The sequence below is a fragment of the Mytilus galloprovincialis genome, chromosome 10 (genome assembly GCF_965363235.1).
Source record: "Mytilus galloprovincialis chromosome 10, xbMytGall1.hap1.1, whole genome shotgun sequence".
Taxonomy (NCBI): Eukaryota; Metazoa; Mollusca; class Bivalvia; order Mytilida; family Mytilidae; genus Mytilus; species Mytilus galloprovincialis.
In genome coordinates this window covers 81,361,594-81,488,365 of record NC_134847.1, presented here as the reverse complement: position 1 = coordinate 81,488,365, position 126,772 = coordinate 81,361,594, and the positions used below count along the sequence as shown (strand labels likewise).

The 126,772-nt window shown below is 32.3% G+C and overlaps 5 protein-coding genes across 27 annotated transcripts; 4 read left to right on the top strand and 1 right to left on the bottom strand.

The window, feature by feature from the left end:
- The first annotated feature begins 15,451 nt into the window (after positions 1-15,451).
- Positions 15,452-31,005, top strand: LOC143048553 (uncharacterized). Its single transcript, XM_076222300.1, has 3 exons — positions 15,452-15,606; positions 25,219-25,368; positions 28,829-31,005. The coding sequence occupies exons 1-3, from the start codon at positions 15,490-15,492 to the stop codon at positions 29,984-29,986; spliced, it is 1,425 nt and encodes a 474-aa protein (XP_076078415.1). The 5' UTR covers positions 15,452-15,489; the 3' UTR covers positions 29,987-31,005.
- A 5,648-nt stretch (positions 31,006-36,653) lies between these two features.
- LOC143048550 (adenylate kinase 9-like) lies at positions 36,654-89,985 on the top strand. 23 transcript variants are annotated; one of them, XM_076222278.1, is made up of 41 exons: positions 36,654-36,732; positions 45,597-45,740; positions 46,590-46,710; positions 47,240-47,389; positions 49,022-49,134; positions 50,867-50,974; positions 51,239-51,307; positions 51,702-51,830; positions 52,260-52,334; positions 52,716-52,957; positions 53,479-53,659; positions 53,925-54,084; positions 56,321-56,374; positions 58,769-58,798; positions 60,416-60,547; positions 67,412-67,715; positions 69,352-69,579; positions 69,993-70,117; positions 70,472-70,489; positions 72,201-72,287; positions 73,146-73,196; positions 73,485-73,528; positions 73,886-73,918; positions 76,463-76,640; positions 77,042-77,163; positions 77,333-77,551; positions 77,923-78,119; positions 79,735-79,959; positions 80,330-80,549; positions 80,721-80,789; positions 81,204-81,434; positions 82,004-82,222; positions 82,913-83,126; positions 84,379-84,580; positions 84,936-85,082; positions 85,737-85,954; positions 86,578-86,736; positions 87,109-87,310; positions 87,662-87,760; positions 88,219-88,436; positions 89,003-89,985. In XM_076222278.1, the coding sequence occupies exons 1-41, from the start codon at positions 36,715-36,717 to the stop codon at positions 89,212-89,214; spliced, it is 5,967 nt and encodes a 1,988-aa protein (XP_076078393.1). In that variant the 5' UTR covers positions 36,654-36,714; the 3' UTR covers positions 89,215-89,985. The 23 variants fall into 23 exon arrangements, with proteins under 23 accessions (XP_076078393.1, XP_076078391.1, XP_076078392.1 ...); XM_076222276.1 differs by having other exon boundaries at positions 73,482-73,528; XM_076222277.1 differs by having other exon boundaries at positions 73,143-73,196.
- A 5,310-nt stretch (positions 89,986-95,295) lies between these two features.
- LOC143048549 (uncharacterized) lies at positions 95,296-98,326 on the top strand. The gene is made up of 5 exons (XM_076222274.1): positions 95,296-95,354; positions 96,073-96,520; positions 96,735-96,905; positions 97,099-97,380; positions 97,681-98,326. The coding sequence occupies exons 2-5, from the start codon at positions 96,080-96,082 to the stop codon at positions 98,185-98,187; spliced, it is 1,401 nt and encodes a 466-aa protein (XP_076078389.1). The 5' UTR covers positions 95,296-95,354; positions 96,073-96,079; the 3' UTR covers positions 98,188-98,326.
- A 4,878-nt stretch (positions 98,327-103,204) lies between these two features.
- LOC143049380 (uncharacterized) lies at positions 103,205-106,146 on the top strand. Its single transcript, XM_076223040.1, has 5 exons — positions 103,205-103,242; positions 103,908-104,355; positions 104,570-104,740; positions 104,936-105,217; positions 105,501-106,146. The coding sequence occupies exons 2-5, from the start codon at positions 103,915-103,917 to the stop codon at positions 106,005-106,007; spliced, it is 1,401 nt and encodes a 466-aa protein (XP_076079155.1). The 5' UTR covers positions 103,205-103,242; positions 103,908-103,914; the 3' UTR covers positions 106,008-106,146.
- A 4,493-nt stretch (positions 106,147-110,639) lies between these two features.
- LOC143049379 (uncharacterized) lies at positions 110,640-122,995 on the bottom strand. Its single transcript, XM_076223039.1, has 6 exons — positions 122,530-122,995; positions 120,090-120,479; positions 113,059-113,427; positions 112,614-112,754; positions 112,245-112,360; positions 110,640-110,903 (listed from the first exon to the last, which is right to left on the bottom strand). Exons 1-6 carry the CDS (start codon positions 122,579-122,581, stop codon positions 110,778-110,780), a joined length of 1,194 nt encoding a protein of 397 aa, XP_076079154.1. The 5' UTR covers positions 122,582-122,995; the 3' UTR covers positions 110,640-110,777.
- Between the last annotated feature and the right edge of the window lie 3,777 nt (positions 122,996-126,772).

Sequence of the window (126,772 nt, the reverse complement as noted above, 5' to 3'; positions counted from 1 at the left end):
TGAATTTTGAACATGGCTCATATTACTTTCACATAAAGTTATATATTGCAGCTTGTGATAATTTGAATTGTTTGTTGACATTACAGGCACTGTTTTAATGTTTAATGCTTCAGTATTTCGTTCAATAAAGTAAAGCCTAATCCTATCATTTGTTTGACTTGGTCTACAAACTTCTATCAGTTGACATGATGTATTATATACACAACGATATTCATGAGGGTTCAACGAACAAAACGTTTTTGCTCTATTCGACCACGTGTTGTCATCTGGACAGACTGTTGCTCCGCTGCAATAAAAAAAAAATGAAACAAAAATAAATCATTAAAGAAGAATGATTGATTATATACGTTTTGGTGTTAAACGTAACTTCCAGCACTCTTGGTTATGTGGTGGAGGCTGCAAGGTTTTTTTTTAACAGAACAAGACGGTGGGAACAAATGTACTTTGAATTGAAAAGAAGACGACGGTCAGTTCCAATAAAATTGTCTACCTGGTGGTAAATCATACCTCAAAATTTGTGACGTTTTTTTTACTATACACATGTGGTTATTCAATAGTTAGTATATCCATAGAAGTATTACATTATATTACTTCCATGGTATATCTTTCGAGAATGAAACAACCCGTACACATTTGTATAAAAGCTGATGTTCGATGTACACCAATGAACTGAGTAGCCTTCCTATGACAATGTGAATCTTTTTCAATCACATGACCTAGCTAGGCTAGGGTTGTTCGCGGTAACAGCCGCAATATTAAGTGATAAACATGTCGGTTTCTTTATATTTTTTATCATTTTCCATTGATGTTAATTTTATATCAAGCAGTGTGTGTTCTTCTTTTATATATATAGTGTATATTACCTATTCGCCGGTTCCAATGAAGTAAACGAGAGCAGCCGTATGCGGTCATAATTTATAACGGGGACAGTAAATCCACATATATATCGTGATTTCCCCGATAAGTTATTAAAGATAAAATCTTCAAATAATCAAAGCATAGATACTGTGATCCAGAAATTCAAAGTTTACAGAATGTAGGGGGGAAAGCACAATAATGGGAACAAAACATACTAAATTTGGTTTATTATTTACTATCAATTCCAAGTTTACTACCTACAGCCGTCACCCCATTGATATATTATGGAGAATAATATAAAATAAAACAAGAGGAAAATCTACTCGTGTTTAAGCAAATACAACAATTTTTAGTAGATTCAAAGATCTGACGAAAAAAAATCTACTTTTTTATTTGCAGTTAGTTCTCTTTATCTTTTTGACAGGGAAACGGATTAGTATAAGGGAAACCTTGTTCCGAATCCCTTCGTATTATTGTATCACTGTATTTATATGTGTATGTCATGTACATGATTTTTTTTTAAATAAAATATGTTTCAAGTAATATAAAATAACTAGAACACACACACCCTCGAAATCGCGGGCATTTAGAGCTGTATGTCTGGAGAATTTCAAAATAGGTATCAAAAGTCATAGGTACTTGCATTGGAGACAGGACAATAATTTTAAGCACTCTCCCTTTTTTGCAAAGTCGGTTGCTTTTTGGTTTGACTTTCCTGTTAAATCCAATGATTTTTACGTTTCTGTCATAACATGTATGAACATACGTATATGTTATATATAAGGTGTATTTGTTAAAAAAAATGTTGTCCTGTGACCCCTAAGTACCTATGTGTCGAGCGTCACTGATGAGTCTTTTGTAGACGAAACGCGCGTCTGGCGTCAATACAAAATTTAATCCTGGTATATATGATGAGTTTATTACGCACCTGCCAATAGTAGCATTCCCGAGGTACTGTCAGTCGATGGGTAATATGTAAGATGGACCGGTCCAAAAATGTTGATACGAATTAAATTTGATTTTTTTTTTCTGTTTGACTTTAGTTGGTTTTTGTGTGCAATTAGTCAATAAAAAAAACGAATTTGGAAGCTTGTGCTTCTTTTAAAGGACTTCCATTTGACGACGTAGCGCGTCGTTTCCTGTGAATTACTTTTTAAAGGGAAATCACACTATTGTTTATACGCATCGCTCTCGGCGCCGTCATAGTGTCGTAACTGTATTATGACGTCGCCGTTTTCGATTCCGCCGTAAAGGTTGTTAAGGTAACACGATACCGAATGGCATATCTCCCGATTTCCCAAATTTTTGGCATACGTGTTCTTTGAATCGAGTTACATCGGAATATGAAATAAAAAATGGGGGTCACCATTTTTGTTTTTTTGTAATTTTCATAAGAAAACGTCAATTTTGGCGACAAATTTACTTAGGTATATAGGGGAAATGCCTTTTTTTCGGCTCACCTTTTTAGATTTTCGAATGGATGGCTATTTTCTTATATACGGAGAAAAACAAAAAACTAACATAATATCCAGGATTGCATAGTGAATCCATACACGTATAGAAAGTCATATGTCACCATCCTTGTTTTTGAAATAAATGGCTTCAAAGTTGATCGATAGGCCTAGAATTTGACCAAAAATGTGTGACGTTATGGTGTACGGAATATAACGTTATTCCTTCTCAGAGAAATGGAGAAAAAAATATGTGTCGGGATCTGAATGAGTATATTTTATTTTCATTTCCCCTGTCGACTGTCGTAAAGTTCCTAGTATTGCAATATAAAATTCTACTGAATCAGACATAATTTTATTTCGTCCTGCACATGGAATTTCACTCATATGAAGTAATATCAATATCGTCTGATTTTCACAACAAACGAGCATATACTTGAAACTTGCGTGAACAGGTTCCATGTGAATCGTATGATAATAGTTCATGCATAAATCACCTGAATTTTGTACACGTTAAATTCACGTAAATATTTGAAATAAAATTATTTAAATATAATATCTTTGTTCTAAAATTTGATTAAAACCATAAAAAAATCCTTCAGATTTTTGTTAAGTTTACGTGAAAATTAAATGAAACTAGAACACACCCGCGAAATCGCGGGGAAATAGAGCGTATGTAAACTGTAAAAAAAATTAAACTGACTGGAGAATTTCAGGAGCGATATCAAAAGTCAAAGGTACTTAGGGACTGGGCACATTTTTTGCCCTCCCCCTATTTTCCAAATACCGATTTTTATACCTTCTGTTTTTCTGTACTCTATGAACATGCATATATACTTTAATTACTATACAGAGAATTTCAGGAGAGGTGTCAAAAGTCAAAGGTACTTAGGGACTGGGCCCATTTATTGCCCTCCCCCTATTTTCCAAATACCGATTTTTATACCTTCTGTTTTTTCTGTACTCTATGAACATGCATATATACTTTAATTAAATTACTATACAGAGAATTTCAGGAGAGGTATCAAAGTCAAAGGTACTTACATATATATATATATATACATCAGTGAACGCCATGAATAGTAAAGAGCCCCCCCCCCCCCCAAGATAACCATTGGAATTTATAGTGAATTATAACAAATACAGTTATTCATAGTAAATGTATGTATACAGAAATATATCCACAGTGACCACCGTTGATAGTAAACCATAGGCGGATCCCAGGGGGGGGGGGGGGGGGGCGTTGAAAAAATTTTGTTGATTATATGGGGAATCACTGGAGCATGAGAGGAAGGCCCCCCCCCCCTTTTAGGTCAGTCAGTCCCCCCCCCCCTAATGAAAAGTTCTGGATCCACCACTGTAAACTAATTGATAGTAAATAACCAATATTATTCATTTTCGTTTTCCTCCCAAAATAACCAAAAATGAAACACGTTAAGCAAGTATGATGAATGCTAACTCAAAATGATAGCAGATAGCAAATTTATATACTTTATTCATAGTCTTTGTATGTTCAAGGTACAGAAAAGGAATTTATAGTAAATTATAACAAATACAGTTATTCATAGTAAATGTATACATGTAAGTATGTACAGAAATATATCCGCAGTGACCGCCGTTGATTATAAACCATAGGCGGATCCCAGGGGGGCTGGAGGCCCTGCCCCCCATTTCGTTGAAAAAAAATTGTTGATTATATATATATGGGGAATCACTGAAGCATGAGAGGAACGCCCCCCCCCTTTTAGGTCAGTCAGTGCCCCCTCCCTTATGAAAAGTTCTGGATCCACTGTAAACTAATTGATAGTAAATAGCAAATATTATTCATTTTCGTTTTCCTCCCAAAATAACCCAAACTGAAACACGTTAAGCAAGGATGATACATGCTAGAACTCAAAATGACAGCAGAAATAAAATTTATATACTTTATTCATAGTCTTTGTATGTTCAAAGTACAGAAAAACATAAACCGGAAGTCTAATCTGACTTAAAGTTTTGTCCAATGACGGGAAAATATCCGGACGCATTCTTTTTCGTTTTTATCCCAAAATAACCCCAACTGAATGATCATAAGAATGGATGACAAATGTGACTATACATGTTACCTATAGGACACAGAGGCATGATGATTAATTTATTGTGGAAGGAGGAGAAGCGACACCCAAAATGAGGTCTTCTCGTTTAATAGTATAGATATTTCACGCGAGATTCATCCGAATTATTGATTTTTAACTCCATCATATTAGACAATGGTGGTATCATCACTGCATCCCGTGATGCAGAAATATAGTATTTCAAAAAATTTGATTCATTTAACTGTTTTTAATTGCGCGGTTTGATGGTTGTTTAACGTTCAGTGGCAAATAGTTCATGCATGTTCGGGACGATACAATACAATTTTGAAACAGTTGTTTATAAAAGACACATTTGATGTACCAGTCAAAAAAGATTAAACATTCTGTTATTAGTGAAAATTATGAGGAAAAATAATAATCATGATAAAATACACATTCCAAAAAATAGAATAACAAAGCTCCAAGAAAAATTCAAAACGAAAAAAATCCCTTTTCAAATGACGAAATCAAAAGCTGAAAAACATCAAAAGAATGATAAACAGCTGTCATATTCTTGACTTGGTACATACAATACATGTAGTATAGTGTACCCTGCGTGTTGTAAATGTGTTACTTGTTTGCTCAGCAAGTCAGACAAACCTTGCAAACTGTTAACCCGAATTAATTCAGTCGTTATATTCCGCTTACTACATTAAGTACGTAGGAGAGATCGATTACGGGGAGGGACTATTATTCGGGTTAGCAAACTGTATGCAAAATTTCACAAATTTCAACATTCTGTCATTTGTGAAAAATTATTTACATAACAAATCTTGAAATCATATATGCATTCTTTATATAAGTAAAACAACTGCGAAATTTAAAAGTTCCAGCTTGAAATTCAACCTGTATCAGATGCTCGAGATCAGATGTAAGCCGGAGTCTGTACTCTGTGTGCCTTTGTATTTTATCAAAATGCCTAATCCAGCAACCTGTCATGAAACAAAAAAGAAACTCCAGACGATATGCGCACCTATACTATGAGTAGTTACACTAGGTACATAGTTTTAAAGCTGAAGCAAAAGTACTGTAGTCCTAAATAATTAGCCGAATTAACCCTATATATACTAAGTGCGGGATTAACGGTCGAACGGACAAATGTAAAACAATATGATGATACGTGCTCTATAAGTAATTTGGTGACAATGCATATTTTTGAATATGCAGTTCATATAATGGAATGGTAATTTTGAGATCTGAAATGTAGTAGCAATGTAAGAAGGCTAGCATTTTCGTCATTTCGTCTTTGGTGGAAAGTTGATTAATTGGAAATTTTGCCGCATCTCCTTATATTTCATAATGGGTTGAATTTTCTAGAGAAGAGCAAAAGTTTTAAAAGACAAACTAATATTAACCAAGAGACTGAAATGTTACTGTGACAATTATACTACACATACTCAAAATTTTCCAACTTTTACTAAAACTACAAATAAGAAGTGTAAAGATACTATACCAATTAGCATTAGTTACGATTTTATTGATGTCTTCAAGGTGTTGATGTCAGTTAATAAATGCCCAGCTGTTGCTATCTTATAAATTGCATATCACACATCTCCATTTATCATTCTATCAGCCAACTTTTGTACAAATAACATGTACACAATTTTTTTTTTATTTGTACTTGTACTTTTACAAATAAAGTCTCATGTTACCCCACTTCCAAAATGAGCAAGTGGTAACGCAGATATTTAGTTTTGCGTAACTGTTCAATGTTGGTCTTCCTCGCGGTCTGCATTTAAACTTTGTCGATTTTTTAAAAAAAATTAGAGGCAATGATTTAAATTTTAACAACTAAAGTTCCAAGTGACGGGTGTAAATTGTAGGATTGATTGCTTTGATTATTGGTTGGTTAACGTCCAGTGGAAAATAGTTCATGCATGTTCAGGACGAGAACAAGTTAACAATAAATACAATATAGGTAGGTTTTGCAATAGAGGCAGGGCATCCGCGATGATGGTCGTGAAAATTTAAACTGACGCTATACATGTATATATATACTTGTATACTTGTTTTAAAAACTAATTTTAAGAAAGAAACTTTCCGGGCCTTTTCCGACGCCTATTACGCAAGCAATATGGCCCTCAGAGCCCTAAAAGGTAACTTTGTTAATTTTCTTTCAGTCGTTTTGTCTCCTAACTTGTACATGTACATTATTTCCAACTCAAAACTAAAAAAAAAAAACACCGAATACCCATGCAAGCGTAAATTAACACGAATATAAAATCTAAATGATTTCAAGATCTAGCTTTTTTACAGTCTCTTGCCGTTTGAATAATAAAAAGTCAGCCGTTTGCATGTAAATTTCGAGAAAAAAATTATAACGGAATCAGGGAACACGGAACCGGTCTGACTACAGCCAGCCCCAACTATCAACTTGCGTTTGTAGACGCAAGTGGATACTTGGGGCTGGCTTTATTCAGACTGTAACGGAACCTGAATTTTGTTATTTTATTGCTGCCGAGTCAAGTGCCCATGTATTTCTCAGCCTTCGTTAACTTTCTAATGCTTCATTCCGATGTTGCTGTCCGTCCTGAGTAGACGTGGTTTATACGATTACAAAGCTGGCACTGTATTTTAAAATATTTCCAAAACTATATCGAATTTACTCTGTACAGACCAATGAATTTCAGAGACTGTTTACAAATGGAACACAGGAAAAGTTATTCGGCTAAATAACCACTTTTTTACATTCCATACAAACAAACTATTTTCTGTATGATTTTCAACGTCTGCTTGTATTGTGCTTTTCCCCCTAATTATATCCGTATTTTCATCCAAATAAATTTAAATTTTGTCCGAGAGGTGTTTTTGATGACCATTTTAAAACGAATTAATAGTTGTAAAATTCCCCGTTTTTTTATGCCCCATCTACGATAGTAGAGGGGCATTATGTTTTCTGGTCTGTGCGTCCGTTCGTTCGTCCGTTCGTTCGTTCGTTCGTCCGTCTGTCCCGCTTCAGGTTAAAGTTTTTGGTCGAGGTAGTTTTTGATGAAGTTGAAGTCCAATCGACTTCAAACTTGGTACACTTGTTCCCTATGATATGATCTTTCTAATTTTAATGCCAAATTAGAGATTTTACCCCAATTTCACGGTCCACTGAACATAGAAAATGATAGTGCGAGTGGGGCATTCGTGTACTGAGGACACATTCTTGTTCACACATCATCCTAAGCTTCTATGAATTAGATTTCTACTTTCAAAACAAAATTTCATCGGGATACGGCGTGAATCATGAATAAGTGCTTATTGCAAAAATAAACCAAGGTTTACTTTTATAAATTGTTATTTGGATGGAGAGTTGTCTCATTGGCACTCACACCACATCTTCCTATATCTATACCAAGAATAAAAATAAAGTGATAAAACTGTGTCTGTTATGCATAAGAACATATATAGATAAAGCGTGCAGATGCTTAAATATCAAAGAAACAGAATATTTAAAAAGTAAAGTAATACTTTTTAAAGATTAACAATGAGCAGAATGATTGCCGGAAAACGATCAAACAATCTATGTCAAATAACTGCTAAGTATAATTGCATCAAAACTCTCGGCACTCTGCATCTAGGGAAAGTTACCGTTAAAAATGCTACACAAAACCCGCTGCATTGGCCCATATGTGTGAACGTTATTCGATAACGTCAGGAACGATAACTCATGGCGTAACGTCATTCGGTATCGTGTTACCTTAATTTATGAAAAAGCGAACGCTCGAAGGGATGTTCCACTAAAGCAGGAGAAAAGATTATGGACATATCATATTTTTTACAACTGATATGTTGTACTAGCGAGTTTCTAGATTGTATTGGGGTTTACCTGCGGAATACAAAATAATGGGCAAATACTGCAGAATAAAAGGCAAAAGAAAGATTGAATGATGAGGTGCTAAAATATAAAGAATAAAAAATATTGGAAACACAAAATAAACATTAATAAATGAATGACCCACTATCCAGACCATTATGATAAAAAGGATCTATCAATACAAAATACATGATCATCGTGCATAATCATCACTAAGAACGTTGGAACAGTAAAAAATAATGCTTTGCATCAAGTTTCCCCTTGGAATATGTACAAAACGGCCTATCTCTATTATTCAGTAGTTTTGATACAATTGAAGTTTGAAAAGTTCGTACAAAAATGGCTACAGAAGCTAGGGTACATAAACCTTAATGGTCCGTCTGGTGAAAGAATATTCCACTCATACAGACAAATGTTTTGTGCTGATGTTCATGTAAAATTTCCACTGAAAGTTTTGCAAAAATCAAGAAAACAGTGGTAAAAAAAATAATAAATAGTAATAAAAGTTCAGATGTAGGTTCGAGTCGATAGTGATAAAGGGATATTGTCGGAGACCGTGACTGAAAAGGACATCCAGTTTTTTTACTCTTTATTCTTTGGTTCTTTAAACAAAAATAGCCAACATGATATATCAGAGAGTGCTTAAATATTGGCACAGAAATTATATTAATTATTTTCAAATTAACTATCATTAATGATGGGTTGGGGTTTGTGGGGGGGGGGGGGGTCATAGGGGTCCTGATCCCGAAATCCCGGGCTTAAAAACATGAAATCCCGAGGTCCAGAATTAAAAAAAAAATCCTGATCCTGACGTCCCGAACATCGAAAAAAGAAATCCCGGATCCCGAAAGGGTCAATCCCGAAATCCCGAGCTTAAAAACACTTGATCCCGACGTCCAGGAAAAGCCTGTCCCCATCATTAATCAGTATTGGCAAAAATATGTGCATTTACCACAATGAAAGATAAATGTGATAAAAGAATATACATTCAAACAAAAAGAGGTGCACCAACAGAAAATAGAAACCACATTCTTACTCTTAATTTCATCGGATCTCAAAATTTAAACTCTTACCAGAATTTTTACTCTATCTAACAGTATAACTCAAGGAGTTTCTATAGTGTAACTCGAGCTTAAACTAGAATTCTTACTGGAGAAAATATTCGAAATCAAAATAAAACTGGAACTCGAACTTAATTTGTGTCGATTATGGAGCGTTGTGTAATAACAGAAATATTAGCCAATTTTAAATTTCTTCCAAAAACGGTGTCATTGAGGGGTTGTTTTTTTTTTAAAGTGCCGAGTTTGTGGCTTTTTAAACACGGCATTTCGGGTTTTATCTTCCCGGTGCAATGGACAAGTTAGTGAATTTATTCTGTTTGTAGTCTAAATGAAACGTGTTACTTTTCAGCCCAGATACCCTCAATCTTCTGAAGTAAAAGATTCTAAATCTGCAAACCGTAAATTAATTCTTTAATACGGCATGAGGCACACATTAGTTTTTCCTATACAACAAATGCAATTTATTAAGAAATTTAGATGACTCCAACTTTGACAATTACTTTTTAATAAACTGTTACTGTGTGTTTAATAATGAATAATCAAAATACCTTAAAAAAAACATTATTATAAAAAAATAAAAATATATAATTTAACCCAATAGTTCCAAGCATTGCAAGAAATGCTGCTATGCTAGCAACGTCGTTCTATAACGTTAAGAGAAAAAGTTATAATTCCCGCCAAAAATTGATAAAAAAATGAAGATTATTTCCACTGTAGCGGATTTAAAACATTTTTTTTTTAACAACCTTTTTTATTAATGCTTTTAAAATCTCCCCTGAACCTGCAACTAATGCAGAAGTTTGAAGGAAAAAACATTAGTAGTTTTTTTTTTATTTGAAGAAAAATCTATAATAAACGGCAATTAAAAATGGCGGGAAGTGTAAAAAGGCCTTAAAAAATAAGGAAACTGAGAAAAATAAATGTGTATAAGATAAAAGTTACAATTAACTGTTTTAGTTAAACCAGTTAAACATCGTTTTTCAATAACTGTGCCTTCTTTTAGCATTTTTGAGCGCTATTTCTACATTACGGTATAACGCAATTCTTTACTTTTTGATGACGTCATATCTCGAAAACAACATCGGTGACCCCAATTTTTTTTTCGCCTAAAATATTGAAATAAGTATGATCTGTCTAAATGCAAAAGTTCAATGAATTATTATAGTGTGTGATAACATTGTGTGAGGGAATTCGACGTTTGATGTACCACTGTTCACTCCAGTGCAATTTATGACAATACCACTGCATCAATCAGAATTATTTTTTTTGCAGTGTTTTAAGAAATGATTTTGCTTTGTTGTCGCGTATTATTTGTGAAACATTCAATGTTTTAAAAAGGCGAATTTTCTTTATAAAGTCAATGATTATGTTGACTTTTGAAGGCCAAACTTTCTACAGCCTTAAATACGCTAATGAAAGATCCAAAAACTATACCAATACATAACGACATGTTTATGAAATTATAACAAATCTATTGGTTAACAAATTTTTACTCGTTATTGCAAAATAATGAACTTAATATATCTGACATTTTCTCCCTACCCAGTTTACCCCTATACATTTTTATGATGTGGACTGGTCATTGTTATTGAATCGTAGGCAATTTGATTGGATTAAGTTGTTATTAATTTACCTTCAAACTTGTTTATGCTTTTCTTGTACGACTTTGCCCCCCGCAGAGCTATAGAAAAACAGTACATTAACGGGTGTTACACGGACTCTTTTTAGACGATACACGGACTCTTTTTAGTTGTTACACGGACACTTTTTATGAAAAGAATCACTCATGCATGAACAATGAGTTCATGGGCACTTTAACTTTCAATTAGATTTGAACTTTTTGGTTCACCGACATATTTCCTGTCTTTTTTTTAATAAATATTTCCGTTATCATCAATATTTTTTTAAAAACATTTCCAGTAAAATACTATTCATATCAGTATACTAATAGATTCGTACATTTAACTTCTAAAGGGTGGGGGGGGGGGGGGGTATGTTTTTCTTCGAATAAAAAAGATATTTTGATCCCAAATTTTATGAGAAAAAAATTACTATGGTCAAGCAGATAACAAATTAATGATCTGCATGATTCCTGATTTTTCGAATACCGTATATATATATATTATAGTGCTAATTTAAAAAAAAAATATATATATATATATGTTGGGTGATGGTGTTGTAAAGGTAAATAGTTAATATAATTAGAAAAGTACATACCTCTCCCCCCTTTTTATGGAGCATGGATATGAATAGTAATTTTAGATAATGCTGAAAGTGAAGAAATGATGATACCGACGTTTATATTTCAATTAAAAAAGACAGAAAATATGTAAATAAGAAACAAATCTCATCAAAAGATAAAATCCCTATCAACTCACCAATGCACGATTGATCCTATAAATAAAAAGTGTTCGTGTAATACATGTCCAAATAAGCAGCAACTCTTGAAGAAAATCATCCAACTTATGTCAGGCCTCACTTTTGGACGGTTGGCTGCGATTGGTTATATAGTAACACGTGTTTAATTAATCGCTATCAACACTTGCAGAGACTGAGCATGATTTTATTTTTTTTAAGTATTTGTCTTAATATATACAATAACAGAACAAAATCCTTTTTTATATAACATTTCACTCAATAATGAAGTAGAAAATTCATTCTTTTGATACATTTATATTGTTATTAAATTTAATTATAAGTTGAATTCAAATCTATCAGGGGCGGATCCAGTCATTTTAAGAAAGGGGTTCCCAACCCAGGAAAAAGGGGGTTTCCACTATTTGTCCACATTCACATGCATTGATCGTCCAAAAAAAGGGATTCCAACCCCCGGCACCCGTCCCCCCACTGAATATTAAATTCATGTATTTGACAGCAAACGTGCGATTTTCACGAAATGTTTAAAGGGGGAATGGGGAAATGAAATGGCACATCCTGCATTTTTTCATCAAAGTAAAGATCACAGCCTGTTTATTTCAAATCCATTAAGGCCCCCTCCCGCTTTCCGTTTCACCCATAAAATTAAACGTTAGCTTACTTACCACTAAAATATTTCTTAAATATATTACATTTTAACGAAGTTGCATTTTAAAAAAGTCTCAAACTTGATAACATAAATCTTATACTTGAAATGGTTTCTTTTGTTTTTATCAAATTATTAGATTCCTGATTTTTTTTTTTCTGGAAAAAAAACTCCGTTGAAGGAAAATGAAAAAAATGTGTTTATTCTATAACTTACATTTACTGATTTGAGGCCATTTAAGTTTCTCAAATATTAAGCTTGCAAAATGTAATACTTCTTCCTTGAAACGTCGTACAAGTCAGATACAAAACAAAAGTAACAAAAAAACAGGCCGGAAACAAACTGCCGTATAGTTTTTCTGCACTTGTAGTCAGGTCAAGGTCCTCGGCTAGCGCCTCGGACCTGACCTGACTACTCGTGCAGAAAAACTATCCGGCAACGGTTGTTACCGGACTGTTTCTTTGTTACCTTTGTATTGTATCTAATACATACATGACTATTGATTAATTAGAACGTGCATGAATGTGTACGGTAACAAAAATGACCTTCAAACTGGACACTGGACGAGTCAATACTATGGTTTATCAATGAAAGTTAAGGTATGAAAGGTAAGAATTGCCACTTATTCGATTTTCACAAAATTTTCGGAATATGCAGTTGAAAGGTTATTTTTTAAAAGCCTTTTGGGTGAGTAAAGAGAAAGTTTACAAATAATACGTTTTGTTCCATTAAACAAGTCATTTTCGTAAGACAAATACCGAAATATATTTTACGCACGACTACGGCAGGTAAAATTATTATTTATCATAATAAAAAAAAGCATTTTTCAGTCTCATTGGAATATGTTGATTACAATTAATCCCAAACTTAAGAAGTAAGTAACTAAAGTCAAAATATGTCCGATCTGCCTATTTCTGCACATCAAAAGTCAATACGATCGTTTTAAAGTCAATTTCGTCTACCTCACAAAATCTTGATAGGCACCTTTTTTATAATATGGTTTTAATATGGTCTCAATGAAGTATTCATAAGTATGTCATTATGTAGAAATGAACTAATAATATACGAGGTTCCAGAAATTAAAAGTCTTCATATGATTTAATTCAATTGTACAACTTCTACTTTTAAAAAAAGGAAGTAAATTAATGTGTATTTTTGTAGTCCTCGATAAATCACTGATGTTTACATGCAGTATACTGATCATTGCGATACAAATCATGGCTGTTAACTTACCTGATGAGATAGCATAGGCGGATCCAGAGGGGGGCTAGGGGGCCCGGGCCCCCCCTTTTGTGGGAAAAATTTGGTTATATAGGGAATCATTGAAGCATGACTGGTGCACCCCCCCCCCCTTTAGGTCAGTCAGCGGGCCCCCCTTAGGAAAAGTTCTGGATCCGCCACTGGATAGTAAGATGTCTGGAATAACACTATCAGTAACAATAACATCTTATTTCGTCTTTTTCTAAAATAGCGTCGTTCAAAGAAACGCACTTCTAAATTATTTTCAAAATTGCCGGCCTTTCGATGGAAACCGCCTTTACCAGTTATAGTAACATGAGTAAGTAACTAAAGTTACATGCTATAAATAGTTAAGTTTTTTTTTCATCGTTCTGAATAAGCAAATGTTGATTTACCTCGGCAAACAGAATAATGATGATTCTAATTTATTTCAAAAGGATAAAATATTTAAGGCCATTATATGAGTAAGGAGATGTGGTATGATTGACAATATCATGAGACAACTATCGTCCAAAGTAAGAATGAAGTGGATTTAAGCAATTGCAAAAGCAACCATACGACCTTCAATAATGAGAAAACTCATACTGTATAGTCGGCTATACAAGGCACCGACACTAAATATGTAAAATAATTCAATTAAGAACGGTATAAAGTTGTTTGATATATGTAAACCGACTGTATATGTAAGACCATACAAGTACTAGTGTTATAACATACAATACTTCCCAAACTTATTAAAATATATAGATCTCTGATTTCATTATGCTACATATGAGTATAACGAGATCAGAGATCTGTAATTTAATTAGATTGAACACTTCCATGGTAAGACCATTTTAGATTTCACTGCATGACACTACTTGAATCATTATAAGAATTCAAGGAATTTTCTAAATTAATTTGCGAATAAGCCTATTGTCGGTTGACCAGTCAAGTACGAGGGTCTGTATGATGGGGACTGTTCATTTCTGTATTTAATCTTTTAGGCCATTCATCCAAATAACAATTTATAAAAGTAAACATGTACGCCCTTCAACACGGAGCCTTGGCTCACATCGTTAGTCCATAATTCTCAATTGTTTATATAATTTAAGAACATCATTACTCTCTATTCCTTAGGTAAACGGAAAAAAAATCACAGGAAAAAAAGTCACAGGGAAAAAAGTCACAATATCCCTAGGAAAAAAAGTCACAATATCCCTAGGAAAAAAAGTCACAAAAACAAAGTTATGATGAATAATTTTACTCAAACATATATTGTGACTTTTTTTCCTTTGACATTTTTTCTTGTGAATTTTTTTCCTGTGACTTTTTTTCCTAGGGATTTTGTGACATAAAAAAAAACAAATATGTCTGTCATTTCACCACTATATTAATCCCCGTATACATGTCGTAACACCCATATTTTATGGAAAGATAAACTAAAAATGTGTAGGCAGGCGGCAGTGTCTGGTTTCAATGCGGAGAATTGTTTCGTTTAAAAATAAGTTTTCGGTATGATTCCATGCATTCGCAAGAAAAATACATCTGTGAAATAAGCTTTCAAAGGTAAAATAAAAAAACGGAAACTATATACTTTTTCAATAAGTTTCAAAATGATTACTGACATACATAAAAAGAGGGTGTTTAAAAAAAACCACCAAGAGATACTATAAAATGATAGAAGAAAGACACTTTAACACCATTGCTAAAATTAATGGACAAAAAATTAACAAAAATGTGTATATTTTTTTTCAGTAAACTGATTGAGTTTTTAGGTTATAAATCAACTATTTATAAATATCCGATATATTTAAATCATTAATTTGTTGACATCCTATATACAAAGGAAGTTCGTGTCTGTTTATTGACAATAAATGACACGTGTTTTAATTATTTAATTGACCATTCCTACCCCTCAGTAGGTGTCTTGGTGATCAGGTTACATAGCATCATTTCCATCATGGATTACTTACAGAGCGCGGTAAAACTTATTCCAGCGTGGCTGACTCTTGATTTTGTCATCACTGTCTACAAAGTTTGTGCGTTTGTTACTGCTTATTGTATGGTACAGAATAGTGTAAGTACTACTTGATTCTACATTATTCTAAATTACCTGGGAATAGTATAATATATTTAATATGTCCCAGATTTTACCATTTTATGTAGTTATGACTGCATGTTTGGCACAAACGGGCAAGAATTTAATATCATACTTTATCTGTATGTAAAGTCTTGGTAGAAGTTTTCGTATCCTACTATAGTAATTAGAAAAAAAGAAATAAATCAAGACAAATCATTTAAAAAAAATAGTACTAGAACACATGCAGAGCTATTTTGGAAATTCAGGGCTAAAAACCCTTCATTTCAATGGTTAAGACTCACTTATGTTTTCTCTCACAAAATTGAGTATGTTAATCCTTGTCCTTAGGTATTAAAAACATATAATATATAAGAATAATAGACTTTCGCGCTACAGAAAATTTCCTTTTGTATTAATAATTCAATACAATACAATATTTTTTATTTTCCAAACAAAAGGGCCCATTAAGAGCATAACATTAATTACGGTATCCGGTCGTATTGGAGTAACAGTTAACGAACTAATTTAAATCCATACGAAAATTAGTGTTATTGTGTCTGTTTGTATCGCAGTTTCTACATTTTTAAATTATGAAGTTATTTTCCATGATAACTATTACTTTGAATTTCATGGCGATTTTTATTTTATTCAGTTCACACACAGAATAGCTAAATAAATATTTACAGTCCAAAGGACCTATAAAATTTAACGCATAATAATGACTTATTTAATCAAATCATTAGTCTATAATTGGTTTGTTTATTCAACAGTTGTCTGATGATACAATACAATACAATACAATATTTTATTAACGTCTCACCTTTTACAAAGCAATACATAACACATTGATTAAAACAAATTACACATATGTAAAAGCCATTCATATAGAATTATGAGAGACGATTATTTACACATTCCAAACAAATTTCATACCGCTTAAAACATTAAATATATATATATACTAAAAAAATTTTAAAAAAATAAATTAAAAATTAAAAAGAAAATAAAAAAATTAAGAATATTAAAAAATAAAAAAATAAAAAACAAGCAAATACAAAACTATCTACATGTATATAAAAATCTACGTCTCCTATCTAAAATGTCTCTGCAGGTTTTGGCACACAAACGTATATTGTTAACACCACCTAGAATCACAGATAGCTTATCTTGACTAGAAAAATTATCAAAACCATCAATATTTAAAGTATTAAAACAACTGTCCCTAATATCATCATACAGTGGGCAAAATAAAAGTACATGTTCTTCGTTTTCAATGGAATCAGGACAGCAAAAGCAAGTTCGTTCTAGCAATCTTAGGTTCTCGTATCTCCCGGTCTCGACGCGGATTGGCGCTACTCCACACCTAAACTTAGCGTAAGCACTTCTGTACGATGTTGGCATGTTCACTTTAAGGTATGACTCAGTCTCAAAAGTGTTTTTGAACTGTCTGTAGATTCGTAGCTTGTTTTGTCCGTTTCCTCTAACAGCGGCAATTCTGTTTAAATCTTCCTGCCATTTGGAAATATGTTCATTTAAAACAGAATGACAAATAGTGTCTTTTATTTCGCAAAATTGTACGTTTTCATCATGTATATTATAACGCTCTAAAATTCCACACGTTTTAAATTTGTCTCTTATTTTAAAGTTCCAGTTTTTGGCGTTTGAAAAGGCTTGACTGTCAGCCCATACAAAGACCCTTTTATTCAATCGACCACTATCAAAATTTCGAAGTCTATTCCACTGATTTAGCACAGATTTCCATTGTTTTACTATAACCGGAGTCCAACCAATATCCCCATGTACGGCTGTATTGGGCGTATATCGTCCTACACACATAAAGAAACGAGCTGCTCGATTTTGTACGGCAGCAATACATGGGAAATGTTTTGTACCCCAGATTGAAACACCATAGTTAATAACACTCCAAACCATTGTATCATATAGTTTTGTGTAACAGTTATACGGGAGTCCACCAAATGTTTTAAACTTTGCTATTACTAATCCAAGTGCTCTACTCGCAGATTTCGCAACATTACTGGCCATGCGGTTGTAATCTAAATGTTCCGTAAAAACTAATCCAAGATAGGTATATGTTTCTACTGTTGATATTGAAAGGTCGCCACATTTAAAACAAAGCTCAGTTCTTTCAATGGATAACGGCCTGAAATGTATAACTTTAGACTTTTCAGCGTTTACAATCATATGATTATTAGCACACCAAGAAGAAAGAATGTTTAGGAGTAATTGTAGGTCCTCAGGGGAACTAGCTAGAAGGACCATATCATCTGCGTATAACAGAATTCCAATTGTTTCTCCATCTATATTGATACCAACATCCAAAGTTTTGACTAAATTTACGAAATCGTTAATATAGAAGTTGAACATCAAGGGAGATAATAAACATCCTTGTTTTAATCCGCAATTTACTGAAAACCAGTCTGTAGAAAATCCATTTACACGCACACAGCTTCGAACATCACTGTATAAAGATCGTAGAGCGTTGAACATAGTTCCGTTTATACCAAGGTCTTTCAATTTAGTGAATAAAATTTGCCTGTTGATAGAATCATACGCTTTCTTAAAGTCTATAAACGCGGCGTACGTAGACATTCGTTTTAATTTTCTACACTCGATGATTGAAGTCAGTGTTGAAATATGGTCAATCGTGCTTCGGCCCTTACGAAAACCGTTCTGTTCGTCATTCAAAACGTTATGTTCTTCTTCCCAAAATACTAGTCGATTATTTAGAATATTGCAGTAAATTTTGTATATAACTGGTACCAAGGCTATACCACGGTAATTCGATGGATCGCGGCTGTCGGCAGTAGAAGACTTTGGAATTGGGTTAATAATAGTTTTACTCCATATGTCTGGCACCATCCCAGTCTCAAAACATTTATTGAATAGAGTTAACAAAAACTTCACCAATTTAGGATTTTTCAATACTTCTCCAGGTATTTCGTCGATTCCTGACGCTTTGTTGTTTTTAAGAGAACGGATAGCTCGAATAAGTTCCTCTAGGCTAATGTGTTCATTTAAATATGATCCATCACTTTCGTTTATTTCGTTTTGTGTTTCACTTATACTATTATTACCCGACGAATTTAATAAAGTCTGAAAACTATCTTGCCACACTTGAAGTATATCTGTCATATCATTACTTGTTGTACCATCCTCTCTAACCACTTCCATTGGAATGCGTTTACGTCTTTCTTGACCAACACCAATTTTGCCAATTTCTTTCCAAAACTGTTGACTATTTTAAGTTAGTAAATTTTCAATATTATCTTGCTGTTTTTTCCAATATATACGCTTACACTTTTGCACTTCTTTATCAAAGCATTTCCGTCTCTGTACAAATATAAGTCGTAATTCTTTTTTCCTATGCCCATGTGATTTTAACATTTCCTTTTCGGCGCAACATAAACTATTCCATAATTCAGTCAATGCTTCGGACCACCACGGTTTCTTTGATCGCCTTCGTTTGTTTGAAATTGCAGAATTGGCACATATTTCTTTCACCTTTAACTTATCCATCATTTCGGTTTTAATTAAATCCACGAAGACACTGTAACAATTGTTCAAATCTGTTTGCGAATTTACACTTGATTCTAGGCTATATATCATATCATTCAATTCTTCAATATTATCCTGAAACATATGATTAGGTATATTTTGTACATCAAATTTTAAATAACGTTGTTCACTAATTGTATTACTTTCGACTGTCTTAGCTATATCATGTATATTAACATTTAAATCCCACATAAGTAAAGAATGATCCGGTTTAACGGTTATTGAATCAATTTGTGAAAAAAGCTGAGTTTTCTCTGTTAATTCGGAAACGGTAAGAACTTCAAAGTTTGTAAATTTTTCGATTGCTTCATACGGTACTAGACAATAATCTACCACTGATGAACCCTGAGTAGATACATAGGTAAAGTTATCCTTTTTAGAATTTCGTCCATTCAAGATGCAACAGTTTGCATTGATGCAGAAATCGCACAAATTTTCCCCATATGCATTAGCGGTGAAATCCAAAACTTTCCGTTCCGGGAGTATATCGATACCGGGAATAAAATCCTCCATTTCAGAACATCTACCATTAAAATCACCACATATGTAGAAAAAAGCGTCCTTGCCGTATATGTGAATCTGGCTGATGAGCATATCAAAGTACTCATTTGCATCGCATGTTCTGGTAGAATTTATTGGTGGTAGATAACAAACACATGAGTAAAGCACATCAGCTTTATTTAATTTATCTTGTAGTTTTATCCACAGTATTCCTTCAAACGAATCATCGCATATTACAACATGAAAATTTTTCATTATTTCATTTCGCACAAGGAATCCGATTCCACCAGAGCCTGTTCTTGCTCGAACATGAAGCCGCTTTCTGTTTTGACCAAACCACGTATATCCTGTTACTGATAATTTGCTCTCTCCAGCCAAATGAGTCTCGGCGACCCCTAATATGTCTATGTTTGTAAGTTCCAAGCAGGAAACTCGCAAATAAAAATTGTCAGAGCCACTATCTGTGTTCCAGCCTCTTACATTCCAGAACCCGCATTTCCACTAATGTTGTTTTATACGCCTGCGGCTATCGGGATATATATTTCGTCGTGACTCACTACCGCTTCGTTGCTGAAAATCACTGGGTACATTATACTGATGTCTATTTCTACTGTTATTTTCGTACTCTCCCTGGTCAATACGGTTGAAATTGTTCCGTTTCTCCCTATTGTCAAAGTTCCGCATTCCACTAGCCTGTCCTTCATAATGTTTCACTTGAATTCTGGAGCCTCGTATTTCCAGTTTGTCTTGACCAATCGTGTGGACTATGTTCCTCAAATTAGCATTCATTACTCTTTGTGCTTTGGGAATATCGAAGTCAATAAATACATTTTTGTAGTTTCTAGAGTCTTTTAACATCCTTTTAGCCGCCATGACTTTCCTTCTGTCGTCTGAGATTTCAAAGCTAACAATAATCACACCGGGTCTGCTGTCGTTGTTACTCGTTTTTCTGTCAGCCGATTTGACACTTATATCTTTTAATTTTAGTCCGTCTTTTAATAGCCCACCCACTTTATTTAGCAGGTTTTCATTCTTACTTTCCGGCAAATTTCTGATGATAACATTATTTTGACGATCTTCCCTGGATACAAGGATTGGTGCTTGACTCGCTGTCTCTGCGTAAGATTTCTTAAAGTCCGACAATTCTTTCTTTACACTATGTAAGTCCTGTTTTAAGTCAGTTTTACATTTCGAAATAGTACTCTCCATTTTCTTTTCCATCTTATCCAAGTCCTTTTGCGTGTTGCCTCTTTCTTTGCGCATAGCTGTCTCAATCCTTTTGTCTATGATCCTTTCAATCTTTTGAGTGATATTATTTTCTAATCCATCTATTCTAATTGACAATTGATTGTGAAAAACGTTCATTGATTCCGTTAAATTAGATATCATAGCCCTGAGGTCATCTGTGTCATTGGTAACGTTTGAGCTTATGTTCACTCCAATACATGGCGTTTCACTTGATATGGCATCTATAGGTACACTATCACTACGCGGTTTCTTCGGACTTGTCTGTTTTAAATCAGAAGATATGCGACGTTTACCAGCACGTTTAGTAGTATTTTTCTTCACTTGCTCATAACTAGATGTATTAAAATTACTCACTGGCTTTTCTGCGTGAACCACTGCAGTTACTTTAGCTTGATTTAATACTGTAGAACTAAGGTAATGCCACTCGTAATCACTTAATTCAATCCTTTTTATGTAAAAGTCTCTCATAACTCTTTTGAGAGTGGCTCTCGAATGTTTTTAAGATTGTGTTGTACTTTTAATTAAAACATGTTGTATATATTGTATTCATGTTTGTATTGTACATGTAGAGAGGTGAGACTATAATAAAATATTTGATTTGATTTGATTTGATTTGATTTGATTCCAATGCTGATTAATTAAAGTTACGTAATCTGTTTTTCAACAAGGTCTTTATAGTTTGATCTTCTGGTTGGTGTATATTATAATAATTATTTGTATTTTTTTTGCAGGTTACATCATAGGCTTCTATAACATATAAAACTATTCTATTCTATAACACTTTTTTTTTTGTAACATCGGATATAGTCAATATATTTTTCTTATTTTGACAATATTTTGAATAGTGTAGATAAAAAAAAAGTCATATGAGTATTCATTATTCTTCATTGCAAGAAAACAACAAAACAATGACATTGAATGCACGTTTTCACTCTCTAAAATATAATATGAGCACTCTTTTATAGAAAGGATCCGGCAAATCAAACAACATTTCTCAATTTTAGAAATTTTAAGAACTTCAAAAGAAAAACAAAGTTTATATGTATCAGCTTGGGGATCGGCTTGTACCGTTCATGTATGAAACTATTTGTTATTATATGTTACACAAGATGAAAGACTTGTTAGGATCACAGTCAATTGAAAGAAAATGCTAATAACTGCTGAATAATGTTGATGTCTGAATTCTTTTATATACGTTTTAATATAATTATACCCAATAATCTTGAAAACTTGTAATAAAGACATAATCAACCTAGTTGTTTTATACTCATCTAAAGAAAATTCAAAGGCCTTTTTTACTTTTTTTACCGTACACCTTTAACATTATAATAAAAATAATAAACATTTATGAATTACAATTAATATATATTTATTTTTATTCCTTAGAAATATTTTTTTTTTATTGGGGCCGGATCGACTTTACATATGGGCCGGATCGACGTGGGGCCGGATCGACGTGGGACGGATCGACTTGGGCCGGATCGACGTGGGGCCGGATCGACCCGAAAGCAAATTTAATTACAACATGACATAAACATTACAGAGTGATTAAAGAAACATAAAATAATAATTCAAATGCAGATTCAGATTCAATATTTTATTATAGTCTCACCACATACAAACATAAAATGAGATTCACATACATAGATTTAAAACATTAAAACATTTGCATTGCATGTACCAATCTTAAAAAGATTTATGAAAGACTTTTAAGATATACTATATACATATAAACATATTTTTACACATTTATCAATGTTTATAATTAAAATTCTGACACAATATACATTTTTACTAAATGATATTAAAACATTTGTTTCTTTAAAAGCTAGTGAAATAAAATACTATTTCTTCTTAATAAAATATTGTTGCAGGTTTTGGCAACTATAGCAGCAACATTGTCATTACTAAATAAAAATATAAATTTTTCATTATCTGATAAAAGGTTAAAATGTTCATTAAAATGTAAAGCTTCATGTATCATGATTTGTCTTAGATCCACATACAATGGGCATTTTAAAATGACATGCATTTCATCTTCAACAATAGAGCTACAGTTAAAACATGTCCTCTCATGGACTTCTTTCTTTTCATATCTTCCAGTTTCTATTTTTAGTGGAGCTACCCCACATCTAAATTTAGCGAATGAACTTCTGTTTTTTAATGACATAATATTTTGCAAATAAATTTCAGTACAATAGTTATTTTTAAACAATTTGTAAGTCCCTAATTTACTTCCCTCTGCATATGCAGCAACTCTTGTACACCAGTTTGATTTAAAATTATCAAATACATCCTCCTCAATTTGTTTAATACAATTTTTGTTCAATACATTTAATTCAAAATTACAATATAGCTCATAATTATAAAATTTTAACATTTCTATAACTCTAAAACTCCAGTTTTTAATTCTAGTATTACATTTTCGCAGGGGCGGATGCAGGAATTTTCGAAAGGGGGGGGGGGTGCTAACCCAGGGCAAAGGGGGGGTGCAGGGGGGGGGGGTGCAAAACATATGTCCCGATACAAATGCATTGATCGGCAAAAATAAAGGGGGGGGGGTGCGCACCCCCGGAACCCCCCCCCCCTGGATCCGCCACTGCATTTTCGTATCGACCACTTCAAAAATTTAAAATTTATCCTGTGTGGGTCCATTATGGAACACCTAGCCCAATGTCTCAGGACACTTGACCATTGTTTAACGCATGCAGGTTTCCAGCCCATATCACCAGCTATGGCATTATTTGGTGTGTATTTGTCAACACCCATGTTGCATGAGGAAAAGGATCAGTGGTCAAAGTGGGATACTTTTGATATCTATTAGAGTATTTAAGTTAACTAATTTTCTGATTTTCTAAGTTTCAGGCCTTTATCGAGGTATGCACATACAATAGATAAAAATCTGCTATCTTCATAAATCATGATCCATGAAAAAAGATCTTTTCTGTTAACAGGGGTATTTTTTGATATAATCAGTCATATCTCTTCTGAGCTTATTGTAAAGAGGGCATGCATTCCAAAAGAAAGTGCATTTCATTTTCAATACAATTGGAATTACAATATAAACATATCCTCTCATGTCGAGGTAATATTTCATATTTACCACATACATTGGTAATTCGTTCATGTCTGCCAGTTTCTATTTTAAACAGTGATTGCTGCGTCTGTATTTTGTTAACAAATGTTTTTGTGGGTGCTTTAAATCTAAATAATTTTCATAGTCAAATGACCTTTTGAATGAAAAATAAGTGTCTAATTTGCCTTAATTATGTAAATAAAAAACTCGCATTTTCTCCGAATCATTTTGAAAATTTAATTTGAGCTGTTTTTTCAGTAAATTTTTTAATTTATTTTTGCCTAAACTTTTACATATATTTAGGTCAATACCCAATTTTTCAATGTAGAAAATGATATTAGAGAGCCATGAATTATTGGAGCTAGTTTGTTATATATATATATCTTTATTCTCACAAACCAAATTACAAAGGTATAGAGATAATTATACATATTTCAATACAATTACATAAATAAATAATGTACGAAAGTAAATAGAGGCGTTCACAATTGTTCACCCAGAAAAGTTCAATTTGTTATTAATCTCCTTAATAAGTTTACATAGTTCGTTCAGTTCTTTACATTTTTTAGAATTCATTAATTCATAAAACTTCAATGAGTTTGGTCTATTTCTATAGTAAAATGCAATACATTGTTTCCTACAGTTATCAAACGCTGAAAATTAAAAATGTAATGGTATTCATCACCAATGACATCTGAATTACACAATACACATTTTCTGTTTTCTCTTTCTATGTTTTGCCATCTTCCAGTTTCTATTGGAAATTTCATGTTCGAAGTTCGAAATTTAAGAAATAAGGATATCTGCCTGTCATCCAAAATATTTACATATTTCTCAAACTCCAAAGTATCTTTAAATAAACGATAATTTAATGCTTTTTGGTGATTCCTGTAGGCTTGCTAGCCATCTTTGTTTAATAAATTGATCTATCAAATTCTGTTTGATGGTTACATGTAGCCATATTTTATTTACAAAAAAGATATTATCCCATACATATGACAAGCCACACGTGTCTAAAATCATGTTTTAGTGAAATAAATAGAGAGAAATTGCTACTAATTGTTTAAGTTGTTTTTAAAGCTTCATGTTTTAATTACTTTCACTAAATTTTTCTGTATTTTTCATGAACCATAGAAATAACCAAGCTAGGGTCGAACATGTGCATTGTTCCGAATTATATTATTCATCTTTGAGACTTTCCATTTTAGAAGATCAAACGTGACTTCCGGTTGCAGAAGAAGCCCAAGCGAGAACTTACTGCAGATGAAGAACAGCGGATGATTGAGAAGTTTGAAAGAGGAGATGCTGAAGGAGTACAGTTTGTCACAGAAGCATTTTATGACCATTTAGAAGCAAAGGTGATTTCATAATTCACACTATTGTCTTGTAATGTAATTAAACCAGGGTTAGCGGACATAGCAATCAATGACAGATCTAGAAATGTTCATAAGAGGGGACTGCCTAAATTGGGAACCTATCAGTCATGGTTCAGTGATTCCCAATTATATAATCAACTAGTGGACATTTTCCCCATTAAAGGGGGCCCAGGCCTCCTGCTCCTCTTAAATCCACCCCTGTTAATGATTCACTAACACTGCATCTGTCACTATCAGTGTCAAGGTATCAATGAAGAAAATATGGAAATTTCTGAATAAATTGTACTAATTGTTTTCAAAACAAGCACATATTTAGGAGTTTTATAATACTGTTACATTTAAGATGGATTTTAAGAAAAAGTATACTGTTCAGATCATTTTAAGCAGATTTTGCAATAAAATAAAACTGAAAAAATGCTTTCGGTTTCTTATGGTTTCCTGTCGCGTTTAAAAAAAACTTTAATTTAACATTGAAAATAGATTTTAAATATTAACATGAAGCAAGTAACACTAGTAATGGTGTTCATTTATGTCTTTTGAAATATATTGTGCAAAATAAAGAAAATAAAGATTGGTTTCCTGTTTTGTTTCCTGTCACGTAAACGGTGAATCAAAATGTATTAATTTTTTCTCGAAAAACTCAATTGTTCCATTAATACTATTCTAACATCAACACAACCCACAGAATAAAAGTTAAAGTTTTAGAACTTATAAAAAAGGATACAAAAAGAAACCAAAGGCCGAATACCAAATTATGGTACTTTAATTAACACAGGAAGTTCAGAGGCATAAAACTTGTAAAAATAGTGCAAACCCGCAGGCATATAACTACTGATTGTAAAATTTTATTATTGAAATACGTATAGGAAACGACTACTTCCATTTGAAGTAAAAAATCGAAAAAAAATCGTGAAATTAAGTATCTTTGGTCGAAATGACCTTCTGTATACTGCTGAACCAAGATCAGATTCACTCCCACCTAACAACTGTTGGGGTCAATTTGTTAACTGGGGTCCACCCACCCATGCAGGCTACAGTTGGATACCTTTACCAGCATCCCTGGGCCTTTAAGGTAAAGTCAAAGGACGAAAAATTTTCAAATTTTCTGCACCTGATGACCAACTTTGGGGCAAATTCAAGTATTATAAATTCAATTTTTTTTTATTAAGTTTACAAAAATACATAAAACATTCGTATTTTTGAATACATTTTTAATGGTACGAGTTTGCAGTGGTACGAGTTTACGTTGGTACAAGTTAACCTTTTTGGTACGAGTTGACATGGTACGGGTTTACGTTGGTATTAGTTGACTTGCTTCCATTATGATGTCTTGGCAGGCTATTTTAAATTTTTGCTTTGATGCTTTCCTGCAACATAAGGTGTCAAAGAAAAAATATAATAGTCTTTCAAAACGTCATAATTATTTGGACCAAGTGTCAAGGAAGACTCGAATACATCTCAAATATTCATACACTTGTTTTGAGCCACATTAAGGTTGATGTGGAACCTTCATCTAAAATGGCCGTATTTTCACCTCAAAATTTACCTTGAGTGCAGACAAACCTGTACATCTGGAAAAGTTTTAATAGTTATCAAAAGTACCAGGATTATAATTTATTACGCCAGACGCGCGTTTCGTCTACATTAGACTCATCAGTGACGCTCAAATCGAAATATTGATAAAGCCAAACATGTACAAAGTTGGAGAGCATTATTTAAGGCATAGCATGCCCTAGATAAATACATTTCAAGTAGGTTTTATGTATAAGAAAAAATAAAAACTGAACAGGATTTTGCAGTGCACTTTTTTTCATTCCTCCAGAAAGTACCAAATTAAACTACACTGTAAGTTCAGAAAGAGGTTTGAGATCTTCCCCACAGGTAATTATTGAAGTGAGCTGTTTTGTTTGACATGGACAATAGATGGACAATAGCTACCTGGCAATAATTGGTGATTTAAACTGTGTACAGGAGTGGACCATATCAAGCAAAACTCAAATGTTTGTTAATTTTATCATCTTCTGCAGGGATGAAAAAAAGTGCACTGCAAAATTCAGTTAAGGTGGTACCCAACACTTTCACTAAAATTAATTTGGCTCGTTTAATTTTCATAAAATTTTGTCAAAGTATTTACTTTGACACTTTAACAAAAGTATAAAAATTTTAAAAATTTTAAACCAACCGTTTTGTCAGAAAAATTACACTGGTTATATAGCAATTTGACAAACACCAATTTTGATCATTGAGAAGCTTAATATTCCTTTTACAACACAATGTAATTAAAACGTTTAGCTGACTTTACAGAGTTATGAACTTATCTCCCTGTAGTATTAGGTACCACCTTAAGTTATGAATTTTCTGAATCATACAATGCATTTGAATTCTAGTTATCTAGGGCATGCTATGCCTTAAAACTTTTCCAGTAGCACAGGTTTGTCTTTACTCAGAGTAAATTTTGAGGTGAAATGCAGCCATTTTAGCCAAAGGCAGAGGGTCCACATGAACCTTAATACCATTTCGGCCATAGTCAATTTGTCCATACTTCATAAGCCCTATTTTATGCATTAAATGTTAAATGTTTTGAAAGGGAATATTACTTATCTTATGTCATTATGGGGTTAAAAGTGTGCATTTGCTATTGAAAAAAAGAAACACAACTTTAATATTATGTCACAACTGAAAATACTGTTATAGTACTCACAGGTCACACTAGTCCAAATGATTATTTAATACGTCTCAAAGGGATGTCATAATCTTCTTCACTTTTAAATATCATATATTGTTGGGTACATCAAAACTCAAATCTCATGTCTATATTTTCAGAAGGGGAGACAACTCTTACTCCAAAGTACATTATAATCATATATATATTGACATTCAGAACAAATCAGCATTGATAAAAATGTGACAGTGTCTATATTTCTGAATGGTAAAATGCACATTAATTTGTAAAATTTCTTCTCTCTAAACAAATAAAGTTTGCTTCAAACAACTCAATATCAAAATAATTATAGAATATCGTTGATCATCTCAACATTGCTCAACGAGATTGATCTTCTTGCTTAAGCCAGTAAGACGACACTGAGGAAAGCAGTTGAGTTGAGATGACCAATGATAATCTGATTATATCGCTATTTTACCTAGGATAACTTGGTCAGTTTCATTGACATTGATAGGGTTTTTCCTACTTCCTATTTTCATCAAATAATCCTGTTGCATTGTATCAATTTATTTTTGGGAAACAATTCAGGTTTCTTGAAGTCTCTTCAGTCTTGTTTCTATAATTCACAGTTTCAATAGCTCCCATCCCTGCTTTCAATGCATCTTTTCTTTTTCTGTCCAAAAACTTGTTTATATTTTAATGAATTTACAGATATCTGTCATCTTCTTAACTCATACAATGTGTCACTTAATAATGTCAATTATATCTTGAATATTGTAGGAGGAGGAGTTTATTTCACGGGATATATTTCTTCACTCCAACAACTGGTGCACATGGGAAGATTTGATCGCACAGGAATTATTTCCTCACTCAGACAACAACTGCTGTAAATGGGATTTATGTGATTGCTGTCGCCAAGAGATTTACACATCCACCATGTCATCTAGTAAGACTGTTGAAAGTTATGTTGCTGAAATCATTGCTAAGATTAAGGATGCAGATTATCCATACTTGGACACTTTTTACGATACACTACAGAAAATGAGGTCTAGTGGAAAACAAAAACATGAAGATAATTACTGGAAAGTTTTACAATGTTTGGGTGAGACTGGCTCAGACATGATCATTAGGTCCTTATCTCTGTGTGAAAGAGCATCGTGTAAATGTCATATCAATCGTAATCTCTATGTCCTGATGCAACTGTTTGTAGAAATGCAAAGTTCAGTCGCTGTTATCAAACATATCAATCTATATAAAGACAAAGTTGTGTCTGTGTTATTTAAAGCAGTACGACAGAGGGAAATCCCAGAACTCTCTCGTAAAGGGTTTGTCAGTTTGTACCGGTGTCTTCTTGTCGGAAAGTTTAGTATGGTTGAATTATACCTCCGCCATAACATTTTCAGAGACATTCAAGAACACATCAAATGTAGATTGCAGTTTTACAGCATACCAAGTATAGAGGCGATTCAGTACTGTGCCAAGATTCTTCATGTAATGGCATTACTGGGAGGAACTAATACTCAACGAAGGATCAAATCCAGTCAGGCACTCAAACTTTTAATGGAATATGCCAAGACCTTCAACCCAAATCATCCACAGATGGAGAAAAACTATATCTGGTGCTACCATAAAGAGGAACTATTTCTTCATTTCAATTCCCTGATTGAAATTCTTTTTGAAGAATCCCAGGAGAATCTTAAAGACAGTTGGCATCCCAAAGACAAACTGAGTGAAGATTTATCAGATGAAGCTAGTTATTTCTGTTCCTGTCCTAGTTGTAGAAAGCAGTGTTGTGACAAAGACAAGTTTCTATATTGTGGTGCTTGTAAACTATCCAGATACTGTAGTGAGAAATGTCAGAAGGAACATTGGAAAAATGGTCACAAGTCTACATGCCTTAGTGATCACTTACAGGAAAAGGACTTCAAATCATTTTAAAACTGCTCATACATGTACATCTTCATGCTTGATTCCAACAGGAAAGGGGTTTTGTTCCTTCCCTGAAAGATGATGTCTATATAAAAACTGTGTATGTACATGTTGTCAGGTTGTACTTGTTAAAGTTGTTTATTGCTAACTTTTAATTTGCTCCTGTCCAAACAATCCAAAAACGATAAAGGATTTCCATGATGCAAATAAAATTTAAAAAGATAATAAAGGGAGTCATTTTATTTGAATGTGAGTTTTATACATGTAAATGAATCATACAAATTTGAAACCTTTTTAAGGACCATTTCAGCCTGTTTTTATTAAGGAAAATCTCCTCTTTTTGGCATTTACTTGTTCAATATCTTCAGCCATATCTGTATAATTATTTATAAACATGTGTATGAAATTTACTTTTTAATCCTGAAAATCAAGTTCGTTCTATCTTTTGTCTATTCAGGACTGCATATATATATCATGCATATATCATTTATCCTGTGTTCTGATTATCATAACCTGTTTACTAGGTTTTTTTTCCAAATATATTTTAATATCAAATGTGTCAGTTGTCATGGTTATACAAAGCAGTCTTGCATTGTAAACTGTTACCAAGTTATACATTTTGTATGATAATAAGGATGTAAATGCTGTTATACAGTAATTCATGGTCATAGAGCTAGACAATGCTACATGTATAATATATATATACTGATATACATTGTGTATGTACAAAAGTCAAAAGTCTATTTAAATTTTTATGTCATGTACATGTATGTCATGTATGTCACTTTGTACATCATGTGCACTACATGTACATCAAAGTACATAGTCTTAAACATTAGTTTAACTTCTAAATGATAAGGCCATGGAAAATTAATTGTTGGTTTCCCCATACATGGGAAAACTTTTAAGACCCGGCAGGCAGGCTTTTTTTTTGGGGTAACCATGCGTAATTTTATATGTTTTGTTTCTATAGCGGAACTATAAGCTTGCATATTTTCAACACTTTACATTGTCTTTGCAAAAATAAAAATTAATTATAGTTTTGGTTTTTTTTTTACAGAAAAATTAAATGACCCGGCGGTAAAAAAATGACCCGGTCGGGTTAGGGGAAACCATCAATTATTTTTCCATGGCCTAAGATAAATGATTATACCATAGTTTTAGAATTTAAGGAAGATTTGAATAAAGACAGAACTGTATCATGAATATATCTGTATTAAATGTCAGAAATTTTACATGGATCATCATGATTAGGTAGATCTATGGGATTTATCTGACATTTTAATATAAAATTAGAAAGAAAAATTTATCAATATGCCAACTTTTCTTGAAATTGAACTGGTAATTTTATTACAAATGTAGTGATGATAATTTTTACCATGTCTTTTACCATGTTTACAATAGTTGTAGGTATTACTGTACATGTAGATAAACATGATAAACATATACATGATATATATGAATATGGTGTTCAGTTCAGTTTAGTGCTTTTTGAAGAGGTGCTTAGTGATTAAGATTAGGGGTTGAAAACTTGTAGTGCTACTTTCTTATATGTATGTTATACCATTCCCAATTCTGATATGTCTTAGGTCCAAAATGTACATTTACTGATTGAGAATAAAACATTCTACTGACCTCCGTTATCTTATCACTACATGTATAATGTATGACAACGTCAAGAATACTGATCATGAGAATATTGTGTAAGAAATATTAATAACAAAATTTTTTTTTCATTTTGTCTTTAAAAGAAAAGTAGCAAAGAAATGGTCCAATAGGATAAGAACTGACGTTATTTATATTGATAAATTTGAAATCTCAAAAATACTATTTACACGTCTAACAGCTTGCTTGAAACAATATAAGTACATGAAGTACGTCAGCATTCATTATTCATAAAAAATCCTGCTAAACTTTTACAGTGCAAGTTTTTGTTCTCATCATAAATTTAAGAAAAATATCACTTTTATATTTATAATCATGATAATAGTTAAAAAAGTAAGGAATTGTATTAAAAATTCAGTTGTGAGACTTTGCAAACATTTACCATAAATCATGTAAATATGTTTTTTTCCAGCATTTACCCCTAGTACAAAATGATGATAATTGGTGGAGAATTACGTTGACAATGATGTTAACTCCTAGTCAATGATAAAATATATATTTCTGTCCCACAAAGGTGTTCCCATATATAAACTTGGTGTTTATTAACTCATTTTATCATTGTTACAGTACTTGGAAGCTTTAAGTATTGATGGGCCTTTCCAAATGTTTAATGTATACATGTAAATAATATTGCTTTGTAGTAATTTTTAGTTTTTTGTTCAAATCTTTAAGAGAAGAAAGATCTGTTATACATATATTAGTCAGTTTTATTGTGTTCTGTTTAATAGTGTGATGCATTGTAGTTATTTCAACTTATACAGTTAATTCATCATACAAATGGTATTTTTTTAATCCACGAATTTTAGATGGGACCATTAACATGTACCAGAGTACTGTGTCCTTTTTTATATTTTTTTATGGACAAAACACTTATAGAAAAAAAGACAAGATAATATGTCATATACATAGCTTGTGTTTATGACACATTATGATATTAAGGCTTAATATTTTAGGGGTTAAATATTTCATTTGAATTAAATGCAAAATGATATTACATGTAGTTTCAAAAGAAACCTTTTAAATCTTTAAGGGGATATTGACAAGTTGTGTACATGATGTGCTAAAAATGATAATTATTTCCTCCATTTCTCTAGATTTTTTTTCAAAATTTCTGCATTTATTTTCATCTATTCCATGTTCCTTTCGTTCTTCTGTTTTGTCATGGTTTGATTTTTGCTCAGGCCTTTAAATATTGCAGATTTGTTAACCTATTGGTGCTTGATAATGTCATGAATGTTTACACAGTTTAAAATGTCTTCATTTATTGAACTGTTTGTATTATATGGGCCGGTATGATATGTATAGTTAAACCAAAATTTATGGTCAAATTGATATTCAGGAAAATAGTTGGGTTTTATGCAATGTATTAGCTAAAGGGCATTATTTTTTGTTATATTGAGCATTTCTTGTTATTAATTAAAAAAAGGAAAAAAATGCTGTATTTACTCATTACTTGGTAAAAACCTTTTAAGTCAACAATGGTCATTTTTTTATGTCCATATTTATTGCATTCAGGAAATAATAAATCAACGACATTGCATTTTTATGCTAAAGTTTGGAGAATAATTCCTTCAGTTTTTGTCAGACCAATTATGAAAGTTATGGAAAAAACCCATTGGTTTTCAATTTTTGTCTGGTCTACAATGAAAGTTGTGGAAGAGAAACATCTGGCTTATAATGAAAGTAGTGGAGGGGAGACAAAAGCATTCAGTTTTTAGCCTGGCCAATAATGCATGTTGATGTTGTGGAGGTAAGACATAAGCATTCAGTTTTTTGCCTGGCCAATAATGAAAATTGTGGAGGGGAGACAAAAGCATTCAGTTTCTTCAATGCATGTTGTGGAGGCAAGACATAAGCATTCAGTTTTTAGCCTGGCCAATAATGAAAATTGTGGCAGGGAGACAAAAGCCTTCAGTTCTTGTCTGGCCTACAATGAAAGTTGTGGAGGGGAGACTTCAGCATTCAGTTTTTGACTGGCCTACAATGCATGTTGTGGAGGCAAGACATAAACATTCAGTTTTTGTATGGCCTACAATGAAAGTTGTGGAGAGGAGACATAATCATTCAATTTTTGTATGGCCTACAATGAAAGTTGTGGTAGAGAGACAAGCATTCAATTTTTGAATGGCCTACAATACATGTTGTTGAGGGGAGACATATGTGTTCAATTTTGTCTTGCCCACATTGAAAGTTGTGGGGTGGAGACATAAGCATTCAGTTTTTGTCAAGCCTACAATGAAAATTGTGGAGGGGAGACATAAACATTCAGTTTTTGTCAGGCCTACAATGAAAGTTGTGGAAGGGAGACATAAGCATTCAGTTTTTGTCATGCCTACAATGAAAGTTGTTGAGGGGAGACTTAAGCATTCAGTTTTTGTCTGGCCCACAATGAAAGTTGTGGAGGGAGACATTAGCATTCAGTTTTTGTCAGGCCTACAATGAGAGTTGTTGAGGGGAGACTTAAGCATTCAGTTTTAGTCTGGCCCACAATGAAAGATGTGGAGGGGAGACATAAGCATTCAGTTTTTGTCTGGCCTACAATAAAAGGTTTGTAAGCTAGTTTTTTTGTCTGGCCTATGATGAAAGTGATTCAGGCGAGAAATAACCATTCTGTTTTTTGTCTTGCCTATAGCTACAATGACAGTTGTGGAGGGGAGACATAAGCATTCAGTTTTTGACTGGGCTTTATAGAAAGTTATGGAGGTGAGACATTAGCAGTCAGTTTTTGTCTGGCCTACAATGAAAGTTGTGCAGGGGAGAAATAAGCATTCTTTTTTTTTGTCTGACCTATAAAAAAAGTTGTAGAAGGGAGATGTAAGCATTCTGTTGTTGTCTGACCTATAAAAAAAGTTTTGGAGGGGAGACATATAAGCACTCTGTTTTTGTCAGACCAACAATGAAAGTTGTGTTAAAGAAACATTGGCTTTCATTTTTTGTATGGCCTACAATGAAAATCGTTGGAGAGAAACATCTGGCCTTTAATGCATGTTGTTGAGGGGAAACATAAGCACTCAGTTTTTGCCTGGCTTCAATGCAAGTTGTGGAGGTGAGACACAAGTGTTCCGTTTTTGTCTGGCCTATAATGAAAGTTGGAGAAGGGAGACATAAGCATTCAGTTTTTGTCTGGTTTATAATGAAAGTTGTGGAAAAGAATCATTGGCGTTCAGTCTGGCCTACAATGAAAGTTGTGGAGAGACATAAGCATTCAGTTTTTGTCTGGCCTACAAGGAAAGTTGTATAGGCGAGACATAAGCATTCAGTTTTTGCCCTGCCTATAATGGAAGTTGTGGCAAAGAGATATTAATATTCAATTTTTGTCTGGCCTATAATGAAAGTTGTAGGGGTGGAGACATACGTATTTTTAGTTTTGTCTGGCCTATAATTAAAGTGATGCAGTCGAGAAATAAACATTCTGTTTTTGTCTTGCATACAGAGAACGTACACTACAATAAAAGTTGTGTAGGCTATAGAATTAAGCATTCTGTTTAGGCTGGCCTACATATCATGAAATATTGAGGAGAGACATAAGCATTCTGTTTTGCCCGACCTTCTGAGAACTGATGATGTTCCCTCGAATCATCAACTAATTACAAAAACAAAGATCAATAGTACATTCGTCTTCCTTTTTTTAACCTTGCACCAATGCCTGCTCGTGAAAATTTCAGCATAAGTACGTTTCATCTTATCCTACTTTAAGGTTTCCATCCTCTAGGTATACAATGGTATAGAAGTACTGCTGTTCTAACTAAGCTAATGAATCCGTAAAATCCATGTTTATTTTGGAATTTTACTATTTCTTGTATGAGTTTCATGCCTTACTTAGCTGCAACTCTTATATAACAGACTATTTACCCATAGCTGGGGCCAGGTTGATCAGTGCTAGAGCAATTCAAAACACATATGGGCCTACGCATTGCCTCTCTTGGGCCCTTGCTGCCCACAAGACCTTTTGCAGTTTATAGACCCGAGGTATTGGACATCAAGCGTATCACTATCGTGTGGCAAATAACTAATATTATAAAAATTGGGTAAAACGGAACAGCCAAAACAGTATATATCGTATGTACATAGGGCTTTCACGGTTAACAAAATTACCGAATTTGTCCTATTAGAATCGAAATGATTCATGGCAGCCGTAGATTTGTTTTCATTTAACCATAGGTTGGGCATTTATATTCTTATTTTACCCCTCGCTAACGATCAGGGTAAAATAATCAAATATAAATGCCCAACCCATGATTAAATGAAAACAAATCTATATACGGCTGCAATGAATTATTTCTTAAATAATAAATCTTTTAAGTACTATATTTAAGCCCCTCTTTAAAAAAAATGTAAACCAGTGCTTGATTATATTTGGGACTGACAGGGCGGAACTCATGATTTACGATTGACACTATTGTTCAGAGGCGGATTTAGGGGGGGGCAGGGGGCCCGGGTCCCCCTTTTTGTGTAAAAAATTGGTTGCTTATGTATAGGAAATCACTGAAGCGTGACTGGAGCGGGGCCCCTCTTAGGTCAGTCAGTGGGCCCCCACTTATGAAAAATTCTGGATCCGCCACTGTTGTTGTAGCAATTATGAGTATCAGTATGAGAGGATTTCATTAATAATTTGCGCGTATAGGGGCCGTCTCAAAGACATAAATAATTACCGTGATATTCAATACAAATTGTGGAGGTTTTCCGAAAACCGAGATTGTAAGATAAATGAATTTATGCGAGAATCCCTTAAAAGGTAGTGTAGGGTTCGTGCATTTATAAACATTTACTGTAGAAATCATTATCACTGAATTGTGCAAATAATATATCAAATATATAATTTTATACACCAATGAGTTGTATAGTTCAGGAAATACTAGATGGGTTACACAATATAAAACAGGCAAGCTCAGTATCTCATTTGCAAAATCGAACATTAATCATATAAACTGCCTTTAAAAAAAAGTAACAGCTATAATATAGAAATAACATTAAACTTATTAAGAAATGGGAGTAGGTTATGCTGCATTAATTTAGCAAGTTTTCCTAAGATTTGACTTCCGGTGAGATCGTTCCTTGGAGACGAAAACAACATGGCGGATCCCACAATGGTAACATTTTAGAATAGCGAAGTGACTTACGTCCTAATTAAATCCAGGCTTTTATTAGCTTTGACATTAACAATTATTTACTCAAGTTTAAACAAAAATGCACACCTCTTTGAATCGACTATAGGACGTAAATGACATCAGAAAAAATATACAATAGGTCAATACAAATGTTAAAGAATTTTAAGAAAAACAACAATGTTATTTTTGAAGCAATTTGAGACATTGAAAGTGAGATGTTTGTTTGTTTGTACATTTTTTTTCTCCCATCTATTTTATATGAGATAGGTTGTATAATTGAAATAGTACACAGTCCAAACAAGGTAATTCTAGTCATCGACAAATGCTTTAGTCTTGACTTTAGTGAGTGTCAACTTGACACTATAATCTCTCTGTATTTTCGATCACTCTGGTAAATTTATGTCGCTATTGTATAAAACTCAATAGTACGTTTGTATTAATGATGTGGCACTGCAGAGAAAAATTAAATAATTAACCCTTTTTAAAAAAAAATAAAACCTTAACGTTTTCTGTGCCATGGGCCGATTTTAGGCCGATTTGTATATAATGCGTTGACTGCCACGGGCCGATTTTCGGCCGATGTTTTTTTTCTTGACTTCGAACAATAGGTTTCAGTGACGTCGCTTTTTTTGTGTACTGTGGGAGGGGCTATAGCACGTTGCGTTATGCATGCAAAGTGCTTTCAATTTAATTTTTAATTTGTTTTAATTTGTGTGGATTTTCTGCTGATTTTTTGTATTGTATAAAAATAATCCTATCAAAGAAATGTTACAGTTTCACTAAATAATGATAGCAATCGAAAAGTTTAATTACTGAAACCAATTTTGATGCACTGCATGTGCACCTTTTATGGCATAATGATTCTTCAAAAGTACGCTGAATCGAAATCAAACAATACAACAAGCATAAAACATCCAATGAGCGAATTCCAATCCAAATAGAATGACTGATAAAATCAATTATAAAAAAACAAATACCGTCTAGAAATAGGTCAAGTACATTGTAGGGTAATTTCAAAAGTGCTTGTCATGCTCCTGGTACAGAGCCATCTTTATGTGAGGGATGAGGATTCGATGCATTATAAATGACTAATTCATGTAATTTTAGTGGGCTGTCTTAACACCTGATATAAAATAAAAACATTAATCTGGTTAGAAACAAAAAATATATTTTAATCATGATTCAACACATAAATGATTGTCTTTACACTCCCGGTGAACACCTTTACCGCAAACTCTACACACTGTCCTACTCCTCCTTCGACCCCCATAACCATTTCTGTCTGAACATACATCGCAATCTTTTTCTCTATGACCAGGCAACTTTCTGATTCAGTGTTTGTTCTTATTTTGTCTATTGTCGTCTTGGTTTTCGTTTCTTAGCACCATGTGATCTTTAGCGAGATCCTCTATAAGCCTTTGTGTGAAGGATAATCTCGACAATTTCGGATTATCGGAAGTGTTTTCTTTATAAATAATGTATGCATTGATTACCATACGGTGCATAAGATTAAAAACAACCTTTTTCCAAACCTTTAACGTTTTTCGTCCATCATTGTAACTTTCTGTCATCATGTCAGCCAAATCTACGCCCCCCATAAATTTATTATACGAGCAAATCATAGCCGGTTTATCATTTTCTTGTGCTGCTATAGAAAAAGAGGATATGATTCTAACTGGTTTTCGACCATTCCGTTCTTTATATGCACATAACAGAATTCTTCCTTGTCTAATATAAATGCTTTCCTTTTCCTGCAAAACAGGATTCTTTATTGTGTTTGGCATTTGCCGATTAGCGCGTAATGTTCCAGTAAACAATGTTCCTTTTGCTAAAAGCTCTTTAGCCAGATTAATTGAGGAGAAAAAACTGTCAGTAAATAAATGATAAGCTTTGTTTAACAATCCTGCGGCATCTAACAGTTTGTTGACTACGTAAGCACCCTGTAACATTCCTTGTGGTGTTGGGTCATATTGTTTGCCTTTGTAAACACTGATTTGACAAATATAGCCACTGACGGCCTCGGCTAATACCCAAAGTTTGACTCCAAATTTCGCCGCTTTTGAAGGAATATATTGTATTATTGATGACCGGCCTTTAGATGCGATTAAGCTTTCGTCAATACTTAGGTTCTGTTTTGGAATATAATGTTGTTTCGACTGTTGATTAAAAAGATCAACGAAGCACTGAAATTTTGATGTGGGTGAATAATTATCGTCGATCCGATTCGGTATTGTAGTATTATCTACGATATGAAAAATTTTTAAAATGCTCTGAAATCGATTTCTAGAAAACATGTTACGAAACCAAACAGTATCCTGGCTTTGAAATTTGGTGTTCCAATATTCTGTAATGGATGGTTTACGTATGAGGCTCATGTTAAGTATTACTGATATAAATCCTTTCATCTCATCTAAAGTTACAGCACCAACTTTAAACCAGGAATGAAGACGCGAAAATCTTCTTATCCTCTGCCGACTAGTGATGAACTCTTGTGCATACCTGTAAATAAAATCACAGTATAATTGATATGAAATATACAAATAGTAAAAATAATCTAAGAATTAGTACATTTTACAATTCTCAACGCGTGACCTAATAAATTGGTAATTCACGAATGCGCGTAGCCCATTAGGTAATTTTTAGTGCTTTTTTGTTTAACGTCCAGCGTCAAATTAATGTGTATATTTAGGACGAGAACATAATAATACTAACGTAAAAGATTTCCCCTGCTTTGTACTAGTTCAGAAGTTTACATTGCGCAGGAAGAAATGTCCCCTTTCTCTGGCTTATTATTCTGAATCCCAGCCGACCAGTCTTTACATTTTATAATAATTATAATTTATTTCCTTGTGCTTAGTGTATAGAAGCAGCAAAATCATATATCTATAGTTTATAAATTATTAATAATATTATATTATGTGTTGAAACGACTGGGCAATGGTAGGAAAAAATAAGGCAAATGTGTTCTTAATCGCAACGTGTGCATTAATATATCGTACTGAGTAAACTTATGGACTATTTTTATATGTGAAATGTAACATATAACGCAACAATTAATTGTAAATATTACCTGTTTGTCTCTCTGACAATATGTCGTAGAAAATCAAGTGTCAAAGTAGTCAATAGGTTTAGCGTCAGCAGCAGGGACATTCTGAGGGCCACTGTTCTCTACAAATCTTTGGTCGTGTAAGAAGTCGATTTCCGGCGGTCTAACTCGAAACCAAGGATTGGCATTCATTGGAACATCATTCATCTCATCTTCAGATTCTGAGCTACCGCTTAAAACTTCAAAATCACCATCACTCTCCCCGTCTGAAAACTCCTCTGAATCACTGGAGTCGGCCATATTTGATTCACGAGCAATATGACGTCAACCGATATATTTTTACATGACGTCAAACATTAAATCGGGCGATATCTTTTTGCGCCAAAAATGAACTTATTTGCGCCAATGCTACTTCTGCGCCAATCCATTGAAAAAATATAGGAATCATTTGCGCAAATAAAAAAAAATCATCTAATTTCGCCAATATTTTGAATGTATCTAATTTTTGTATCTATTTTTATACGCCCGTCAAAATTTTGACGGGACGTATTATGGTATACAAATGTCCGGTGTCCGTCCGTCCGTCTGTCCGTCCGTCCGTCTGTCCGTCCGTCCGTCCGTCTGTCCGTCTGTCCGGCGTAAACATGTCGCACCGTAACTTGAGAACGACTTATCCAAATTTCATGAAACTTAATATAGTTGTTTCTTATGATGGTCAAATGATCTGTATACTTTTTGGTGAAAATAAGATTTAAACTTTTTGAGTTACGGCACTTTGTAACTAAAACAGGGGTGTGTTTTTTTTCACATGTCGCACCGTATCTCAAAATTGTTTCTTGATTATTGCTTAAAACTTTACACACTTCTTAGTTATATTAATCTTAATATCTGTATACTTTTTGGTGATGATTCAAAATTTCATTTTTGAGTTTTTGAGTATTTTATAAAAAAGGGGGAGGTTTTTTTTACATGTCGCGCCGTATCTCAAAAACGATTTATGATTATTGCTCAAAACTTTACACACTTCTTTGTTATATTAATCTAAAGATCTGTATACTTTTTGGTGATGATTCAAAATTTCATTTTTGAGTTATTGAGTATTTTGTAAAAAAGGGGGAGGGTTTTTTTACATGTCGTGCTGTATCTCAAAAACGATTTATGATTATTGCTTAAAACTTTACACACTTTTTTGTTATATTAATCTAAAGATCTGTATACTTTTTGGTGATGACTCAAAATTTTATTTTAGAGTTATTGAGTATTTTGTAAAAAAGGGGAGGGTTTTTTTTTACATGTCGTGCCGTATCTCAAAAACAATTTATGATTATTGCTTGAAACTGTACACACTTCTTTGTTATACTAATTTAAAGATCTGTATACTTTTTGGTTTGATTAAAAATTTTATTTTAGTGATATTTGTAAAAAAAAAAACAGGGTGGGGGGGGGGGGTTCACATGTCCCGCCGTGTCTCAAAAACAATAAATGGTTATTGCTTAAAACTTCCTCAGAACTATTTATGATTATTGCATAAAACTTCCACACAAGACGTCGGGCGTATCATGCGCTCATGGCGCAGCTGTTTATTGATATATCAACTACTTCGTAAATGATTTTTTTCTCTTGTCTCCTTCGTCCGGGCTTTGGACCGGAATTTTACCTACTGAGTTGAAAGTCTTTTGGGGCTCTGGAAATTATTTTTGAAGGTCGTTTAAATAAAATATCAGTTGCTTTTCGTTTGCAGGCTGTTCTTAAAATTTTTGAATATTAGCCGGTTCTATGTGTGATTCACCAAGATTAATTTAATTGTAATTAAAATATTATGTTACAAAAGAATATTCAGTAATCATAATTGAAGGTAATCAAGGTAGATCGAGCCTAATTCACTAGGCATTTTTTTCGGAGATCTTGCAAATTTGAACATCAATTTATTATTCGAACGAGCAAAATATATTCAATACAAAGTAAATAATGTACTATCAGAAAATGTTTTATTAGTATCAAAGTTGAAAGAATTTGACAAATAGTAAAATTACAGGCAGAAAATAATTATACTCCACAACAAAAGAAACGCATCAACTCAAGTGAAAAAGTTTCAATTGTCTATGACTGCATTATAAGTGACTGTGCTTGCAAATGTTGCTGGGGTCATTTTTTTTAAGCCGGTGTATAGAGGTGTATAGAGGCAAATTCTACTTTTTCCAATAGTTTTTTATGTAGTAATGTTTTAATAGTTTCGAATCTTTCAATTCTCATTGATGTTTTTATAAATTGTTTGGAAAAGATAAAAGCAGGCGGAGAAAAAGGGAGACTAGTTTCAGTTTCAACAGCGTATCCCTTTTCAATCATTAATTTGTTACTTTTCAATTGCAAAGATTACTCTTCGTGTTTGCAATTATTTTTCTTCTTTACTTTTGAACATTTGAGCCATAGTAATGGTATCTTGATAAAGAAAATGCGTAACTATAATTCTTCCATTTTCAATAACTATCCGAAAGTTGTTAAATTTTGTATCAGTATGAATTATAAAAATAAGGAAATGTGTAATGATTGCCAATGAAACAACTATCCACTGTTTATTTGAACACTAGGAACCATCTCTTTCAACTAAAAAAAAAACAAACGAAACTTACTTTTAGTTTAAACAGTATTTATTAATGAAAAAATACATTATATATATTACAATGTTACATAAAATTTGAATAAGGGATTCGGAAACAAGTGTGAAAAAAACTTATATAAATCCGTCTCCCTTAACTTACTTTTGCCCATCGAATTTTTAAAAATAATTTTTCATAAAAGTATTACCGAAAAAAGAAATAATATTTCTACGCATAGAGAAGCAAGAGGTCTCAAAATTGTCAATCAATCACTGAAAGACGTCGTACCTTTTTACTCAAAATCTTATGACGCGACGTTATTGTTAACGTCACTGACGGCAAATATTCTTGTGTACTTTAGAAAAAAACAAGCTTGGCAGTAAACGGAAAATTGCGGATTTTTTCCTGGCACTGAAAGGGTTAACTATCATTGTATGTATGAATGAACTTCGATATTCCGCCTGTTAAGACGCACCCCTTGATTGACTGCAAGGGTACAGCGGATCCATGTACACTCCTTTAATGGAGATGTGTCCTTTACAATATTATCCCACCACCAGAACAATCCCCACCCAACACCGTCCAAGGGAGCGTGTAGGACATCGGGAAGTCTGTTAATATGTTTGAGGAAGCCGAAGTACTCGGAGAAAACCACCGGCGGGAGCAGACAACCCAAAGAGATTTCAGAAAATTGATCTCCAGGTCAAGCTGGGAACAACTTTGACCTACCGAGGCCCCCCGAAGTATCCAATCTAGTTTAAACTCCGGTCTGGATACCAGAGATGTGTGTGGGAGGGTGAAAATCATCCTACTGATGTACTAAAAATTTGACGTCTCGTGTGAGAATCGAACTCGGGACCTTCAGCACTGTAGCCATCGGCCTTAACCACTAGACCACGAACCCACACTATTTATTTAATAAAGACCCCTAACAAATGTTGAATATCTTCTATGTGATGTTTGTAATTTTCATTTTCTGTTGTTACTAATAATACTTCTGATTCAAGTGTTAGTTTTGATGCTATGAGTATGAAGTAGAGTGCAGAGCGGAGTTTCTCTCTAGCCTCCTCATAATTTTCACAATACAGTAGATTATATGGTGAACTGTTTCTTTTTGTCCACCGCTGCATTTGTCGTTGAGTGCTGGGCATATCATTGATTTGTATAAGTTTAAATTACAATATCCTGTTCTTAAACTAGTTGATATCCGATACATTTCAGTTGATAGTTTGTTTTTGGAACTGTATTTTATACATTTTGTTGAAAGGAATAATATCTTCTTCCCTTATCACTGGTGTCCCATGGGTTTTGCCATTTTAACATAATACACTATCTTTTGCTCCTTTTTGTATATCTTGTTTTGTGAATATTGAAATACTTTCTATTTTTTACCTTTAGTCTTTACTTAGCCTTTACTTTTAGGCTTAAATTAAAATATTGTTTGTTTGCCCTTTACCGACCGACCCTTAAAATTTGTTCCACCTGAAAATCTTTTATTTGTATTTATCAGCAAGACTTTATTTTATTTTATTTTTTCGTTCCTACCAAAAATCTTTTATTTGTATTTCCCGCTCAAAACTTTTTTACCGGAATCCTCTGGTTTTATCTTTATCGTGAAAGGTCTAGTCCGTTTGGTATCACGTGAGCGTTTGACATGAACACTTGCATTTAGAATTTCAAAGCATTTGTTTGAAATCGATGTTGAACGCTTTGAAATCTTGATATGACGTACGTTAACTCTGTATTTTTATACTTGAAGAGCAGGGTTCATTTACAAAAAAGTTCGTTTAAAACCGTACAAACCGTAGTATTTTGTGTAAACGGACGTTGTATTCTATGTAGGGATGGCCTTTTGTGATCCGTAGATCAGGAAGATTATGTTAACGATGCCTTCGACCAGCATTGCTATATTATTTATATCTGATATGAACCAAAGGTGACAAAAGCCTGTGAAGTGGAGAATATTTGGCAGTAAAATCGCCCAAGTTTTCCATACAGATCATTTATAAATGCGATGTAAACTATGTGACAATTGAGTTTAAGTCTTGTACCATTTTTATTAGAAACATAGGCACACACGGAAATTTAAACACTCTAGGGACTTTTTTACTAGTAATGTATGTCTGCCTGGACATATTTTACCAGGACAAAGTTATCTCTTACAGAAAACCTTTAGGTAGAGGTAAGCGTACAAGGTACGTAGTACAGAATATTAGTGCAATCTAAAACTCTTCAAAGTTCCAGGCATATTTAAACGTTGAAAATATGCGGCACAGCTCTATATTTTGATATTTGAAAACAAAATAGTAGTGCATATGAATTAACTTCACATTCTACATGATACTTTTTTTTGAAGCGTAGTCCCAGAAACTTATTAGCAAAAGCAAAATAGACAAAAATGACATGCAGATTTTGTATCTATAAAATAAAATATTATACCTACCTGCCTACCCATGAAAAAAAATATACCGAGCCAAGTTATTTTTTTTGGGAAAAAAATAAAATATTTTACCTACCTACCTACCCTGTTTCAAAACATAGGGTCGGAAAAGGGCAAACAAACAATATTCTAATTTAGGCCTTATTTAGTAGTGCTATGTAAAGTAGTCTATTATTTAATTGTCATATAGATTATTTAAGTACACCTATTTAAAGTATGTAACAATGCCATGTCCAACCCTATTTTATTAGAGAATCATTAACAAGATATAATTCATACCTTAAGTGAAAGAGACATAAATACCATGTCAGGAGTCATTTATTTAACTAATTGTAACAGCTGCCTTACCTGATTCATTCAATTGAGTCTCCCCAGATGGGCAAGGGAACACATTTTGTTTGCTTTAAAATTGGATGTTAAATAAGCACCAGTCTCTGTTCTGTATTCTGTAGGTGTCGCTGTTGACACTGGATTGTATCACTTGTAAATATTAAAGTATTGCATGTACAATTTTCATTTTAAAAAGATACCAATATCTTCTGCTTTCTCAGTTTGGTGGCGCCATCACTTCTTATTATTCTGCCACTTTTGGTCAAATTACTTAAGCTAAAATGTAAGTAACTGAAGTAAAAAAAAATATGAACCAATTATGGATTCATTAGACAGTGTATTTATCATGTTTGATTTTTGTTATTATTGAATTTCCTACTAAAAATGAAAACTTTGTCCGCATATAAGTGTAATACATAATTATTTGTTTTAGGCCACAGAGGAAGGCCAGGGTGAAAAACCTATGATGTTACGGGCAGTAAGTGTGTCAGAACCAGGGAGCAAGACACCATTTGAGCTTCCAGAGGATCTTATAAAAAATACAGAACTGGAGATGGATCCTTATAATGAAAATGAGGTGAGAGTGAAGTAGGCAATCACAACACAGTAATATCAAATTGATTTACTACAGGCAAAAAATATCAAGTCTTAATGTTTAATGTGAATACAAATTACGTTAAAAGCTAGCACAAAACAAAGTATGGTTCACATCTCAGTTACATTTATATTTGCCACACACATTAAACAGCCATAAACCAATCAACAATTCTGTTGTTAAATCTCTTAGCTTAAACTGTCTTATTTAAGTAAATGTTATGCCAAGTTTAACCCATTAGATGATACTGTTGCTTCAGCTGAAACTTGTTAGGATTGCACATTTATATTACTGATACGTTCAGTTGAGTTTCCTTGAATATATCAGTGTTTTATTTAAAGCAAAAATTCGAGATCTGGGGTTGCAGTATTGTTTTTTTGCTGATCGAAGGGTGACAAGCATTGACTTAAGTTTGTTGCATATTATGTTATCATTTCAACTTGACACGTCCGCAAAACTCAATAGCGTACATCAAATCATTCTAAGTAAGTTTCCGCAAAATAAGTGTGTTACTTCATTAGCACATGATGAATTGTTTGAAGTAAATTTGTAATCCATGTATTGTGTTAAAAACGTCATATTCCTTTCCAAATTGCGTGCCAAACATCATTTATTTTGTAAATTTTCTACATCTGCCATTGGAATATTTGTTTAAAGTAGGGACCAGAGTCAGAAAACAGACCCGCTTTGAACGAAATCCAGATTCTCACAATAATGTCTATGGACGCATGAATGGCACAGCTGGCAGATGAATATTGATCACTAAAACAATATAGATATATATTATCAATATTATAAACAAATCAATTAAAGGTACATCTTAATTTGCAGACTGCATTAAGGTTTCTACATTCCAAGCCTACATGTTTTATTGTGATTGGTAAACCAGGAGCTGGGAAGACCAGCCTTGTAAGACGTTTAGCTGCAGAGTGGAAATGTGAACTAATTAATCGTAAGTTATGTGACAATCAATGCATGGGAAATTTTTCAGTGCGTTTGTTTTTATTATCAATGTTGTCAGGGTTTACAGATCAGTTCTAGTTTTAAACATCAAGGAAAAAGTAACTACTTTATAGATTTTGCGCCATATAATCGGATTTGCGGTATGTTTTAGTCTAGTGTTTCGTTAAGAAAATGTAATCACAAAGCAATTAACAACTTGTTACATGTACATTTGTATATTTGATTCATATTTTGATATTCTTTGTAAGGAATCGGAAACAGTTTTATGTTTTTTTTGTTTGGGTCAGAATTTTCAGCGATGATAATCAGTAAAAGAGAAATCAATTAATATTCTAATGGTTGCCATGCAATGTTTTCAAATAAATAAAATGGATGAATCAACAGTTATGAAAAAGAAATCTGTAATAAAAATGAATGGTCTTTCAACTTGGGTCAAAAGTATAAAATAAAAAATCACACTGACAATTTGAAATTTGAATAACAAAAATATTTTTGATAAATCTGATAAATTTTTTCAGCTACTGAAATAATACTAAGAGCAATTGAAATGGAAACAGAGTCTGGTAAAAAGTGTGCAGAAATATTAAACCGTGGTGAGGCAGTGTCGGAGGATATGGTGATTAAAATGATAGAAGAGAAAGTTAACTCCCCTGAAGTAGCACATCATGGTAAGAACTGGTTCCATTATAAAATACATGTCACTCGAGGAAGGATCGGGCTTCAAAAATGGAGTTATTAGCAGTAGAAATAGTTGAACATTACTCCCATGTATTGCAATAATGAAAAATTAACAAATTAAACAAAACTTACCTAAGTTGAAGTTTGATGTTAATTTGGTAAGGTTCAATTTCCCAGAATAACATGAGTGAACAATTGATCACGTGACACAAATCAGACTTCAGAGGAAAAGTCAGGAAACTGAAATTCACATCCACTGGGAGGGCATAAACACAATCACGGGCAGGCATGTTATTCTGGGAGATTGGACCTTACCAAATTAACATCAAACTTCAACTTAGGTAAGTTTTGTTTAATTTGTTAATTTAATAAGTCCAATTTACCCAGAATCACATGAGCTTTAGAGTTCAGGTTTCTGTACTTTTATCATAATTCAGTCATAACAAATTGAACTCCAATTCACATAGTGTAAAAGCATGGTAAAATTTCCACTGTTTTGATATAATATTATGTACAACTGCATCTATTCCAATAGTATTTGTAAAATATATATCCTTTATATACACATGATATTACAACATTTATTTCCCATTTGAATTTAAGACTTCATTACTAAATGTACTGTCATTAGTAGTGGGTCGTTTGTACTTGGATAGGTTCTATCGTAAATTCCTCCGCCATTCTGGGAAAACACGTGCCCTCGATTTTTCGAAATCAAAAACAGAGAAATTATCTTTAATTTATAATTTCCAACTATATTTTTATGATATCGGTTTTTCTATAATCACATAAATCCAAATTAAAATACAATTTCCTGACACATCATAGAATTAAATCCATAATTCGATTAAATTTTCCCACAAAATTAGTTCCAATGTGCTTATGAAAAGGATCAACCTCGTTCTGATTTGTGTCACATGATCAATTGTTCACTCATGTAATTCTGGGTAGATTGGACTTATTAAATTAGTTTTAGATGCCAACCATGCTTTTCTGACTGAGTTTCTGATAGATATTTGTAGAGACAACACCATTAACAGATGTTGCTGGATATTTGACAGCTTGTCCAATAGTTAAATTTTAAGTGTAACGACAGATTGTAGCTGTTTATGTAACATGAATATTTTTAAGCCTCTTTTTTATTCCACGCGATAGTAAAAGACTTATGTTTAAAAGTACAAGATAAAATATAGGATTAATTAGACCATATGCAAGAATTAATTAGTACTTATTTAGACTGGTCTTATAATGATAACTAAAGAGAAGTTTCTTATTAGCAGACTCACTGTCTATATCACTCTTCTCAGCTCTTAATAGAATTGCATATTATGGCTTTGTGACATCAAATACGTTGACTAGGCTTAATTTACTTTGACCTGGACATATCAGTGACCTCATAATGTTGAACCGAAGTTGATAAGTTTGACCCTAACACAATATGAAGGCATTTTTATCTAGTTTGCTGCGCTACATGTAACTCAACAAAAAGCGCCATATTGTGACTCCTAGCTAATATTTTTCAATATCAACATGCAGACAACCTGATAATTGGTACTTACTGAAATGAAAGGGAAAGACATGATATTAATTATATATATAATAGGTCTAATTTTGTTTTTCAGGTTATGTTTTAGATGATTTCCCATCTCTGTCAGAAGATAATATGAGTATAAAGGATCAGCTAGAACTAATAAAGAACTGGAAACTCAAACCAGATTTTATAATTAATATTAAAGTGAGTATGAACTTGAAAAGTAGACTTTGACAAATAACGTGTTGATGACAAATTGTTCATTGTTTCTGTCTATCTGTTCACCACATGAAGACTTTTGACCCATAATGTTAGCAGTGTTCTCCCCAGAAATTTTGGATAGCATCACATTTTGCGTAAAAAAAATACCTCTATTTTTTTAATGTCGTTTGTCGCGTCGCGTTGATACTCTATTTCCTTTATATGTTTTAGTTTAGATTGTTCAATTCATAACTGAGAATACAATTAAACTATAACCACAAAAACAGTTGTTTCAGTTTATGTTTTCTTTATTCATTTATAGTTACAGAATTATTTTTTTCCTCTTGTGCCAAATAAAAATAAATATGTGGTTTCAGTTACCCAACAATAAGTCAAATGAATGAATGGTTCATTATAGATCAACCTGTTTATATACAAAACTAAATATCTAGTACACAAAATTAACTATTTTTTATATTATATCAAGTAAAGATAAAGTAGCAAAAGTAGCAAAAAAAAAATCAATTTAAAAACTTTTTTTTATCATGTTTATGAAATTCATTGTTTCATGGCACTCAATGAATTAGTCCCAGTTGTTTCTTATCTTTACATCAAAATGATATGTATTTTTAACAAAGTTATCTAACAAATAGTCTGTTAATGCGTAGTTTTCTCTCTTGGTATATTTTTTCTGTCTACTGTCCATCTGTTGTCATTATCGTGAAAATGCGGATTTTTGTCATATCTGGTCCGGTTCCGATCCGCAGTTTACACAAAAATGTGCAATGGCGGCCGTAGAAAAATTTACGAAAATGAGTCCGAGAATAAACATTGTTTGACAATAGATTGTGCATGAATAAGACGCTTTTAATGCATTAAATGGATTAAACATAAACTTAAGCCAATTATGATAACTTTTTAAAGAAGTATTAAACTTAGTTTAGCTCTAAACCAAAATTCTCGCTCTCGTATTACCCGAAGAGAAAGAAAGTAATTTTTGGAGAGATGCACAAATAAACGACCTTTTAGAAAAAAATAAAAATCGTTTCAATCTTTGAAATTTCGTAATACAAAACGTAGATTTCGAATTGTTTTGTGATTGCATTTTTCTATGTCGAAATTGGTGATTGCAGACACGTGGTATTAGTCATGTCACAAATGTCAGCTTGGGATATTCGTTTCAAAACAGTTATCACCCTGAGGGCAATTAACACCTAGCTATTTAATCTCTTAATTGCCTTCAGTGTCCGACTTAAAGGGATTACAATTAAAGGTGATATAATTTTTATGATCATAATCGATATTAATAGATGAAAGTTCAAAATTGAGGACAAGTAAAATAGCATCTTCAAAATAATTATAGCGTCGCGGGAATTATGTATAGCATCACGGTGAAAAAATATAGCGTCGCGGTACCGCGACGCTAAAACGGCCTGGGGAGAACACTGGTTAGATATTTTGTATAAACATGTCTATTGTTCAAGACGGTATGTTGACGTCTATATATATAGCTATCATGTATAGATGTCTTTTTGTTATTTTGTCCTTAAGATTGCAGGACATATACCCCTCATCTCTTTTTATGTTCTCTTCATTTAATTTTGTTGAACTTCATTTCACTTCATGAATTTAAGATATATATAATAATGATATACATGTCTAAACTACACAGTTATTATTCATTTTGTTAATGTTTATGAAATAAATCAATATTATGTAAATTTTATCTTCAAAGATACCAGATAAAGATTTAGAAGAGAGAAGAACTGGACAGAAGGTTGACCCGTTAACGGGTATAACTTACATTAAGGAAGTGTATGCACCTGAAAAACCAACTAAACAGGTAATTATACTTTTAATGTGGACTTCTTATTTTATAAATCAAAAGGAGTAGGTCCGGTAAGGGCCGACTTTGGCCTCAAATTTCAGGTTCATTTAACGAAAGTTTTTGGACACTTTTTAAACACTTAAGTGTCTATTTCAATTGATTTGATTAGTTGATGTGAAAGATTTTAACTGATTTAGTCATTAAAAACGCTAGTCAGTACAAAATTTAACTATTTGATTGTATTGACATTTTGAAATGGAAACTCCTCTTAATTTCCAGCCTACCACAGAGGAAGAAGGAGAAGAAGAAGAGGAGGAGGCAGAAGAGGAAGAAGAGGCTGGTTTGGAGGTAAAGTAGAAAAAATAAACAAATTAGAGGGACCCAGGACAGAAAAAGGGAGATAAATTAGTTAAAAAAAAGCTCAAATGTTATTCTTGTTACAGAAGTAACTTGGTATTTTTTTCAACTTCAAATTGCCTGCTACACATCTGATTTCCAGCAGACTTTGACTGCTCTATTGTTATTGATAGAATTTCTTACATAAAGCACAAGATTGATTTATAATGTGTGTATACATTACATGTATTAATTTCAAATAATTTTATTAATAAATTAAAAGATAATGATGTAGGCATGCATTTCTCAAATGTAAAAAATATTTTGCTTTTTGGTTTGTTTTAATTTAAATTGAGATTAGAATCTTTAAACAGCATAAAACATTGAAATTCTTTCTTAATCCTAGGAAGAAGAGATGGTTGAAGAACTGCCCCCAGAAACATTAGAGAGACTTGTACGAAGACCAGAAGATCTTCCCAATAAAGTGGGGGATAATATACGCAAATATAAAACTAACATGCTGAGATTACTAGAGGTCAGTAAATAATTAAAAATTTTATTGTGAAATTGTATATAGTATATGTGAAGAGTGTCACAGCTAAACTGATCATAAATAACAGACTTCAAATTTTGTATGCCAGACATGAGTTTGTCTACAAAAATCAGTGACTCGATTCAAGAAAGTTTAGACAAATTATGTACTAGATTTAAGAGCACTGACACCTAAAATTTCAGTAGTCTCTGCTTATTTCATAAGTCAGTACATGTAAATTTGCAGTAGATTTTACAATTTTGTAATCGTAACACAAAAGAAAATATTTAATGCACAACTTTTTAAGTAGTACATTTGAAATAAGAAAATAAGAGTACTTAAAGCAATTATATCAAAATAAGGTAAATATAATTGGGTTATTTATAGACAGAATCAGTTATTGTATGTTTGACTATGTGTTTTGTGTTTTAGGATTACATGGCAGACCATGATCAGCAGTTTCTAATTGAAATGGATGGAAATCAGGCACAGACAGTTCTATTCAAAGTATGTAGGAAATATCAGAACTTTTAATCAATTATTTTTCATTCACAAAGCTCTTCTTTTCATGGCATATTAGACCCAACAAAACAAAGTCATTCCACTAATTTGTTATATGACTTAATTAACAAATCTTCAAGAATTTTTTTTTTGTCTCAAGACCCAAGAAAATTGTAATCCACAAATAAAGGTACTTAAAAGTGCTTATTTTCTGCTTTTAACTTGTTTATAATGTATAAAAATTTTAAATTGCCAATGAAAAACCATGAATTGGTATCTTTCAAATTAGAATACCCATTCCTCTTTTACAGTTGGTAATCCTTACATAAAAACAAAAACATCATTATGTAAGAGCTTTGATTTATTATTCTTTCTTTAATGTTTTAGCAATTAATGACACGGTTGAATTGTTTTGTCCTGAGACCAGCTGCAGTACCAATGAGACTGATTGACCCAGATGAGGAGGATGTCCCAGAGGATATTGAGGCTGATGAGTTAATGAGACTTCTTGGTCCAAAGAGAATGGTTGCTCCTCGATTCAGGTGGCGTCGCAGCAGATGGATGAAAAATTGTCCTGTCGCCTTACATGATGGAAATATTATACCAGGAAAACCCGAGTTTTGTGTCAGGTATAATGCAATGCTTAAAACTAAATATGTCTGTAAGTTTAAGATCAGACTGTTTCTTTCATACATAATTTATCTATGTTCTTTCTTCTGTTGTTTTATACCTGTGTTTAGGCGAATTACCAAAAACCTTAGAATTTGTACTGATTGTTGACTTCTCTCTTGTGTATATAAAAAAGAAGATACAGTATTATTGTCAATGAAGCAACTCTTCACAAGAGACAAAATGACACTGAAATTAACAGCTTTAGGGCACCAAAGGCTTTCAACAATGAGCAAAGCCCTAACCACATACTGTGTGTACTGTTATTTTCAGTAATGTAGGTTATAAATGATAATCAATTTGTTATTAAAGGGTTCACATATCTAATGATAGACCAGCATCTGTTATAAATATATGTAAATACATGTGAAGGGTTCGTATATCTAATCTAATTGTACAATCAATAGATAATAAAATGTATGTTTAGATACATGCAAAAAGTTACCTAAATTGAATAAATTGTAATTTTATGTATTTACAGTTTCCTGGATAAGATTTACTGTTTGTCAAGTATTGATGCCATATCTAAGTTCATGAAGAATCCACGGCCATACCTACTGCCACCTCAGCCACGGCCACCATGTAAACTCTCTGTCATGGGACCACCTCTGTCAGGAAAAACAACATTATGTCATCTTCTTGCCACTAAATATGGGGCAAAGGTTTGTTTATTTTTTGGCATATTGTTTTTTTCTATTTTAGATGGTTTGATTAGAATTTTGCAATTCTATATTGTAGATAGTAATATAAATGAGCAACTTTATGAAATTTTATCAATTAATTCCTTTTTCAGTATTTTACATTTAATATTTATGTCAATTAATTAATGAAGATGTATCTCAAAGATTCTGAAGTTATGGAGTCAATTTTTGGGTCAAAAACATGTTTTAATCATAGTTGAACATTGTTTCTGACTTTCTGTTATAGGTTTTAGATATGGATGCCATAATTCAGCCTCATTTAGATGAAGAAAAGAAAAGATTTCTAGAGAAAACTAAAGAGGATGCTACAGAAACTGCTATTACTACTGTAAAACTGAAAATGAAAGAACAAATGGAGGCTGAACAAGCTGCTAGAGAAGCTGAAGGTAAACCATTAAGAAATCTTGTGTTTAACACTTATTGTATGATCAGTTATAGTTCTAATTTGGTGTAGAAAAGTTTTAAGTGTACAAATTGTAATGTCTTGTGTCTTGCATGAAACTAAGATATGTTTGGCTGAAAAAACACAGGTCTTGGTTAAAGTATTGAAATGTTTTGTTTGATGGTAATTGTTAAATAGTTTCACCTTAAAGAAATCAGCCTAATTGTTCTCTAATTATTGTGATTGTGAATAGTTGGTCCTGTACAAGACAAACCTAAACCTAATGTTGTTGGTAGGTAATTTTACCTCTTATTATATTTACCTTGGAGAGTGGTATATAGTTATATATATTTAACTTTATTCTGGGATAGTAGTAAGGAATTTTATTTTTTTAAGGATTTGCTTAAGGATTGGTGTTAGATTATAACATTAACATTTTGGTACGTGGGTAATAAGTTATATCCAATTTTATTGACCTTTGCGGTTCTTTTTGACCATTAATAGCCGTAGCAGCAGAAGAGAAAGCTAGAGCAGAAAGAGAATCGATGACAACATTTACATTAGGTCAGGAGTTAGCTGACTTTTGGTTTCTATTTGAGTTGTTCTTAGACAGTCACCAGCAAAAATCATCATTTTAAAATAGTTGTCAGTAATTAGTTAGAAGAAAGCATAAAGAAGTCTTGTTATTGAATAATTTTATCTTGAGTGAATGACATACAGATGGTTTTTGCTGGTCAACTTTATTCTTTTAATTATTTGGTTATTTGTTCTGTTATTTGATTTTGTTATTGTTAGTTATGTGAAGAGAACTTTAGTGCATTTCTTAGAATTAGGACATGAATGACATTAGTGTTTGCCACTTGAACTCTTTACATTTGGATTATATTTTAAGTATAATTCATTTTTTGTCGAGCCTGCAACTTTTGTTGCAGAAAGCTCAACATAGGGATAGTGATCCGGCGGCGGCGGCGTTAGCTAACTTCTTAAAAGCTTTATATTTTAGAAGGTAGAAGACCTGGATGCTTCATACTTTGTATATAGATGCCTCATGTTACGAACTTTCCGTCAGTCACATGTCCAATGTCCTTGACCTCATTTTCATGGTTCAGTGACTACTTGAAAAAAAAGTTAAGATTTTTTGTAATGTTAAATTCTCTCTTATTATAAGTAATTGGATAACTATATTTGGTATGTGCGTACCTTGCAAGGTCCTCAGACAGTTTTCACTTGACCTCGACCTCATTTCATGGATCAGTGAACAAGGTTAAGTTTTGGTGGTCAAGTCCATATCTCAGATACTATAAGCAATAGGTTTAGTATATTGGGTGTATGGAAGGACTGTAAGGTGTACATGTCCAACTGGCAGGTGTCATCTGACCTTGACCTCATTTTCATGGTTCAGTGGTTATAGTTAAGTTTTTGTGTTTTGGTCTGTTTTTCTTATACTATATGCAATAGGTCTACTATATTTGGTGTATGGAATGATTGTAAGGTGTACATGTCTAGCTGACAGGTGTCATCTGACCTTGACCTCATTTTCATGGTTCAGTGGTCAAAGTTAAGTTTTTGAGTTTTGGTCTATTTTTCTAATACTTTATGCATTAGTCAACTATATTTGGTGTATGGAAATATTTTATGATTTATATGTCTGTTACGCAGGTTTTATTTGACCTTGACCTCATTTTCACGGTCCATTGCTAAGTGTTAAGTGTTTGTGTTTTGGTCTGTTTTTCTTAATTTATAAGCAATAAGTCAACTATATTTGTTGTATTGAAGAATTGTTAGCTGTACATGTCTGCCTGGCATGGTTCATCTGACCTTGACCTCATTTTATGGTTCATTGATCAATGTTTCGTTTTCTTTGGTTAATGTTGAGTTTATGTGACAGTTGTAATAAAGCTTTATATTTAGGTCTATCAACATAATATCAATGATAAGTAAAGAAGGCGAGACATTTCAGCATGTGCACTCTTGTGTTGAAAATAAACTCATCATAGAAAATCATCTAACTTTTAAAAACATCGGAAATTTCTGAAATATCAATTAGTTTTAGACTTTTTGAGGGGTATCTTTGATATGAATATCCTGACTGTACCTGAAGGCAGTAGAATAGAAATAGTCATGTACTGGCTGAGTCTGTGTGTGTTCAAAGCTCAGTCTTTTAACACTGTTTGTAGTCCTAAGTGTACTGTGTAGATTAACTTGTGTGTATATGTGTTAATTGTGTATTTTGTGTTCAGAATTAGCTATGTTAGAGGAACAAGCTGAGGAGGAAGAACAAGATATACCAGAAGGTATCCATGACTACCACTTGCATGTTTCAATAGCATCTATTTAGCATTGTAGCACTATAGATTAGTTGTCACTTTCCTTTAGTATCATATCATCTTACCAAATTCCTAATTGACAGTAAAAACTCTTTACCTAAAATATACAACTCTATCACTTAACAAATCCCAATCCACTAAACAAAGTTCACAACCCTATCACTAACATTTATATTGGTTATTTAACACAGATATAATGTATATATTTGATTAGGTTTTTTTCACTTGAAGTCCCAGACATCTGTACATTTACTCAATGAAAGGAGTAAGTTCCGTAAGGGCCATATTTGGCCCCAATTATAAAGTTCATAGTTACAAGACAATAAATGCTTTAAGTTGCCTTAAAGACATGTGAGAAAGTTAAACAGAACTTTTAAGTTTAAGTTTAATTCTAACACGTTGATTTTTACATTCCAAAAAGGTCAAGATAAATGATTTTTTTGAAAAATTTGACAGAATCAGCTGGATTTCAACCAAATAAAGGACCAGGAAACATAGAGCGCAGACGTAGACAAGCTTAATATTCAAATAAGACATGTGAAATGCCTTCACAAACATTATTTTAAAAGATCTTTGTTGTTGACTTATGCGCTATATGTTTCCTGTCCAATAATCTATGGAAATTTACCCATTTTCATTGATTTTTTCGTGAAAAATCAAGAAGAGTACAACTTGTGACGTCATAATGAAACGCAGAAACGTGTAATTTTCAATAAAATGGCTTATATCCTATCTAGTCAATGTGTTAGCTATAATTTATCGGGATATTGGTAAATAAATCCAAATTTGAAATTTACGCTAAAAAAGGGGGCCATTTTAGGACCTTATCGAACATACTCCTTTTATATTTTGTATAAAGGATATTTGTACATGGTGCATGTATAATTTGATTTTTTATTTTAAAAAAACCTGAGCTCTGCATTAATATTATACACATCTTTGGATAAAATTAAAATATTTGAAGTGAAATTCAAAAACCTTAAAATTCATCTCATAAAACATAAATACATGTTTTACACACCAACCTTGTTCATACATTTTATATCATTGTGCATGGTTAGTTTACTTTAGTATTGTTACACAATCCTTATATTGTGTATGTGGTTACGGTAGAGAGGAAGGCACTAATCTATTAAAATTTCTTGGCAGTTTGACAGATAGCCTGGACAATTATAGGAAATAATATAATAATAAAAGTCCTTCTAACCCCTCTCCTGTTGATTTATTTCTGAACCCAGAAAAATTATAAAAGATTGCTCTTGTTTGAAAAGAAATGGGATTTCTAAAATTTTACTGTGGAATCATTATTAGTCGTTGAAAACCAATTTTCATCGATTTCATGGGTACAGGCAAACCACAAAATTAAATGTTCAACGAATGACAAATTTTTGATCTGCATGCATGCAGACCTCAGCAAAACCATAAAATTAAATATCCTTGAACATACAAGTTTTCCATTATCCTTGAACACACAAGTTTTCCATTATCCACAAAAATTAATGAATCCACAGTACCTATAGAAACTGAATAAGCAGTCAAATAAATATATATTAATTTAGAATACATTGTGTAAAGTTTGTTTTGTAAAGATACATTATCATGTAGAAAAGTTGCCTGATTTGAATGCATGCCAGTATAATAGTCATATGTATACATATATTACATAAGCTTACTATATAACTTTCACAGGTATGATGAATCAATATGCATGATTATAAATTCTTATCACCATAAGGGATGACATCAAAAGATCAATGTAAGATATTAAAACTTAATTCAAATAGTTTGGGGGTGGGGGGTTGAACTGCTGCAAGATTTGGTTATCCGACATTGATTTTTACATATATCCATATGGGTCAATCAATTTTTTCAAAATTAAGTTAAGAGGGGGGTGGGGGAGTCAGTGAAAAAACTATGTGAATTAAGTTTTTTATCCTTCATTGAACTTTTGATGTCGTCCCTAACATCTTGTATAATATTTAAAATTGTAATCCTTTTATAACATACACCCTTATTAAATATTTTTGTTATTTACATTTAATGGGAATTTACTTAATTAAAGAAATATATTTTGAGATTTCACAAAATGTGTGTCAAAAATGGTAATAGTTTAAAATCTTTTAATTCCCATCTTTTTCATATAAAACATTCATTTCATATTTCATGGTTGTAATAGAATAGTGAAAACTTTCTGGTAAATTTTATTCATATTAAAATAATGACTTATTAAACTTTCAACTCTTTTTATTTTGAGATCTTGGCACTTTCATAGTGAGATTTATCATAAGGATACTTTCAATTCATTTGAACCTCTTATTAAAGTTTAGTACCTAGAATAACATGTTCTGTTGCTATATTTAGAAGATGATGAGAAAAAAGATTCTGATGATGGTAAGATCATTATTACCTCCCCTGCTTAAAAATTATCTCCCTTTGCTTGATATAAGTCCCTTGCTTGTATAATCAACTCTTGCGGCTTTCTATAGCACCCACCATTACACAACTTTTTATAATTGTTAGACCACAAAAGATGCAAATATGGAGGCCGACTATGAATGAATGTTTAAACTATCAACATGATTAAGGTGTTCCAAAATGAGCTGTTTAAAATTTATTACTATGGTTTTTTTTGACAGCAACAGGAATGTTATTTAAGTCAAATTTGTAAAGTAAATCAGGTTCAAAATAAAATCCAAAGTTTTATTCAATATGCAAGTAGAAGAATGCTGTCATATTCCTAAAAAATTCTGAACTGAAATTGCCTTAGCTAGAGAAATGTAAGTGGACTGATTGAACTAAACAAAAGATGGCAGTATTGACTTTTTGTATTATTTTATATACAAAAAGTTAACCCATTCAGACTGTGATATCAACAGACACCTCATGCTTTTATACCCTTCTGTTGTTGTTAATATCAGCATCTTCTTTCCTACAGCACTATTTTTCTTCACTTTCTTATAATTTATATATATGCACCTGCATTTCACTTTTATATGTATTTTCTCCACTTATATTGTTTGTATATATGCTATTTATGGTTTTAGCCAGTGTTGATATTATAAATATCAAGATTTATACATTAATTGAAATACTTTTGATTGTGTACTATATCCACATGATCGTATAATATAAATTAATAATTGTAACCATAATATTGACTAAAGAATTAAGGATTATTGTGAACGAACTTCTATTTGATAGATGGGAATGCAGTTGCTAGGATGTAACAGTTTGAGAAAATTAATTTCAATCAAATTTCAAATTGATTTGTTGTAAAAGAGAATAATAATAAGTTTCCATAATGTCCAGGATACAATTGATCTTGTATGTTGAAAGTATTAATTGCCAAAATGTTACATTTATCTTGTATCTATTTTTTTGTCATGTATATATATCCAGGTAATTGGTCTGTAAATTTTTACATTTCCTCTCATACTGGGAATTTTATTTATATTGACTGAATACCAAGTTTTGAGGATTTCATTGGTAGAAGGGAACCACAAATTCAACGAAATGTTTACAGACTGCTAAAAGCAAATTTTCCTTAATCCATGAAAATTAATGGTACCCCGAAAAGTAAATGAATCCACGGTATGCCCAAGCTATTAATTGGAACATGTTAACATTTCTTAATATCTAGGTACTTGATTGATGACCTATGGTAAATGGTAATTTTAAAAACAAATCGTTTTTTTATGAAATCCAAATGTTTTCTGCTTGATCAAAATAAGAAAAGGTAGACATGTGTTTTACACACTAACTGAAAAACCTGAAAGGATTGGTGCAGATTTAATGTGTTCAATGCATTCATGAAATGCATTTTAGGTTTGGGTATCAAATCATATATCTTACAAACTGGTCAGTCAAATGATTTCTTAATCTTGGTAAATATCATCCTCACAGACTTTGATTTATGTTGGTATCAATCATGAATCCACTTCAATGAGGATTCTCTATAACATAATTGGATTAGAATAATAAGACGAATTTTGATCCTTTAAATCACAGATGGAACCACAACAGAAGGAGAGACCGTTGCAGTCAGTAAAAGTGATGAAAAGAAAGAATCGGATGATGCTGAAAAACCAGAAGGAGAAAGTGAAAAGCAAGAAGGCGATAGTGAAAAATCTGAAGGGGAAGGTGAAGATACAACAAAGCTAGCTGTCTTAACTAACATCAGCTGGTTTTACTTTATACTAGAAATCTGAAAGCTATTTAGTCTATCATCAGCTCTTTTTACTTCATAACTACATACATGATAGCTACCTAGTCTATCATCAACTCTTTTTACTTCATAACTACATACATGATAGCTACCTAGTCAATCATCAACTCTTTTTACTTTAAACTACATACATGATAGCTACCTATTCAATCATCAGCTCTTTTTACTTATAACTACATACATAATAGCTACCTAGTCAATTATCAGCTCTTTTTACTTATAACTACATACATGATAGCTACTTAGTCAATCATCAACTCTTTTTACTTATAACTACATACATGATAGCTACCTAGTCAATCATCAACTCTTTTTACTTATAACTGCATACATGATAGCTACCTAGTCTATCATCAGCTCTTTTTACTTATAACTACATACATGATAGCTACCTAGTCAATCATCAACTCTTTTTACTTAAAACTACATACATGATAGCTACCTATTCAATCATCAGCTCTTTTTACTTATAACTACATACATAATAGCTACCTAGTCAATTATCAGCTCTTTTAACTTATAACTACATACATGATAGCTACTTAGTCAATCATCAACTCTTTTTACTTATAACTACATACATGATAGCTACCTAGTCAATCATCAACTCTTTTTACTTATAACTGCATACATGATAGCTACCTAGTCTATCATCAGCTCTTTTTACTTATAACTACATACATTATAGCTACCTAGTCAATCATCAGCTCTTTTTACTTATAACTACATACATGATAGCTACCTAGTCTATCATCAGCTCTTTTTACTTATAACTACATACATAATAGCTACCTAGTCAATTATCAGCTCTTTTTACTTATAACTACATACATGATAGCTACTTAGTCAATCATCAGCTCTTTTTACTTATAACTACATACATGATAGCTACCTAGCCAATCATCAACTCTTTTTACTTATAACTGCATACATGATAGCTACCTAGTCTATCATCAGCTCTTTTTACTTATAACTACATACATGATAGCTACCTAGTCAATCATCAGCTCTTTTTACTTATATAACTACATACATTATAGCTACCTAGCCAATCATCAACTCTTTTTACTTATAACTGCATACATGATAGCTACCTAGTCTATCATCAGCTCTTTTTACTTATAACTACATACATGATAGCTACCTAGTCAATCATCAGCTCTTTTTATTTATATAACTACATACATTATAGCTACCTAGTCAATCGTCAGCTCTTTTTACTTATAACTACATACATTATAGCTACCTAGTCAATTATTAGCTCTTTTTACTTATATAACTACATACATTATAGCTACCTAGTCAATCATCAGCTCTTTTTACTTATAACTACATACATGATAGCTACCTAGTCTATCATCAGCTCTTTTTACTTATAACTACATACATAATAGCTACCTAGTCAATTATCAGCTCTTTTTACTTATAACTACATACATGATAGCTACTTAGTCAATCATCAGCTCTTTTTACTTATAACTACATACATGATAGCTACCTAGCCAATCATCAACTCTTTTTACTTATAACTGCATACATGATAGCTACCTAGTCTATCATCAGCTCTTTTTACTTATAACTACATACATGATAGCTACCTAGTCAATCATCAGCTCTTTTTACTTATATAACTACATACATTATAGCTACCTAGCCAATCATCAACTCTTTTTACTTATAACTACATACATGATAGCTACCTAGTCTATCATCAGCTCTTTTTACTTATAACTGCATACATGATAGCTACCTAGTCTATCATCAGCTCTTTTTACTTATAACTACATACATGATAGCTACCTAGTCAATCATCAGCTCTTTTTATTTATATAACTACATACATTATAGCTACCTAGTCAATCGTCAGCTCTTTTTACTTATAACTACATACATTATAGCTACCTAGTCAATTATTAGCTCTTTTTACTTATATAACTACATACATTATAGCTACCTAGTCAATCATCAGCTCTTTTTATACGGCCGCAAAAATTTTAATTTTTTGGTCGTATATTGCTATCACGTTGGCGTCGTCATCCTGCATTGTCGTCGTCGTCGTCCGACTACTTTTAGTTTTCGCACTCTAACTTTAGTAAAAGTGAATAGAAATCAATGAAATTTTAACACAAGGTTTATGACCACAAAAGGAAGGTTAGGATTGGTTTTGGGGGTTTTGGTCCCAACATTTTAGGAATAAGGGGCCAAAAAGGGCCCAAATAAGCATTTTCTTGGTTTTCGCACTATAACTTTAGTTTAAGTGAATAGAAATCTATGAAATTTTGACACAAGGTTTATGACCACAAAAGGACGGTTGGGATTGTCTTTGGGAGTTTTGGTTTCAACAGTTTAGGAATTAAGGGCCAAAAAAGGGCCCAAATAAGCATTATTCTTGGTTTTTGCACCATAACTTTAGTATAAGTAATTAGAAATCTATGAAATTTAAACACAAGGTTTATGACCATAAAAGGAAGGTTGGGTTTGATTTTGGGAGTTTTGGTCCCAACAGTTTAGGAATAAGGGGCCCAACGGGTCCAAAATTGAACTTTGTGTGATTTCATCAAAAATTGAATAATTGGGGTTCTTTGATATGCCGATTCTAACTATGTATGTAGATTCTTAATTTTTGGTCCCGTTTTCAAATTGGTCTACATTAAGGTCCAAAGGGTCCAAAATTAAACTTAGTTTGATTTTAACAAAAATTGAATCCTTGGGGTTCTTTGATATGCTGAATTTAAAAATGTACTTAGAATTTTAATTATTGGCCTAGTTTTCAAGTTGGTCCAAAATGGGGGTCCAAAATTAAACTTTGTTTGATTTCATCAAAAATTGAATAAATGGGTTCTTTGATATGCCAAATCTAATTGTGTATGTAGATTCTTAATTTTTGGTCCAGTTTTCAAATTGGTCTACATTAAGGTCCAAAGGGTCCAAATTAAATTAAGTTTGATTTTAACAAAAATTAAATTCTTCGGCTTATTTGATATGCTTTATCTAAACATGTACTTTGATTTTTGATTATGGGTCCAGTTTTCAAGTTGGTCCAAATCAGGATTCCATATCAAGTATTGTGCAATAGCAAGAAATTTTCAATTGCACAGTATTGCACAATAGCAAGAAATATCTAATTGCACAATATTGTGCAATAGCAATTAATTTTCAATTGGAGCTATCTTTCTTTGTATAGAATAGTAGTTGATAATATATGTTGGAAATTTGCCAGACATGACTATGATGTCATTTTCTATTTTTATTTGCCAATAACTTTATGTAAATAACTTCATTGGAAATTTGCCAATATAAAATGTTGCTGGTGAAGCTTTTTTTCCTTATCTTATCTAAAATGGTTTTAGATAATGTATGTTGGACATTTGCCAGACATGACTATCATGTCATTTTCTATTTTTATAATTTTCTGATATATTTAAATGAGTGTTTATGGTTGCAAAGTCCATTTAAAATTTGAATTGAGATGATGATGATGATGGAGTGGCTTGACATTTGTTTTGTGTAAAAAACCCATATAATGTCAAAAATTTGATCACAATCCAAATTCAGAGCTGTATCACGCTTAAATGTTTTGTCCATACCTGCCCCAACTGTTCAGGGCTCGACCTCTGCGGTCGTATAAAGCTGCACCCTGCAGAGCACCTGGTTACTTATAACTACATACATGATAGCTACCTAGTCAATCATCAGCTCTTTTTACTTATAACTACATACATGATAGCTACTTAGTCAATCATCAACTCTTTTTACTTATAACTACATACATGATAGCTACCTAGCCAGTCTTCAACTCTTTTTACTTATAACTACATACATGATAGCTACTTAGTCAATCATCAACTCTTTTTACTTATAACTACATACATGATAGCTACCTAGCCAGTCTTCAACTCTTTTTACTTATAACTACATACATGATAGCTACCTAGTCTATCATCAGCTCTTTTTACTTATAACTACATACATGATAGCTACTTAGTCAATCATCAGCTCTTTTTACTTATAACTACATACATGATAGCTACTTAGTCAATCATCAGCTCTTTTTACTTATAACTACATACATGATAGCTACCTAGTCTATCATCAACTCTTTTTACTTATAACTACATACATGATAGCTACCTAGTCAATCATCAACTCTTTTTACTTTATTTTGATTTTGATAGCAGAATATTAAGCTGTCATTAGCTCTTTTTACTTTATACTCATACATCATAGCTATCTAGACAATCATTTACTCTTTTACTTTATTTTGATTTTTGATAACAGAATATGTTTTAAGCTATCATGCTCTTTTTACTTTATACAAATACATCATAGCTATCTAGTAATCATCAACTCTTTTTACTTTATACTGCAAACATGATAGCTATTAAGTCAATCATCAACTCTTTTTTCTTTATTATGATTTTTGATATCAGAATATTTAGTGAATCATCAGCTTATTTATTGCTATGTGACATACATGATCAGCTAGTTTTCTTTTTTTACATACATGACAGCTATTTAGTCAATCATCAGCTTTTTGTCATCTTGCCTCATATCATTAGTTTAGTAATACTTTCACTGTTTGGGTTGTTTCCCTTGTTTCAAAATGTTCCAAGTTTTTCATTAAGATCAAGATTTAAATAGGACAGTAAGTCAGAGACAATTGTTTGTCAGTGTGTACATCTTGGAAAGTTTTAGTAGTCCATGGGAAATACTATGAATGATTCTAGTTGTGTATGTGTTTACATCAAGATTTAACCATCACATATATTTATATAGGATTTTTTTTTCTCACCCACATCATAAGTATTATAATGTTGCCCTATATTGCTACATTTACCCAGTAAATCACAAAAGACTGCTTAAGTTTTATTGCATCGTCTAGATTAAAGCAGTATATGAGTTGTGGAGGAAAGATATTGTTTTATTTCACGATTTAAAAGAAGGGAAAAATTTCTTCAGACATTGGGTCACCTAAACAATATTTGAATGAATAACCCTTGCTAAGTTGTAAGAGTGATACATTGTTCTGTGTTCAAGAAAAATTATTGTCACCTTCAACAATGTGTTACATATATACAGTTGACTTTGGTTATATTTTGCTACAAGGTTCATATCTGTTTAATTTTTATCCAAATATAGACATCTACTTCCTTTGAATTTGTTGAAAAATTGTAAATGGCAATCATACCACATCTCATTAATTTCATATATTTAGTATCTGCAAGGCAATATTTGAACAGAAATTAATGAACCTCATTTATGATGGCTTCAGTTTGATTTATTTTGATTTTTACTAAATACATGCTAGCTACAGTCTGTCATTAGCTCTTATTACTTTATACAAATAACATGATACATTAGTTAGTCAAAAAGTCATTTTCTTGGTAATACTAGATGCTAGTCTAATTTTCTTAGTAAATCATTGTTTTGACGATACATCTTTAATTAGGCTTTATTACTTAGAATTAGTATCATTTTCAATTAATCAAACATATTAAGATATATATTACTATTTTTTTTAATTCTTTATATATATCTTCTTTAGTGTAGATCCTTTGGTGATATTAAAGCTTTTTTCAATGTGTTTTCTTCAATAGAGATTCAAAACCGTTCAAATATTCAATCTTTTGTGGATTTATATTAAAATAAAGTTTTTGTATCCTTATTAGATGTATAAGCTGATGCAAGAAAATTTTTACAATCAAACTCATACAAATGTTGACTACTTTTCTTTCTATTGCTCTGGGTTGATCTGGTCAAATTTACTCTCACCATTTAAATATTTTTTTAGCATTGAAATTCATTTTCCTACAAATGAAGGCATACTTGAAATGACTTAAGATTTACTTAAGCAACACCATATGTTTTTAAAAACATAAAAAAATAGATATAATCCATCAGTTGATTGACTTTTGTTAGCTATTCTTTTTTTTTAATTATGACATTTAATATGATTACAGTACACACATTCAAGTACTAAGTCATAGGCTTATCTTACAGTTTAAGGAAGGCCCATATTAAGGTCAGATTTTTTGGAGAAATGCTTTGAGAGTTTTGTTTGACTTCTCATTTTCTCAAATATGTTATTTGTTGAATAATTGCAAAATGCTGAACTTGAGTGAAAAAAGAGTAAGAACTAGTGCAGATTTACGTGTCTGTTTTGTCTTATTGCAAATGTACACTTTGTTTAAGACAAATTTACCATATGCAGTAAAAATTATATTTTCAGTTTATACCTTTCAAATTCTTTATGCTATTTAAATCTTTTCTGACTTTTTGATTGTTAGATAAATTATGTTGATTATACTGAATTGGTTTAATTTATTTGATTTAATAACTTACTGTTGAAATTCTTAAAGTAATAATTTTTGAATGAATAAAAAGGATTTTAACATGTTTATTTGATTGCATGGTTTTGACAGTTTCAAAAGATTATTTTTTTGAAACATTCGTTGTTTTAGTGGTAAAAAAAACTAATTGTGCAGTTTACATTTCAATACTTAGAATGTAATTAAACATGTCATTGCATGTTAAAGATTCAATTTTAATAATTTCTAATAGACAAATCTTATATAACTTAATCTCATAAGACTTTTAAGGCTGGGTATTGATCTTTTTTCCATGATGCTGTTTTGTGATTTTATTATAGATCAATAGTCAATAGTCAAATAAATAAATATTTATCTTATTTATCTTTAATCTATTTAATATGTGAAATATTTGTTTTGTTTTAATGTGACACATTACTTATTATTTTTGTATTTACTCTGTTCCTTCAGGCGTTGTCACAGATGATCAGCCAACAGAAACAGATGAGGACAAGAAACCAGAAGAAAGTGAAGGAGGAAAATCATCTGATGAGAAAACAGAATCGGAAGCTGGAAAACCAGAAAAACCAGAGGCTCCAAAGGTACCTGAGGTTGATGGCAACCATCCCGAGGTTATAGCTATGGTAGAAGAGGCTGTAAAAGAGGCAGAGAAGCAGTCCGTGACATTGACACCTGAAGTGTATGTAGATATCCTAGACAAAGCCATCAAAGATGTAGAGAAAGAACAAAGAGACCAGAATGCTGAGGGACCACTGTATGTATACCTTGTTTGGCCTTTAAGGTGGTACCCAACACCTTCACTAAAATGAATTTGGCTCGTTTAATTTTTATAAAATTTTGATAAAGTATTTACTTTGACCCTTTGACAAAAATACAAAAATTCAAAAAATTTGAACCACTAATTTATCAGAAAAATACACTGGTTATATAGCATTTTGAGAAACACTAATTTTGATCATTGAGAAGCTTAATACCTCAACCTCAACAACACAACGTAATTACAGTGAGTTGACTGTTAGTGTTGCTCTCCACCAATTGCAACTCATTCAAAATTTTGACCAAATTGCAATTTGTTTTATTAAATCAAATTGTTCAACTGGTCAGAATATTGAACAAATTGTTCAGTCAAAATGTGAAAGTGCAAGGTGATAAAATAAAACATACTTACAATCCTATAAGACTTTAACTCCACTTTAATGATGTTGTGACAAAATTAGTTTATCAGTTTGTATAGTTATATTATAGCCATTTCCATGCTGAAGGAATCAGATATCATTTTAAATAAAACATCATATATTCAGTAAAATATGTGTGCAATTACAATATGCTATTGATAAGTTTTCAGGGGAGATAACCTAAAATATTATTCTTTTGAATAAAGACTTTTTGAAAGAAAAGTTATTATCTCCCCCATGGAAACTTCCTACAAACATATATTGCAATTTTACACATATTTTACTGAATATGAAATGTTTTAATTCACATAATGTCTGATTCTTATTAATATAGAATACTTTTAGAAAGAAAAACTATATGAAAGCTTAGTTTGGACAATTTTATAGCAATTCAAAATAAACAGTTCCTCTTCAGCATGGAAATGGCTATAATATAACTATACAAACTGATAAACTAATTTTGTCACAACATCATTAAAGTGGAGTTAAAGTCTTATAGGATTGTAAGTATGTTTTATTTTATCACCTTGCACTTTCATGACTTGGTGTGGTTTTCTACAGCAGTTGGTTCAAATTTCTGACCAGTTGAACAATTTGATTTTATAAAACAAATTGCAATTTGGTCAAAATTTTGAATGAATTGCAATTGGTGGAGAGCAACACTAACAGTCTACTCACTGTAAAACGTTTAACTGATTTTACAGAGTTATCTCCCTGTAGTGTTAGGTACCACCATAATTTATGTTCTTTTTCTTGTTTATTTGTAATATAGAAATAACGATATGTGATATGAGACAACTGTCCATCAACAGTCCATTTGTTGTGGAGGGTAACAAATTTACATACTACAACAATGAACAAAACCCATACTGTATGGTCAGCTATAAAACGCCCTGTTGTTTATACTTTGCACAAATCTGGTGCAGAAGTTTTACTTCTGAGCTAGGGCATGAAATTTTATATAGGATAACTTAAAATAAGAATGTTAGAATATTTTTATCAATATAAGTCTACAGTTCTTTTGCATAGTTCTGTTTCAAACTTATAAAACCCTCATGAAATTTTGAAAGACTCTAAAAATAAATACACATTGTTTTTTACCCCAAAAGAATAAGCAAAACAAATGGAAGAAGAAATTTTAAATAATTGAACAAAATTTTTGCTTTGAATCAAAAGTAATGGCTAAAATACTTAGACTTTATAATATTTATTCAGGAATGGAGGCTGGATCCTTGATAACTTTCCACGAACCAGGGACCAGTGGACTATGGCTATAGAGAAGAATGTCCTTCCTGATGATGTTGTTTGCCTCAAGGACAGTGATAATGGTGAATTCTTACTCAAGAGGTACTACTTGATTAACAAGGAGGAGATTGATGGCAAGATTAAACTGAGGAAGGATGCTGAGGAGAAAAAGAAGAAACAAGAGGAGGAAGAAAAAAGGTAATTAAACTACATAACTATCCTGAGACCTAACACAGAAGATATTCATGAAGTACTAGCAATGTATGTACATTCAAACATTTGATGATCTGGGACATAACACATATATAAGATATTCATGTAATAGACTAGATATATATATATATACATTTAAAATTTAAACTACTGACTTCCAAATATACATGTATTCAAAACAATAAAAAAAGCAGTTTGTTTAAGAAAAATGTGTTTTACATCAAAAATGTAATGGCGTCTTGTTTCTGTCTATCCATTTTCTGATATGAACTTTTAGAGGAATAAATTTGATTGGGATTAAGTTCCCAATTTATGATTGGGTTAAAAATCATTTGACATCTAAAATCAAACTTGTAAAAATGTCCCATACATAGTCACAACTATAATACTCATTACAGGAGAAAGTTGGAAGAGGAAAAGAGGGCAGAAGAAGAAGCAGCAAAGAAAGCTGCAGAAGAAGAAAGACTGAGGAAATTAGAGGAAGGAGAGGAGGAACAAGAAGGTGGTGGAGAGGAAGAGGATGGTAAGGGAGAAATATAACAGTCACAGGATTTTTAAAGGACCTCAATGACTTTTTGAAATCCAACTTTATCATATCATATCATGATGCCTGTTTGTTTGTTTGTGTTTTTAAGTATGCCTAGGTCAAGGTTAAAAAGATAGCAAATTTTGAGGTTTTGAGAATAAAGGCGTAAAGTTGGTGTTTAGTTGATGCCTGTGCACATGTTGGCGTCAGTAGAAATGAATTTGCCTGCTAACTGGAATAAGGCTTTGTTTTCAGTGACCCATTTCCATAAAAACCTGTTTTATCAAGGTTTGATTAAAAAAATATTTTTTTAATACAATTTAGTCAATAATAAATGTTTTCTATAAATAGATGAAAATGAATCAATCGGTAAGCTGTCCATTCTATGCTTAATTTATAATCACTCTATTTATAAACATTACTGCACAGTAACCAATCAATATGCTTACATTTTATTACATTATATTTTTTATTCACATTTATACCTTTAATGTAGAGCTGTTACAGTTAAGTTGAATTATTTGCCCTTCATATCATGCGAATTATAATGAAAATATGTATAGGCCTGATTTAGATTTGAATTTGATTGTGAAGTGTACAACATAGACAAGAGCAATGAAGTGAAAGTCTAGTATAAATCAACTGCCAATTAATATAAAATATATTACTGGTCCAAAGCTGGAGGTATTATTTTTCGAGAATGATCAATCCCTGTTTACGTTTAAAATATGATGCATTTGATTAAACAGAGCAGCATGCCAATATTAATATGTAGCACTGCTTCATACTGTTATATAATGCTTTACATATTTTCCATTTCACTTTATATATGCTATATAATGACAAAGTTATCACATGTAAGTAAAAACAAATTTGCAATACAACAGGAATTTTAATTTCACAAACGAAATATTTTATCGACAAGAATGTGAAAATAGAGATTAAAAAAATAATCAAAGGAAATTTTTCCTAAGTGAAAAGCAATTTAATTACTGCTGCCTATTATCTCAAATAGTCCTTGCAAGTTCTTCAACATTGTGTAGAATGTCGACATCAAAGTCTTCAATTTAATATAAAGATGTTGAAGTTAAGACAAAAATCAGTAAAAGGATATACTGATCTAGATCTAACATATGCATGATCTCACAATTTCTTTTTAGAATATTTAGCATTATCCATTCTGCAAGCTTTTATTTTTATTATTTAAGATATACTTGCAATGCTTTAGATATAATATCATAACCTTTTCATACTTTAAAAATATTGCTAATGGCATATTATTGAAAAACATTGGAAAATAATGTTTTAAATGATAACAAAGAGTGACAGACTTAAAATGTTTGATTGATAGATGATGAATGTTAAAACACACACTTTTAAAGATGTTTTTCATTTTCATTTGTAAAACACCTAAAACTTTGACTGCTTGGTGTAAACTTAATATGGGTGCACGGTTTTCATGAAAATTACACAGGTGTACAACATAGTGTATGGTTAAAGAATACCATGTAATCAACATTGAATGCATGTGTCACTGCTAAACACTCACCTATGGTACATGTACAGTGACAGATTCATAAACTAACATGTGCAGAGTTCAGAATCATGTAAAAACTATTTCAATGGAGTTAAATATAGGACTTGTCTGCGTAATATCCAGAAAATATAAGATATATATGACTTGTTTACACTTAATTATGTTTTGAATAATGAATAAAGAAATTAACAACTTTTAAATATAATTTTGAGTATTTCCTGAAACAAGTTGTTGTTACCAAGAGATATAATTTTTTTCACAAAACATATATATAGTAATCGAAATTTTACTGCATGTAATTTCAAAATACTTCTATAAAATGATGCATGTTTAAGCATGGTGATTTTATCTGTTGTAAATATGGACGTGGGATAGGTTTTATTGAAACGAAATTCAGTTTTCATTTAGCAATTAAAACAGATTTTATAAAGTATTTACATTGTGACAAGGGAGATAACTTCTGCACATGTTAGTTAAGAGTCTAATGGCTAATTGTTTTAATGCATGATTGATCTCACTGTGGTTTTATGCATGTTTGTCTAGCAAGTAAAAGTGATGCACCAGCACAGCCGGAGGAGGAGGAGGGGGAAGAAAAGGAGGAGGAAAAAGAGGCTGAACCAGAAACAAAAGGTCCGTTGATATGACCCTTATACATATAATATTACTCAACTTAATCTTCTGATTTACAACCTTCCCATTTCCTTTTATATATGAAACCATTTGTGTTAATATGAAACCTAGGAGGGGAAGAGGGAATACATGTTTCTGAGTGCCCTATTCAATCAATGCAAGACACTTGAAAGAAAACTGGCAACACTGATAATTAAACTTGAGATTTTTATTTTGAATAAAATATTGTGGCATGGAAATCCAGGAACATCAAATCAAAGTAGTTTTCTCATTAACACTTTTTATATCTGGTCAATCTTTGAAAAAAAAATATTTTAGTGCTTTGATTCCATCATTTTCTGGTACTTGGTTGTGTGCATTGGGAATAGGAGATTGTGACTTAACACTGAATTTCACATTGCATGATATGATAATGAAACTCACAGAATCATCCACTAGCACTCACAACAAAGTTTTATTTCACTAGAATCAATATACAGTTTAAAGATTTGTCAATTTGTTATACTAATCATAACAAAATTACACTGCTCCAATGATAGTGTGTGGCAATGGTTCTATCAAGTTTGATTAAAAACAAATAAATGACAGAAAAAGATCAACACACACACTCAAAGATATTTATAAAAAATTAGGAATAAAAACTTACCTGTATTGATAATCTGATGAAGATAATTGTATGATCAGATATTTTCATAGATATCAAAAAGAGTAATTTTGGAAGTTGAATAACAATGATCAAATAAGAATGTTCAATTATGATATTCTTATTATCTTGTTTATTCATTGCAAAGAAGGTTTACAGAGTTTGCCAGCATAAAATGTCAATTTTTTAGTTTATTTATTGATTTATTTCAGAAGATGAGGAAACAAAAACAGATGCAGAAGAAACAAAAACAGAGACAACAGAAGGTAAATATCAAGTTGACAATATTCAGACAATTTTTGTACTTTATTGTGAGTTGTCAGAATATATGTTTTTAAACAGTAATTTTCATTATCTGATCATCTTTAAATCTAAAAAAACAAACTGAATCCTCTGTGTTCCCTTTAAAAAACTAAGATCAGAAAGAAAAAAAAAAATCTCTACTTAAGTTTGTTATTGAAATCTTTATAACCTATAAATGATAATCAATAAAAATATGATATGTCGGTGATTGCTTCTGTTAATTATTTTTATTCCATTGCTTCTTTCAGTAGAAGAACCAGTTAAAGAACCCTCTGTTAGGATAGAGGAAGAAGAGGTTAGTATAGAACATTTCTGGTACTTGGTTGTGTGCATGGTATTGCTCATTCTGATATCACAGTATTAAAAAAGTTACTTAATATTCATTCTTTGAAATTCAAAAGTCCATGAAAGGATACTATATGTAGGAGGAAAAAAGTTTTCAAGTTACATCATGTACATTTTAGTCTTGATTTTATATGATATTTTAAAGTTCAAAGCTACACAATGTTTAATCATGATCCGAGATAGTCCTTTCTTTAGGTACCATAACACCAGTTATGGATGTAAAAATATCATTTTTTAAATAGTAAAGTCTTCAACATACTAAAAGGGTTAAGATATATGAATTACGCTGTATTTCCAAATTTTATAGAAAACAAAGAAAGCTAAACCAGTTGTTATAAAGGTATATTCTGTTTTTTATGTTCACATGAAAAGTTCTTCTGTTTGTTGGATTTCATACAACGAACATGTTGTCCATTGCATACCTTGAATACCTGTCTTGTCACATGATCCGTGAAACATCCAGTTATCTGTCTTATCACATGATCCATGAAACATCCTTGTTATCCCACTTATCACATGATCCTGGAAATATCCATGTTATCTGTCTTATCACATGATCCTTTAAACATCCAGTTATCCGTCTTATCACATGATCCTTGAAACATCCATGTTATCCCACTTATCACATGATCCTTGAAATATCCATGTTATCCGTCTTATCACATGATCCTGGAAACATCCATGTTATCCGTCTTATCACATGATCCTTTGAAACATCCTTGTTATCCCACTTATCACATGATCCTGGAAATATCCATGTTATCTGTCTTATCACATGATCCTTCAAACATCCTTGTTATCCCACTTGTCACATGATCCTGGAAATATCCATGTTATCCGTCTTATCACATGATCCTTTGAAACATCCTTGTTATCCCACTTATCACATGATCCTGGAAATATCCATGTTATCTGTCTTATCACATGATCCTTCAAACATCCTTGTTATCCCACTTATCACATGATCCTGGAAATATCCAGTTATCGGTCTTATCACATGATCCTTTGAAACATCCTTGTTATCCCACTTATCACATGATCCTGGAAATATCCAGTTATCGGTCTTATCACATGATCCTGGAAACATCCATGTTATCCGTCTTATCACATGATCCTGGAAACATCCATGTTATCCATCTTATCACATGATCCTGGAAACATCAGTGTTATTGTTATCATTGGTTCAAAAATAAATCCTAGAAAATTCACCTGTTCCAACATCATAATATGTTATTCCAATTCTACTTAATTTTTAACTGCATTTAAAACCTAACAAAATGTCCAGTTCTAAATCATGATAATAATTAAGCCATCATTTATCACATTCCTTTACAACATGACAAATCAAATAAATAATATATAACCTTATTTTTGTTATATTTTATCAAAAGAGTAAAAATAATGTGATAAGAGGTAATAACAGACTCCAGATTAAAGCTATTAGTGACTCAGCCATTTATGTTTTTATATAGAAGTTGAAACATTTAATTTTTTTTTTATTATAAAGCATGTTGTTGTGTTTTTTGCTTTTTGAGTTGTTAATATCTTCAATTTTATATTTTTATCTTTACAGTATAAATGAAATCTGTTTTAGCAGGCCAATTTTTAACCTAATTGTGTTAAATTAAAATTAAGGGAGATAATGGGGGTTGAAACATGAATGATTTTTGCTGTAAACAATATTTTTGGCATGCTTATGTTTCATCATTAAAGACATCTGCTATAGTTTTTAACCGGATTTTTGTGACAAAAATGTCGGTTATTCATTTGGGGATGTACGGCGGGCGGCCGGGCGGGCGGTCGGGCGGGCGGCAATCAAATGTTGTCCGTGCATTAACTCATGAAGCGTTCAACCAAAGCTTTTAAAATTTTAATATGTTATTACTGACAACTATACAAAGGTCAAGTTCAATAATGGCGATTTTGACTTTTACCGTTCAGGAGTTATGGTTCTTGAAAGATTGAAAAATGGAGTTTCCAGTCGTGTCCGTGCATTTACGCATGAACTGTTCTACCAAAGCTTCCCAAATTTTAATATGTTGTTACTGATGACAGAATGGAGGTCAAGTTCAATAATGACGATTTTGACTTTTACCGTTCAGGAGTAATGGTTCTTGAAAGATTGAAAAATGGAGTTTCCAGTCGTGTCAGTGCATTTATGCATGAACTGTTCTACCAAAGCTTCTGAAATTTTAATATGCTGTTACTGATGACAAAATGGAGGTCAAGTTCAATAATGACGATTTTGACTTTTACTGTTCAGGAGTTATGGTTCTTGAAAGATTGAAAAATGGAGTTTCCCGTCGTGTCCGTGCATTTTCTCATGAACCATTCAACCAAAGCTTTTGAAATTTTAATATGTTGTTACTGATGACAAAATAGAGGTCAAGTTTAATAATGACGATTTTGACATTTACCGTTCAGGACTTATGGTTCTTGAAAGATCGTAAAATGGCGTTTCCATTCACGTTGTTGCATTTACTCATGAACCATTCAATCTAAGCTTTTCAAATTTTAATATGTTGATACTGATGACAAAATGGAGGTCAAATTTGATATTGACGATTTTCACTTTCACCATTCATCAGTAATGGTTCTTGTGATATTGCCAGGACACAAATAAATGTTAATAAATCCGGTTTGCTGTCGTTGTGACAGCCTCTTGTTTAATACTTATGTATAAATGTCTTGTTAGCATAAATCAGCAAATAATTTAAGTTTCACAGTGATATTGATTATTGTTGTGTGAAAATCTTTTTTGAATGTGAGCAAATTTTTTGTCATATTAAAATATCTTAGAAAAGTTTGCCTTCTAAATTTAGTGTTTCTTCAACTCAATTTTTCCTTTATTAACATTTGACTTTTTCTTAAAACTCATGAACAGAAAGTTCCAGAGGGCCCAGAGTTGGACGACTTTAAAGAGAAACGTAAGGAGTATGACAGAGACATAGGGAACATCCTGGCCACTATATCTGGTGGAAGTTCTATTGACCCAGTACAGATTGATCTGGAAGAGAAAACAGTTGAGGCCATACAAGAAGAATCATCATTAAGTATAGAAAGTAAGTCTTTAAAGCTGAACTGATAAATGTGAGACATGTTTTATTTCATTTTTGAAGGTCATATGGTTGCCTCTAATTGCTTACATCCACTTCATTTGAACTTAAGTGGATGGTTGTCTCATTGGCAATCAATCATACCATATCTCCTTATTTATATCTTTATTTTTGCAAAATAGATTCTCAGGAATTTTCCATATGTTATTGCGGAATATCTTTAAAAGTAGGATTTTCAATCATCATTTTGTCTTATAATGAGTGGATACATTCTAGAATGAATAATAAGCTTTGATATTCAATATGAGAAAAATAAGTATAGAGTTTTGTTACTTAAAATTCATACTTTGAGAAAGACAACATACAGGTATTCTATTTTTGACTTGTGATGAATTTTATGTTAACAGAACAGTTCAAACCTCAGGCCTGGGAATTATCTGGTGCAGATATGGATGAGGAAGAGGAGGATCTACAGAATGATGCTGATGCAGCAGCTGAGGAGGAGGAAGGGGAAGAAGAGGCTGAGGAGGTGAGTACCAGTTAACACTTTGGTCTTTGATTAAAATCTTCTTTTATTTGTTTAGATTTGTTAATAATTTGAGTAGGATTTTACAAAAAAATAAATTTTGGTGGATAATTATGTTAACATCCTTTTTAAATTTTGGTTGAATATAAATTTTTCATATTTATTTTCATAGGAGGAAGATACCAATAGAGGTCGTGGTAAAAAGAAACCTCTGGGTGACACCAACTGGTTCTGTCCTGTGGCTCTGAAAGAGAACTTTGTGCTGTATCCTGGTAACCCAGAGATAGCTTCCAAGTACAGGGAGAAGACCTACTATTTCTCTACAAACGAAGCTAGAGACAAGTTCTTGGTCACTCCAGAAGATTTCCTTCCTAAAGACAAACCGTTACAGGTATAGTAAGATATTTGAAGTCTATCACTATTTTAGTGCCCAAATTGTAGTTTTCTCGTACAAATAAATTTGAATCCCTTTCCATAATTGAATAATGGAATAAAAAATATAAAAGTCTCAAATATTATTTAAAGATTTTCAAAAGACTTATACATGTATTTTAAAAAGAATAAAGTGTAGGACTGCATTACTGCATCTGCATTGTAAGAAATGTAAGTTGACTGTAAGTTTCACATGTTACATAGTTATATCTTTTAGGCAAATATTTATACATAACAATATGAATTGACTCGAGTAGAAAGAAAGTTACTTAATGAAAAGTCTTTTAGAACAATAATGAAGTTAGTTATTTTTCTTTATCTTTTATTTAGCCACCACCATTAAGACTGTTAATGCTTGGTCCAAGAGGAGCAGGTAAATCACTGCATGCACGTAATATGGCACGACAGATGGGACTGTTCCATATCTCATTCCGAGACAGATTACAGGAACTGATTATACACAAGACAAGAAAGAGGATAGGTCCAGAATATGAACAAGACAATCTACCAGATCCAGAGGAGGAAGAGTGAGTCATCATTTTATCATACATAATAGTTTTAGACAAGGAATTATTTAAATGGGGAATAATTTTGAAAAATGATAAGAATATATGATGAAATTAACCCAACTAAATACCTTCAATTTAAATATATATCAGACTAGAGTTTCATTGTTTTAGCTATTAATCTTATAAGGGCCCCGCCTTTAGGCGGGTCGCCCTATAGTGATCAGTCGTACCGTCCGTCCATCCGTAACACTTTAACTTTGTGTCTGCTCCATATCTAGAGAACCATTATGATTTCATACTTTATACTTTACATGTTTTGTCCGTCCGTCCGTCCATCCGTCCGTCCGTCCATACGTCCGTAACACTTTAACTTTGTGTCCGCTCCATATCTAGAGAACCATTATGATTTCATACTTTATACTTTACATGCTTATTAACCACCACCAGAGGGCCTGTCATGATGTATGTACAACTTCCTAGGTCAAAGGTCAAGGTAAAAAAACTTTGGTTTCAGTTGACAACCCTGTGTCCTGTGGTGAAGATCGTGTCCGCTCTATATCTTGAGAACCGTTATGATTTCAAAGTTTATACTTGACATGTATATGAACCAACACCAGAGGATGTGTCATAATTTATGAACGACTGCCTAGGGCAAAGTTCAAGGTCAAAAACTTTGGTTTCAGTTGACAACCCCATGTCCTATGGTAAAGATTGTGTCCGCTCTATATCTGGAGAACCGTTATCATTTTAAAGTTTATACCTGAAATGTATATAAACCAATATCAGAGGGTATGTCATAATTTATGTACAACTTCCTAGGTCAAAGGTCAAGGTCAAAAACTTTGGTTTCAGTTGACAACCCCATGTCCTATGGTAAAGATCGTGTCCGCTCTATATCTTGAGAACCGTTATCATTTCAAAGTTTATACTTGACATGTTTATAAACCAACACCAAAGGGTGTGTCATAATTTATGTGCAACTTCCTAGGTCAAAGGTCAAGGTCAAAAACTTTGGTTTCAGTTGACAACCCCATGTCCTATGGTAAAGATCATGTCCGCTCTATATCTTGAGAACCGTTATCATTTCAAAGTTTATATTTGACATGTTTATAAACCAACACCAAAAGGTGTGTCATAATTTATTTACAACTTCCTAGGTCAAAGGTCAAGGTCAAAAACTTTGATTTCAGTTGACAAACCCATGTCCTATGGTAAAGATACAATTTTTTAATGCACATTATTCACAGCGGGGCCCACAGAGATGGCTCCCATCTCAATGATATCTAGTTATTTACTTGTATTTACACCAAAGAACTTAAATTAGTTCATGACTTGGCTGCAATCTGTCAACTTTTTTTAATATATTGTCAATCTTACAATAGGTAAGAGTATATGGATATGTAAAAATTATGTATGTCAATGGTCATTTTATCAAAACATTTAAAACTTATATTTTATAACTGTGCAATAATTCCTAATGCTAGTTAGCATAAACTAAATACAACCATTACACAGACCTATAGATTGTGCCTTTTTTTTTATTCAAACGCAAATATAACCCTATCAAACATTTTGTTTTTTGACAAACTCTCGTCAATTTAATTTAAAATTATCCTAATATTGTTTTAAACAGGGAACCAGATGAAGATGAAGCAGGAGTTACTGGTCCTGATGGACTGCCTGTACCCTCAGATACTCAGCAATCAGAAAGTGAGAGTAAAGAAAACCAAGAGGAAGAGGAAATACAATACACAGAGGAAGAGGAAGCTATTAAAAATAATCTTGAATCAGAGGAACCATTACCAGCTGAGGTGTTGGATAATATACTACAACCTTTCTGGCAGAAAGAACCATTCAAGTTAGTACATTTATATATAGTTAAATCTAGATATCATTTTAAAAAGAAATATGATTCTGTAATAAGTCAATGCTATATAAAGAAAGAATTTTGAACTTAAAAAATATATTAAGAAATTTGTTCTTTAGCTGGACTTTTTCATTTAGTTATCATGGTTAATGCCACCTTCACTGAATACGGGTTTTTCAGTCATCCTTTTATTATTAGTTCTATGATTTGATAGTCTCATGACAAATTAATAATAAAATAATTTATTCATTTCGTACTTTACTTCAGGTAAACAAGTAAATTAAACTTTATTGATAATATTTGTACGCACACAAATGTACATAAATATAAGTGAAGTAACAAGTATTTTTCTGTGTTTCAGATCTACAGGGTTTATTTTGGAAGGGTTCCCTAGGACAAGTGAGGAGGCCAAATACTTGGCAGAGATGGGATTATTCCCTGACGTGGGGGTTGTCATGAACGTAGAGGTTGAGGATGTTATCAACAGATTACTACCTCCAAAGATGTTAAAGTGGAGAGTAAGAAGAGACAAAAAACTAGCAATCAAACTGAAAAAGAAGGAAAAGTCAAAAAAGAAAAGGGTAAGGAAAAAGTCCTTAGACTAATTATTATAATAGTAATAATCATTTTGAAAAATTCAGATGATTTCTGTCAGTTGCTGACATGTCAAATATATCATTGGATACAAATAGTTGTGAATTTTCTATTCTTCACAATTTATTAGTCATAAGAAATTTGATATTTAATTTCAGGAAGAATCAATACAGAAAAGGAGAGAAGAATTACTAAAGGAACAGGAAGAAAGGAAAAAAGAAAGACAGGTAAATTATCCAAGAACTAATTTCAGATATTTATTAACTTCAAATTAAGAATAGTATCAACCACTATGTATTCTTCAAATAAGATATTTGTAGAAGTGATAAAAAAAATACTGTTTTTGGAAAGCTACAATAACACTAATTTAACTATGAGAAATTTGCCAAAGAATGTCCTAAGTTCTTGCAATTCTTGATAAGGGAATTTCATTGTTGTTTCAAATTACTTTATAAAACTTGTAATTTACTCACAACTTGCTTATTGAGTCGGTTTAATACTGCTAGCAAGATAAATGGCCATTACAGACTAAAACATGTAAAGTAGAGGTTAAACGATGCATACTCTCCTGTTGTCTGTATTATTTGTAGTTTGTATTATTTTCAAAATAACTATTTTGTCATACATTTTTAACATCACAGCTTGAAAAAGAAGCAGCAAGAGCCGAAGCTGAGTCAGATGAAGAGATTGAAGAAGAGGCTGAAGAAGAAGAAGAGGAGGATAGTATTGAGGCCATGTTAGCTGAGGAGTTTGAGGAGGAAGAAGAAGAAGAGGAGGAAGAGGAAGAGGCGGAGGATGAGGCTCAAGACAGGATGAAAAACGATCTTAGTGAAGTGTTTGATAATGATAAAAACAGACTGGAAAATGTTGTGGTAAGTTAGAGGCTTGAAAATCACCTTAAGAATGTACTTAGCTCATAAAAGGTCATTTACCAAAATTTAAGCAGATCCTTGATTTCTTTTCTTTTGATTTGAGGCCTAAATTATACATTTGTACCAATACAAATAAAAGGAGCTCCATATATAACCTATCAATAGATTATTCAGGGGCGGATCCAGCCATTTTAAAAAGGGGGGGTTCCTAACCCAGGACAAAGGGGGGGTTCCAATTACATGTCCCCATTCAAATGCATTGATCGTCCAAAAAAAAGGGGGGGGGTTCCAACCCCGGAACCCCCCCTCTGGATCCGCGCCTGTTATTATGTTCCTTATTTAATGCACTTCTGACTTATAGTATTAATTTTAAATTCTTGATTTTTTTTAATTTCCCCTAAATACATCGTTAATTACATGTTGATAATGATGAAAACAGACTGGAAATGTTGTAGTAAGCATGTTCTGAAGAGAAGAATATTGAATTGACATAAATAACACATCTCCTTATATTCCTATAATAATATATTATGTGTTTTCCTTTTGAATGATTATTTACTGTTTTTTAGGCAACTTTTATGGAGGTGCTCATTGATTCTGTAGAAGTTGATAGTACTAGAAAACCTCACATTGTATCATACGTTCTGAATAAAAAACTGAAGAAATATGTACAAGCTCGACACAGTATGTTTGAAAGAGTGTATCCAATCAGTGAAGCCTTAGCCAGAAGGATGTTACAGACAGGTTATAAACAGCCCAGTAGATTTGGAAGATGGTGTCCTGTTCGGGTTCGTATTAATGCATTCATTTATTTTCTGATTAAAGGTTGCATTTCTGTAAATATTGACAATGCAATTTCCCATAGGAACTCCTTTTACCACTAAAACCTTACCACTTTTACTATGAAGTTTTGAAAAAAAATCTTATCCTAGAATTGAAAGTTCATATGCATCACAATTTTTTTCAAAGGTCAAAATATAGGGCTGTGTGGCATATTTTCAACGTTTATATGCCCTGAACTTCTCAGAGTTTAAACTAACACTAATTTTCTTAACTACCCCTACCTCGAATGAAAGGTTACCACAGATTTCAATGTAAACAATATGCACATGTATTTTTACTGGTAACATTCCAAAGTTATGTCTCTGTGAGATGGAACACAGAGAGCATAACTGGGAACCAGTATGTAAACAAAATTAATTTTCTATGAATATTCAAGATCTCCCCAAAAGAGGCGTGTTTTGAGAAACAGCTGTATTTACAAAGTGCAACCTAAAATACCTTATGCTTGATTTCTTCTATATGTACATTGTAAGGTAAACTTTGTTCATGCAGTATGTAAAGGCTTGTATAAAGTTTAAATAAAGTTGGACAAACATTTTATTATTGTATATATATGAAATGCATATGAACTCAGAAGTTTGTTGTAATTATTCAACCTTCAAGTTTTGATAGCATACATTTTGTTTCCATTTCAGTCTAAGGAAGGTAACTGTATCCAGCCGATGAGTGGTATGGGATATGCCACATATCCATGTATATATCGCCATCATATCTACTTCCTGTCATCCATCCAGGCCAGAGATGAATTCATTCTAGATCCAATGGCATACCTTAAACAACCAACACCCAAACCAGTGGTGCCAATCAGGATGGCAGTCATAGGACCTCCTAAGTCTGGAAAAACAGCTTGTAAGTTTCTCAGTCATTGAATGACATGTGACCCAAGGAAGACTTTCAGAAATGCTTATTCTCTTTTCTTCCATTAATAATATTTTAAGCATCATACATAACCCTGAAAATGTATAGTGATAATTTAATTGGAAATAAAAATAAAATTTAGACAAAAGATAGAAACATTATTTGTTTCTTATTTTAATGTGTGAAAAAGTAGGCTAAAGGCATTAAAAAATACTAACACGGCAAGAATAACTGAACTTCAAATGTAATAAAACCTGTAAGTTTGATTAAAAGTAGGATTGCTTATATATGCTAAATAATGTACAGTAAAACCTGTATAAAGCGACCGGCTACGGGACTATGAAAAAGGGCCGGTTTAGACAGTGAGCCAGTTTATTCAGGTTTTCGTTTTCACCTGAAGTTAATGACTGGTGACGTCCGATATTTTGCATGTAAAAGTTTTCTCTGATTGTAAATTATATCTGATAAATTAAAATACTTTCACTTCGTTTTTCATTGTTTGCATTTGCATCATAATGCTTACGTTGTTTGGATTGTGAGACAAGAGTTTCGATTTACTTCCATGATCATTAATTTGAAATGTTGGAATGGCCGATTAAACAGCCAGAATATTATCAAACGTAATTTCATCACTATCGAAACGTTGTCGTACAGTGTACAATAACCATTGATGGTGTCCTCCGAGTGTTTTTCATTATCAAGGTCATTTGTTTAGGGGTTCACAACAGGGAACCCAGGATTTCGAAATCACAATGTAAATTTCTTACTCAGCGATTTAAATTTGTTTATCCAAGTTTTAAAGTAAGTTCAATCCTAGATGTATTCGGTGTGTCTTTTCGTTTAATTGACACGTTTATAATGTTTAAATAAATAGTACAGCTCACTACTGTACGATTGTAAGTTCACCTGACTAATTGATTATCCTGAAAAGCCATATTGTCTAAACAAATATGTTTTGATTGCATATCGATCATTGAAATTAATTAGACAAACCGGTTTTGACAGGTAATACTTAATGTAATTAGCAGTATTGGGACTTCATAATTAGACCAGAATTCGGAATACATAGGGTCCGGTTTACAAAGGGTATTTTAACAAAGCCTTTGAAGGGGAAAAAATGGTACTTTCATTTTCGGCCAGAATGGACAGGAAACCGGTTTATTCAGGGTCCGGTTTAATCAGGTTTGACTGTATGTAGAGTATACTTGTATTCACATGTTTTATTTGATTATTTTGTTTTCAGTGGCAAACAGATTTGTTGAAGAATATGGTTTAGTTAGACTGTCAATAGGAGAAGCTATGAGACGTGTCATGTTGGAACAACCTAAATCTGATCTCTCTAAACAGCTTGTTAAACATGTGACTAAAGGACTGACAGTTCCTGATGAATTAGCCGTCCAAGCCTTGGATGTTTGTTTGTTAGAAATGAGAAATCAGACTAGAGGGTATGTCCACAAACAATTGTACAATTTCATGTAGATTTTTCATAAGTGATTTGAAAGGACAAGAGGAACCAACAGATTTTGGATTACACCTCACATATTTTTGAAATGATGAAGAAAAAAAAAGAATTAATTAATGACTTTGACCTAAGATGTAAATGTCATGCAATGAAGCACACATATAATTTCACATAAAACTACCAAAAATGAACATGTATATTTGATGAATTCATTGCAATCGGTTAACCATTGGCATTAATGTCATAACTTTAGGTTGTACATGTACTGTAGTCCAACAACTAAGATTGAAATCAGTTATTGAGTCTAATTTTTTCTGATTATATATTGTATCTTATAGGTACATATTGGACGGTTTCCCTACAACAATGAGACAGGTAGAGTTAATGACAGAGAGATGTATTATACCAGTCCGTGTTATAGAGCTTGAAATAAACAGTAAAGAAGTTATGGTCAGAGGCTTGAGAGACAGGATGTCCTCTGCAAGGTTTGTTTTACCAAGAATTATATTAGCCTTTCATCTGTATTTAAAAAAAAAATTTCAATCATTACTTCATTGGCAGAAATAAAAATCTTTGAAAAATTTAAAAAATAAGAATATGTGGTATGATTGCCAATGAGACAACTCTCCACAGGAAACCAAAATGACACAGAAATTAACAACTATAGGTCATCTGTATATATAAAATAACTATACATTTACTAAATACTTAAAACTTTATAATGGAAATGTGATATCTTATGGTCTATTACTACTTTTATTGAATGTTTTACAATATGTAAGATATGGGATACTATGGTGATGGATATTTGTCAAGCAGCAAGACAGATTTTTATTTAAACATTATAAATGCTGACCAAACAATGTTCAGTTGATTATCATGTATTTTAACTAAAAGGTCAGTTAATTGTTGACAATTCAATGATATTTTTAAATAAACTGTTGGAATTTACTTGAAAAAAGTCTCTAATTTCCTTATATAATTTAATTTTATGTTGATTTGTGTGTACAAGCTATTTTACTTGCATGTGGAAATTGACCCCTTTATACAAAACAGTTGAAAAAAAAGGAAAAGAATTGCATTCTAGTTGCAATGAAAAATACCCCTTTGAAAGTAACAAGTAACATATTTGTTTGCAGAATGCTTCCCCTTCATGACAGTGCCCAGATTCTTGCAATAAAGCTGGCTGCTTACAACAAGGAAGTCTCCCCAATACGGGAATATTATGAACAGGAACACATGAACTTTATCAAGGTCAGTGGTGAAAGGTCAAAATGGTGGGTGTGGAACAGAAGTCTGGAGATCGCTCATGATAGTGTAAAGAAAATCCAGACCTACTTACAGAGAATATCTGATGGTATGTATAGTTATCCACTGTTGATTTAATGGTTAAAGCTATGGATGCTATTCACTTTCATTCAATTGTTTAAGGCTATAGATACCCTTCATTCATATTATTCTTTGGTTAATAATATGAATGGTTTAATTTAAAAGTACAGTCATTTATACAGAAATTAATGTGGTATGATTTTGCCAATGAGACAACTCTCTACAAGTGACCAAATTACACAGAAATTAACAAGTATAGGTCACTGTACAGCGTTCAAAGAATGTATAGCAAACAGATTGCCTAAATATGACAGTTACCATGATTTTTTATTTTCTTATTTACCTAGAATGAGTGAAAATGATTGATGATTACTGCTTGCAGTTGCCTATCACTATTACACTCACAGAGAAAACGTTGATTATATTAATGTTCCATTATACTGTTTCTCTTTTTGTTTTTTTAAGAGATCTTGGGTTGAAGTCATAAAAATTTGCTTAGTTCTCAGATCACAAAAATCATGCTCGAAACATGAAATCCAACGTTTTGAATGGTTGAATTTTTAGTATGAGTACAAAAAACTGACTCAAAAGTTTTATGACTTTAGCTTAAAGAGTACAAAGTTTGATATGTCATGTGATTATTTATTGTAGGTAACTCTGCCTCTATCAGTGAGATGTGTATAACACCAAATGAGTTCTTACAGAGAGTTGGAGATTATGGACAGTACTGTCCGGTCAGTTTGGCATTACGGGGAGAACTTGTGGACTGCTCATCAAATCCAACACTGGAATATGCTGCAGAATATAGAGGTTTGTTATTTAGAGATTAAGTATCCATTTTATATAAAAGCTAGAGTTAGGAACCAGTTCTGTTACTCTCTTTATTAAAAGTTCAATGGTGAAGAAGCAATGTATCTAAAATGGTCTTATGTCTCAATATTTTAATATACCCAATGTTCTCTATATAGAAATCTGTTTCACTTCAGAGATAAAAGTTAGAAATATCAGGGTGAAATTACCTATGTGTTTACAATAATATATTGTCATGCAAATGGAGTCAATGGTTAAAGCTAATAACCAGCCCTAATTTTGCTCCTTAATAAGCTTAGATACTACAAGAAAAAAAAAAATATCAGAATACAAAAAGGCTGTGTATTTAATTTATGTATGTTTTTAATGCAGCTCATTATTACAAGATGGCAGGTCCAGAAGAGTTACAACAATTCTTAGCTGACCCAGAGAAATATGTTCCTCCACTAGCCCCCAGAGAATTACCTGCTCAAGAGTTATTACCCAAGAGACATAGTCCTAAACAAGTGAAAGCTTCACAGTCAATAAAATTAAAGGGTTATTGTCCTGTTACGTTCCTGGATGGACAGTGCAGGTATGAACTTTATACTTTTGATATTATTTTGCTAGCTTTTATTAATAAGTTATTGTTATTGATTATAAAAACAAAAAACATGGTTATATCCTGACCTGTTCTCAATAATGGCCATTAGCCTCATGAGTGAGGCTATGTTGCAATTATGAATATCGGTGTTATTGACAGACTAGTACATTTATGTATTTTTTTAGTAACTACTTTTTACATGTAAAATATTTTGTCTTTTTATGTATGTATTCAATATTGGTTTTTATGACGTTTTATATATACTTCTTGTAAAGATTTGTGACACTATTTGAATAAGATAAATTATTTATTTTGTTTATTTATGTAATTTTCTATTTTTAGGTACGAAGCTATTGTACCTGGAAATCCAGATTTTATTGGAGAATACCAAGGAAAATTCTTTTACATGGAGTCTGAAGAAAAATTGTATAAATTCTTAAAGTAAGTACTAACAGATATTTTTGAGTGAACTGATGATTTTCTTCTTTTTTGTAAGAAGGAGTCTTTACTTACACCCTCTAAAAGTTCAATATTGAGAAGTTTTTTTAAGGTTTGAAAGTGATTATGATTTTAACGAACCTGTATAAAATGATTTAAAGCCTAAATAGATATTTAGAACTCTTCTTACCGTTTATATAAATTTAAGGAGATGTGACATGATTTACATTGATACAACTAACCACCTGACATCAATATCACAAGATGTAAGCAACTAATGATATAAACGAATTTTTGAAAGTATATATCCTTTTTCAAGTTAAGAACAAATATAAATTGATGATTAGGTGAATAAAAACAAGCTTCGTTTATTATGCATTTCATATGTTTTGGCTGCAAAAGAGTTTAAACTAAACAAATGTCATTAAATGTTTTATTACATGGTATTTCTTCTTCTTCAGATTACCAGAGAAGTACTCAAATTTGACTCTTCCCCACAAACTGCCCCCACCCAAAGATCCATTACCAGTGACTGGATTACCAATGTTAGGATACCTGGAACAGACAGCCGCTACAAATATGGTCAAGGCTTTAACTGCTGTTGGAAACTTTAAACCAAAATATCCATTCTTAACGCCTGCTAGGTCAGCACAGCTGTATGTGGCATATCATCTGAAAGGTAAGTTGTATTTTTGGTATTTGGATAAAGCTTCCTTATGAATTGACATGATAACTTACAAAAACTTACCAAAAAAAGGATACAATCAGACAATATTCTGTTTCTTTTCTTTTGGACCAATATAACAGTAGACTGATGTCTAATGCTGTTATGAATTGAGAATTGAGAATGGCAATAGGGAATGAGTAAAAAAAACAACCACGGCTAAAGAGCAGAAAACAGACCAGGGCCACCAACACAGCAAGAAAATTCTGCACCTTGAGGCGGGATTCAGCTGGTCCCTTAACAAAATGTGTACTAGACCAGTGATAATGATATGTTTGAAAGACAAAATAAAACTAATTTTTTACTCTAAATTTTCTTTTTATCCACCTCTGTAGAGTCCATGTTGTTTTTAAGCATTAACATTGAGTTTAATTAGATATGCAGTTTTCAGTTTTATAACTGTTGATTTTGACAGTCACCTCAAACATAATGCTCCTATGTTAATCAAGGAGTACTAATATAATTTGCTTAGTAAATTGTTCAAAATGATATTTAATAAAACTTTGATTGGTATTTTACAGCTTTTAATCCCAAAAGTTCTGAATATGTGAGAAAGAAGTATAAACAAAAATTACAGAAATTTGAAGAAACATGTACACTTATTCGATATCTTGGTGACAATATGACAGTGCGTTACAGAGATCCTAATGAAAGACCAGGAGATTTTGACAATAAACTGGAAACATTCTTTGCCTTGAAAGGACTTGAACCAACCACAACATGGCTAGCATAACTGTACAGATATTGTGTATAGTGTTGGCAGAATGAGTTATTTGATAATGAATCTATTGATGTGCATTTTATTTATAGTTGGGGGGAGAAATACATTCCAGCAAATTTAAGAACAAACATTCCTCCCACTAGATTTTTACAAGACACGAAAAATCATTATATGGAACTTCAAGAATATCTGTTGTGACTAAGTTTTAAGGTATTTCTTATGTAAGAATAAATAGTGTACTATGACATATATATGAGGTTTGACTAAGATTCTATATCTTAAACCATTATCCTAAATTTTACTTTTACAAGTTTCTTGAAATTCAACTTTGATTGTCAAAGTTGAAAGTTGAATTCGATTTTGGCAACAATCAATTTTCCTGCAATGAACACCATTGTATAATTTGATAATAGATACCTTTCATAAAATATGTCCATAATAGTTTTACATTCTGTGTAGAAAGTGCCTAATAATAACCAAATATAGACTTTTGTTGTAACTTGTAGCATTCCAAAATCTTATGTTTTTCACAGCATTACAATTTTCAACAGGTAGTGCCTATCTATATATATTAGAAACAAGAACTATGTGCTTTGTTATTACTTTAAAAGCTATCAGTGTTATTATATTTGTGATATTTTTTATTCTTAAATTATTCCATGAAGTCTGTGATCTGTGTATTTTAAATGAATTTTATTTATGTTTCACCACGAATAATGTTAACATTATATTTTATATACAATGGTCATCCGTCCAGATGTTAATAAAATGACTCTTTATATATATTAGTATGAATACTTTAATTGGCCATGTTTAAACAAAAGACATCAGAATATGAAATCTTTCATTATTAACTTTAAATTTATATATTTCTTCAATGTTTTTGATACTTAAAAAAATGCTACATGAATAGATGAATTTGCCTGGCTTTTCAGTTAGTTTTTTGAAAGAAAAAAAATCACCTCTGAACTATTAAACTGAATGCAAATTGAGTATTTTATATTTTCATCAGAAAATCTAATCTTACACTCAAAAACTTCAACTAGTTGAAATTAGATGACAGCTTCTGAATAAATTGTTCATTTTCAAAAAGTGGCACTTGTCTGAACCATATTGTTGAAGGCTGTAAGGTGACCTATAGTTGTTAATTTCTGTGTCATATGGTCTCTTGTGTAGAGTTGTCTCATTGGCATTCATACCACTTCTTTTTTTTTTTAATATATATATGAGCTGCAAATAGCAGTTTGAGAAAAAAAGTGATTTCATGTGATCAATAAAAATTACACTTACCTACATAGTTGTGCTCCAAATATAACAAACCTCTCTTAATCAGCCTGTTGAGCAAAGCCAAGAAAATCTTATACAAAAATACCAGTTGAGTAAAAAAAGTATAGTAATGTATAAGAATTGCTATGCTAAGTTTTTATCCATCGGTACCTTAGAATGGGGATCAAGAAACAAAATATTCATCGGGAAAAATTGCTGAAAAATTGCTGACTGCAGAATTGGAATCAAAATTGAAAAAATGATTCAGTCAGTCTTTATTTGGACAAAACAACTCTTCAAAACGAAGTATTAGTTAAGATATATAAACAATGTTCTAAGTCATTGTGTTAATGGTGCCATAGAACATAGATGATACACCTGCACTATTAAGATTGGTTAATGATATGTATGGATTCCAATATTCAAGACTTACTGATTTTAATAGATCACAATCTGGTATGTATATTCCTTATAATGTTATTATCTTTGCTAGCTTAGTGAATGATTCCCCTTTAGAATTCTGTTCACCAGGACAACAAAGGCTTAGGGGAATAATGAAATTCATGGAAATCAATTGCATTTAAGGGAAAGCTGAAATTACAAATATCTTTGAGAGATGAATTCAGCTTCCAAATTATGAACTTTCCATTTCTGTGTAGCATCAATCCAGCAGTGCATGCATGCGAAGTTTAAATCTCCGAGTTGATATTATATTCCAGGGCTTGTAATTACTATCATGATTTTCTTGACAGAGGGTTTCTGCTCTATAGGAACATATTAAATCAGGAATCACAAGTGTTGAAGATGGTGGGGGTGGTCGTGTTGATCAGTTTTATATGTTGTGTTTTGTGTACTTTTGGTAAATTCACATTTAGGGATAACGCTAAGGAGAAATATCGCATTTAGGGATAAAACTAAATGAGACAGATCACGTTAAAGATATCTATAATATCAAAAAGGTGTTTCCCTGAGCGAAGACTTCATATGAGAGGACATTTACCATAGATAATGGTACAAAAATAAGAAAAACAGTCCTCTCAACAGACATCTTCACTTAGAGAAATAATCTTTTGATTAAGTTACTTTTAAGATTGTGGAAGTGGTCACTAGAGTGGGAAATCACGGGAAGAAGGAGAAGAGAACATTTTTTGATCCACCAGACACATACCTAAGACACTGATCATATAGATAAAACACGAATGAAAAGGCATAGAAAATACAAAGAACAAATAGAAAAATGAGCAATTTCACCCTAATATGCTCTATTGAAGTCATATTGGTTGTTAGTATTAAATAATACCCCCCCCCCCCCCAAAAAAAAAAAAAAATAGAAGTTCACCATCCATTGATGACAAATTTTTGGCTTTCTTTTTTTATTCTTATCTTCTTTTTCTTGTTTTTTTTGTTCCCTTCCTGATTTTGTTTTACCTTTCTTTGATATCATTTGTTGAGAGTATTTAAAAAAGTAACATCACACAAATTGGTCATTAACATAATGTTTTCCTCCTTTTTTAGTTAAAAAATGTCATGCTTAATGATGCCCCATGGTCAACATGGCAATAAGAAATAACACCTGATTCACCAGAAGGAGCCGAATTTCATTTATGTAGAGGTGACTTGACAAAATATCGTAAATCAGAAATATGTAATGGACACTATCAGAAGCCAGCACTGTATGAATTTGCAGTTCAAACGCATGAACATTGTAAACGATATGTTGTATATTGTAAGTGTAACAAAGGGTTCACTTTGGATAAAGGATCATGGGAATCTAGACTGTGAATTAAAACAGACGTTAAAAATGAGGTAGAAGATGTTTTACAGAAAGGTTGTCGTATACTTGTTAAACATTTTTCCATTGATAAAAACATCAACAAACAAGATGGCCGATCTTGATCACTATGACTACGCACATGTGGAGATGCAGAAGAAGAGAGAGAGAGTATCCCCACGTCAACTACAAGTACTTAATTGAAGTACTAGATTGATATTCAGAAAAGAAGGAACATATTTCGACGTTTTTAATATTCATTTTAGCCATATTATTGCATGAGTTATTATAACGATTAAGGAGGCCCGAGGGTATACAAATTTCAGAAAAAAATATAAACATTTGTTTTTTATTTCAAATTTTATTTGTTTCCTTTTGTAGTTGTAACTTATTATATGGTACAAAAATTATTCAAAACAAACAATTCGTGTTGGCCCAAGATGACTTTTAAAATGTATGTACATCGTTGAAAAAGTTCCAAATTATCTGCCTTTGGTGGAAAAATGCCATTTTTTGGCTTTAAAATTGAAATATCTCTTTTAATTCATTGGTGACCTATATCTTTTAATATAATTACCATACAAGCTGTACTTAAACTAAATTATTGTAAAATGAGCGATTTCTGTAATAAATTTCTTTCTTTTTTTTTCTCGATATTACCTTTATTTCTCCTCTTACTTCAACAGAAAAAAAAACCTTTACAAAAATGTATGCTTCTTTCGAAGGCAGATTGTGAGCGCAAATGAACGGTGACCCCACTTTTTTATTTTATTTTTCTATTAACTATAAGATAAAGTTCATTTATAGAAAAATATAGAGAAATCCTATATAAATGATTTAGACCCGCGAACCCCCTTAAGTCTTATTTATTATTCTTGTGAACATGGATAAATAAATGTAAAGCATACAATTAATATTCTAGATTTTACAATGACAAGATGTATGTATCACTTTCAGTTTTGCACATGTTCAATAGACGTTTTTTTCCAATTGTTATATGAAATACTAACTCAAACAATATTATCCTTTACATTAAAATCTTACATTTATCTTTTACTTACCGGATCATGCCACCGAATCAAACCCTTTTTCGTAAAAAGATGAAAAAAACAGCAGTCCACAAAGCGCTAGATAGAAAGCAAAGCATATATCACACACCTGCTTTAACACAAATTATTTCTTGAACTTCTAGAATTTGATAAAAAAAATTATTAGTACTGGGTCAATATTTAGAAGTAAGCGTCATTGTCTAAGCGAACGGAACATATACCATTGGAAAAATCATGAACCAATAATCGAAAAATACAAATATACAAACAACAGTTAACAATACACTATTTAGAAAACTAAGCATTGGCGAACACGTGCCTCATTTAATACCGATACTGAAAGAAACAAGGTACTTCCAAAGGGCCAACAGATTCACATATAGGAGAGAGCTTATACGACAGACCACTTTCAAAAAGAAAGAAAAATGAGACAGACCACATTCAATATAAAGCTAATGAGAGTGATAACATTCAGGATAAAGCTAATGAGACAGACATCATTTACCATAAAGCTAATGGACGGGCCATATTCATAGAAAATCTAATCATAGAGACCACGTTCAGTCAAACACTAATGAGAGAGAAACAATTAAGGATAAAGCTAATGAGACAGATCACATTCAGGGGAAATCTATTTGACAATTTATATTCAGGATAAAGCCAATCAGAGGGTTTTCATTCAGAATGAACTCAATGAGAAGTATCCCCTTCACGAGAAACTAATGAGGGATCCCCTTCATGAGAAACCAATGAAGGAAGTACATTAAGAAATAATATAATGAGAGGGATCGCATTCTTTTAGGATAACACTTATGAGAGCAATTCATTAGAGAAATCCCATTTAGAATAAGCTTTTGAGAGAGATAACATTCATGATATCTTTAACTTGAAAAGTAATTCTATTAAAAGAATGTTTCTCTGAGTAAAAATGTCTTGTGAGAGGACAGTTATCATCGATCAAAGTACACCACTAATAACATATTTACCCAGAGAATCATTCTGTTGATAAATTTATTTGCAGATTCTAGTGAAGAACACTAACATCACACTTCACAAAAAGCAAGAGAAGAGAAAATTGTTGGATCCAACAGCCTCATACGTAGAACATGGTGGTGTAAATGAAAAAAAGACGAAAGAGGTGCAATATAAAGATGAGTACTTTTGCCCCTAATGTTCTATTTTAGCCATTTATCAGACTATTATTATAACATTATCTGGTATAATGCCTTTGCAATGTACACGAATGACACAATTAGTCAAAGAAATATCGTTTATCATCACTCATCGACACAAAAAACGAAAAAAACTTCTCTGGATCATGCTTCGTTGTGGTCAGAGTTGGTGATTGTTCAGTCGATTCAGATCTGTATTGACCGACCATTACCATTGGGTTTGTACGATATTATCTACAAAAAAAAAAACAAAAAAAAAACCCCACCTTTTCAAACATTCAGTTCATAATATGATCTTTTACATGTATTTAGGTATAATTGGAAATATATCAACTATTATGATATCTATATTTTGAACAGATAGCTTGATAGGATTGTTGAACAGGATTTCTACACGTTGCATGAAATGATGTGAATAATTAAAAATTTGTTAACAATAGAAATTGTGGGATATAGCATTGAGGGATCAGGTAAGCCATGTAAGGTTACCAGAAAAAAATGTTTTAAATTCTCGTAACAAACTCAAGCTACGACTATACTTTGGCTAGGTTAGGAGAATTTAGACGATGTATAATTGTATTTATTAATATCGCATATAATGTCATGCATAGGTTATTTTAGCTTTCAAATTATGGTAAAAAATATAATGTTTAAGTATCTCATGTTAACACAGTTGAAAAATTAACGTTCAATTGTTTGTTTCGAAACATTTTAGGAAAAAATTAATTTCTCTTAACTAGTTCATTCGGACGATTTTCAGTACCTTTAATATTTTATTTTTAGTAGTATAGTTATGACGTAGATGTAAAAGTATATAAATACAGGTAACATTTTATGTTCGGCATATACACTCATAATACAGTTTAGTCGAACGGACAGACTTGATACAAAAAGGTAATATCTTTACAATATATCTATAGCATGGTTAGTTTTTGTTAGGAGAGAAAGGAAACATTTACACTGAAACTATAATTTCAGTTAATTAATTCATATTTTATTTATAGCAATATACAGCAAGAGTGTAATTTTGGTATCCCGATTTTAGAAAAGTTTGATATTGCGTTAAGGTGGTTGGTGTAAATTCGAAAACCTGATATTGTAGATGAAAAGGTAAACGAACCTTTCCAAAGGAATGTTCAATATACATGTATTGATACAAAATTTCAGATTCTCAAAATGCTGAAAAATAAAGGCAACAGTAGTATACCGCTGTTCGAAAATCATACATCGATTGATTGAAAACAGTGACAATGTTCGTGCAAACCCGCCTCTTTTTCCCCGTATCCGCAGTATTTCAAAAGGTCGTCCACAAATATTTAAAAAAAACATCAAGAGATAACCAAAAGCTAACTCATAAATGATCATAAACAAATTAAAAAAAACCAACACCAATACGATATACTAGTAACAAAATGCAAACACCGCTTTTTATTCTTGATTCAAGGAATTTCAAAGAATACCGGTATCAACAGATAGTTAAAAAACACATTTCAATGTAAACTATAATAATGTGTACTGTATCAGGTATAATTGCTTGCATATGCTGAACTATGATCAAGTTATGTTGTCTTACGCTCTATATATATACTCACTGTGCTCTTTTGAATTTCAGCTACAAGATGGCTAACCCTGGAGGACCAATAGAAATATGTTTCTCCTTTGATGCAACCTGTTCTATGTATGAATATATTGACGAAGTAAAAGGAAAAGTTCAAGACTTAATACAACGTTTGCAAGCAGACATTCCTGGAATCAGAATAGCAGTGTTTGCGCATGGCGATTATGGCTCTCCCACCTATGTCACTAAACACATTGATTTCACTACAGACGTGGCAGAGCTGTGTAACTGGGTAAAGAATGTAAAAGAGAGCAGAGGAGGCGACTGGGATGAATGCTATGAACTCGTATTACAAGAAGTTCAGTCGTTGTCATGGACACCAGGATCAAAACGAGCATTGGTTATGATAGGGGACGCAGACCCCCATGAACCGGGATTTAGGTGTGGCGGGAAAACTTATAACATAGACTGGCGAGCCGAAACATATAAACTTTTAATGATGGTAAGTCAATAATGATCTTAGGGTCATTTACCCACTTAGCTAATTCATATTGTTTTTGGAAGAATTTCCTGACGTCTTGATATCTTTTCATGTTGTTAGCTTTGATATAAAAATGAATTGTGAGAACTAGTAAAAGTTTGCAAAATAAGACAAACAAAAACTTACTGTCTTCCTGCACATAGCATGCATTTATTAACATTATACCTTTTTCTAGAATGTTACTATCTATGGAGTTAAATGTGGAGATGATGATTCATCAACAGAATTTTTCAACAAGATCGCCAAAGCAACTGATGGAAAATTCCTTACATTAAAAGACTTTACTAACATATTTGACCTAATGATGGCTATATGTTACAGAGAACATGATGAAACTCTTCTGCAGGTAATATTAATGTTATTTTTATAGTGTAGATTATTTTAAATGAATATCGAAATAAATATTTTCTGCTATAATAAAAAAAAGGGAAATAATATTTCATAAAAATATACGCATAGTAATTTTTCATTTCTAGACAGAACCCCTAACGTCAGTATTAGCCATAATACAGCATGTTTTATCTTTATCTTATATCCAGAATTATGAAACAGAAGTAAGAGCCAGAGGAACAACAGTTCACAAAGATTTAGAAGCTTTGTTTGGCAATCTACGACATACCGAAACAGATGACATGGAGACCGCCCCATCAACACCATCTCGTTTGGTAAAAATACCATCACTGACAAAACCATCATCACCACTGAAAACAAGTACCAAGCCAACAGTTGACCCAAGTAGAAATTTAAGAACAACACGGTTTAAATCTAAACACGAACGAATGATGAATAAAAGAAACGAGGAACGACTCGAAAAGTACAAGGTACATATACATACATTTTGAACATTTAAAAATTGCTTAGTAAAACAGTACAAGACTTTTACAATTAAACATGTATTAGACAGCAATGCAACATAAAACACAAACCAAATAAATTCAAGGAGTAAGAGTTCAACATGTTTGTCTTTGTTTCAATTATTTGATTCTAATCTTCTTTTGCCTTGTTTTTTATGTTCCCTCCTTAATTTATTTTTTTAAAATTTTGGTGTATATTTAAAGAATACAATCCCATGGACGTTCAAACAAATTGAACATTCACACAATATTTTCTTTTTCTTTCAGTTAAAAAATCTGCCGAAACTGAAAAGAGAAAACGTAACACAGACAAATTTCATGCTCAATGATGCCCCATGGTCAAGATGGCAATTAGCAATCACACCCAAATCACCAGAAGGAGTAGAATCTCATTTATGGCAAAAACGTAGAGGCGACTTGACAGGGTATCGTAAAACAGAAATATGTAATGGACAATACCAGAAACCAGCACTGTATGAATTCGCAGTTCAAACGCATGAACATTGTAAACGATATGTTGTATATTGTAAGTGTAACAAAGGGTTCACTTTGGATAAAGGATCATGGGAATCTAGACTGTTAAATAACACAGACGTTAGAAATGAGGTAGAAGATGTTTTAAAGAAAGGTTGTCGTATATTTGTTAGACACTTTCCTTTGAGAAAAACATCTGCGACAACAAACAAGATGGACGACCTTGGGCACTATGACTACGCATGGAGATGTCAAAGAAGTGAGAGAATATCCCCACGTCAACTACAAGTACTGAATTAAAGTTCTAGATTTATATTCAGACAAGAAGGAACATATTCCTACGTTTTTAATATTTATGTTAGCCATTTTATTGCATTAGTTGTTATAACGATATAGTTTTTATTTGTTATTTATCAATAAATGTAAAACATACAATCAATATACTAGTTTTTACAATGACAAACTGTATGCATATCTTTCAGTTTGTTCACGTCCAATTGAAGTTATTTTATTCAAATATGAATTAAAGTTCTAGATTTATATTCAGACAAGAAGGAACATATTATGTCCCACAAAATTTAATGAATTTCATCAAATATTCCATCGGATAATATCAACTCTTCTTTACCATTTCTTATGAAGTTTATATTTTGTAGGCTAGGGTTTGGTTAAATATTACTGCTCAAGACTTTCTATAACATTTAACAAGTGTTCAATGACAATACCTATGCAACGATTCGTCATAGATCTATCGTGTGTATTCACTGTACTGTCAGTGTTTAAAAGCGGTTCAATTCAATTAAATGCCTAGATGCATTCAATATTATAAGATATATTGATTTTCTTTCATAATTTTTCATAAGTTATTTTTTCTATTTTTATTATCTGCTATTGTAAGGGTATTTCTTAACGACTCAGAAGTACCGCACTGAAGTATGAAACACTATAGAATTTTATCGAACTAGGAAGTACATTGGCCATGTCATTATAACTAGTTCAATATATTAAAAAACGACAAATGATAACTCTGATATTATTTCTTTCGTTCAGTCTTTCTTCATGGACAAGTTATGCATTATAATTGGAAATTTATTTATCGACAAACCTATAAACTTAAAATTCCTTTTTGAAACATATTTAATATTTTTTTTTTATAAATTTGTCACATTAAGGTGGTATGGGTGTCTTCCTCCATCTTGGATTGTAAAAAAACGGGAAACAAAGGTCCAGATTTTCTATCAAGTTAGCAAAAATTAATGCAGGAATGCAGATATTAAATGTGAATTTTCATTTAAAAGAACCAATTTATAAGCATATAACTTATAAATATTAATATTTATGCAAATATTGATTATTTTTGGTATTTTAAGGGGAGGTAACTCTTAAACAGTGCATTTTCTGGAGGATTCTACATGGAATTTTCCTATTTTGTATTTTAGCCGGAAAAAACGTACGGTGACCCTATCTTTTCTTTTGATATTCTCAAAGCATTGTCTGAAAGCTATCTTTTGCTTAAGTATTTAACAATTCTATCATTTTGTTTAGTTTCTAATCACAAAATGGTGTTTTTTCCCGTATAAACCATGCAAAATGTGTCATTTTGTCACGTCCTGTAGCTTGAGAAAATGCGCGGTGACCTATCATTTTTATTATATTTTTTAACATAAATCAATAGATACTACGTACTGGCAAAGTATGAACAAATTCTATCATTTTTATTTTAGACTCCCATACCACCTTAAACCAAATATCAAGTGAAATCTGAGTAAAAACACGATTAAAATAATTAAGTTGATTTGTGTTATATGATATAGTGTAACGCCACTTAGGGTATATAGCAAATTCCTTTTATTCAACTGCATCCTGGCAATATGCAGATTCCAAGACTAATTTGAACGTTTAATAGGATATTAGTATATAAAATATTAATGTTTCTATTTTCAATATTGACCGGCAGTGGCGATATATTACATGTTCCTCAAATGAATATTTCTGGCAAATAATAATAAAAAAAATAGTATGAGCGTTTTTCCATAGATAGTATTTGATTTTGAAACTTTATAATTTGTCATTCCTTATTGGATTTATAGTGATATTCTACATGATATACATTAGGTCTAGAATGTTTAAATTAAACCCGAACTTTACACCGTTGTTAGTATTAGAGAATCTAGACTCGCTTTGGAATAAGCAAATTTTATATATAGTTTTGACATGAATATCAATAATGTGGTCATTTTTATAAATTTCCTGTTTACATAACTTTGAATTTTTCAAAAAAATTAAGGATTTTCTTATTCAAGGCATATACTACCTTAGCCGTATTTGGCACAATATTTTTGGAATTTTGGATCATCAATGCTTTTCAACTTTGCACTTATTTGGCTTTATAAATATTTTCTTACTATTGTTATAATCTCCATTTTGGGGGTATTGTGAGGTTTTGACGTAGCTGTTTTTTTGGTGATTTTTGTGATTTGTTTTATATCATAGATGGCGTGATAATCATATGCAACCAATAGCTTCGAGTCGTGGTGCGAAATCTCAATTTTAAATCAACTTTACACGAAGGAGTTGTTAGTTATCCTTAGTTTTTGAAAGAATGCATTGGTTTATAAGCGGACAGTTTTAAGAAAGTATGTTAATAGTGAAATGCTAACTACTGAGTTGTTGATACCCTTGAGGATGGCAGGGCATCCACCCTTATTATTATATTTAAATGACAATTGAATTTACTTCCACCAGAAACGCTCAAGGTGGTATGGGTGTCTGCCGCCATCTTGGATTGTAAAATACAGAGAACTTTTAAGTCCACAATTTCTATCAAGTTATCAAATTTAATACAGGAATACAGATATTTAATGTGCATTTTCATTTTAAAGAACCAATTTCTAAGAATGTAACTTATAAATATTAAAAGTTTTACAAGTGTTGATTATTTTTGGTTGTTTTTTAATATTTTTGAATGGCATTTTAAGGGAGGGTAACTCTAAAAAGTGCATTTTCTGAAGGGTTCTACATGAAATTTTCCTATTTTGTACTTTAGCCGGAAAAAACGTACGGTGACCCTATCTTTTCTTTTGATATTCCCAAAGCATTGTCTGAAAGCTACCTTTTCCTAATATATTTTACAATTCTATCATTTTGTTAAGTGTCTAATCACCAAATGGTGTTTTTTTCCTGTAAAATCTATACAAAATATGTCATTTTGTCACAACCTGTAGCTTGAGAAAATGCGCGGTGACCTATCATTTTAATTATATTTTTGAACATATATCAATAGAAAAGTATGTATCATTTTTATTTTAGACTCCAATGTCACCTTAAAGCCAAATATTATAAATCCTAGGGTATAAATACCGTCTTTGTTTTAAACTTAATTTAAAATATTCATAGAAAATCTAATGATAGGGACCACGTTCAGTCAAACACTAATGGGAGAGACACACTTAAGGATAAAGCTAATGAGACAGATCACATTCAGGGGAAAGCTATTTGACAATTTATATTCAGGATAAAGCCAATCAGAGGGTTTTCATTCAGGATGAACCCAATGAGAAGTATCCCCTTTACGAGAAACTAATGAGGGATCCCCTTCACGAGAAACTAATGAGGGATCCCCTTCACGAGAAACTAATGAGGGATCCCCTTCATGAGAAACTAATGAAGGAAGTACATTAAGAAATAATATAATGAGAGGGATCGCATTCTTTTAGGATAACACTTATGAGAGGCATTCATTAGAGAAATCCCATTTAGAATAAGCTTTTGAGAGAGTTAACGTTCATGATATCTTTAACTTGAAAGTACTTCTATTAAAAGAATGTTTGTCTGAGTAAAAATGTCTTGTGAGAGGACAGTTATCATCGATCAAAGTACACCACTAATAACATATTTACCCAGAGAATCATTCTGTTGATAAATTTATTTGAAGATTCTAGTGAAGAACACTAACATCGCACTTCACAAAAAGCAAGAGAAGAGAAAATAGTTGGATCCAACAGCCTCATACGTAGAACCTGGTGGTGTAAATGAAAAAAAGACGAAAGAGGTGCAAGAAAGATAATATAAAGACAAAATGAGTACTTTTGCCCCTAATGTTCCATTTGAGCCATTTAGCAGACTATAAATATAACATTATCTGGTATAATGCCTTTGCAATGTACAAGAATGACATAATTAGTCAAAGAAATATCGTTTATCATCACTCATCGACACAAAAAAACGAAAAAAAAAACTTAGAGGAAATGCCAGAACATGCAGATTCTGTGTGAAGTGACTGCCTGCCGTAAAATGTTCATAAATTTTCTCATCTGAATCTGGGATTTCTGTGGTCTTGAAAGTTATTCATGGTACAAACTGAATATCGATCGATTGATGAAAAGTAATATTGAAAGTACATGTCATTGACTGCTTATACATATATAATTATTTAAACATTCTAATGTATTAGCACTTCCAGCTTCTATGGACTCTATATGGTTTTTGTATTGCGTGATATGAACTACTACTTTTCAATGATTTATCTGGGGCTAACGTTTCTTATTCTCTTATCAAATATCTTTTTTTCGGGTAATTCTCTCTTCTCTGGATCATGCTTCGTTGTGGTCAGAGTTGGTGATTGTTCAGTCGATTCAGATCTGTATTGACCGACCATTACCATTGGGTTTGTACGATATTATCTACAAAAAAAACAACAAAAAAAGCCCCCACCTTTTCAAACATTTAGTTCATAATACGATCGTTTACATGTTTACATGTATTTACATGTATTTAGGTATAATTGAAAATATATCAACTATTATGATATCTAAATTTTGAACAGATAGCTTGTTGAACAGGATTTCTAAACGTTGCATGAAATGATGTGAATAATTAAAAATTTGTTTACAATAGAAATTGTGGGATGTAGCATTGGGGGATCAGGTAAGCCATGTAAGGTTACCAGAAAAAAATAATTTAAATTCTTCTAACAAACTCAAGCTACGACTATACTTAAGCTAGGTTAGGAGAATTTAGACAATGTTTAATTGTATTTATTAATATCGCATATAATGTCATGCATAGGTTATTTTAGCATTCAAATTATGGTGAAAAATATAATGTTTAAGTATCTCATGTTAACACAGTTGAAAAATTAACGCTCAATTGCTTGTTTCGAAACATTGTAGGAAAAAATCTACCTAATTTCTCTTAACTAGTTCATTCGGACGATTTTCAGTACCTTTAATATTTTATTTTTAGTAGTATAGTTATGACGTAGATGTAAAAGTATATAAATACAGGTAACATTTTATGTTCGTCATATACACTCATAATACAGTTTAATCGAACGGACAGACTTGATACAAAAAGGTAATATCTTTACAATATATCTATAGCATGATTAGTTTTTGTTAGGAGAGTAAGGAAACATTTACACTGAAACTATAATTTCAGTTAATTAATTCATATTTTATTTATAGCAATATACAGCAAGAGTGTAATTTTGGTATCCCGATTTTAGAAAAGTTTGATATTGCGTTAAGGTGGTTGGTGTAAATTTGAAAACCTGATATTGTAGATGAAAAGGTAAACGATCCTTTCCAAAGGAATGTTCAATATACATGTATTGATAAATTCGAAAATCATACATCAATCACACATTGATTGAAAACAGTGACAATGTTCGTGCAAACCCGCCTCATTTTCCCCGTATCCGCAGTATATTAAAAGGTCGTCCACAAATATTAAAAAAAACATCAAGAGATAACCAAAAGCTAACTCATAAATGATCATAAACAAATTAAAAAAAAACCCAACACCGATACGATATACTAGTAACAAAATGCAAACACCGCTTTTTATTCTTGATTCAAGGAATTTCAAAGAATACCGGTATCGACAGATAGTTAAAAAACACATTTCAATGTAAACTGTAATAATGTGTACTGTATCAGGTATAATTGCTTGCATATGCTGAACTATGATCAAGTTATGTTGTCTTACGCTCTATATATATACTCACTGTGCTCTTTCAGCTACAAGATGGCTAGCCCTGGAGGACCAATAGAAATATGTTTCTCCTTTGATGCAACATGTTCTATGTATGAATATATTGACGAAGTAAAAGGAAAAGTTCAAGACTTAATACAACGTTTGCAAGCAGACATTCCTGGAATCAGAATAGCAGTGTTTGCGCATGGCGATTATGGCTCTCCCACCTATGTCACTAAACACATTGATTTCACTACAGACGTGGCAGAGCTGTGTAACTGGGTAAAGAATGTAAAAGAGAGCAGAGGAGGCGACTGGGATGAATGCTATGAACTCGTATTACAAGAAGTTCAGTCGTTGTCATGGACACCAGGATCAAAACGAGCATTGGTTATGATAGGGGATGCAGACCCCCATGAACCGGGATTTAGGTGTGGCGGGAAAACTTATAACATAGACTGGCGAGCCGAAACATATAAACTTTTAATGATGGTAAGTCAATAATGATCTTAGGGTCATTTACCCACTTAGCTAATTCATATTGTTTTTGGAAGAATTTCCTGACGTCTTGATATCTTTTCATGTTGTTAGCTTTGATATAAAAATGAATTGAGAGAACTAGTAAAAGTTTGCAAAATAAGATAAACAAAAACAAACTGTCTTCCTGCACATAGCATGAATTTATTAACATTATTCCTTTTTCCAGAATGTTACTATCTATGGAGTTAAATGTGGAGATGATGATGAATCAACAGAATTTTTCAACAAGATCGCCAAAGCAACTGATGGAAAGTTCCTTACATTAAAAGACTTTACTAACATATTTGACCTAATGATGGCTATATGTTACAGAGAACATGATGAAACTCTTCTGCAGGTAATATTAATGTTATTTTTATAGTGTAGATTATTTTAAATGAATATCGAAATAAATATTTTCTGCTATAATAAAAAAAAGGGGGAAATAATATTTCATAAAAATATACGCATAGTAATTTTTCATTTCTAGACAGAACCCATAACGTCAGTATTAGCCATAATACAGCATGTTTTATCTTTATCTTATATCCAGAATTATGAAACAGAAGTAAGAGCCAGAGGAACAACAGTTCACAAAGATTTAGAAGCTTTGTTTGGCAATCTACGACATACCGAAACAGATGACATGGAGACCGCCCCATCAACACCAGCTCGTTTGGTAAAAATACCATCACTGACAAAACCATTATCACCACTGAAAACAAGTACCAAGCCAACAGTTAACCCAAGTAGAAATTCAAGAACAACACGGTTTAAATCTAAACACGAACGAATGATGAATAAAAGAAACGAGGAACGACTCGAAAAGTATAAGGTACATATACATACATTTTGAACATTTAAAAATTGCTTAGTAAAACAGTACAAGACTTTTACAATTAAACATGTATTAGACAGCAATGCAACATAAAACACAAACCAAGAGTTCAACATGTTTGTCTTTGTTTCAATTATTTGATTCTAATCTTCTTTTTCCTCGTTTTTTATGTTCCCTCCTTAATTTATTTTTTTTAAATTTTGGTGTATATTTAAAGAATACAATCCCATGGACGTTCAAACAAATTGAACATTAACACAATATTTTCTTTTTCTTTCAGTTAAAAAATCTGCCGAAACTGAAAAGAGAAAACGTAACACAGACAAATTTCATGCTCAATGATGCCCCATGGTCAAGATGGCAATTAGCAATCACACCCGAATCACCAGAAGGAGAAGAATCTCATTTATGGCAAAAACGTAGAGGCGACTTGACAGGATATCGTAAAACAGAAATATGTAATGGACACTATCAGAAACCAGCACTGTATGAATTCGCAATTCAAACGCATAAACATTGTAAACGATATGTTGTATATTGTAAGTGTAACAAAGGGTTCACTTTGGATAAAGGATCATGGGAATCTAGACTGTTAAATAACACAGACGTTAGAAATGAGGTAGAAGATATTTTAAAGAAAGGTTGTCGTATATTTGTTAGACACTTTCCTTTGAGAAAAACATCTGCGACAACAAACAAGATGGCCGACCTTGGGCACTATGACTACGCATGGAGATGTCAAAGAAGTGAGAGAATATCACCACGTCAACTACAAGTACTGAATTAAAGTTCTAGATTTATATTCAGACAAGAAGGAACATATTCCTACGTTTTTAATATTTATGTTAGCCATTTTATTGCATTAGTTGTTATAACGATATAGTTTTTATTTGTTATTTATCAATAAATGTAAAACATACAATCAATATACTAGTTTTTACAATGACAAACTGTATGCATATCTTTCAGTTTGTTCACGTCCAATTGAAGTTATTTAATTCAAATATGAAACATAAGCACATGCAAACTATCAGGCCTTTCCTTAATAGTTTAGTCTTTCGCTTACCGCATCATTTGTCTAAAAGAAGGGGAAATTGACTAAGGGGTAGTAAACAAAAACCTAAGTAAAAAAAGAACACCAAACATACAAATAAAAAAAAATAAAAATCATTTACCCCACCCAGAAACCGTGCTATGTCCTGTTATATATTGCCTGGTCTCTAGTGAATAGTTGTCGCATTGTAAAGCATACCATATCTTTTCTTATATTTATATTTAGGTACTCCGGAAAGGTCAACAGTTTTACTCCTTTTGTAAATGCAACCATAAAGCTGCTGTTTATGTATGTTAAGTCATATAAGGTGTCTCGCAGCATACACTAACGATTAGTGAATTTGTTATATAATAAAATACATTAATCATAAGAACATAAGAACATGTACATTCATTTATCCTGATAATTGATCAAATTAATAGTTTAAAATTAGTGTTGTCAAATCGTATACTTTTGAATAACCGGTTACTCGGATAATCGTTCGACCCGATTAACCGGTTAACCGGTAGTTTAAGTTTATGTTTTAAGGCCTTATCTATAGTACCCTATACATAGATATAAGAAAATGTGGTATGATTGTCAATGTGAAAACCTTCCACCCAAGTCATACATTTACGTTTTTAAAGTACGATGAATTGGAGTTTGTCCTTTGGTATTATAAGGCTTGTTTGTGAAGATTCCTGGCGAAGTTTGACTTTTAATAATCAAATAGACTGTATTAACTATGGCGATTGTATTAACTTCAGATTGAAATAAAAACCTGCTTGATCTCGTAGAATTTAATATGTCTGAAACCGACGATTCTTTCATTTTTTCTTGTTGTCTCCGAAAATAAGGTGGAGTGTTTCAATTTGAAATGAGTAAGCCAAAGCTTGTTACTCGTACTATCAAGTATACATTAATTACATTCACATTGGTTTGCATTGCACAATTGTTGAGTTAGTATTTAGTTTAAAGTATGACAAAGCCTTGCACGATGGAGATTGCACACTTAGGTGTAGTCTACACAATATAAGAACAAAAATGAAATAATGAAGTGAATCGTATTACTGATTTAAAGTTACTGTAAAAAAAACCTGTATACTAATCATGTTTTCTTAAGATCTTGCCCCGAGCTGAGAGACAAGTTCTAATTAGTTTTTGGATTAACAATAGCAATCAACATACTGGATAATTGATCTGTCAAATTATTACCACGACGACAATTTTTAAAGAAACCATAACTATTTAAGGATTTCAATACTTTATATCAAATCTATCAAAATTGAAAAAAAAGTCCGGTTAACCGGTTAGCGTTTTTTGGTATTCGGTATTCGGTCGTTCAAACGGTTAACCGTTGACAACACTATTTACAATAGAAAACATGACTTGCCAGGACAAGGAATATACAAGACTTTTCTCTATAATTTATATCGGTACATATTGGGAAATACAAAAAGAAACACTTACAATTGAAAACCCAACAGGAAACTCGTTAAAAAAATGGGTTTGAATTCAGGAGCTACTCATTTCTTATATTGGCAATTTGATGCATAATTTCAGTCTTTCAGAATTTGAGTAGGCGTTGTTCTATTCAGATATCACACATATGGAAACACACGATATTCCTTTTCTGTATACTACATATGTTTTGTCTTTTATATAATGAGTCATGTCAACTACGTAATGAATTCTGGAACTTTTTAAATTTGGGATAAAACCCCATTGTACTGTGTCATGATTTAAAAGGAAGCATCTTTGTTTAGACGGAAGATGAAGATACCTTGAGGATATTCCAGAACCATTACAGGAAAAGAATGAAAAGAAAAAAAAAACAAAAAAAGTTTCGAGTCATATAAGATTAACACGCATCACACAATAATAAATTGGTGAACACATTTCCTTAACCCACCAGTTCATGTTACTTTCCTTGTTCGAATGAAGAAGTTTTAATTGAAAATACTCGTCAGGACAAAGGCTATACAGAACTGTAACGGACAAAAATAACATATTTAATAGTTATCCCACAAGGACGCGGTGTGTCTGTGTAAGATCACCCCGGACGCCAGAGGGTGATCTCACACTGACACATCAAGTCTGAGTGGGATAACTATTTTACATCCCAGCTGTTTTAGATTAGACGAAAAACCATTTACAATTCATAAAATCTAAATAAGAACGCCATACAACCATTACAATATACTTTATATATTACACTATGATGTATACTCTTTATGACCCCCAAACACGATGAGTAGATATCAAACAATGTCAACCGCCCCACTTGCAAATCGGCCCACAATATATCGCCACTTTATTAAAAAATCGCCCCACTCTTGTTTACCGACTCGCCTCACTTTTGAAAAAGTGTAAAATCAAAGTGAACAATCAGTCTGAAAACTCACTTATTAACGAAAAAGGTTTAAACCCACTGAATAAAGGTTTGACAACTCGCCCCACTTATAAAAAGATCTTGCATCCTTTAAGGTTCATGTGGACCCTATGGATAAAATGGCCGCATTTTCATCTCAAAATTTACTCTGAGCACAGACAAACCTGTGCATCTAGAAAAGTAATAAGGCATAGCATGCCCTAGATAAATATAATTCAAATGCATTGTATGATTTAGAAAATTCATAACTGAACTGGATTTTGCCGTGCACTTTTTTTCGTCCCTGCAGAAGATGATAGAATTAACAAACAGTTGAGTTTCCCTTGATATGGTCCACTCAGGTACACAGTTTAAATCACCAAGTATTGTCAGGTATCTTCTGTCTATCTATTGTCCATGTCAATCAATACCGCTCACTTCAATTATTACCTGTGGGGAAGTTCTCAAACCGGTTTCTCAACTTAGTTTATTTTGGCACTTTCTGGAGGAATGAAAAAAAGTGCACGGCAAAATCCTGGTAAGTTTTTATTTTTCTAAAGCATGAAACATATTTGATATTTATTTATCTAGGGTATGCTATGCCTTAAAAATTTTACAGATGTGCAGGTTTGCCTGTACTCAGAGTAAATTTTGAGGTGAAAATACGGCCATTTTAGCCAAAGGGTCCACATGAACCTTAAGTATGTCAAATTACCATTATTTCGTATCCAGTCGTGCTGATGTAGTGGTATGTTTCGTGGCTTGATATGGTAAAGATCTTGAGTTCGAATCCCAGCATATACACTGGATTTTTTCTACGTGAATTTTGATAGATAGTCTTTTCCGTATAATTAAGTATAAGTTTTTTAGTGGATTTGACATTCCCGTCTAAATGTTACAGAACAAAGGAAAGCCTGCATAACAAGGAAACTCGAACTGGGGTGATCTGGTAGGAAACAAAGGAGCTGGGATGTTAAATACATTGAACAATTAAAAGAAAAACAGGAATTACAGCACTTGAAATAAAGCAAAAAACAAAACGAACTTCAAACATTTAACAAACAAAAAAGATATTTTGTTCATGTGCTACGGTATTATATCTTTTATCTGATAAAATCTTTACTATTTTTATTCTCAGATAATACAAACTTTAGATAAAGTTGGAAGTTTAGCTGTATCTGCTAAAAAGGTGTTTGCATACGGGTTATCAAATCTTATATGTCTCGGCAATATTGTTTTAAGGCTCGTAAATTAAGATGATAGATATTTTTATAAGTTGTACTCTATTCAATAAACTAAGTCATGCAATATAAGGTCATATAATTGGAACAAACAAGATTCTTACACAATCAACAATTTTCATTTTTATCTGTCTCTAACACATGTTTTGGAAAAATTAAGGATTTTCTTATCCCAGGCATAGATTACTGTAGCATTATTTGGCACAACGTTTGGGAATTTTGGATCCTAATGCTCTTCAACTTTTTACTTGTTTGGCTTTATAAATATTTTGATATGAGCGTCACTGATGAGTCTTATGTATACGAAACGCGCGTCTGGCGTACTAAATTATAATCCTGGTACCTTTGATAACTATTTACACCACTGGGTCAATGCCACTGCTGGTAGACGTTTCGTCCCGGGGGTATCACCAGCTCAGTAGTCAACACTTCGGTGTTGACATGAATATCAAAAATGTGGTAATTTTTATAAATTTCCTGTTTACAAAACTGATTTTTTGGAAAAACTAAGGATTTTCTTATCCCAGGCATAGATTACCTTAGCATTATTTGGTACAACTTTTTGGAATTTTGGATCCTAATGCTCTTCAACTTTGTACTTGTTTGGCTTTATAAATATTTTGATATGAGCGTCACTGATGAGTCTTATGTAGACGAAACGCGCGTCTGACGTACTTAATTATAATCCCGGTACCTTTGATAACATAACAACGTAAAAATCAAAATACAACTCAGTACATGCCCTATCAAATTGAATGAAAATTCACAAAAATTAATACAAGAAAATTTTAATTATGGTGTTAATTGAGTACATGATTCTGAATTGGGACAAGCAGTAAGAGTTTGTTGCGGTATTACCCATGTACATATCATTTGCACTTGAATTGAATATTCAATTGCTAGTGTTCTGACTTATATATTTGTGTTCATGCGGATGAGTACAGCCTCGGGTGCACGGCTTGTTATTGGAGTTTGGTCGTTGTTATTAAAGAATTCATCATCTTCCGTATCTGTCTCTGGATCCGGTTTCGGGTCCACCTTAAAACATAACAAAAAAAAGTTAACTTCATAGTGATATAAACTTCAATTTCATCTATTGTAAAGTACCTTTATTTAAATGTAACTAGCTAATTAAATGTATCCACAAGTCCATAAATATGCACATCAAGAAAAAGATATCCTACGTCCACGTTCTTCGGTTTCTAGTGGATAGTTGTCATTGGCAATTATACAATATATCTCTATCTTTGTAGGACGACAACCAAGATGATATGTATGCATAAAAATACGAAATCCAGCAAAATTTAAGAAAGACACTGAACGTTCGGCCATCAGTCATAGAGAAGTGTCCGTTGTCTTGAATATGAAGTCCGTCTACTACTACTATTTTAATTATGTCACCTTAATAATAATGGGAAAAAGAAACGTAGGAAGTTTCGATAGACATAATTGTTCCTACGTTTCTTTTTCCCATTATTATTCTTTAACCTTTTTTTTCAAGGTATTCCTGAAGACTACTGAACCATTTTTGACGAAACATGAGCATAATGAGTATTATGCTCCATATTTAGGTGTGCAGTTAAACTTTAGAACTATTTAAAAAACTTACCATGAAAATTGAACAAATGTAAAAATATAGAAAAGTGTAATTAACTTAATGAAACCGAATACAAATGCCAATTGCCATGAGGTACTGAGTTTGGCCACCATTGCTATGGAAACAGTGGAAAATGTAAACCATTGAACCCTATGGAAAAAACCGTAGAGTAGCATTTATTCTTTTGAAATTTGGAAATGGTCGCAATAACCTGGAAACGACAAAAAGATAAAAAAAAAAATCAAAATGCCAAACATTGTAAACCAACTATACAAAAATGTTAACTCGCACGTGAAAGGCAGCTATTTGATTTGGAAGTACAATAACATGACTGTTATTGACATGGAAACCGCAAATTTGTGAAAAATTTCAAAATGATTCATATTCTCTGAAAACTTACAGAAAGATGTATAGTTATTCATATATGAGCATTTCTGTTTCTAATTTTCGAATTGGCTGTTGCTTAGTGATAGTTTCGGATAGTAACATCCGCTTTTCCTTGCAAAAGTAATTCTAGTTATTTTTACCATTTTTATTTAAGGAAATGACACAATACTAATATGACTTTATATACCAACGCACGAGGTGACAAAATAAAAGTCACTTCTTCTGTGATGTTTACCACCTTAACTAACCATCAGTGTCTTGCGGGGACTATTCATATAACTTATAGCTTTAAAAAGTACCGTTTTATATACTTCATTCCCTACGAACACACACAGAAATAAAATCACTGATCTTGTTAGTTTGTAAGTGTTAGTTGAAAGCTGTACATATCTCACCTTTGTATTTTTATCTTTATATCTCTTCCATAATCTATAAGCTATCAAAGCCAACACCACAAGAACGATTATTGCGACAACGACTCCTATTATAGTACCAATACCAACGCCGTTACCTGCAAAACACATGTTGCTGGAATTGTAAAATAAACAAACAATACCCGTTTTTTGCAAAATCATAAAAATAAATGTTATCTAGCAAAAAATGTGAAATATTCACTTAATTAAGACATTTTACATTTATTTTAATTTGGTAAGCGTCTTTCATCCTTTAAAAACTAACATTCTAATGAAATCCTCGCTCTTTCATCTATCCCACATGCACAATTGATTTTTATTGCATGAGTCAATGCTAATTTAGTAACTAACCACTCTCTGCGACTTTATTTATTCTGTCTTGTAGGACAAATTCTGTGATGTTCTCAGATATAATTGTAAAGTTATCATTGCAGCTGTATGTGGCATTCTCCTTTCCACAATGTAAGGTTAACGTATCAATACTTTCAAATGCTGAAAAGTAATAAATAATAAATATAATGGATATTTTGTTTTGAATAGTTTTGCACTAATTGATAAGTTCGTGGATTTAATAAAAACATATTGTTAATTCTTTTTATAAATTTTCTTAGTCATAGTTTTGGTTGGCATGACTTCACAAATCCCATATATACATGCTATTAATACAATCGCTAATCACACTTAAACAAAAAACCTTAAAATAGAATGAACACAAGAAAAACAACTCTTTGATCAAACAGTTCATAGCACCGATATTTGTTTTGAAGAACAATCAGTATAAGTAAGATTCATTTACCTTGTACTTGAATCCAGAAATAGCCATTTGACCCTTCCAAACTGTTATCTAGCCTCAGTTTTATGTCATTAGATGTACTTATATAAACCGTTCGTTTCTTGAAAGCATTATCATCATCACACGCAATGTCGAATTCAGATTCACCATCTTGAATGTGTAGTCTTTGAGCACAATCACCGGATGTTGAATTAATCTTAAATCGGATGTCAAAAGCAATTAATTGTATTCGAGAACTTCCGCTTGATGTTATTGAACAGGAACATCCTGATGTTAATGAACAGTCATTTACAGCGTTTGGATACTCTCCATTCCATATGTATAATGAAGTCCCCGACACAGTACAAGAACATATGCTACAAATTTGTATCTCTGAAAATAACAAAATAACCTATAATGCAATAAACACCGCTGAGTAACAAGTTCATCTGCAATACAACAAACACGGCTGAATAACACGTTTATCGATATTGCAACGAATTTCGCTGAACAACAAATTTATATGTAATACAACGAACACTGCTGTAGGGGAAAACTCAAACTAATTATCATAACCCTTATTTTATTCCTTCGTTATTTAATGTGAAAGTCAAATTATTTTAATGGCTAACACTGATTTGCGTGATCTTTCATAGCATTTTTCTAAACAAGCGATAAAGGTTTTTAGTATAAATAACATTTGCATGTAAATTTAGTTTTATTTTATTCTTAAATATCCGTATTCTTCAATACTATTCTTTTATTGGAGTGGACTCGTTGAAACGTACCATTACAACGCAATATGCCTACCTCACTTGTTGTAACACATTGATTACACAACAACTGTTCAATTCTTTCTTAAAAGCTAAGTTACAGTTTATTTGATGCATAAGAGTAAAGCAGATAGAGATCAATTCTAACTAGAGGCTCTAAAGAGCCTGTCTCGCTCACCTTGGTCTATGTGAATATTAAACAATGGACACAGATGGATTCATGACAAAATTGTGTTTTGGTGATGTGATGTGTTTGTAGATCTTACTTTACTAAACATTCTTGCTACTTACAATTATCTCTATCTATAATAGTACTTTCTGTGGAAAATGTTATTGAAAATCTTCAAATTTTAAGAAAATTGTTAAAAATTGACTATGAAGGGCAACAACTCCTTAGGGGGTCAATTGACTATTTTGGTCATACTGACTTATTTTTAGTTCTTACTTTGCTGTACATTATTGCTGTTTACAGTTTATCTCTATCTATAATAATATTCAAGATAATAACAAAAAAAAAAACAGCAAAATTTCCTCAAAATTACCAATTCAGGGACAGCAACCTAACAACCGATTATCCGATTCATCTGAAAATTCCAGGGCAGATAGATCGTGACCTGATCAACAATTTTACCCAGTCAGATTTGCTCTTAATGCTTTGGTTTTTGAGTTATAAGCCAAAAACTGCATTTTACCCCTATGTTATATTTTTAGCCATGGCGGCCATCTTGGTTGGTTGGGTGGTGCACCGGGCACATTATTTAAACTAGATACCCCAATGATGATTATGGCCAAGTTTGGTTAAATTTGGCCCAGTAGTTTCAGAGGAGAAGATTTTTCTAAAAAATTACTAAGATTTACGAAAAATGGTTAAAAATTGACTATAAAGGGCAATAACTCCTAAAGTGGTCAACTGACCATTTTGGACATGTTGACTTATTTGTAGATCTTACTTTGCTGGACATTATTGCTGTTTACAGTTTATCTCTATCTATAATAATATTCAAGATAATAACCAAAAACAGCAAAATTTCCTTAAAATTACCATTTCAGGGGCAGCAACCCAACAACGGAATGTCCTATTCATCTGAAAATTTCAGGGCAGATAGATCTTGACCTGATGAACAATTTTACTCATGTCAGATTGCTCTAAATGCTTTTGTTTTTGAGTTATAAGCCAAAAACTGCATTTTACCCCTATGTTATATTTTTAGCCATGGCGGCCATCTTGGTTGGTTGGGTGGTGCACCGGACACATTATTTAAACTAGATACCCCAATGATGATTATGGCCAAGTTTGGTTAAATTTGGCCTAGTAGTTTCAGAGGAGAAGATTTTTCTAAAAAATTACTAAGATTTACGAAAAATGGTTAAAAATTGACTATAAAGGGCAATAACTCCTAAAGTGGTCAACTGATCATTTTGGTCATACTGACCATTTTGGTCATGTTGACTTATTTGTAGATCTTACTTTGCTGAACATTATTGCTGTTTACAGTTTATCTCTATCTATAATAATATTCAAGATAATAACCAAAAACAGCAAAATTTCCTTAAAATTACCATTTCAGGGGCAGCAACCCAACAACGGAATGTCCGATTCATCTGAAAATTTCAGGGCAGATAGATCTTAACCTGATGAACAATTTTACCCCGTCAGATTTGCTCTAAATGCTTTTGTTTTTGAGTTATAAGCCAAAAACTGCATTTTACCCCTATGTTATATTTTTAGCCATGGTGGCCATCTTGGTTGGTTGGCCGGGTCACCGGACACATTTTTTAAACTAGATACCCCAATGATGATTATGGCCAAGTTTGGTTAAATTTGGCCCAGTAGTTTCAGAGGAGAAGATTTTTGTAATGCCCGCGTCACACTGTCCCGATTTTTATATACGATGGACACCCGAATGCGAAAATTGTAAGTTCATACGAAGTTGGTCCCGATCTCGTTAAAATACCAAAAAAGTGACCGAAGCAAGTACGATGAATAACAAAGTCTATACGATGGTGCCGAAATTATATACGATAGCAAAAGATGGACATACGAAGGTTAACCGAAGACGGGTATTTAAGCTTCATATCTCAGCCGAAGCCTACACGATGGATCAGGAACGCTACACGATGGATTACGAAGACTACACGATGGATTACGATGATGGCGCGATGGCCATACGAAGTCTAAAAGACAGCTTACGGTGCATCTATACTATTAAACGAGAAGACCTCATTTTGGGTGTCGCTTCTCCTCCTTCCACAATAAATTAATCATCATGCCTCTGTGTCCTATAGGTAACATGTATAGTCGCATTTGTCATCCATTCTTATGATCATTCAGTTGGGGTTATTTGGGGATAAAAACGAAAAAGAATGCGTCCGGATATTTTCCCGTCATTGGACACAATTTTAAGTCGGATTAGACTTCCGGTTTGTGTTTTTCTGTACTTTGAACATACAAAGACTATGAATAAAGTATATAAATTTGCTTTCTGCTGTCATTTTGAGTTCTAGCATGTATCATCCTTGCTTAACGTGTTTCAGTTTGGGTTATTTTGGGAGGAAAACGAAAATGAATAATATTTGCTATTTACTATCAATTAGTTTACAGTGGCGGATCCAGAACTTTTCATAAGGGAGGGGGGCACTGACTGACCTAAAAAAGGGGGGCGTTCCTCTCATGCTTCAGTGATTCCCCTGGCCCATATATATAATCAACAAATTTTTTCAACGAAATGGGGGGCAGGGCCTCCAGGCCTCCCACTGGGATCCGCCTATGGTTTATAATCAACGGCGGTCACTGTGGATATATTTCTGTACATACTTACATGTATACATTTACTATGAATAACAGTATTTGTTATAATTTACTATAAATTCCTTTTCTGTACCTTGAACATACAAAGACTATGAATAAAGTATATAAATTTACTATCTGCTATCATTTTGAGTTAGCATTCATCATACTTGCTTAACGTGTTTCAGTTTGGGTTATTTTGGGAGGAAAACGAAAATGAATAATATTGGCTATTTACTATCAATTAGTTTACAGTGGCGGATCCAGAACTTTTCATAAGGGAGGGGGGCACTGACTGACCTAAAAGGGGGGGGGGGGGGCGTTCCTCTCATGCTCCAGTGATTCCCCATATAATCAACAAAATTTTTTCAACGCCCCCCCCCCTGGGATCCGCCTATTGTTTACTATCAACGGCGGTCACTGCGGATATATTTCTGTAATAATTTACCATAAATTCCAATGGTTATCTTGGGGGGGGGGGGGGGGGAGTGCTCTTTACTATTCATGGCGTTCACTGATGTATATATATATATATATATATATATATATGTAAGTACCTTTGACTTTTGATACCTCTCCTGAAATTCTCTGTATAGTAATTAAAGTATATATGCATGTTCATAGAGTATAGAAAAACAGAAGGTATAAAAATCGGTATTTGGAAAATAGGGGGAGGGCAAAAAAATGGGCCTAGTTTAAATGATATGCCGAAGGCATCACGCGTTTTAAATTATTTGATCAATATTCAATATATATTATATTGTACATCTAATTTCTGGTTTAATCATAAGACGGAAGACCGTGGGCTTGGAGGGTAAAACTTGACTCTGAGTCTCTGCATATAATGCCACCAAAATCAGGGAGAGGGAGAGGAAGAGGAAGAGGGAGGGGTATCAGTCTAGCAGGAAAGTACAAGACCAAAAGAAAAATAGATATAGAAGTGGAAAGTTCGGAATCGGATACCCATAGCACAGAGAAAAAGAGACAAAGAACTGGAAAAAAATAGTTTATGTATCAAATATGCATATTCAATTTACCATTTTCTGCATGTGTCATATACAACTATAGTGTCCATATTTGTCCCCAATATGTTACATACGAGGGGATGCCACGCTCGGTATTGCCTTGTTTGAACTGTAAAATGTGTGCACTAGTCTGAATAATCACCCATAATTATGCCCATGTTTACTGATCTATCTTAAAGGTAAGGTAATGGGTTCGTTGATCCCTTTTATTCAAAAAGAGCTCTTTCCAGGAGAATATCATAATAATAAAGACAAAAGGAAGGATGTGGGGAAAGCAACAAATATATGACATATAGAAAACAAAATGGTTATGGAGTAAACATTCGTGTGACAACAACTCAGACGATACATAAAAAATCAGAAAAATGAAGAAAAAGTTGGTTTCCCTATATTCGTGTAACTGCAGTGTTGGTGTACGAGGCGCGTTTATGATTTTCATGTTACTTGATATAAAAAATTGACAAAAAATAATATTTTACTTGTAAACGTAAATCCTGAGCCTGTAATAGCTACTCTTATTGTTCCATTTGAATTAATAGAAACAACGCTGTCGCCTTTCTTGTTCTCATAGACTCATATGATATGAGCTCCATGTTTTGTGAACGTCTTTCTTAACTGTCGTATTAGACTGACAAGTGCATATCGCGCATGGCACTTTAAATGTATTTTAGCGCGAAAATTAACTTACATTAAGCTGGATTTATTGCCGTCGTAGTTCCTTCTTGTCGCCTTCGTACTTTTATTCGATGGCAACACGACGGGATTACGAGGTCTTCACGAAGTCGTGTTGCCATTGTAAGACCTTCGGATAGCTTCGTAATTCATTCGTGTAGACATCGTAATGTTAAAACTGCCCGATGGAAACGATGGAAACACGAATGCAATACGATGTTCAAAGATGCATTCCCGGTGACATTACGATGGTGAGGATGGTGATACGAACTCAATACGAACCCTCAACATCGGACGCACCTTCGGGGATTTTTTTAACATGTTAAAAAATTTAGAACCCTTCCCGAAGTTGTCCCCGAAGGCTAGAAAAAGTGGCCGATGGTTCTACGATGGTTAAAGATGGCACTACGAATAGCCCGATCTGGATACGATCAGTCCCGATTTCGAAAATTTCCATAACCGTGTTGCCATCGGCGTTAAAATCGGGACAGTGTGACACGGGCATAAAAGTTAACGCAGGACGACGACGACGACGGACGACGACGACGACGGACGCCGGACGCCAAGTGATGAGAAAAGATCACTTGGCCTTTCGGCCAGGTGAGCTAAAAACACCTTTCAGGTTTAATAAACAGTTATTTTAATATTTTGTAATATTTCCGTTGGAAAAGTTGTTATATAACATGTCGCTACACATATCCTAATGAATGTCATTATGCCAATCATTAATGTTTTTACATACTTATTTACTCGCATAAGAGTTTACTAATATGTGCTACCATGTTTATAATAAATTTTAAATAATTTTGATGATCTATCGCATTCGAAATCAGTTATTATGAAATTTATTCCTTTCTGACATAATGTTCAGTGAACAAGCTTAGTAGACTGTAAAACCAAAGAAAACCTTGTTATATTGAATCTAAATCTAATCACTCAAACAAAACACAGAAAATGCATAATCCATGTAACAGGTACTTACTTTATATTCATAGGATATGTCAAATAAAATATAATCAATCCTTGTATGCATCTTAACTTAATTAAAGTCATCCGATGGATGTTAAATTCTCGTGATACAAAATTTAAACTTATATGAATTTAAATAATCGTTCACAAGGTGCAAACAATTTTTGGTTTGACATGATTTAAACGATACCTTTAGGTGTCTTTAACGTGTTAATAACAAAATAGTTCATGTCTCAACCGACCGCAGATATGATAGCAGCTTACCTAAACTTAAGTAGTAAGCCAGAACATTTTGACTGGGCTTTTTAATTTATTATTTACCGATTATGTCATTGTTCATTTTATTTTTCATCTTGTCAGTATAAAACAGGTTATTTATAGTATGTTAAACTTTTACGACATCACATCCTCATTCTTTCGTGTATGGTGGATATTTGTCTCATTGAAAATCACTTCACAATTCTTACCCTTATTTTCATATGATTTAAATAGGTAAAAGGAAACGTTCTGTAAAACTAATTAGTTGTCCATTCATTTTGGTTATTACTGTTATCAACCTAAGGTATTAATCTGTATCGTTTGGCAGTTTACAGACCTTTCGCTAACCTTCCAAAGTTCAGGATCCAACTTTTCAGTGTCAGTTTGGTCTATATACGTTTTAGAAGACCAATTGGTCAATTAACAGACACATTACCACAGTTGATGCCTCATTTTAAATATTGTGCATGCGTATCAAATGTATATATCCTTTGCAACATACGTTATCGTAAAACAGAAATTTGTTCTATAAGCAGCCTATTATGCCTTGTATACAAATCATCATATTACCTTCAATGCAGTGATAGTTTAACTGCATATAATTTGTTTGTGGTAAAAACACTGATTGATTACACTCTTTTATGGTATCATTCCATCCGACCGGTTTCTGACAGGAAACACTTCCGGTACAGTCAGAGTAGGTTGTAAGATCACCATTTGGTCCATAGTAGCGCATTCCACAGTCCTCCGATGCATTGTAATAAGCACAGCATCCATCAGAAACATTCACGTTTGATATCTGTATTTGTGGACATCCGGAATCTAACGTCTTAGCATATGAATACACATCATACACATACATTACCTGTCCAGAAAAGCAGGATGGAAACAGAAAATTACTATGTGTGTTGCCCATACACTCTTCTGATACGTTTGTGACTAGGGTAGATGTGCAGATACCTGTTAAGTAATAGGTTTAAATCAAAGTGAATATTTACTGTTACATTACACTTCTTATTGAAATCTAAGTGTAAATAAATAAATTGGTTTATTTATTATTCAAACTACACTTTGAACAAGCTCCAGTAGCTGCGACTACTCTTACCTTGGACCTTTGTGTCCTTATCTCTTTGTTTGTTGGTTTTCTGGTCTATAAAGATCTAAAAAGTACATCCATTTCCATCTAATTCATACAATTTGTTTTTTGTTGTATCGTTACACCCCTGTTTCCTGATATGGAAGGTTTGAGATCTAACGAATACGTTTTACTCCGCCATATTCTTTATGTGCCATCTCAAGTAAAATACATGTAATACCGTGGACGTCGATTGGTGTATGTCAATAAAAAACAAAGAGATGTGGTACGATCACCAATGAGACAGCTATCCACCAAGTAGTAGTAAGCAATAATACGTCAATATGTGGCCTTAAACCTTGCGAAAAAAACAATAACGTATAGTCGGTTATGAAAGGCCAGACATAAAAAAAAGTGAAACAATTCAAACGAGAAAAACAAAGACCTAATTTATATAAAACAATACGTAAAAACAATTATGGCAGGCATAAATCAGGTATATGTAACAGCACAACATAATAACAAACTGTAAAAATCAGTAGCAATTAGCTTAACACAAAAGATCAGTACGCAACACACAAAAAAAAATAACATAAAAATAATAGAACCAAATCACAAAACTATGAGAATTTGCAGAAACCGAAAGCCAGTTCAAAGCAAATTACAACTATTAAATGGATCAAGTTCTTCCAGGCTAAAGTATCAAATTGTACACATGTAACGGATTTAGTGTAAAAACATCATAAGCAGTCAAAGAAACGCATGACCTTGTGCATGAATGCTTTTCCCTGTAATGTATCCCAATTAAATTAGAGAAAAAAAGTACTGATGATTGATTTGATTCTGATTTCGATTGGAGCTTAAATTCAAAGTAAAAGGATATTATCGTTTCAAATGTGTTCTTCTTTTTATTGTTGTTTTATTATACGTTTTTTCAAAGCGAGTAGAGTAGATTTGGAAGTCTATCCGATCGTTCGTCCTTTGACTCACTTATAATACCATGATGTCTGTCTGTTCACCTGTCGGCATTAGTTTATGTTGTCGTTGTTTTGTTTTGTCCACGATATGCTATAACATTGAGAATGGAAATGGGGAATGTGCCAAAGAGACAACAACCCGACCATAGAAAACAACACAACAGCAGAAGGTCACCAACAGGTCTTCAATGTAGCAAGAAATTCCCGCACCCGGAGGCGTCCTTCAGCTGGCCCCTAAACAAATATATACTAGTGATCGTACCACATCTCCTTGTTTTTTATTGACATACACCAATCGACGTCCACGGTATTACATGTATTTTACTTGGGATGGCACATAAAGAATATGGCGGAGTAAAACGTATTCGTTAGTATGTATGAATGATAATATTATTTTCGATACACAACTGTGCAATTTTGAGTACTTTTTGTAAACAGCTCCGAAACTGTTTGAGAGAGAATTTTGTGAAAATTATAAAATAATCTTACTCGCATGATTTCCTATCATATCTAAATGATTGTTTGTTTTCCTGTAGTACATTATGGACTTTACAAATGTTGATGTATAGTTTAGTGTTGCTCAGTCTTTAGTTTTCTATGTTGTGTTTGTTTTTCTATTATTTATGTGTTGTATTTTTATTTTTTAGTCTTTGCGTTATCAGTTTATTTTCGACTTATGAGTTTTGAATGTCCCTCTTGTATCGTTCGCCTCTCTTGCAGTAAGCTTTGCTCGAAGTACTTCTAGTGTCATTGATAAAATGATTGTCACATCTGAATAAGAAACTTTACCGTATAGTCAATACAAATAATACAAATTAATATTCTACGGAACTTCTAAATCATATTATTAATTGATAAGCTTTTGCCTTACATGAACCCTTTCTTTTAATTTGAAGTAAAAACATTAAAAATTAATTTAAATAAATTAAATTTGTATATTAAAGAAATGTGTACGTACCAACAGAAACTAAAATAATAATAATTAACACATTTAAAATTTTCAGTAGCATTCCACATACACTGAATGAAAACAGGAACCACCGAAATATATAAAAGTTCTCCGTGATTAACTTGATACACACTGAACGACTTATATACCCTTATAGCTCTATAGTCATCACAGAGTGTGACTTGTTCGATAGCATGTCGTATTTATAATAAACAAAGTTATCTTTATACTTATGTATATATCATGAACAAATTTCATATTGCATGTCGTTATTTAAACTCAATCGACCCATTAAGATTACTTTCTATTTCAAGGTTAACAGAAAAAGCTCATTTGATGACGTCAACGCATGCATGTGTCTATTTTTTGTCAACTTGTGAATTTCGTGAACAGTCTATTCATTTTATTTTGTAAGTTGTACAACTAATACTTTTAAATATCTCAGCACTTTTGTGGTTAAAAAGCAATAATATGATTCGATAATGTCGTAAACAAACCAAAACATCAGCAACATATACAAAAGACAAACATATAGGTATCGACATATGTTAGGTACTTGCTCTCCGGTGCATTTTTATGGACATTTATAATCATTCTTTAAATTGGAGGACAACATAGAAAATCTAAATATTAACTGAAAGAGCAAATAAATTCCAACTCGTCTACACCATTATTTCTATTGTGGCATTCTCAATATTTTGTAATAAAAAATCAAGAAAAACAATTCAATTGACAAAAACATAAACGAAATAGATAAAAAGTACACAATGTCATTTGGTACAACAGAGTTCTGTAAACGTTTCTGTGAAACCTAATTTGGAACTCAGGAGGACCTGCGAATAAAGGCTACACATTCTTTTAAAAATAAGATAAAATCAATATATTGTCGACCTATTCAACTGATTTTTATAGTTTGTTCTAATTTTGTGCTGAAAAGCTACTTTCCAGGTTAGTGGAAGTATTTAATTCTCACAAACAAGTTTAACCCTATGGATCAGTGGTTGCGGTTGTTTTATGCCTGTCATATTGTTTTTAGTAATTGGTTTTGTCTTAATAAGCAGTAAGATTCCGCAATTAATTTGAATAGTGATATGATTGTTATGCTAAAAAGTAAAAACACAAACTAAAAAGTATGCTAAAGGGTAGTAAGTAAGTTTAATTTTGAGATTAGAGTCAAATTTTATAAATTTCCTGTTTCCCAAACTTTAAATTTTTGAAAACACTAAGGATTTTCTTATTCCAGGCATAGATTACCTTAGCCGTATTTGGCAACTTTTCGGAATTTTGGATCCTCAATGCTCTTCAACTTTGTACTTGTTTGGCTTTATAAATATTTTGATATGAGCGTCACTGATGAGTCTTATGTAGACGAAACGCGCGTCTGGCGTACAAAATTATAATCATGGTACCTTTGATAACTATTTACACCACTGGGTCGATGCCACTGCTGGTGGACGTTTCGTCCCCGGGGGTATCACCAGCTCAGTAGTCAACACTTCGGTGTTGATATGAATATCAATAATGTGGTCATTTTTATAAATTTCCTGTTTCCCAAACTTTAAATTTTTGAAAAAACTAAGGATTTTCTTATTCCAGGCATAGATTACCTTAGCCGTATTTGGCACAACTTTTCGGAATTTTGGATCCTCAATGCTCTTCAACTTTGTACTTGTTTGGCTTTATAAATATTTTGATATGAGCGTCACTGATGAGTCTTATGTAGACGAAACGCGCGTCTGGCGTACAAAATTATAATCCTGGTACCTTTGATAACTATTTACACCACTGGGTCGATGCAACTACTGGTGGACGTTTCGTCCCCGAAGGTATCACCAGCTCAGTAGTCAACACTTCGGTGTTGACATGAATATCAATAATGTGGTCATTTTTATAAATTTCCTGTTTCCCAAACTTTAAATTTTTGAAAAAAACTAAGGATTTTCTTATTCCAGGCATAGATTACCTTAGCCGTATTTGGCACAACTTTTCGGAATTTTGGATCCTCAATGCTCTTCAACTTTGTACTTGTTTGGCTTTATAAATATTTTGATATGAGCGTCACTGATGAGTCTTATGTAGACGAAACGCGCGTCTGGCGTACAAAATTATAATCCTGGTACCTTTGATAACTATCAACATCGATGTGTCTACTGTTTTCTTCCAATGGAATATTTCTGAAATCTTTCAATCTCTAAAAAATATTTTCTTCTTTTAGAATGATTTTCTAATAATTTAAGATGCCCTCGATTTCTGTTTTCTACCCAAATTCGGTTTCGCTTAATCGATTTATGACTATTGAACATCGGTATACTGATGCTGCCTTTCTTTATTCCGGACGACTTATTTCAATAGTCATGGTTATATATATCTGATTATTTTTTATTTATCATTCAAATTGTTAGTACATGCAGAGACTATTAAAACTGAAAAAATCATCACATTCGAGTAGTTCAAATCAATTCCAATTTACCAATTGAACTCATGAGGCACGCCCAAATACAAAACAGATAGCACACCACTACACTTCACAGAGTATGATTTGCTCAAAAGCATGTCGCATATATAATAAACAACCGTTATATATATATATATATACCTGTGTATCATGAAAAAAGAGTAATATTTCGTAATTTGAATTTAATTGGCATATTAAGTTTATTTTCTATTTTGAGAGATCTTTGTTTTAAATGAAAAGAAGTGTGAACCTTTTAACAGAAAACTTTTGATATCCATAAACCAAATCGACACACTTATTTAGTTACGTCAATGCAGGCATGTTTTACCGATTCGTCGGTCAAATATTATTGTTCTCATTGTTTCGTGTTTAGCTTGTTAATGTTATACCGTATTTTATACAATATTTTATAAATATTTATGCAAAGTTGTGTTTCAAAACGAATATTTTTAATCTCAAATAATGGAACCATAACTATAGGTAACTGTATAGAAATATATCATGATATACCATGTTATTGCTGTTTCGTATTCACATTTCCCCCTTCTTATTTTTAAATTTAGATGTAGATCTTATCTTCGTTATTTATTTTGATGTAGATCTCACATCTGGCCAAGGTACACAGTTATCTTCTTTTGTTTTCGAAAATAAAGTCCTTAGTGTGGACAGTATTATATAACTTGCAATTTTTTGTTCATACACCTTCCAAATTTATTTATTTATAATCTATGCATAAAACAGTTGGGGTGAAATTACCTGCAAAATTTGAAGCATGAATTTTCATGAAAAGTAGTGATTTGGTCTAGTTTGACACGATACAAAATCAGTATATCTGAAGCAGTCAAACTGAAGTACAACCCACCGTAACATAAAATTGTTCATATTTTGAGTTAGAGCCGATAGAATTTTGTATAATTGTAAAATAATTTGTCCCAAAAGTAGTACACTTCTTTTGTAAAAACTTTTCTTGAATGGAGCAGGTGCAATTATTTTGAGTTTGCTTTTTTCGTCTAAAAGAAATTCACTACGAAACAATTGTGTTCTCGTGCCAACTGATGTTGATTTTGATATAGACCTAAAGTACATTTATCAACGAATAGCTGGTAGTAAACAATACATTAAGAAAGAACCCGTAATTTAAGTGTAATTTTACATTATTTAGCAGAGACTTAAGTGATTATAGTTAGCACATTTTAGTAGTTCAGAAACATTCCTAATATACCAACTTAACACATGAACCAAACCCAAATACATAAAGGTACTAGTACCTAATCGGTACACTGATTTATATATATGATAAGTGACGTAACTGCATGCATGTTTTACCTATTCTTTGATCAAATATAATGGCTCTTATTGTTTTGTTTTGTTTTGATCTAATTATTTTATGCTTTCAATTGTAAAAAACATGTAAGATATTTTTGTGTCAAAGTAATGTATCAAAATAAATATGATTCATTGTTTTCAACTATAATGGGTATAAAAACTATTAAAATAATCTTTAAAATAAAAATAAAATATAAATTAAAATTTCACAATTACTCTTCGTACAGGAGAATTGAGTGAGTGGTAATTTCATTAAAATCAGGCTGAAACAATCTGTTTTTAGTTTAATATCATATACTAAATCATTATTTGTTGCCACATTTATTTCATTTTAACTAATTTTATCATGTAAAAATATATATGCACACAAGGTATCGACTTAATTTAAATCATATGTCACCAAAACTGTTTATTAGACAGTATAAAAGACCTCACCAGCCAGACTCCTACGAATAAATACGTACAAACTAA

Excerpts from the sequence above, each read along its gene's own strand:
- LOC143048553 (XM_076222300.1), top strand. The coding sequence starts at position 15,490 with ATGGATTACTTACAGAGCGCGGTAAAACTTATTCCAGCGTGGCTGACT. Across the intron at positions 15,607-25,218 it reads ATTGTATGGTACAGAATAGT|AAGATCAAACGTGACTTCCG; the intron begins GTAAGTACTACT and ends TTTCCATTTTAG. Across the intron at positions 25,369-28,828 it reads ATGACCATTTAGAAGCAAAG|GAGGAGGAGTTTATTTCACG; the intron begins GTGATTTCATAA and ends TGAATATTGTAG.
- LOC143048550 (XM_076222275.1), top strand. Across the intron at positions 47,390-49,021 it reads CCCTGAAGTAGCACATCATG|GTTATGTTTTAGATGATTTC; the intron begins GTAAGAACTGGT and ends TTTGTTTTTCAG. Across the intron at positions 79,960-80,329 it reads TGGCAGAAAGAACCATTCAA|ATCTACAGGGTTTATTTTGG; the intron begins GTTAGTACATTT and ends TCTGTGTTTCAG.
- LOC143048549 (XM_076222274.1), top strand. The coding sequence starts at position 96,080 with ATGGCTAACCCTGGAGGACCAATAGAAATATGTTTCTCCTTTGATGCA. Across the intron at positions 96,521-96,734 it reads CATATAAACTTTTAATGATG|AATGTTACTATCTATGGAGT; the intron begins GTAAGTCAATAA and ends ACCTTTTTCTAG. Across the intron at positions 97,381-97,680 it reads AACGACTCGAAAAGTACAAG|TTAAAAAATCTGCCGAAACT; the intron begins GTACATATACAT and ends TTTTTCTTTCAG.
- LOC143049380 (XM_076223040.1), top strand. The coding sequence starts at position 103,915 with ATGGCTAGCCCTGGAGGACCAATAGAAATATGTTTCTCCTTTGATGCA. Across the intron at positions 104,356-104,569 it reads CATATAAACTTTTAATGATG|AATGTTACTATCTATGGAGT; the intron begins GTAAGTCAATAA and ends TCCTTTTTCCAG. Across the intron at positions 105,218-105,500 it reads AACGACTCGAAAAGTATAAG|TTAAAAAATCTGCCGAAACT; the intron begins GTACATATACAT and ends TTTTTCTTTCAG.
- LOC143049379 (XM_076223039.1), bottom strand. The coding sequence starts at position 122,581 with ATGCTACTGAAAATTTTAAATGTGTTAATTATTATTATTTTAGTTTCT. Across the intron at positions 112,755-113,058 it reads TTTCTGGATTCAAGTACAAG|CATTTGAAAGTATTGATACG; the intron begins GTAAATGAATCT and ends ATTACTTTTCAG. Across the intron at positions 112,361-112,613 it reads AAATAAAGTCGCAGAGAGTG|GTAACGGCGTTGGTATTGGT; the intron begins GTTAGTTACTAA and ends TGTGTTTTGCAG.